Raw genomic sequence first — 121,896 nt, 5'->3', positions numbered from 1 at the left:
ATTTATAAAAGGCTGCAGACAGCTCTGCCTGAGGGACATTGACACCCTTGGAGCTACAGAGCCTATCTCAGCTAGAGATAAGCCACTGCTCTTGCTGTAGGACCTCTCTGTTTGCTGGGTACATGGGCCAGTGCACAAGACAGATCTGAGTGTTGCCTAATTGCTGTGCAGGGTTATTTCTTACCCTGCAGCTTGGTTTTCATCACGCTTTGTGTAATGAAAACCCAGAGGGGCTTGACTCCTTGCAGTCATACTTTGTGCAGAGACCTCCAGGACATAACTCAGGGCCATCCATGACTTCTAGTTGGCAGATAATGTCTCAAAAACCTTGTTTGTGCATCTTGCCCTGAGAGATGTGTACTGAGAGTGTGGTGTTTCTAGAGGGTCGCTTCTCATGCTCACAGGCCCTGACCCATGGCTGGCACTCTGCACCAGCACATGCTGGGATCATTTTTAAGCTCTGCAGCAATTTTTTGAGAGCTGCTCAAAGGCTTCTATCTGACTCTGGGATGTGACTCTCAGGCACTGTGCAGCTGTGTTGGCTGAATTGCTTCCTCTTGTTTGCTGTGGTTGGGGCACTTAGATCTCAGCAGAACAGGAGGTGCCTGTGCCCCTTCCTGTCCAGCTCACAGGGGAAATGGCACCTCAGCTCCTTCTCCAGGAACCCACCAGCTCAGCCAGCCCCAGGAAATGGTACAAATGCAGCTCTGCACCTGCAGGAGCACTGAGGCAGCACTCACATGCAGTGTCCTGGCTGGGAGGGGGAAAGGCTTTCTAACATTAGCACACTCACAGTCCAACTTCCTTCTCTTTAGCTGCTCCAGGATCTGCTTTACCCTCAGTAGGACTTCCTGGAAAGCCAAAGTGAGCAGAGCCTGACCTTTGACATTAAAAAGTGTAGTTTCTTCATCCCAGGCTTTTTTCTGCTTTACTGTGTTCATCTGTATGTCACCTAATTCCTGGTACCCAACCATGGCAATCTCATTTTAAAAAGTAACAGCATCCAGGATCAGTCCCTGCTGCCCCTCTCATGAGTGACAAGGTGTCTGGAGGGCTCACAGGTGCAGGTCCTGGGACTGCACAGGCAGAGTTTGCAGGGATAAAGTGGGAATTGTCTCCCTGTGGTCAGGCAGGCCTGGGTGTCTGGTGAGATCCTCTAAACCCTGGGCAAAGAGCTTAAGTTTTAATTTGATGTGAGACAAACAAATCACAACTTAGATACTGGAAGTTCCTCTGTTTAAACAAAGAGGACTCTGTCTTGTTAATTTATTTATTCTTTTTTCATAGTGTAAGAATACCTAGGAGCAGCACAATGACTGTCCAAATCCTTATGCCTTGAAACGCTTTCAGAATGAGATACTACAGAAAGTCTTGTATTGATAATAGAATATTTTTAGAAGCCAGAAAAATCTTTGGAAGGTAAATAAGGATAGTTCTCTGTGTTTGTTTACTTCACAAAGGACATATCTAAGAAAAACTATTGGTATATCATAACCTTTACAAAACTGTTACGATATACCAGTGTCATGGGTAGTTAAGCTTCAGGCAATTTCCTTCAGTTCTGCAGCTTGCAGGCATGCATTAAGTGGCAGAAATTCCCACCTGTCTTGGCACCTGTTGTTCAACTATTTCAAGTGGCATCTCTCATGGATTTTTTGTTTACAGCTTCATTAAAGGCAAGGCACTCTGAACCCCACTTGATTTAGAAGAATGTGTGACATCTTTCTGCAGTGACATCTCCAGCATCAGAGATGTTCACTTGTTCACTTTAAGATCAGAACTCTAGAAATTTGAGAATATTTGCAAAGCACATTATGCTCTGGCTGAATACAATTTCAATAGGCATTTATAAATTCAAGTAACAATGACCTAGGTTAATTGGACCCTCATTCTCATCTACAATATCCTGCATTTTTCCAAATGTAGGTTTTTATGGCTATTGTTTAAACTAAGGCAAACATTGATCTACACAGGTTTGAATACCAGCCAAAATATCACTAAATACAATTCTTTGCTAATTCTGAGCAGCTGCACCTTGCAGGTTCTTTATAAAGTAGGCCTGCTGGCCTGAGAACAATTCCATGAAGAAGGAGTGAGTGCTCTTAGCAGCAGGGAGGGTTTGGTAGCAGGGCTTGGCCACTGCAGTGTGCAGCCCCCTCTCGTGGGAGCTGGCCCTGCTCCTCCTCCCCCCTCACTCCCAGGGATGCAATCATCCCAATCATCCTTTTCATTGCAAACCTGCAGGCTGATTCACCAAAGATAGCGTCTCTAGTTTCCAAAATCCATTATGGTGCACCTGCAGATGTCAGTATAGCCTAAAAAATATATACTTTAAAAAAGGGGCTCCTAATTAGTGTGGGCTAAGCCATTCACACAAAGCTCATGACCTCACTCAAGACTTGGGGCTTCTGTGAGGGAAAAGGCTCCTGCAGTAAGTGTCCAAATGCTTCAGCCCACAAAATCAAGACAACTGAAAGGAGGAAAAAGGGGCAGAGGCTGGAGAAAGTGGCTTGCACAGCACAGGTAGGAATGGGTTGGGCTTTCTGGTCTGTGCAGCAGAGGCTGTGGCTCTGGAAAGCACAGGCTTCACTTTGCTCAGAGGTGAAGCAGCTGTCCACCAGTGCACCTAGAATTTCTCTTTAGGCCATACTTCTAAAGGGAACACATGCTGAAATAGTGTTTCAGGACACATTATTTGCTTTTAGAACCTAAGCCCATCTGTTTCAACCTGGGCTGTTAGCCCAATGTAACATCTGCAGATAAAATATGGGCATTGTGCATCATCTTTGTGTATTTGCAGGAGGTTACAAGTATGCCTGTGGGTGAGAAGCTGGAGCCTTTTTATTTCATGTGATTACTGCTTTGGAGAAAAAGGCAATTACAGAGGTCAGATTTCCTGCTACATTCTGAATTTTTTGGAATAATAATGAAGATGGGACAGTTATTCTTAATTTGTCACTCATGAAGTTAATCCTCTGTGCTCGAGGACACTGCCTGCCTTGGGAGCTGATGTCTGTGTGTCACAAATTCAATCCCAGCAGGGGCTATTGCTTGAGGATTGGACTTGGTGGTCCCCTCCAACTGAGAATATTCTGTGATTCTGTGAACACAGCAGCCCTTCTGCTGCCAGGGAGGGCAGAGCTCTTTGCAGGAGGGTTGTGGAGGCACTTGCTGCTTTTCTCCTGCAGGCTCTGAGGTGAGAGGAGCTGGGTTAGCTCTGTAATGCAAAGCTGTAGGTATTTACATCATGATTTTGCAGCCTATCCGAGGTAACCTGCCTTGGAACTGAGCAGCAGATGAATGCCAAATAGTTTTCCTGTAAGGGACTTCACACTAAGCCTTTTAGGAGCCTGGCTTATGGCAAATACCGTGGGGATAGAGCACAGCAGCAAACAGCCTGTGCAGAGCTGGCACAACTCAATCCTGGTGTCTCTGCAGATTACTCAGAGGAAAAGCAGCACACCTGGCTGAGCCCCTGCCTGAGCAGGAAAGTGCCTGTATGTGCACAGGTCCCTTTTCCTCTACCCCCAAAATCAAGGGGGATTTTTTGTTGAGGTTTTTTGCTTTTCTTGTTGTTTACAGGTTGGAGGGTTACAGAAACCAGTGTCAGCTAGTGGCTCAATGTGGCCAGCAGCCTGCACCCCAGCACACGGCCTTTGTGCCCATGGAAATCAGTGCAGGAATGTCTGGTAAAGGTTTCCCTTCTACATTAACTCCATCCTGTGCTAATCATCTTGTTTTGGCTAAATAGGACCATGAAAATGTGTGACTAACCAATGCCTGCATATGCAGGGCTTTGTGTCACAGGCCCTGGACTGAGTTCACCTGAGGCTTTCTCCAGGACATTGCAAGCACTTGGTCAGGGTCCAAAGTTATGCCAGGAGCTCTCTAGGCAGGTGCAGATACAGAACAAATGGACCCACACAAACCCAGAAGAAGAGTCCAGGAGAAGAGAACATGGATGTGACTTCTCACCCAGGGGTGAGCCATGGTGGTGCCCATGGAGAGGTGCCCCAACAGAGGCATGCCCAGGGAGGAGCGATGCTCCCAGGTGTGGGTGCTGGGCTGGCAGCCTGCACTGCACCCCCCTCTGCCCCAGCCTACTGGAGCTCCATGCCTGCTTGTTGGCTAGTTTACCCCCTCAATCTGTATGTTTTAATCCAATAAACCAGTGCAGGCAGGAACCAAGTACAGCAGAGGAATGGGACAAAAGCTGCTTCTTTTACCCAAAACAGTCACACCAAGCAGTTAAAAGCTGACAGCACAACAGTAAACAACTACTTTCTTTGGCTCTGAGAGTTTGCCCTAAGCTGAACAGAGTTAACAGAAGTCTTCCAAGACTTGGTTTGTTTTCTGCTTTGGTCATCACCTGCTAATAAGATAGAAAAATTTTGCAGTTCCTCCTGCTAACCTCTCTCCCCTGATGTGAGAGGATACCAGTCCTTGCTACCCTCAGACTGAGTTGAAAAATAAAGAAATGACTGGAGAAATGAGAATCTGACTGAGTATGACTTGTCTTGATCTAATTCAGATCTCCTGAGTTTGTAAATAAATAATATTGAGGTATACACCAGACTTGGGATATAGCTCAAGCCTTAGGTCTAAATAGAAAAGCAGCCCCTTTTCTCTCTACTAGGACACATTGCATCACCAGTCAAACTGCTCTTGTCAAGAGTAGTTTCTGAGGTTGTGACAAAGTGGGGACCCACAGCATCTTTGTGCCTGGGGTTGGGGCAGCAGAGGATGTCAGGGAAGGCTGAAACACCAGCTGCATGATGCTCTAAAAGTGCCACTTTTCCTCCCTGAGCCCCAGCAAAGCAGCCAGAGCTGCACCTGCAACAGAAGCAACAGCTTTTCAGGAGCCATCTCAAATTTATCCCTCAGGATAAGCTGTGTCTGAGTTGCCCAGTGACCTATGGGTGGTGGCCAGTAGTAAATGCTGGGAGGAGGAATGTGTTGGATCTGTCTGTCCTGTAAGTGCTCCTGATTCATTTCTACCTGTTATTCTCTGTGTTTGGAATCTTCCTTGATGCCTTCAGTAAACTTCAGTTAAGTGACAGACCCTGAAATAACCTTTTTTTTTCCTGCCAAGTGACATAATTTAATGAACAGCAGTGGTGCTTAAAGTTTTGCTGGAAATGCAACAAATTAAAGGCAAAATGGTGCTAAGTTGTATGGCCTTGTGTTCCTAGGAAGCCTGTGCAATGCTGAGCTGCCTCACTCCACCTGCTCTCTGGTGGCTCAGGTCCTGCCTGAACCTCTGGCAGTTTTAGATTCTACAGCTCTTGCAGGCAAATCCTTCAACCAGCAGTGTTGCAGCAGGCAAGAGTGAGGGTCCCAACGGAGCATTTCCCGGCATGGGAAAAACGCACCAAAGAGAAAGTTCTCACCGCAGTGCTTCCCTCCTATTAGGTTTGCAAATAACAGATGTTTCCCTCTGACATTTCACAAAAACTTCTCTGTGAGGTTTTCATTGCTTTCCAGACACTTTCCAGTTAAAAGAAACGTATAAAATTGCCTACTGTTTAACACCTGTTTAATATCAAGGCGAGTGGCAACTCACGGTGCCTGTGCTAGCGCTAAAGGACCACTCTCTAAATGTGTCACTTCCAGTTTCTGCTCCTGCTGTGCTGTGAACCAGGACATGGTGGTGTCTTTGATCTCAGAGGGATGTGGAGAGCACAGGGAGCAAATATGGAGACTTGCAGGACCACGAGTTTGCTGTAGTGAGTATTCCAGCTGTGCCCATATTCACCTGTAGCAACAGTCAGGCAGAAGTTTTGGAGACATTTCATAGCAGGAAACTATGGAATGACTTTACTAGGCCTTGTCACTCAAAACATGTTTATGTTTTGAATATATCAGCTTAAACACCATGGATGAAGTGACCTCTTATTTCTTTAATGATATAAATACATAGTATGTTGACTTGAAGGTTTTTGGCACAGCAATCCTGCGAGTTTGTGAGTTATGCTGCAGGGAACAGAAAAGCACCATATTTTCAACAAGGTACAGTACTGGCATAAGAGCAGAATGATGCTGTAATTGCTGTAGTCTGCTTTGTGCTCTACTTGTGCTTATTGACCTTTCCCAGCTCCCTTTGGCTTCTATCTTTTTCCTTCTTTGTAACCAGCTCTTGCTCATCGTGATCTCCTTCTATTGCTGCATCATAAGTACTAATTTCTAAGGCAAAACCTCTCAAAGCCTTTCTTTAAAAACCTGTGCCTGAAGAGAATTCTTTTGCACCAGGATAGTTTCAAAAGGCACCAAAATGTAGGAGTAGACAAAATTGTTCTTTGAACATCCCTTTTCTTTGGACATGTTCATTTTCGTTTGAAGTCATTGAATCCACAACCCTATTACACACATTCTCACTCTTGCCCAATGCAATATTCCTTCCCAAGTGTGGGTTTTGTGTATGTGCAGCAGGTGGTTTGTGGTGTCAAATCATAGTCAGTGCAAATTTTCACGGTTTTTGTATTGCCCTTAAGGTGATACTTCACTATCTTTCTTCTGTAAATCAGCTAACAAGTGTAGGATGTTCTGTGGGAGTCTCTTTAGTGAGATATTCTTCGGACTCCTCTGAAACACCTGGAAGGGACAGCAAGAGAGTAACAAAAGTCCAATGGCTCTCTGTATAAAACTTGTGGTGCTGGGGTCTTTGCAAATTCACCCCATGCCTAAATATGTCAGGAGACTGAAAAACACAGGCTTAAAATCCAGCCAGGCTTTGCTGAGGTTCACAGTGAGCTCCAGTCTGCAAGCACCAGTGACCTCTTGCCCAGCTGGGAGCTGAAAAACTTGATCTGCTGCATACCTGCTCCCAAGACTCTTGGAGAGTTCTCTGACAACCTGCCACATCCAGACATAATAAGGTGAGCTAAGGATGGCTTAGGGTAAACTTCCATTTTTCTCTTCCCTTATTTGGACTTACAGCACAGTCTTAACTTTTTTAATGGCTTTCTTTGTCTTGGCAGATTGCTGTGAACTGCGCCATGCTGGGATGACATTTTAATATTAATCTCAGTGAAAGACTAATTTAGGGCTTCATGTGTTTTCTGAGATGTTCCCAACATCTGTTATCAATTTGGGCATGAATGTTCATTTTTGCATTGTCAATGGGTACAGCCACTATTCCAGCAGTCAATAAAATTGTGGTAGGAAGGGAGGAGGCTGGAGACTCTGCCTGCCAGCTGCCAAAGAAGCAATGGCAGAGTGGGTTTTATTCCTTTCTGCTCCTGCTTCTTCACAAGAACCTAAAGCACAAGTGCTCAAAACTTTTTAGGTAGTGCAAGGCTTCCTCTGAAAGTGAGGAAACACTTTTTCATGTGAAGGTGATCAAACACTGGCACAGTACCCAGGGGTGTGGTGGAGTCTCCATCACTGGAGATATTTAAAAGCCATCTGGGCATGGTCCTAGGCAGCCTCCTCTAGGTGTCCCTGGCTGACCTCCAGAAGTCCCCTGCAGCCTTATCTCTACAGTGATACTGGGGTTCTGCCTGCTCCCATCAGGGCAAAGTTCCAGAGAGCCTGTAGCCGTGCATGACAGGAATGGTGGCACTGACTGCCCATTTGTACCACAAAGATCCTGCAGTTCTGCTGTGGTTTTTCAGCAACCTGCTGCTGGAGTTACAGCCCTGGCAGGAAAACTCCTGATGGCCACTGACATGGCTGGCATTTCCAGAGCAGCTCAAGTTACGTGTGCCAGACCAGGGTCAGACACAGGGCGGACGCTCAGGAATGTCCCTCTGGGTCCATGTGTTTTGGTGCAGCCTGTAATTTTTTGTTCCTTTCTAATTTTTGTAACATGAAGAAGCAAACATGGAAAATCTTGTTTCAAAGCCCAGTTTGTTGTAAAAGATCAGGAATGCCAAGGCTGTGTAGCTGTAGTTGTTTGGAGAGCTGTTAACAGCCTGGAGGAATCTATGCAGGGTTAGAGGTTTGCTTGCCTCTTTTTTAAAGCTTTTCCTTCTGCTCACAGCTGGAATTAAAGAAAAATAGAAAAGGAGCTTTAGTAACAAGAAGCACTATAGGGTATTTTTTTCCTTTGTAGACTTTTTATAAGCAACTTTTTGTCAATTGTATGACATTTCTTCCTGTGGCTCGTGGGCATTCCTTCACCTGGCCTGGGAGGCTCCCTCTGGCCACCTCACACCTGGAGACTGAGGCTCCACCATCCACCTTCCACTGGCTCTGCTCAGTGTGCACGTGCCTGACAGTGCAGGTGGTGGCTTTGGCAGAGATTTGTACCTTCTGAGCCCTTGTTGCATGCCAGTTTCTGCAGCAGCCATGGTCTCAGTGAGCTCTGAGAACAGCACAGTGTCCTCCCCACATGGGTGAGCTGTGGCTGCACTCACAGTCCATCCAATCCTCCATCCTCCCATCACCAGTACATGACTTGCAGGGTGGAGAGTTTGGGGATTTTTTACCAAGTTCTCTTATCTGCAGAAAAATTCCCTGAGTTGCTCCCTTGTCCTGCCTTGGAGATGTATTTGTTTCTTGGTGTGGATATTTTTGTCTTGTTTTCATTTTTTTCATTGCCTTGTTATTTTTACTACTTGCTTCACTTTCACAAAGGCTTTTGCTGAGCCTGGTTTCCAGAGGGGAGAAACTCCTGCAGATGCTGTCTCTCACCCTTCTCAGCATTCTGCATCCTGGGCTTTAGCCTGATGGGTTTTTCTCCTTTCTACCCTGTGTCCTGGCAATGTGATATTACAGACAATCCATGACAGAGCCCAGCCAAGATGAGCTTATGCCAATTGCACAAGCTTTTTCTGTAAAGAGATCATCTTGCTCTTTTAAGCAACTCTGTTATTTGAACTAGTGTGTAAATCTTGGCAATGCAGTGTGAAGTAATAAGTAATTAAATAATTCTTTTGACAAACAATAAAGACACACCTTTGACATTTTCAGTTATATGAACATATTTCTTATAAAAGCTTTATTTTGCATGCTCTAAATACAGCAAATATTCATTTCTCCAATGGCTTTGTTACAGTGGGAATCTTCATCTTGTTTGTCTGCACAGCTCCGAGTAAGGTCATTCAGCCAAGCAATTAATAAAAGGGGCCTCTAAAATTAAGGTTTCTGAAATAGCTTTAATTTGGTCCTTTGTGCCCCACAAGGGGAGGTGTAGAAAGCTCATCTGGCATCTCATGGCCTCTCAGTGGGCACATGTTCAGTGCAAAGATATTTTATCTGGCAACCTCCAGCTCGAATTTATTGCCCATGTGTAGTCTGAAAGTTTTCACAGACTCAAAAATTGGCCAAATTTGGTCAAGCTGCATGGAAATGACAAAATCTCATCACTAACATGAGACCTCTCAGCCAGTTTCTGAATTTCTGCCTTGAACAATAGATGTGCTAATGCTCCCCACTGAAGGCCTCTCACCTCAGGGTCTTCCTCTGAGCTCCTTCTGAGGTTTCTCTGAGCAGGTTTTGTGACAGTGTCTCTCAAACACTACAAGCCAAAGTAGAAATCCCACACAGCAAACCTTGTAAACTTTTCTGCTCTTGATGGGTTTATAATTCACCAGAAAATGGTCTTATATTAAAGAATTTTGAACTGTCTGTATTGATAATTATAAATTATGACATGCCTTAGGAAAGGGGTGGAGGGAGGTGAATGATTCTTGCTGAATAATGGGAGACATAAAATGCAAGGTGAGGAAAAAGAAATGGAAGGAGATAGAGCAAAGAGAGAATTATTAAAAGGATCTAGAGGTAAAGACAAGTTGCAGCCTTTACAATAGGAGAAAACCCCAAAAGTGTGCCAGTGGTTGAGCTGGGATGAGACACTCCAAAGCACTTTGCCTAATCACGTCCTGCTCCCAGATCATGGAAACTCCCAGCTAGTGCCAGGTACTGTGACCTTAAAGCAGCATTTGCTTCCTCTGGTGCAAAGCTTTTTTTAAGTCCTGTGTGTAAGCAGAAGCTGCTTTCAACCACCTTCTAACCAGAGAGCTGCTCTTTGGTCTGAGCTGGGTTCCTCCTCTGTGAGGGCGAGCTGGGCTGCAGAGGAGATGCTCTGTGGGTGAGAACTAAACACACTTCATAAACACGGTCTGTGCCTCTGGCACACTCCTTTTTCTTCCTTGCTCACTTGGTTTATCATATCCAACAGCACACAGGTCTCATTTCCTCTTCTTCCCCTCCCTACAAGCTGCTATTGCTTCAGTGAGTCATCAAATACCCATGTGGGGACAGGTGCAAGATGGTGATGTGGTGCTGACTGGAGCAGAGGGAGACACACAAACAAAATATTTTCTGCCTACAGAGTCTGACCAGCACTAGTGCCAGTGCCAGTGACAAGCCAGTGCCTGTCCCACAGAGAAAATTCCTCTCCTGGGCTCTGTGTAGGGTCTGGCTGTCACCAGAGACCTCTGTTAGGGATTAAGAAGAGGACCAAGAGCTCATGGCAGCTGCAGGAAGAGGCTACATGAGCCTCAAGTGATCCTTTGGGGATGTGATGCAGCATCTGACTGAAATGCTTCCCTGTGTGACACTTCACAGTGCTGATCTGTGCTGACTCACAGAGCTGAGGCTGTACCTTATTTCAAGCTGCTCTGCACTCTTAGGCTGACTTTCAAACATCTTTCCTGAGAAGATGAAAGATGCTAAGAAGTAGGTCCTATAGCTGCCTCTCAGACTCCACTCTCTCTTACACATTAATCCAATAAGATGTAAAATGATAGACAGCAGCTCTCAGAAATGTCATACAAAGTGTTCATTTTAAAAAAAAACCAAAAACCAGTCCAGCTTTCAAAATAAAACTAATATAACTCACAGTGTCCCCAGTACCAGAAGGCTTAACTTTGGGGGACATTTGGAAAAAGCAGTGCTTAAAAACAAAGACGTTAGAGGTGCAAAACATAGATCCAGACTGCATGGATGCCTGGGCCTGGGGTCCCGGCTTGGGAGGGATGGAAATCTGAGAAACAGACACCTGCACAGATCTCATGAGCATGAAGATGCTTTTCTTACTTTCTGACTGTTGGGGCCTATAAAGTGCACAAGAATTTTTAAATAGTACTTTGGAGTCAACACACCATTTTCTTGGTTAACCAGTTGGGATGAGTGGTGGTTGTTTACAACCTTAATGAATCTGTACCTCAGGACAGGAGAACTGCATGTGAAGTTTTATAGTAGAGGAAATGTATTTGAATATCTGTATAGAGGCTTTGCCCCAGAGGTCCCGGTTGCCCTTGATGGGCTGCAGCTGTGATGTCCTTAATTGGGCTGCAGCTGTGGCCAATGAAGATGACTGGGATAAAAGGGGCAGGTTAGCCAGGCAGGGAGAGCCTTAGAGGAGTCCTGACCTGAGAGAGAGAACAGCATGCAGAAGAAGGAGTCAGTGAAGATCAGCAGCCGTAAGAATACACCGAAGAGGTATGGACTTTAGAAATCAGATAACAACAACATAGGACTCTAGAGAAATAATAGAACAACAACAAGAATATAGTAGAGGAAATGTATTTGAATATCTGTGTAGAGGCTTTGCCCCAGAGGTCCCGGTTGCCCTTGATGGGCTGCAGCTGTAACCAATGAAGATGACTGGGATAAAAGGGGGCGGGTTAGTGAGTCAGGGAGAGCCTTAGAGGAGCCCTGATCTGAGAGAGAATAGCTTGCAGCAGAAGGAATCAGTGAAGATTGGCAGCTGTAAGAATACACCAAAGAGGTATAGACTTTAGAAATCAGATAACAACAATATAGGACTCTAGAGAAATAATAGAACAACAACAATAATATAGTAGAGGAAATGTATTTGAATATCTGTATAGAGGTTTTGCCCTGGAGGTCCCGGTTGCCCTTGATGGGCTGCAGCTGTGATGTCCTTAATTGGGCTGCAGCTGTGACCAATGAAGATGACTGGGATAAAAGGGGGTGGGTTAGCCAGGCAGGGAGAGCCTTGGAGGAGCCCTGACCTGAGAGAGAACAGCATGCAGAAGAAGGTGTCAGTGAAGATCTGCAGCCATGAGAATACACCAAAGAGGTATGGACTTTAGAAATCTGATAACAACAGCAGTATGGGACTCTAGAAATAATAGAACAATAACGATTGGTGACCCCGACGTGATAGTTAGCAGAAGATGAGACAGCTGAGAGCTGTGGCAGCCAAGAGCTGTGACAGAACATAGCCTTTGGGTCAGGGAGCTGTGAAAGAGTATGGCCTTTGAGCAAGGAGCTATGTGTGTTGTGCATGGCCTGTGAGTCATGGGGAAATGTATGTATTGTACTTGAATATCTGTACAACTGTTAACTAAAAGAAAAGGGGGAAATATAGTAGAGGAAATGTATTTGAATATCAGTATAGAGGCTTTGCCCCAGAGGTCCTGGTTGCCCTCGATGGGCTGCAGCTGCGATGTCCTTAATTGGGCTGCAGCTGTGACCAATGAAGATTAACTGGGATAAAAGGGGGCGGGTTAGCCAGTCAGGGAGAGCCTTGGAGGAGCCCTGACCTGAGAGAGAACAGCATGCAGAAGGAGTCAGTGAAGATCTGCAGCCAGAGAATACACCAAGGAGGTATGGACTTTAGAAATAACAGCAGTTATTTCTAAACTGATAACAACAGCAGTATGGGACTCTAGAAATAATAGAACAACAAAGTTTAATTAAGATTTGCAGAGGAATGTCTGCTCTCACCCACCCCCAAGCTGCTGGTACAACATTGGAGGGAGGTTGAGGCCTCACTGCTGAGCACAGATGGTGGATGTGCAGAGGGTAGCACCCATCTGGGGGCAGCATCAGCAGGAACACACTCAAAATCCTCCCTTTGGGGCTGTAGATGTGTTAACATCAGCACCAAGGCTGTGAACAAGGTAACCAGTCCAACACAAACCTTTTGGCACCAGCCAAGGGCAACTTCTAAAAGAGAAGGTATTGTCTGCACGCTGCTTTTATGCACTTATACATCATCATGTGCCAAAAGGAGAAAGGGAAGAATTTTGAAAGCATTCTCTTCTTTCTGTGTTTGCTCTGGGAATAGATAAATATTTCACATTAACTGTGTTCGTCTGCCAATTTTTGTCATGAGAGCGCTATCTCCGAATTGTAGAGCCTGTGAATTATAGTGGTAAGCGCTGTATTGCTTTGACCTTTTGAAATGTCTCCAACATGACTGGCTGCCTGTCCTCCCCTTCCCCCAGAGGTCAGGCAGGTTGTAAATATAGGCGAATTGGAAAAGCCAGATAATCAAATTGAACCCATTTCACTGCAGTGTGGTGCAATCACAGCACAGCGAAATTCCATCAGCGTCAGGGCTGCATTTCCAGTGCCACGGAAATCGCTCTGTAACTGTCCCCACAGCCCCAGGAGCAGGGCTTGTCATCTGCCACATGTCTGGGCTCTGCATTTTTAAGCCTCCCTTAGTAAAGAAAAAAAAGAAATCCCAAAGCCACATAAAAAAGGGTAAGGAATAGGCTGACATTTAAAAAAACACATCATCTGAAAAGAATTACCTTGACATATAGGATGATTGATAAGTTATATTTGCCCTGTTGGTTGGTTGCTTTTTTTCCTTTCCTTTTAAAGACTCTAAAATGCTTCCTCTGCTCCAGAAAAGATAACAGAATTGCTTGCTGCATCACCTGGGTATGCCTTCTTCAAAGAATAAGTACTTTAGTCATTATATTAGCAACAGCATTGAAGTACAGCACATAAGTAGTGCTACAAAGAGCACCATAACTCTCATTATTCATGAGGCTGGAATTTATGAGCAATGTCCCTTGACCAAGCAAGACAAAAACCTGGAAGTTGAAATCCATATAGATGGTTTTTTTGGTAGTAGGAGCCAAGCACAGCACTGTGCTTCTGTTTCTTGCAAGCCCAGAGATGTTAGCAGTGGGGTAGCAGGGCATAATTGATGTTTACTTACAATCAGCATCTTTCTGTGCCAGCAATCATGGCAGACTGAAACTAAGCAGGGGAACCAGAAACCCTGCTGCTTTCAGCTGTCTGGAACAATAATTACACAGTGCCACAGCACCTCTGGGAGTCTGGCACCATTTATCCTCTGACTCTCGGCGTTGGTTACCTGCCACAGAGCAATCCCCAAAGCAACCAATCCTCAACATCATTTTCATACAAAAGGTGGAGAGAATGATAATGGCTATGCTATTGCTCTGCCTTCAGAAACCCAGGCTGATGGCTTAATTGAGGTTAAAATAAGCTCCAATCAGAGAGGTAAAAACTTAACAGGGCTACTTAATCTTATATAAATACAAGAGAGATACAAGTGCATGAGGAGAGAATAATAACTGACTCTGGTGAGGTTTCTATGGAGAATAATCATTAGCCAAGCAGTGAACAGATTGGACTGGGAACAGGCTATTTAGCATTCATGCCCTTGTGGTAAAGGCTTTGAGCTGGAGCCTAATTTGAATTTTAGGGTTGGGTTTAAAAGGAATAGAAAAGAAAAGAAAAAAAAACCCACCCTGTCTGGAGCAAATAGCATCAACCTAATTTTTGCCCTAGACTGTGCCAAAGAAATTCACCTGACTTTTACTCTGTCACCTAAGTGCAGGTTTTCTAATACAAGAGAGAAGTAATTGCAGGGCAGGAAGGCTTTCAATTGTCTTGGGAGCAGGGATTTGCCCTGACCAGGGCAGCGTCCTCAGCCCTGTTTGTACCTCCTCCCTCTCCCCACACTCTTTGTAAGGCTGAGCCGGCAGCCCAGCCTGCTCCCCTTCAGCAGCAGCACTGGGAATGCTACCAGAAAAATAAATTTTGAAAGAGTTTGATTTTTTGCTTTACATTTTTATTCTCAGAAATAATTCCCTTTTTAGAGCTTGAAATGAAAATATTTACTCTTTTGCAAATCACTGGAAAGGTTTGGCAAAACTTAGATGTTTTTTCAGGCTTGCAGATTGTTGCTGATCTGTTTTGTTAAGTTAAATTAGATGTTAGATTTCAGAAGTATTTGCAAACACTTCTTTCATGCAATGGCCCTTCAAATAGGAGCTATAATTTCAATCCTTTTATGCTCTGGTTTTTTGTTGTTGTTTTTTTTTACCAGCTGCTTGCAAGAGTGATTTCTGTTACAGTTACTTTCTTTTAAATAGACTATGTGAAAAAATGCAATAACTTGCTGGAGATGTGCAGATCCTGCCAAAGTACAGTTTCTGGGCTCTTTTTTCCTCAGTATGTATCCCAGAGATGAAGTGATGTCTTTCCCAACCAGCAGCTCAGCTGACACAGTCCCATACCAGCTGCAGCTGGATTTGGCCTCTGGATTTATAGCTGGGGACAGATGAAGCTAGAGGCATGTATGATACTGCTGATTGTATTTCAGAATTTATTTATTTTGCTGTAATTCAAGATCCAGTCTCTCCTGTTACTTTTTACTTAGTATTTAGTAAAGCATATCTTGTTATTATACAATTTCAAAAGCATGTTGCATGCACTGTGATAGAATCTGTGGTTTGCTAGGGGCCTCTTCTGTGTACTTACTAGCTTTGCTTATACCTCCCCATTTTCCTGATCTTAGCTGGAAGTCCTTCAGCTTATGCCCATCAAGAGATAAAAATAAACTGTAGGCTGCAGCTTGGTGTAGCTGCATGCTCCATTACTGTTGTAAAGTACAAGAGTCCTCAGGAAAGCAATGAAAAATTACCCCTCTCCAGGCAGTGAAAAATGTCAGGAGCCTCATGGTCTCTGAGGCCTTAGCAGAGAATAATTATGCTGTGAACAGATTGCTCTGTGCCAGAGACCTCACAGCACTCTTAAAGGGAAGGCTGTGAGACCCCCTCAAAAGGGAGCTCAGAGCCCTCACATGGCACTTTTTGGGAGAAAGCAGGCAATGATAAAACACCATACTCCCAGACTGGCTGCCTTCATTGAGGTGAGTGGTCCTGTGCCTTCCAGGACTGCTTACAACCAAGAAAACACAGGATAAATATGATCCAGCAGATAACTGGGTGGGTATTTTTAACAAACTGAGCTGTGACCTTCATTCTACTGGTAGCCAACAACTGGACAGTAAAACAAACAGGAAATGAGTGTGAGGTCTCAGGCAAGGAGAGAACTTGGCCTGGAAATTTTCCTGGAATACCCACTTGGCCCTGTGTTTGTAAGCATTGCCTGAGTTCTCCAGGGAGTTCTGCAGTCAGAGGATCCAGCCCACCCTGGCCCAGGCTGTGCCTCCTGCTCATGCCCATCATGGTAAGGGCCAGCCCAGAACTTTGCCCTGGTTGTTGTGCCTGGAGCTGGAGCCCTCCTGCCCATAGGGAGCTACATCCAGTGTCTGACTCCAGAAGCAGGATGAGAAGAGGGAACTTTTTGCAGCCTGGTAGCATTCTTAAGTGTGCTCTGCAGAGGAGATGTAATGAGGATGATGACCAGGACCAAGGATGACCAATGCAATGAGGTCAAGGCAATTCTGAAGCAATTTGTGCTTAATGGGTAACAGGGGCCAGAATTTGTTAGATATTTCACCTCCCTAGGAAAGGGTCTGACAGAGCCAAGTTCATTATCCTGGGGAAAGGTGACAGTGCTGTTCTGCCAGATTGAACAGGAGCAGGGTTAAGGTTGCAAAAAGAGGACCAGAGTCCTCCTAATTGTGTCTTCTCTCTCTTTGGAGTGCTTTAATTATAAAATGTGTTTGCGCAAGACTGTGAGATGCTGGGCAGCTTGGTGGGGAGCAGAGCTTTGGGGGCGGGCAACAACTTTGCCCAGGGTTTGTTTGCAGGGCAGGTGGGAGGGGGCCCAGATGGTGGGATCAAAGGAGCAGTAACTCTCTTTGACTGCACCATCTGCTCTGCCCTGGGTTATAATTTCCAGCTCTTTCAACTTCACCCAGTGTTGTGTTGTGTCTCTATAAGTTGGACTGTTCTGTTCCCCCTATCATGCAATGGTTCTGCCCTGGTTCTCCCTTCCCTCCTTTATGCTGCCAGTTATCCCAACTCCTCCCCAGTTGCCTTGGAGATCAATGTACCCTTTCTCAAATCCCTCCCCGGTGCCCTGTCCGTCACTCGGCGCTCCCACCCTTCTCTCTAGAACTCTCTAGAAACTTCCAGCTAGAGCGTCGAGTGATTGGCTCAGGGGCTGGGGCCCCACCCTCAAGTTATCCCCATTGGTGTTCTCCCTAAGTCAATCTTTTGTATCCCACTCCCCTCTGAAACCCTATTCGTCCAAGGGCTGACTCCTCCCTTGTTTCCCTCACTCCTTATAAGCTGTTGCAACCCCTCCCTCGTTCTCTTTGGCTGTCGGTTCCCCTGGGACATAATAAATCTGGATTCACCACAGCTGGAGAGCGCTCTCTTATTTCTGCTGACTGTAGCCATAAGCCAAGCCACGTCCTACCACAAGGTAGCACTGCTCTCATAGCACAGGGTTTGCCTTAGGTGCTGTCCCGAACCACGGAGATCGGGATCGTGCCCCCATAGTGCTAGCAGTGCTGGATGGCCAGCTGGGACTTCCGAGAGGGACAATCAATCTTTCTCCAGCTGCACCGCTTCAGCCCAGGATTTGGTGACTTGTTTGGGGACCACTTTGTGTGAATAAAAAGGGAAATGGAGGCTCTGCTTTGCAGACCTTGAATTTCTGTCAGGAAGGGGATTGGCCATATCCTCCCCACAGCAATGCCCTGTGGGGAAATCATTACTAGACCCCAAACTACCAATGAATGGCTTTACAGGGGTTGAATTAAAGGCTTTTCATAGGTTCCTGTAAATGACAGGAAGTTCAGCTTTGTCACCCTCTTCCTGGTGTTGCAGGTGTAGTGTTGATCACCAGCTCACATAAAATAGTAATAAATAGCACCTCTGTTTGTTCTTTTAATTTGTCAGCCAAATCTGCTAGACTAAGCCAAATGTACTAGTACCTTATTTTTATTTTAATCGTGGTTCTGAATGTTCAGAGCCGTAATTTTTTGCACATAATTACAAGATGCTGAGACCCATTACAAAGTTAAATAGTTCATTGTCACAACAAGCTTTGTCTTCAAAATTATAATCAAGCTAGATGTGTTTGGTGTTTCTGTGTCCAAAACCTCTTCCAGCTGCCACAAGGTAGCTAACAGCATGGTCCTTCAATGTTGACTTTCATGCCATGAGCAGAAAGGTAATTCCAGCTTTTCCTTGTCTGTTCAGGGCACAGCTGGTGGGGCAGCTCTTGCTCAGATGACCTGACTCATGGAAACTTCAGAGTAGGGCAGGACAGCGGGGCAGCTGTGATGGTCATCACTGTGGGAGACACAGAGGGCAGGGTACTGCCAAGAGGAGGGAAGGGGAACCCCAGGGTTTTCCCCATTTTGTGGCCCTGGCCCTGTCCAGGATGTTTGTGGGGCATTCTAGGGAGACAAGAGCAGGGTATGCCAGGGCTGCTGCTTCAGTGACAGCTCCTGGAAGCCATTCTTCTTCTTCTTTCCTGTCCAAAGTCTGGTTTGGGGGGTCAGTGCAGTCCCTTTGCAGTGCCCTAGTTTGCCAGTGCTGCTTCAGGCTCCCTCACCCTTGCACACAGCCCAGCCCATGGAGCAGCACTTTCTGCCAGTGCTCTGCTCCCTGGCACTTCAGAAAAGCCTTGGCTCACAAGGATAACAAGAGTTACCTACCTGAGTGTTGACATCACCTAAACTTGTTGTTCTGGAAAGGAGTCAGAGTAAACATCTCCTCTGCCTAGACCCAGTGCAGCTGCCCGTGATGGTTTTCACTTTCTTCCCTGATAATTAATGCCAGTTCTCCTTGCCAACTTTTCTGAGTAGATTTGTAAAATTTGGAGCACTTTGATCTATCAGCTGTTAATGTGAGCTTTTGCTCCTCCCAAGGATGTGTCCCTGCAGATGTCAAGCAGAGTGATTTGCACACCAGCAGGGCTGTGAGTGCTGCCATGGCTGATGAGACAGATTTGCTCAGCTGATACTGCTCATTTAGGACAAAAATGGGAAGGAAGCCTTTGGCCAGAAGAAGAGCTTTCATTTGCTAGAGACCATGAATGGCCAAGTGGGAACAAGGAAGCCCATGGCTAAACAGAAGGCTACTGCCAATTCCATTCACAGATTCTCCAAAACCTGGGAGGACCGCTACAATGATGATGTCTGGCTTGCAACATGCCAAGACCCTTAGATCACAACCTAGCAAATGAGAAAGGCAGCAGGAAGGAAAGGCTCTACTCCCCAGGCTCTGCCCTGTACAACATGGGCAGCACTTCTGCCATCTGAGAGTGATGCTGGCAGAGTGGCATTTGCTGTGCCACCAACAGCAGCACTCAACATTTCATTGTGCTGCATCCCACCCTCACGTGCTCAGGCTTTCTTTTAATCTCAGGGATGCAAAGAAAGCCCAGAACACATTAGGACAACCACCTGGGGAGTTAGTTATGATTTTTAAAAGCTAATGATGCCGCCCACTGTTCAATGTTTATAATAAACTGTCTTTTCCCCCTCTTAACTAAATTGTGTATATACAGGGTAAGAAGCTGTACCCAAGGGCCCGGAGCACCTGGCTTGCTGCACAGAGCTGCTGTACTCCATAAATAGGAAAGGTGGACAGAAAGTTATTCATTTTCATGCATTAGAATGGGACAGGCTGGAAAGCTCAGGCAAAAGAAAGCAACAAGAATGATCCTGGCCTACAGCTGCAGTGTTTTAATGCAAACCTGAAGATTGTGCTGTCCTCTTGGCAGCTGGCTCACAGCTGCCAAGCAATGCAGATGGGGATTCAGAGGTTGCATGGAAACACATTGCTTTCCTCCAGCCCTGTGCCAAATGCAATACCTGATTGCTCAGCTTACAGACATTTCTGCAGCACCACAGGAGAAGAGGCACTCTGCAACACAGAGCAGCACACAGCCTGCTCTAACTATCACCTGAAAAGGAACATTTCTCTAATTCTCTAGCCCCTGGTTTTACACTGATGACTGCTTTGTGCTGAATGTGTATGGCTGAGTGGCTGTGCCCCAGCCCTGCCAGGGAAGCAGCGCTCTGGGCAGAGCCCAGCACATTCCAGGGCTCCAGACTCTTGTACAAATAAGGAAGCAAAAGGTCTGAGCTGGATCAGAACAGGACTAGTGTGTCAGTAAGAACAGAACTTCAGCTCTGAAACAGCTTTGTCATAGCAGGAAATACAGTGGCATCCTTCAACCTGCCAGAGGAGGGGCATTACCTTTTGCACAACTACGTCTCAGTTTTTCCTCACAGAAGAAAGCTGTCAAGTTGAGCAGGTCACACAAAGCTGTGTGTGGGCAGGGGCCTGGCAAGGCCAGCACCCACAGAAGGTGCACTCAGTCACTCAGTGCCAGGGACAACATCCCTGCAGCAGCAGGAGAGCTTGGGGACAGCACTGTGCAGGTCAAGCCCCTGCAGCCAAGCACCACCCAGCCCAGGCTGATAGGAGAGGTTTTCTTGTAAAGAGGTGATTTTTCAGTTCTGTTTCCAGGTTAGTCACCTCCTTTACTGGAACAATTGGACATGTGCATGCAGGAAGCCACCAAGCCACCACCAGCTCAGCATCAGCCTCCTCATAAAGGCAGAGAGCACTGGCACATCAGTGGCCAGGAAACACTGCCAGTGGTTTGATTCCAGTCATTTGGCTGCAGCACTTGATGAATAGACAGGCTGACCAATGTTTAACATGTATTTTCCAATGCCTGATATAAGAAATGACAGCTTTTAGTTAAAGTACTTAATTTTTTAGAGGACAGCTGTTTCTTTCACATTACGAATTAACAAGCTATTCTGAGCAGATTTGTACTGTGCAAACAGAGCTGAACTAGTTGTGAAGATAGTTTAGCTTGGAGCTTTATTTTTTTGGCATACTCCCACTTTAGAGCTTCATGCATTTGTTTCTTCTATGTGCTGAGATTGTAGCAGACAGGACCACCTGTGTTTCTCAGGATCTGCTGCCACAAGGGCTGGATCTTGGATGGGGCCCTCAGTGCCACCAGAACAACATTGCCAAACTGAGAACAAGTTTATTTTTGTATTGCACAGATGCTGGTTGAAGGGACATAGTTCTTGACTCCCATTAGCACTCAGATACTTGTATCCAGGGAAGTTAGACACAAGTGCATCCGTGAGGAGCTGACATACAGAAGCTACTCCAGAAAAGATGGAGAAAGGCAGGTACTGCTGCTTTGCCACCTGTTTGCAGAGCAAATGACCCTTAAAAACATAGCTGGGCCTTCATCTGTATTTTAAGACATGCAAAGGAAGAAAAGGAGAAAATAAAAAGCAACTCCAGCCCACACTCTTGGCAGCCTGGCTCTCTCCCAGGTCTCTGGCCTGGATTCCTGCAGTTCTGAGTGAATATTTCTTTGCTATCTTGCTTGTCCATCACACCTGCTTTGTCTGTTGCCTTCAGTGTTCTGCATTTACCTACTCCTACACTCAGGATCTCTCTCCCCTTCCTCAGCTCACTATATATTAGTGTAATAAGCTGTAAAATGAGATTCTATGAAAAATAAAACTGACACTGTACCGGCTTGTTCCACTTAGCGTTCTAAGTTTTTCGAACACAACACAGATTTCTTTTATTTTTTTAAAGTAGCAGCTGAAATTAGAACCTGTATGGGGAAGTTGTAGGAAACTAATATTGGAGCTGCCATTTAATTCTCAGGGCAATAAAATGGACTGAGAGGCCAAGTCGCCTCTGAATGTCTTTCATGTTGGTTTGTTACACAGTGCGAGCTTGTTTTACAAGTGCTCTGTTTACAAGAATGCTGGGGGAGCTGGAGGGGGGGGGAAATGTTCATTTAAGCCCCACATTCACATAGGGCTACTTTTGTAAAGGCCTGATCCTGTCCTACCAGCTGCTTGCCCACAAAACTTCCCAATTGTGGAGGCTAATTAAGATTCTTCAGAGGAGCTCTCCTCTCCCCAGCGGCTGCAGGCAGCCTCATCAGACATGCTGTCCCTCCCCCTGGGCCAGCAGAATGCCCTACTGTGCCTGCCTTTCGTGATGCCTTATGAATTAACCAATTGATTCTGAAAATATCACTACTTTAGGGCTAAATAAAGCTGTTCCCTTTAAGGGGAAAAAAGTCAGGGCTCAGCATAGGAATAAACTGATACTGTGTTACCTATGAACTCCCTTCTCTCTCATGCTGCAAGGCGAGGATTCGCTTGCCAGGATACAGTGAGTTGAGTACAAAGGGAATTTATCATGGATTTTTGTGAAAATAGGGAGGCTTTCCAGAGCCTGGACAATAAGCATGACCTATCCACTTGCAAGTAAATAAAGCTTCCTGCATGCAACTCAGAATTAAAAAATTAGTTTACGTGAAATGACTGTGCATATTTGCCTTGTCTTTTCTGTGTCCACTTCTCTCTCCAGCTTCAAAGTGAAGAAACCTGTAACCAGTCCAGATCAAGCATGGCTCAAAGTTGTTTGGTATTACTGCTGTGTAGCTGAACACAACTCTAGTGCTGGAACAAAAATTTCAGCTGGCACCAATACATAATATTGGACCTCCAGTTTCCTTTGAGTGGTCATGGCCCCAAAAAATTTATATTCAGGTTTAAATTGCTTTTAAACCAGAATGAAATCTGATATAGAGCCTGAACTGAGGAATATAAAAAAATTAACTGTGTTTCATCTGATACAGATAGCTTTCCCCTGGTGTGTTTGTGCAAATCCCTCATTTTGATTACTTAAAAGAAAGCTAACTGCAAGAACAAGACAAAAATCTTTCAAGCACTGAAGAAACCTAATGTGGTGACATACATAGTTTCGTGTTGGCCACAACAAATGTACCATCAGCTTGGACTCCCTCCTCTTCCTGAATGTCTCAAGTGTTTACCTACACCTCCTTCAATTAAAAAGATTCCTTCTCTCTCCCCAAACTAAAAATTAGAATATTAAGACAACTTCACTGCACAAAACCATACTAGATATTGTAATAACAAAATGCTTTATTTTTGGGGAATACAAGGAAAAGTGTGACATCCTCATAATCAAATTGCTTTAAAAAGGCATTCTTCCTTTGAAAAAGGTAACACTCGCAACAAAAGGTGACCGGTGAACAAGCCCTCTCATGTAGCAGCAAGAATTCTTCCTTTACAGCCAAAGGCAGGGTTTGAATAATGCACAGCCACAGATTCCAAGTCAGTCAATATTTTCTAGCAGGTTAGGGCACAGGCTCAGCACTGCTCGGTGTGAGAGCCCAGAGGGAGGCTGACACCACACCTCTGAGACAGGGCTTTCACAGTTCTCACCCAGGTCGCTTTGCAACAAACCACAAGACTTCACCATTACCACAAGAAGACACTGAGAAAGCCACAAGGTTACTAATCTCCTCACTCATCTCCAAAAAGTCTTCATGCAAGCCCTATGCTCGTGAAATTCTCGTACCATCAGTCTGGTTACAGCTCAGTGTGTCCCCACACGTCCCCATGGCTGCCAGCCAGGGCTGTGTGCGACAGGGACACAGCAGAGCCAGGGCTACTGACACAATCCCCTCCTCAACGTAACTGCTTCCTGTACAGCGGGCTCCAAGCTGGGATGTGTTTCAAAGACTGCAAATTTATATCCATAAATTACTTCTGCCCTCTCTGAACCTTATGTTAGAATTCAAGTTGTTAAAGAAGGGGACTGGGAAGTTCCTAAAATTGTCAGGTTATAAAGTAGGCAATCATATTTCAGTCCAGTGTGACAGCTCTGTCACAAGTGGTATCCATCCATGCTAAGGGGTAAGATACATTGGTCTTGTTCAAAGGGGGCTCGTGTTGTCTGAAGTGGGTATGGTAAACTCTAAAAGAACTATTGGTTTTCTTTATTCAGGTTAGACATAACAAATATGTCAGATACAGCAGTTAGTCTAGAAAAATACATTTAAAAAAATCTTCGGCAGACCATGCTCCCTGTAACAAAATCTTTCAAAACCAATTTTACAAATTATTCTACATTAATGTAAAAAGAAAATCTTAAATTTAGCATAGTGGATTCCATCAAACATCTATCTATCAAAACATGACTTTCACTATCTGCAGATGTTAGAATTCATAATACATTTTTCTAATGTATCCTGTACATATTAAATAATCTAAAAGGCTCTTCTTGTAGTGCATTAACAATTTAGCAAGCACACTCAGTATTTCTCCAGTACCATTTGCATTACAGTTATTTGCCCGCAAATGTAATTAACATCTAAAAGTGCACACAGTTAGATCTCCCTCCCTCCCCATAACCGGTTTCCCTGCTGAAACCCAGACATCCACTGGAAACATTATGCTACTGTAGCTAATCTACCCATGATTAGAAATGTGTGACTAAAGTGTTCAATTATACAGGAACTGACTTATATACAGGAACCAAAAGGACAGCCTGTATTTACATCAAGAATGAACTTCCACTACCACAGCATTATACCAGAACCCAATACAGTGTTACAGTCGGTATTCACTTAGGACTTTAGCTTTAGATCAGTATAACACAAAACTTAGCTCAGGACATACCCTGAAAAAATGAACATGTTTATTAAATATTATTTCTATTATGCCCCACGACAAATAACCATTGCTGGATATTCTTACAAGTTCAGTGTTTGAAATAGTGTAATAGTGTGCTGCTCTATGAGGCAGCAAAGAACTTCCAGAGAGGCTGCTGGGGAAAAAAGAGGAAGAAAGAAAGAAGCAAAATAAAATAAAATAAAACAAACAAACAAACAAACAAAAAAAGAGCCCCACATAAAAAAAAGACAAAACAAAAAACCCAACAACAGAAAAACAGGAGAAAAAGAAGAACAGAGGGCAGCAGACATCAAGGGAAGAATTAGATTTGAATAACTAAACCAAACGGGTAGCGCAAGTCTAGGACAGTCAGGCATGCAGAACCCCCTTGGAAAAGTGTCATACAGATCTAAGTAGGTTGTAATAAACAAGCTTAACATGTAACTTCACTGAATTTTTCCATATCGGGAAAAATGGTAGGACTTTTCCCCATCTCATGGAAGAATTTTGAGATTAAATTCCAGATTATCCAGTCTGAGATTATTAGTTTTACTCTCCAAGAAATCCAGTGTATGAACCTATATTTAATTTTTCCAATGATACTTTAAAAAGGCAAACTAGAAACTTTTCAATTAATTTTTTATATTGAACTTCTCAAAGAAATTTGAAGTGTTGTCTTTAATTCGCATTAAAGTGGTCAAACATTTCTCCTGTTTCTTCCCTCCCCAAAAGTGCAAAAAACAAGTTGCTGCTTGGTCCACAAACATAAAAACATCATATACAGCAAGAGGTTTTCCTTCTGATGGAGTACTGCTGCCAACCCATCACTTCCAGTTTCTTCTCCAAGAAAAATGTCAGCGTCCAAAGATGGAATTCAATTCCAGTAGAATTAACTCTACAATCTGATTCTGGTATACTGTGTGGACTGCTATGTTACCAGTCTCTTTCTCTGGTTTTAATAAGGTAGGACCAAAAACTATTGCTATACTTTGATAGGTCATTCGGTTCTTTTCTCCATTTTCTACAACTCTGAAAGAGAAAACAATACACAAGAGATGTATCAGTGTTAGGGCAACAGGATGACAGAAAAAGAAAACATCCCAAAGCAAATGGCTATTCAGAGTATTTATTTAATGAGCAGTCCTGCTATTAAGACATACAGCTGCTGTAATTCCCCTCTCTATGAAAAAAGTTTTGTTTTGAAATGTCATTCTTGGTCCTCTCACAGTCCCTCTAAAAGACTTGGCAGCAAATATCACAACTATGCAACATACTGTCTCAAGTCTGGTGCTCTGCAAGCTCATAGCCAAACAGATTGATACATGCTTTTATTAAGTCCAATATAAAAAAATGTAGTAAGAACAGTCACTTGGTACTCTAAATTGGATTCTTTATCTTTAAGGAAAGATTAGCAACACAAAGTCTTTCCTTCTATCTGTCACTTACCTTTTCAGGTGTCTAAAGAGTACCTGCATGGTGTCCTGATTTGGTTTTGGCAACTGTTTGATTAAATCTTTAACAGCAGGGACACGCTGCCTTGGTTCTTGCTCTGCAAAAGGGTGAGGTTGAGAAACAAAAGTTCAGTATTTTTGTTTAAAACTTGAGCATAAAATTTCAGAGGCTGGGCAGGAAAGCCACGGTTTGCAGTGCCAATCCGAGATAGGACACTGCCACCTCCCGGCCGGCCCCGGCAGCACCGACAGCAATTCCGGACAAGTCACCCCGTTCACAACCAAAACGTCCTTCTCATGTCCAAAATCATTTTTAAAATTGTACAGGACTTATCCAAACACCATATGCAAGTTCTCCAGACTTACTAATTGCATTGACAAAGTCATTGAAGTGGTTGTAAGTGAACAGTGGCTCTGGCAATTCCCTGAAGAACATTTTTAGAGCTCCTGTAATGACATGTATATCTTCCCATTTACTGTCATTCAAGTCCAGCTTCTCATCTGAGAGAGAAAAATAAATAATTAATGACAATACTTCAACTATAAAGGCTATTTTTTTAAAAATAAACTCAACTATTCTTCTGTACTTATCACTTTCAAAGCAGTGAAAACTTGCTCTACTTCAGCACATTCCATATCCCACTCTGGGATACAGAGCTGCAGCAGCAGATGGAGATGGCTAAATTCTGCCTACTGCACTATAGACATACATACTCCTAGGGCATTTTCCAGAAGGGAATAGGAGCTGCTGACATAACACAAAATTAACTGTTAGATCCTGTCAATCAGAAAATGAGAGGTCAGATTCTGGATGGGCTATGCTAAGATACTGCCAGAAGAAAGGGTTTTATACACAGAATACAATGAAGAGGAGCTAAGCCCTCTCCCCACTAAAAGGCAGTAGCAAATCTCACTAAAAAACCCATAAACTTACAATTTTAATGTTAGTAAAAGCTTAACATGCTTGCTGTTTTCCCATTAGGCAGTGAGATATTTTGTCTGAAACAATTCCCCTTCTTCAAATTCTATTACCATCTTTTTTTTAGAATTTTGTTCTAGCGATGCCTCTATGGTTCACATGAGACTAAACCTCCAGAATATCAGGTTTTTCAAGTAATGTATATTACACAGTCAGTTCCATAATTCTGAAGTAACTTTACTTCGAGGATGACAGTCATTTCTCACGATACGTTACAGAGAAATCTTTTTCTTTAGCTTTCTATGGACTTCAACAATCTGAAAATAAATGCCATTGTTAATATAACTGGAGGAAGCTTACCATGATTGACTGCAAATCTCAGCTTCTGTATCACTGCAAGATTGCCACTAACTCTGTATAAGCCATCAATATCTAATCCTGAAACAAAGGGTTAAATCCATTTTAATAACTTACATATGTATAGGTCTACTTAGCAAAATTAAAAGCAAAGGAAACCCACCTTGTAACAAAGAAATAAAAAGTTTAACTATCTTGTTTTGATGGGCAGGGCATATAAAACAGAGGGGGTTTAATTTGCTGGCACAAGTTTGGCAGCATCAAGCTCAAAGTAATCTCTAAAACTTCCTATTCAAGTAGTAATGAGGCAACAGCTCCAAGTTTCCCCAATGAGATCAGGTGTCTTGTTTAAGATGCTCTTGGTGGGTGGGCAGGGAATACATGGGAGTCCAACATGCAGTAATCAGGTATTTTGTGGATACAATCTTCAATTCTTAATGTATGGTTAAGAAAAACCCAATCAAGTCATGCATAGAAAGCATCTCAAAGTTGTCAGGTGACCAGGTTTACAAGAAGGAATGATGCACATGCACACTCAGAGCTACCCAACAGCCTATAGAACTAAAATGGGCAGCCCCTGCCTCACAGGATTGCACACTTGACCAGAAAAGAAGAAAACTGTGTCTCTGTGGTTGCTACTGCAGTTACTCAGCAGTGATTAGGAGGTAAAGAATTTATCTGAAAAGCCACTTGGATGCAGCAGGTGAGTCAGTGCCACTGAGAGGGTGAGTGTTGCCAGAATACCTGCAAGTCCCTGTAGCTCCTCAAGTTGTCTGATGCAACAGAGCACAGTTACCAGCACCATCTGACATATCCCTTTTCCCCATAATCCACTAGTCATTCCTTTACAGAAAGAACTGATCTGAAGTGTATTGGTAGAAGGAAGAGTTGGAGAGGTAGGAAAAAAAAGCTGTTCATTTCTGTCAGCTTCCCCTCAGGTATTTAAAAAAGGAAAACTTCACTATCTTCACTGAAGTCCTGCCTTTAAAATAAAAAAAAATTTAAAAAGAAAAAAAAAACCAACAAAAAAACCAAAAAAAGGAACAAAGCAAAATAATCCCTTTCTCACAATCTTCAGATGACAAATGGAATAAAGCCTGCTGCCACAAGCAAGGTGGCAATTTGCCAGACTGGAGTAATGCAATGGAAGCAGTTTTTCTCCCCTCCCAGGCCATAAGATAGAAACATTGACAAAGAGGACTAGAGGCTAAATGAAGATCCCATGGAAGATGCCTTAGAATTCACATGTATTCCCCTGTAACACTTACCCTGATACTCAAGGGAATGTTCTCAGATTAACGGACTGGTAAATATCTGAATGATGATTATGGAGATTCCATAATCCCCTCTCAGTCATCTTTTCCAAGAGATAAGGCAAAGACAACAGCAAGAAACAGGCAAGAAAACCCACAGAGACTACAAGCCAAGCCAGGAGTCACAACCAACAAATTTTCAACAAAAATGTGAAGATGTGCTTTACAGCAGAAAACCCAGAATGTCTCATGTAGCTTTCAAACAAAGTGTTCTCAGTTGTTAGGTAGGAAATACATATTTTTCAATCAAAGCAAACAAAAACTGAGTCAATATGTGGACACTGATAATCTCCAGAATTGCATAAAATATAGCAATTTGTGTAACTGGCTGAAGGGCATCAAACAAGCAGGCTGGTCTTCTGGCAGTCAGTGCATACACAAAGCAGGAACAGAACTTTTTCCTAAAAGTTCATTTCAAGGAAGTTTTAACAGAAGTGACTGCTAGCATGCTTAAACCTTCCAAAAATGAATAGCTGCATTTCAATAGTCTCATTTTTAATCTGAAAAAAAAAAAAAAACTTGATGAGCTGAGCTCTTCTACTACTTCTTGCACTCCCTCTTCCTTTGGAGCCTTGCTGCCAGGAGGCTGTCCTGCCTTTTCCTCAGCTTGAAATATACTGAAGCAGATCCGTTTCTCAGATATAAGATTTCCTCCCCTCTCCCCACTTTGGATCCCACCTATGTCCTCACTCTTGAAAACTCAATTCCAGATACAAGTCTCAGATTAGCTTCCCCAAATAAACCAAGAGCATTTTAAGATTAAAATGTTCAACATTAAGAGTGGTGAGCTAGAGAGATTTGTAAACAAAAAATTCAACCATACCATGTTCCTCAACATGCTCAATGCACAGCTTCACGAACTTTGGCACCGTGCTGTTTTCTCTTTGACACAAGCTGGTGAGATTTGAACCAAAAACTTGATCTGGAACCAAGTAAAGAGACTGATTTACAGTGGAACAGGACACGAGTGACAGAACTAGTTCAGGTTAAAACAAACCTCTACAAAGGGCAAAGTCTACTGGATACAATTGTTGCAGCATTGGAGAGGAAATAGGAAAGTTTTGAACAGAGTTCTCAGCAGCTCCCAGCGAGAAAAGCTCCCAGTAAGAAGAGCATCAGCAGCTACACAAGAAAGGAAGTTTTGCTACTGAAATCCTTTTAATCCATCAGGTGATACTTTATGAGTCATTTCATCAATAATGTTATAAGAAATGTAATGGATGCAAATGTGTCCTGTTACACTCCATTCCTGTCCCAAGATCAACATGCATTTATTGCAATCTTTGTTAAAAATTCAAAGAGATTATGAACTTTAACCGGTGTGAAAGCTTTTGGCATTGCTTGGGAAAAAAACTCTGCAAAATGTCATCTTTCCCTGCACCCACTGTTTAACACAGCATTATATATTAATTTACTTTAATGTAGAGTCTTCTGACATTATTAAGTTCTGATGTAAATTTGTAAATGACAGACTTTTACCTCAGAGCTCTGAATGGATGCAAGTCTGACCATGCAGAGGCAACCTGGCTGCAAGGTCAGAATCTAAATACAGATATTTATGGGCAGTGGTAAATCTGAATCTTATTTTTAAAACTGCACAATCCAGGGGAAGAATTTTCCATCATAAAGGGGTGCAAAAATGAAAATTAGCTTGGACAGAGAGGAGAATCTTGCAATGTCTCAGTGAATTTTAGCAGCATGTTAAATTCTTCTTGCTCAGATTGTTATCACCAAAACCTTTGATAGATCCATTTCTATGACTTTCATCAAAGATACCCAAATAATAGATGGCCTCTTCTGTTCAGATGCATGAAGGTGACATGGGGTCTTGAGACAGAGAAGCAAAGATTCCACTCTTATAGGGAAGGGGTGTTTGTTGGTTTGTTTACTCTGTTAAATTAGGTACATAAGTGGCCATCTTCCCAGAATCTGGTGTGTCTTACTTCAGAGCTTCTGCAAAAGAGAGACTGCTCTTGCATTTGCATCATGCACAGCACCTAGCCCATTTTTCATGTTCAATAATTCCAGTAGATTAACAACTCTTGCATCTTGACTAGTGCTTTGGGAAACCCAAACAGCACACCAAACCAATTTTACAGTATGAAAATGGGCATTTAATGGCATTATTAGCTGGATATGATAAGGCCAGTGGTCCACACCACCTCGGTGCTGTGGCAGCTACTCACGCAGCGAGCTTTATAAGCAGAATCAGTAGCAAAGGATTGAAAAAGCCCACGCAGCAGAAAGCCAGGCTAGCATGCAGCTGTGGCAGGTAAAGCAATGCAGATTAGGTAGCAGAAGAAAATAGTAGCATGTAACAAAGTAATTTGCTACAATTGCCTTCGACTTTAATAATTTCAACATATACAGAAGTAGTATTTTTTCTTCACATCTTAAAAGTAATAACTGTACTTTTGATTTTCCACATAACAAAACTTTAACACAGTTCCTTCTCCACTTAGTGCATGCTGTTTCAAGTGGATTTTTTCTTCCAGAACTTTTCACTAGTTTTTCTGCTCATACTGGATTTGCCAAGCTTTCCATTTACTAAGCTTGTTCTGCAGCAGCCACCAAAGTAACACTGGGCTTTCAAATGAAGACTTCTGCATTCTTCATTCATACAATAATGTACAGTGCCCATCCAACTTTTAAAACTTACACCAAGCTTTTAAATAAAAAACAAACTCCTCATTCCTTAATAGCTTTATTAAAAATCCAGTCATTAGCACGCACATGTACAAGTTAAACTTGGCTTAGTGTTCACTGTTGCCAATGTCAGAAGTTATGTCACTGAGCCATGACATGAATATTAAGTTGTAAAGCAGAGCAAAACGTCAAAGTCTGGGAATAATGCTCCCTTATTCCAAACAAAATTTCCATCATTTACAAGTAAATTATATTTGCAGATACACAAATATATCAAATGCCACATGCAACAGAAGCACACCTGTTAAAGTATGCGGTGAGGCAAATCACAGTAGGATTTGGTCTGGTATTTGCCTACCCATATGCTATTTTGACCCTAGTAGAGTATCACCTACAAGTCCTGCTAAAGCATACAAATAAATAAATAAATGAAGTTTTACAATGAGTACCAAGTCAATAATTTACACAAACACATTAACTTAAACCTGTGCAAATACTGTTCTCTCAAATTGTGACAGAAAGAAATTTTTCATAACTTTGATTCAAGAGTATCTGTAACACTCTTCATGAAACAATTAAAATAATGTATACATTCAAAAAAGGTTATGGGAAAAAGATGTTTAAGTTAAGACTCCTGTAACCTCATCCTGGTTTTCCTAAATATTTAATTTCTTATGATATGGCACATGATTGTCTGGTCCCACTCGGACTAAAACACCCTTGGGTGAGCACACGCACTCAGCTTTGTACCCAAAGGGCTGTTCCTTCCCCTGTTTGCACAAATCAGGGTCAGATATCTGGATTTCCAGCTCAGAAGGGTGGAATGCAGTGCTTCTTAGCTAGAGAGTCCAAGTCCAAAGGGGCTCCTGGGCCCCCAGTTTTCACTGCAGTTCGGCCAGCACGGAGCCGAGGGAGAGGGATCCTCCGAGCAGTTTAATGGCCAGTAACAGCACTGAGAAATACAGCAATCACCAGTTCCACTATTCATCCAAGACTTTTGTTAAACCAACTATACACATGTATTTTACTCTGAAACTAGACCATTTTAACCCCATTTTACACATGAACTACTAAATTCAGCTTTTCAAATTATGTCCTTTGTTAAAAAGGTTCATTTACCCTTAATGTAGCCTTTTTCACGGACAGCTTGTAATGTAGGGCGCCGTGTAAGAAACTTCTTGAGCTTCGTTTTGGTCTTTTTCTGATCTGTGGAGTCTATATTGCTGGGTGCTTTCACTGCTGAAAACAGAAACACATTTGGCATTACTACCCACAGAACCAACACTGCATTTATCAGCCAAGGAACCAGCATTAAAAGAAAAAAACAATTATCCTCCAAAACACACAAAAAACCTACTCAAATTTGCAAATCATCCCTAATTTTTTCCTTAACTTTCTGGAACTCCTTGTAAATAGCATCCATTTCTCAAACTACCAAGAGACAACACTGTCATTAAAAACTTGCAAAACCAACTAAAAAGTAGCTTACACAGGGAATTGATGTGGAAATTTCCAAGTGCAGCTATGTTTCAAAACCAGTCCTGCCTCTCGTTAGATTAACTATCTTGAAAGAATTAAATACTTTTTTGAAAATTTCATATAGAGCCTGGAAGGAGGGGAGAGAAAACAGTTTGCCTGGTAAGTCAGATACTATTTCTGTGCATTTGACAACACCTTGAAAATAAAATTAATTTCATCACTGCTTATTTTCCCGTTTCAAATGTGTCATACAACAGGAGCTAAAGACATTTCACACTTCTTTTCTTCTTCTTCCTTTTTTATAGTATGATTAATAAAACATGGAAGAAAATTTACCAAGTGGCATCAAAATGTAGAATAAACTATGTTAAGATTGTTTCCAAATTCCAGTAGTTTCATTTTTAGCTGTCCTTTTGAATTCTTCCCTATTTACACAAAATACTGAAGATGCAGAAAATTAAAACTGCCATCACTAGAATAAATCAACAGAAAATTTTCAACTCACAACGAAGTTTCTTAGAGTCTTTATTTTCCTTCTCTTTCTCTTTGTCTTGTTTTTCCACTCCAGGCGAATCTGGTACCTCATCATCTAATGCTTCATCAGACTCTATTACCTGTTGGATTTAAGAAGATATGCAGTGCTCAGTTTGCCAGTTCAGAAAATACAGCATTAACACACACATTTCCTGCAGACAGTTCTACAGTACACAGATTTTCCCCCTATAGTGACATTCAGTTTGTTTTTTCCTGAACTCTAGATGTTAAACATCTTCAGAGACAACTCTCATTGGCAGAGTGAGTAACTTTGAGAAACACTATTTATTCATAAGACTCGATAAAGAAAATGTTGCTGGACATTGAACAAAGTACAACCAACCTTTCATGATAACACTTCATTACATCAACCCATAAACAACAGAAATTATTTTTGGTTGGGCTTATTTTCCAAATCCAATAGACAAACATCAGCTATTTAATGGTCTGCCACAGAAATGCCTGACTGATGGATTAGAAAAAAATTTCTAGAGCATTTACCCAAATTTTTTTCTCTATAAGTAAAATTTTCTTAATAGAAAATGGAACTATCAGTTGGAAAAAATCTCACTACTGTCAAAACATACACTGAATTCTCCCATAAAAATAAGTGTACCAGTGTCTAAAATTCTTTCCCAGTGTTCCTGCTATCTCAGCATGTGCTCATTAAACATTGTCAAGTGAAAACACAGATCATGCTGAAGTGTGGAGGCAGATTCCAGAGTCTGCTGATCTCACCTGCAGCCCAGGCTACGTGTGTGACTGCAGACATACTAGGAAATGGGGAAAGAAACTTCCTCAGCTTCAGTACAACATATTCCCTTCCCAACCTGTGCATGTCTTACTTCACTTCAGCTGAAGTGAACTGGACTGCTACGCAGTTGCCAAAATCTGACTGTAGAGTGCTTTCTTTTACAAGGAAGGAAATCCTAAAATGAGGCAAGGTTGTGCCCTCCAGAGCACTGAGCAGCAGCATGACTTCCTGGACTAAGCTGTACTTTAACCTGTTACCTTTAAACACCTTCATTCCTGTTCCTTTTCAAAAGCTTTGGATAGCCTTTTTACACATCACAGATCAATATATTCAACTGCCCAAATAATGTCCCTGTTAAGGATCCTCTGCCACTCTTCAAGAGGCCTCAAAGCTTTTTAGGATTGGCATATTTTAAAACTATTAAATGCTTTGGAAAAAAGTCATCTGGGATCTAGTTTGTACTATGCAACAAGTCTAAAGTAAAAACGAGGAAATTTCTGTATTTAAAAAAGAGCAGCCACATCCTTTGCAGGTTCCTCTTGTACAGGACATTGCCACAACAGAGCTTGAGGGAACAAAGAGAACAGAATCTGATCTGCCTTTTCTTTTGAAGAAGATCTTGTCATGCTAGCAATAGTACCTTGGTCATGGGAAAGAGATCACAGCTATTATTACCATAAACTTTCCAAAATTAAAAGTTGGCTTTAGATCTGATGGATTTTTGTACCCAAAGCTTCAGTGCTTCAAATTATCAGGTACTCTAATGCACTTTCTTGACTTATGCCTTGTAGTCTTGGGTCTCTTGGCTACCAGCTCCCAGCAGTATCCATCATCATTTCCTCCAGAATGCAGATAAACTCTCCTTATTCCACCATTCCTCAACCAAACATGTATTACCTCACATCTCAGCATATCTCAGTCTTTCCATCTTCACTCTTATTTGAGCAGGGAAGGAGTGGCCTCAGTTGTGTTACACAGGGCAGGCAGAAGGGGTCCCTGAGTGACTGGGAGACTCTGCCTTGCCTGGGTATTAAGGGCCATGACATTCCCACACCAGGGACAGAGCAGGTTAGGAACCATACCACGAGTGCTCAGAAAGAAACTCAACCATTCATATCAGCCTGCTGTGGTTTGGTGGAAAACACCCATATGTGAAAAGCACTAACAGAGCTAAGAGAAATGAAAGCCACTGACTGGCATTGAAAGCAATGTAACTGGAGCTTATGGACAGCAGTCAAGCCTGGAACTATTAAAAAGTAAGAATACACATGAAGTAAACTTGATAGAGAGCAATATTTTCTCCAAGATCTCCTCCAACTTCTGAATTAAAAAACTGTTAATCCTATTTGGCAATATCAAAAGCAAACACTTGAGCACTTCTCTGATAATTAAATACTTGGCATTATGCTGTCAGATAAGAAGAGATAACACAGTATTTTGCCAGGACTTTCAATCTGCACTTCAGTGCAGCCATAATAAGTGAAGAGCAGTATCAAATGCTAATAAATGTACGTCATTAAGTTGTCCCTTGGCCATCCTCCCCCTTTCATTCCCTCTCTATCAGAACCTTTCAGGTCACTGAGACAGAACAAGTATTTGGCCAGAGAAGTAAGTTCATTTCTGAGATGGATGTCAGCCCACACCTTCTGCATCTTAAGCCAGTTCTCCATCTTTCTCCCTTTGCCACTATTAATTATATTTCACTCACCACCACCAGGAACTGCCATATTCTCAAACTCCTGCCTGCTCCCAAGAAAATCAGTAAATGAAGATACACATGAAACTTTAGAAGTTGTTGTATCAATTAGTTTACTAAATAATATTACTGTGAAAATAGAACCTTCATGATACAAATACATACCTGATTATTGATGGTGTAGTTAAGAACTTTATACCATTCATTAATAAAGCTGTCATTATCTGATTGAATTAAGAGCTCAGTACCTTGGCGAGTTTTTAGCTTTAAAGAAATAAAAACAGATATCATCAGAACTGATAAACACACTACAGTTCAGAAATAAAATCATTTAAATCAAATTAAACTTCTCACTGGCAAAATTGTTAGCTAATACACAGACAGTCAAGAACATTTACCAGGGAGAACAGCCATTAACAGTCTGCTTAAAACTGCAAAGCATATCCCATACAGACATTAAAAATGGACATTTCTTGCAGGTACTAAAATAAAGGCTACATTTAAGCAGGGAGAAGTGGATAAAACTCAGTTTAATGAGTTTTTGATTTTAAGCTTAAAGAAAATTTCATACATCAGTAATTGAAGTGCATATAATTCTGCATTTAAATAAAATAATTTACCTCAATAACATTCTTTTTGCTGGATTTGTCCTTCGAGGCCCAGTCAATCAAAGCCCCTTTGAGATCCACTGTAAATTCTGGCTTAGATTGATTAACACCAAACTTCTGGAAAAAATTATGAACAGTGATGATAAAATTAAACCTGAGGAAATTCTTTACAGTCTTGCAATCTTTTAAATATAACATGTATTATTTACAGTCTATACAACTTAGACCAGTTACAGTACTTTGCTACCAATCAACAGGCATGACACCAGGAAAACAAGAAACCTTCCACAGAACAACCTTTAAGCATGTCTGTTACAAGCTGCTCAGCTTAAAGCCCTCAAAATTCTACAAATTTAAATGCCAATCAGATTCCAGCAGGGATTTTTTTTCCTATCACAAATGGCAGAAGTCCATACAACATTTGATTGTAGCTTGATTTTAGCCAAGCTAGTCCCAAGCTTTAAACAAAACCAGCTAATAAGTAACTGAGCAAAACACCCCCAAACATTCTGCCACTTTATCAGTGGTTGTATATAAAACCAAAAATCAAACCAGAAACAGTAGGCTTGCTGGGCAGTAATCACATCCCTCCACACTGAAAGAGTGCTCTCAGTTTGTACATTTCTCTATTTATAATTTTTTAAAAACATTTATCCCCCAACACTCCTATACTTGTCTGTAGTGCTTCTATTGCAATACTGGAGTATGACCAACCAAGTAAACAGAACTCACTGGCTGTTTACTAAAGAGAAAATAACCCACAAGTAACCCTCAAACAATTTTGAGGAAAACCTCAGGGAGCTATTCTTACCTCCTACCTTCACATTTATATTAGATATCAGAATTTTTAAAAATAAAGTACTTTTACTATGATTTCAACATACACCACATAGCTTTGAAATGTAATTCCTCAAGGAAACCAGTTCAATGGCCCACACAAACAAAAAGCTCTAATTTTGAGTGACATGAGTAAAATATGGAACAGGGAAAGCTGCAAGTCCCTCAGTTACAGCACAGAAATTTCATGCTGTAGTTCCAGGAAAACCTTGTAGCATCTGCTCCCCCAGAAAGATTCTTATTTCTTCCCAAAGCCTTTGATGTGTGAGTGCTGCTCCTGTGACAGCTCTGGGGGACCTAAGCCCCAGGACAAGCTCCTTGCTGCAAACACAAGTTTCCAGCCTGTGCAAGAACAGCCATACCCAAGGGGAGAAAAGATGGTTCAGAAAACAGGACTAATCTGCTGCTTCTGATTAAACTCCCAGCATGGATGTTAATTAATGCTAATTGTGTTTCAGAAAGGCTGTTTACCACTGGAAAATCTCCAGTCTAGAGTCCTAAGGGCAAAGAAGTGTTGAATGGAAAGCAGCATCTTAGCTTCTTTATTTTACTCATGAAATATCAGAATAGGGCTGTACTCCTAATTTACCTGATGCCAATTAGCACTAGGGAAAAAAATCCCCACCACCTTCCACTTTCTAACTTAATTCTCAGATACCTCATCCAAGAACATTTCTCATTGATTACAGCAGAGCTTTTGAGAGAAGCCCAGCTCAGCAGCAGAGTCCAAAGAACAATCTCTGGGCCATTTTGGCTCTTGCAGCAGCTGCCTGTTCAAGAGAAAGTCACATAACTGCTGCACACACACCCAAAGTGTCCCAGATGCACTTCCCAGCAGTCTAGATCAATCTTGCTGCGTGTTGGAAAAAAAATTAAATCAATTTATAGAGTTTGGCACTGGAGAGAATGGGAAACTAGTGCCAAAGTCCTCTACAGGACTGGGGCAGGGGGGTGATTAGTTAAAACCACAGCCCACATGATGTTGAGATTCACAGGACAGGACTTGCTACAGGTGATATCAGCAGATAACAAGAAAAAAATGTTACCTGTCAGTGCTGTTTTGACCAAGAGAAAGAAAAAATGTCACCTGTCAGTGCTGTTTTGACCAAAAAAAAGAAGACTTTTACCACTCCTTCACTCAAATGTTGGCCAAACTGCTGTGTGAGAGCCAAGGATGGGGAAACCCAGGCAAATAATCCAGCTACCCTGCAAAGCTCTTCTTAAATACCAACACATTACATACTTGTCACAACCTTTTTATTCAAGGACACTTCAAGTTTACCATGCAGACTCTCCTTTGAGCTTTCCTGTCAAGGTTCTTTTCTGCTCCCAGGCCTATGAAAATGAGATGCCAGCAGCCATTTCCTTCCTCAAAGCTTTCAGGAGCAAGGCTGCACAGGGCTGATCACACAACCTGCACACAAAGGTTGCTGAAGGCAATTGAGCCCTCCTGAAGCCAGCAGGTTCTGCTGACAGAGCTCAAAAAAAGCCTTTCCTTTTGCATCTGCTGCCACACAGATCTTGAGTCTGCTTTCACAAAACAGTGCTACCTAGTCAGCACCAGCCAAGAGAAATCCAGCTCTTACTGAGCAGACACTTTACTCTTTCTGGATTCCTCTTTTGAGCTGTCTGGGAATATTGGAAAGGGCAGCAGTGGAAGACAGAAAGAGGGAGAGGTCTGTATGTGGTGCTGCCAGCTGTCCTAGATATGAAGCTGTCCTACAGTCACATCTGACACCTTTTTTTGGACAAAAAACATAGCCATGGGATGTACTTATGCTGGTTGCATGGGAGAGGTAACTTTTTTGAAAGACTAGGGTGCTTTCTTTGCTTTAGATAGAATAGATGCTGTGCAGTTTAACAACAGCCTTTAAGAGGTGTACTGACATCAATAAATAGAAGTCCTTTTCAATATTTTCAGGATTTTCTCCAAGTCCTAGAAGCCTGCACAGGGACAAACCACACAGTCTGTACTATGACACATTCTAGCATTCATTGGAAACAGAACTGGAAGTTATTTATGGGAAGACTTTGGATGCACAAATGACACCTGACATTCTTGTAATTCTATTTATAATTAGAGTTGGGTAGGATGCTTTAATTCCAAGTCCTCCTCATCCGTGGATGGACTGTGGAAAGAAAGCTGTGGAGACAGATGCACCTTTTTGGATGACAGGGGAGTTTCAAAACTACAGGTTAAGCAAAAAAATAAAATTAAAAAAAAGGGGGAAAAAAATCCTTTATTGTCACAGAAAAATGATGGATTGTTTTTAACCAGACTGATAGGACCATTTGCATCCTAAAAAGTTTTCACAAAAGTATCTGAGCTCCTGCATAATCAGCAGTTCAATACTGATGAACTATGGCAATGTACACATAACATCCTTGGCTAAAATCACAGTTGTGTAACATCAAAAAGAGTTTGCTCAGATGAATCTTGAAGAGCATCTATTTCCTTGATGTTTGGGAAGTTTACAGGCTTGGTTTGCCACCACTGTACTTGTCACTGAGAGCATGTCACTCTTACAGACAGCTGACAGATGAATCCTTCTAAGCAGTTGCCATTTTCTTTGCTTTATGAAGCCCTGTCACTTGGACAATAATACATCACATTCACACCAAAAACTGAATGAAAAATACTTTTAAAAAACATCCAGATCTCCTTATAATAAGTAGCCTTTTACGAGGCTACCAAACTGCCCACAAGTTATCTGTTCCAGGCTTCCACATACAGAGCAATTAATTTCATGAACAAGAAAAAGACATTGAATCATTTTAAACACAAGGTTAATTAATGAATTTTTGATGGGCAGCTCTTCTGTGCTTGGCATTTTCAGAACATAACTACAGATGCTTAAATTACATATAAAAATCCTATAAATTTACACCAGCTTTCTGTATGTGGAATATAGCCAGGACATCCTTGTGCTCTTTTCCTTTCACCTCTTCATGCATAACATTTACATTTTTGGGTATTCCAATTACAGCTAGAATTATCAAACAACATGTACACCATTGTATCAAAGGTATCATAGGCACCATAAAAAGATTCCAAATTAGTTGAGTTAGAATGAATCAGACAAAATATCTGTTAAAAAAATCAGAATATCATGCTGCTTATTAGTCAAGGCACTAGTGGTTCAAATAGTAGGCAAATTTGGGTTTATAATTCTAGCACCAATGAACCAGATATGCTTTCTATTTTGTTCCAGTGGAACAATTACAGGATTATTGCAATAAACTTGTGTTAATTTGCACCTTGGATGACTTTCAAAAACAGCCAACAAGATACATGAGCTGTTATATGTAGTGTCAAAACTAAATCTTGGAAAATTCAAGTTTACTTTCAGGATTAGTAGCAAATAGCCTTACAGTGACAAGAGGCATGCAACAAGAACACATACAGTGATAGCTGAAACTTGGGCAGAGTTTACATAGGTGACAGCAGGTCGATGACTGAGAGCATTTTTCCAAGAAGAAAGCAGCGAGAGCAAGAGCTCAGGAATTGAGCCCCCTTGGCAAAATGACTTGATGAGAAAAAGGAAGAAAAGTGATGAATTCAAAAAACAATGCACAAAAAAAGAAGATATGGTCATATCAATCACTAGATGAATGCTAAATATTCTCATAAGGTGAAGAAGAAATGTAATTCTTATCATATGTCACACTCTTAGACTTGACTTCACCTTATTAAAATATGGACACAGAACAAAGTTTGAGAGGTGAGGTGGAATTTTGAATACCTAAAAAACAAAAATTGCCTAGGGAGACCAAGAAGAGTGTGTGCTGAACACTCAATTACATATCTACAAAGTCAGCTATGATCATGCAGATGTAAAACATTAGGTCCTTGAGAGAGATTCTCTTTTAATATTTCCAGCTTCATTTTATTCTCTTTGTACCATTGATATTTATTTTGCTGACCCTACTCTAGTGCTTTACACTACACACAATTGATAGTGTCTTTCAGAAATATTCTGGCTGTGGGACTTCTGCTCCGCTTAAATTATCAAAAGAATTTACACATTTTTATTTTTAAATTTATTTGTTAAGATTTTTATTTATTTTTATATTATTCTATCTGGCATAACATGACTTACACTAGTGCCCATAAATCATGCAACTCTGCTTATAGCTTATCTTTTATGGACAATTAATTTGGGCAGACATCATCATTATCATATATTCATGAACAGTTCTGCATTGTGTGTTTTAAGGATATGAACATACAGCTGGAAAAGACAGTTCTTTTGATTTACAGCACACCTGAATTCAGAGTATTAGTAGCTGTAAATGAGATTTTGGAACTTGACTAGTTACACAGTCAGAACTTTTACTTTACAATATGCCTATTAATATCTATTAATATAAAACTGAAACACTTTTTGGATCTTTGGCTGCAGAAGTCAATCACAGAAGTGACCAAAATCCACTTCCTGCCATACAGTGGAATTGACCTTCTTTCATGCCTTTCATCTTTATTGTTTTTCTTTCCTCCCTCTGCATGATCATCTTGCCCAACTTTCCCTTTTTCATTCTCTTCTACTCCAAGTTTTATTTATCTATCCTCATCTATTTTCTTCCAACCACCCCTTCTACAGGATGGGGGGGAAAATATATTTACAGGTCTGAAAAAACATCAATACTATGGAAAGGAATTGTCAATTCCAATTCATTATCCATAATGAAGCACAGCAGGAGAAAGTGAGGCAGGTAGAAAGACCAGTAAAGCACAGCAAGATAGCACAGCTCTGTAAGAGGCAATTTTGCTGGAATTCACATGAAAATAATGAACACTGGCTCTGGCCTGTCTTTACTCATTACAGGAGATCCACACAGTTTAATGTCAGACCTCCAAAAGAGGCTATGAAAGCCCTAGATAAAGAGCCATTTCTATACCTATTAATGCAGGAATGCAGCTGGATAAATACAGCAAATTTAATGACAGTGCTATTACACTAGAGGTGATAAAAAATTGAATAATCATCATGTTCAGTGTGATGTTTCTCTTTTGGTCTTCATCAGACAACAAAATAAGTACAAGTACTTATCATGCACTATGAAGACCAAGAACAAAATATGGAATCCAGCAAGACAAAGACTAAATCATAAGACAACAACACTGCATTGATCAAATAGGCCAAGGCAAGAAGCCATGTGTCAGACTACCTTCTTTATTATATGCATCACATTCAAAATTACCTGGAGTTTACAAAAAAAATCCAAGAATGGTAAAACACACAAACTGTTTAGACAAACACATTAGTAAAGAACACTAATGAACACAAATTAGTGTTCTTTACTAATTAGTAAAGAACATTAATTTGGCCTGGAGAAATAACTTCAAGCCTAAGAAACACCTGAATGTTATCAGCTTCTTGCCTGTCAAAAATACATACAACATATATCTGGTTTTCTTCTTACTCTACATAATAATTACGTTATGGTTACATAAAATTATTTTCTTGCCAACTTCTACACAGGTATTTTTTTCTGTATTAGGTGTATATATATAGATATGTAGGCCCTGCAAGTAAGAGGGCTTTGGTTTATTGTGCTTCACATGACTAACACTTCAATGAGGGTGGGGGATGTTCCTGGGCTTACCCAGCCAGTTCCACTTCCTTGGGTTTTAGTGAACAGCAGTGATGACCCTTGTAGCACTGCCCATGATGACATCCAATTCTTTCTGTAAATAATTGTAAACAAACACAAAATAAATTGACTCTGAAAGCAGATATTTAAACCATCGATCATTGTTGCTCAGCTGACCTGTAAGTTAATATAGTTAAGCACATATATAGTCATTAGTGGCATCTGTAAGTCTTAATTGCTATCATATTTGTAGAAGGAAACATATGTTAACAATCCCAGCCTGACCATCAAAGTCTAAATCAAACAAAGCTAATTAGTAGTAGAAGCAGTACACCAAGAGAACACCATGCAATTATAATTTCAAAGGGGCTAATCTGGAACGCTCAGCTCCCTGTGTACTTAACAGAACATGCCAAACTACTGCATAATTCTGAAATTCACTGATCTGAGATGCAACTGTCCCATGTTTATGTAATAAGCTCATTTATATTGGCAAAAAAGTATTTCCTACACATCTGAAAAATTAAGAGAAAGAACAAGTTGTTTCAGTTGTCTGACTATTTGATTTTATGCCAGCAGACCTGTTCTCCTGAGGTTATTAAAAAAAAAATCTTGACAAGCCCTGAATATCTATTCCCATTGCCCAACATGAATTATGACTTAACAGCTCTCAAAGTGACAGGATGGCCACGATGCATCTTTCTGTTCAGCAGCGCAACAATCCAGATCAATGATTCCAGCAGACGCAGCGTAAACGATGACAGCACATTGCACCAGCAGCAGCTCACACACTGCTGTCTACCCAGCCCTAGCAAACTCTCAGAAGAACTCTGAGGAACCAGGCTGGAGGTCAGATGTGCTGCCCAGCCAGACTGGACTAGGTCAGGGTGGGTCTACAATAACAGCTGGGTGTTGGCTATTTAATCCTCAGAACAGAAATGTTTCGTGTATCACAACTCTGGGAAACACTGAACTAGATATAACACACTATTAGTCTAAAAGATTAAATTAACCAAAAAACAATAACAAGGGGGGAAAAGGCAAGAAGGAAATCTAAATTAACTCTGAGTATGCCACACCTCTGCAGTATTTGCCACTGATTCAAAACACCAGAAATGCAGTTAGACAGCATCACCTGATTACACATTATGATTTATAGTGCAAATTGCTGCCTGGGACACAGAGGAAAGTTAGAAATGAGGTCACTCATCACCTACAGGAGACTGACATTGGGCAATACACTGCTCCAAAGCCTTCACAAGCACAGTGAAGGAAGAATTAGGGAGCACATGGATGTACACTCCTTCGACGTTAAAGCACAGCAAGTGAAAGTCTGAAAGCTCCTCTTACACTGATTTTATCCAAGGAACTAGACACACTATAACCTATACAGATTTGTTCTTCAGTAAATCAATCAATCAATCAATCCCATTTTAAAGAGCTGCCTCTCATCAATGCCCCTTCAGGAAATGGCTGGCCTGTGTGAAGCCCTGATCCATGAGCCTCTGGCTCTCTGCAGTCCATCAGCTTTGGCTCACTGGGACAAACACATGGGCTAAGGTCAAGCTGTGTCACACAGAAAAACCTCTATGGCAAATTCACACAAAAAGTAAGAAGTTGCAAACCCCAGTATGCTGTCCTAATACAAAAGACCTTTGATAAACCCTAAGCACATGCACTTTTCAAGTCCAAGACTTACCGAACTTTCTTCCCATTTTCTGTGATTTTTGTCACATTTAATAACCCATACTTTTCTTGACCCTGTAAGATAAGAGTAAGACATAAGAAATAGAAAAGAAAGTCTGCTTCTATTAACATCACATCACAGAATTCAATCCCCCAAATAATCCATTTCTGGCAGTGAGCCATCTTTGCTTGTATCATAACTTCAAGAAACTGACTTTAAGCATATTTAAATATTCAGAGATCAGCAAAATCAAAATTCCCCTGGGAAAGCACTTATTACTATTCAGAGGGTAAAAAGCTTTCCCTCATCAAGACCAAGGTTCTTTGGACAAGCTAAATTCAATAATTTGTGATAGTAGACAGTGAAAATTATTAACGTAAAATTTATAATGATTTGCATAATAGTAATATAATAATAGCACAGTAGTCCTTTATTAAAAAAGGAGGTGGCTGACAAAAAACCAGCCTAGAATCCCATATAAATTCTTCCTATTAATTTTAATATAATTTCTTATTTTAAATAAAACATGGTTGAAGTGCATAAAAAATTAACATATTCATGTTAAAAACAGAAGAGTGAAGCACTTCTTTGATGTCCTCTTTTCTTCCAATCCCCATGGAAAATAGTAGAATTTTAAACTACTTAGTTATGTCTTGTTGATGAAAACCATCTATATTAGCATGCCTACAAAAAAAAAATTGAACACCAGTCAGTGACTGGTGGGAGAAGAACACTGCTGAACAAGAAGACTGTTTGCTTTCAAAGATTTGAAGTGAATATCTATAGTCCCTGTGTAAAAATAACAAAATGAAGCAATGTTGAAAAGCATTCTAGGATAGAAAGATTCATTTAAACCATCACCTTAAAATGAGGTATGAAAATCTACCATTTTCTTCTGACACCCCAGCCTTGCCTGACCAGCCAGTGCTGCTAAAAGAATGCTAAATTATTTTATCATCAATTCCTTTTCAGTAACAGCTTCTAACAGTTCCTAATGTATGTAATAAGCTATTAGTTGAAACAATCAACTGGGGAATGGATCCAAATTACTTTTATCATTTAAAAAAATGACCTAAATTCTAGATCCAAGGAAAATAGAAGATAAATCCTCTTCAGAATTTTCCTCTCGATCTCAAATTTAAATAGACCATAACTGCACAATATAATTTTGAAGAAAAAAAACTTTTTTGGCTGGGATACCATGGACAACACTCTTATCAGAGACATAGATCTGTTTTCAGGGACTTTAAAAATTCTACCTGCATGTTTCAAGCCCAGCATGTAAAATACAGAAAAGCCACATCATCAAGGACAAAGGTGCTTAGCTGGTGGATCAGATGTTACTTCAGTCCAGTGGTAACTGCTGCTCTTACTCAGTTTAATATCTTCACTGAGCTGAAATGCTTTTCCAAGCCAGTGACAGATGCTTTATTTTCCAAAACTGGTATTTTCAACAGAAGTGAGCCCCTTCCCTCATCCACTCTCCAAAAGGCCAAACAAATGAATTATCCCATTCTTTAGATTACTCTATTTGTGATCCATGTGGACCAGGGACCAGCAGTCCCATGCATTGCACCCTTTAACAAGCAGAACAAGCTGTTGCCAACTTTCACAGTGATTGAGCAACCTGTGCTCACTTCCCAAAATAAATCATGGTTTTAGTCAATTACTCACAGTGGAACCAGTGGGGATGTTCCAGAGAATAATTCAGAGCAAGGATCATACTGCCCTACTTAGCAGCAACACTAGGGGGTACTAACGGGAAAATTAATGGAATCAGGAAAAAGAAGAGGAAAGCAGGTTAAGGATCAAAATTCGCAAAAATGTATCAGCTTTCTTTGGAGTATTTGAATCCGAGGGAACAGCTAAAGAAAATACAGATGTTTTTTCTATTACCTAAATCAGGAGTGAGCTCTTCTGCAAAATACAGTTTCAAAAATTCAAGATCTGAGCCAAATTTAAAGGAATTAGATGCCATGCAGCAATAATTGCTTTTGTGTAAGGTTATCAGCTATGCTTGCTTCATAAACAATGTTTATTTTATTGTGAAAAAACTGTTTCAAGTGTTGTGAGAATGGATTATCAGGACTAAGCCAGAGAACTATTCCCCTGCACACAGAGTAAGAAAGAATCAGAAGTTGTGCCTTTAATGCCCTGAGCCCCCATCAAGAGGCTGGTAAAACTGACCCAGTTACTTATTCCAATGCTACTGTAGAACAGTTCCAAAATTTAAAAAAAAACAAAAAAAAAAAAAAAAAAAAAAAAAAAAAAAAAAAAACAAAAAACAAAAACAAAAAAAACCCTAAAAAAAAAAACCACCCAAAACCAAAAAAAAAAAAAACCCCACCAAGTTTTTTTATTCATTTCCTGCTGTTTAAGAAGGAATGATCACATTTAAAATATAAACTGAAATTTTTAAAAAGCTGTTTAGCAGACTAAGGTTTTTTTCCCCAGAGTTATTCTACTAAAACAAAAGGACACAGTTTATTTATGCTAGGTCCCCAATGTCTCTTTAAGAAGACTGAAACACAAGCCAAAATTAGAGATATCAACTATTGCTAGCAGTGAGGGATTGTGTGAAGAGGGGAAATTTTCTGTTTTTACTGTTAGCATTTTCTAGATGCTATGTGAGAAGATGTGACTGTTGGAGGAAGCAAAGTGAGTTCTACATCATTAGGCACAATTTGGCCACAGTGAATTTTTGACCTAATCTACTATCACTAAGTTGCATTTAAACCAAGGACATTCACATTTTTTCCCAAAAGCAGAGCTGGATGTAATGCATTCCCTTTAAAATGCAAAGCCTTCAAATAGTTTTATCCCATTGTTTTGCCCAAGAACAAGAAGGCTTGCCCTCAATTCTCTAATCATGAATAGCTCCGTTTCTACAACATCTACTTATTTATTTAAACATTTTGCATACTGACTGTGGCTTGATGCTTTGGTGAAGAAGGAGACGATTCATTTTCAGGAAAACCAGCCTTAGAAGCAGTTGATGATTCCTATAAAATTCAAAAAGTCAATGTCAACAGATACTGTTATCATCTTTCATACAATTACTTTTTTTAACCTAAAGATGCTTTCTCTCTCTCTTTCTTTTTACACACTCATAGATTAGAAAAGTACTTCTTTTAGGCATTCATAATATTCTCAGTTATATTCTAAACTTACTTACTAAACAGTGTTCTTACAAAGTTTACAGACAACACTCAAACTGGGTTAATTAGTATATAACCATTTGAAAAAATATGTTAATACATGCTGCATCAGCTTCAAGCAAAGCCTTCATCCTTATAAAGGGGTAGATATTTTGTATGACATTGCTATCAAATTATTATGTATATTTAAAATAATGGCTGATTACATGATACCATATAAAAATAATATGATTTTAAAGAATACAATATGTTTCTGTGTGGTCAGTGAATACAAGATTAGCATTAAAAAAGTATATATATAGAAAAACACATACCAACTTTATTAATTTTTGTGGCTCATGATCATTAATCTCCTTATAATCAAACACTGAAAATCTCTAAGAGATTTGGGGTTTTGTTTTGAACTGTTAACAACAGACCAAAATAAAATACTTAATCTCTGAAAACTAGAAAAATTGCCCATCTGAGGGGAAAAAAAAAAAAAAAGGCATGTGCATTTCCTCTGAAGTAATGATTGCCTTGCACAAACACATTGCTTGAAAATCTGGTAAAGAATTTCAAATGGAAGAAAAACATCACTTGTTCTCAGTTACTGTTAACACATTTCTCCCCCTCTCTCTTTTTAAATCCCTTGATAGCTCTCCTAAACCCAGTTTGCTTTTGCAGCATTACATAGCACTGTGCACACTTGTGCTTTAAAATCCACTTGCAAATCTACCTAGAAGTGGCCCACTAGTTCTTTCAGTAGCATAATAACAGAAACTTTAGCATTCCTAATTAGAACAGCCTAAATGTTCCATACTTTCAGATGTCTGCAAAGAAAAAAAAAAAGTTCAAATTAAGAAAATCAATTGCCTCCCCCAGGAAGGTATTTTTTCCTATGCTTATCAAATTTTTCAGCTGATGGCTATATCCAGATATGTGCCACAGCCAATAAACTGTTAACCAGTATGTTTGGTATCATCAAATTCTCATGAGCCCTGGCAACCCATACTTTCACTGTGACACATTTCAGGTACTCTTTTGACTGCCCTATTTTCATACAGTTGAGTTCCATTGTTTTTCCAGGGGGGGAAAAAAAAAAAAAGGAAAATAATCAGAAAACAGCTTCCCTAGGAGACAGCTAAAAAGAAAGCTTGGGGTTCTTGTGCCCATCCAGACAAACACCAGTTGCTTTCCTTTCTATTTCATTCTGAATTTGAGGTAGCTTTTGTACAGTAAAAGCAACTTTGGAACAAGAAATCCAGTATTTGTGGTAATGAAACATTCCCTTTCCACATACTAATTTAAAGCAGAATATATTAACAGTGTGCCTGCTAGTGGTAATAAAACAGCTGCATTAATGACCTAAAAATTGTCTTTCCATAAAACATTAATTTATTGCTCCACTACATGTTTTAAATTTTCTCAAATGTTGTGCTCCATATAAACTATTTTCTTCTCACCAATAAAAAACACATGCTGCCTACATGTTTGGAGACTGTTAAAGGAGCTTTAGGCTGCTGACTTAAGACTTCACAAATGGCAGCTCAAATAGAGTTTCTTTTGGTTATTATCCATAACATTTGTGCATTTTCATGTTTGCTTCATTAGGTTTAAGTTCTCGACATGTGAACACTGAGCCTTGAAGAAATGTAAACAGCTCCACTTATTCAATGTTTTACAAAAGTTTCTTCATTCAGTGCAGCACTACATAAAGTTCTTTCCAAAATGGAAACAGCAGTATATCTTATGCCAAAAAATAAAAAGTCAAGTCTTCCTTTAAAAGAGAAGCCAGAAGTTCAAACTATCTCCAACAAAATCATTCGTACCTGTGAAGCATAAACTGCACATGAGGCTAGAAGTGTCCACTCAGCTTTGATTTATCAGGGCTCCATCTAGGCTGTGTCTCATGGAGTGCCACAAGACTCTGAGTACAGAAGGATGCATGAGGAGGAGGAGGAGGAGAAAGGAGCAGCAGCAGGATCTCAGAAGCGCTGGAGCTGAATTAATGCCCAGAGGTGCAAAGTCTCCAGCCAAACACAGCCCACTGCCTCCTCAGCACCACACATGATATATCCCAAAGTGACAACTCAAAAGCTCAAGATCAAATCCAATAAATCCTGCTCTGAAGAGCTAAGTCAACTCATGGAAAGCAAGTCCATTAAAATGGATATAACAGGTCGAGCAAGTGAGGCTCTGGGCAGCAGATCCGTTGTCATCACAACTACTGTGTTTTGTCCATTCAAGTTTGGTTTTGACATCTGTGATTACACAAGGCAACTCATAGGCTTTTCTTTACATTTTCAAATCTGCAGTAATTTAATTTTTTTTCTCTGAATTTTAGGAAAAGGGAGCTTCCAATGCCATTTTTTGGTATTTCATTCTGAGAAATTTGTGCTAAGGTTTCAACACTACCAAGTTATTTCATTTTCCAGGTATCTTGGGATGGACTGCAGTGAAGCCACAGAAACCACCACTGTACATCACCCATTTCCTCCTGCTCAGCTCACATCAGCTCTCCTGACCCACGGGCAGAATGGCCCAGCACAAGCAGAAATGGCAAGGAAAAAGGTCAAAGCAGAGGGAGAGCAAGGGAAAGGCCCTGTCTCCTTGCTGGCCTAAACAGCACCTCTTACTGTACAGCCCAAAAAGAACATGCCCCTGAGAATGGGCAGAAAACAGCTTTTGTTGTTAATGACCCACAGCATTTTTCAGGCTAAACACCAGCTCAGCTTTGGGAAGGATCAGAGCCAAGTGTTTCAGCACCTTCAGTACTGTCCTCTCCCTTCAATAACAGTATTACAACCCAGTTTTAATCATGCACAGCTTTCCCCCTGAACTAACACTAGTTAAAATACTTCAAGGACAATAAAAGAGCTACTATTCACAAAGTAACAGTAGTGAAGTTATTGAACAGCCCTTGTTTTTGCTGCATGTTATACACAATGATACAAGAGACCAAAAGAAAAATGAAATTTCAGAAATTCAGGCATAGTAATTTCTGGTACATTAAATGTGTCACACATCAGAAACAAGTGGCATTTCAGCATGCTGATAACTTGCTCCTACCTTGTCATTGGTGTCCAGCACAATTGTGCTGTGCCTCCATTTTGTTAAAACTATTGGCTCCTGTAGCCTCCTGTCCAGACTCCTACTCTTTATTATATCTCTCTGCTGCTGTGGTGAAGCATTGTACTAATAAAAAAAGAAAAAGAAAGTTGTAAGTAGAATCTAATTCAAGCAAACAAGACCTGGACGTACCACTCATATGCCTAAACAGTGCAAACTTTCAGACTCCTGATGTCACCACCCAAGGGTGTGCAAACAGCCTTGGTTTTATTCTGCATTTAGTCTTCAGAATTCTCCTTTCTCCTATAGTCCTCTCTGAAGCAGTAGCTAAGACTGGCATGTTGGGATAATACTCTCAGTTGGCAGAGAGGTGTTTGATTTCTTCTGCAGCAGATGCTGCTGATTTTGCAACCCAACAGGGTATTGAGAACCACCAAGGAATTACAGGAAATACAAAATGTAAACATTCACTCTTCATGTTGCATTGACAGTACTACAGCACCTGACCAGCTCTTGTGTAAGAAAATGAAAACCTGTGATCCTAACAATAGTTAGATTGTTATGATTGCCTGTATGACTCTGATCCAAAGATCTGGGGTGCCTAGAATGAGGAGACATGAGAGTGAGGACTTGCTTTTACAGAATAAACACATCAAATTTTACATAGAATAAACACATCTGATTGCTTATAAAATAATTTGCTGGTTTGGAATGTACTTACCATATACAAATGTACACATTCCATAAACATGGAAGATAAATATTTAGCAGGAAATACTTTTAAGACCTAGCAGAGTTGTAATAACCAAGGAGAGACCATATTTATCATAGGTTTTCTAGTAACTCAAGAGCATGCAAACTCACTGAGAAAATGTGAGGGTCATGAGAAGGACACAGCATTTAACTAGATCCCACAATTGCAGCATATTTTTCATTAATAGTGTTGCCATTTTACATCATTACAATACATTACAAAAAATTCTAAAAATATTTCAGACAAAGTGTTATACTGAAAACACAAACAAGAAAAGACAACATCGATGTATGGGGGTTTTAAGTGATTTACTAAAATCTCATTCTTTTCAATCAGTATCAAAAGACTGAAATCTGCACATACAAAGAAACTTAAGGCAGCATTTGTGGAGTGACATAAAGCACTAGAATCCACTAAGTAGGAAATAACAAAGAAAAGTGAAGTGCTCCTTTTAGCTAAAGCAATAATCTCTGCAAGGACACTGACTTCTACAGTTTTGATATTGATCCCTGCTATAAGCTCAGAGCTCGGGTGTTCAAAGACAAAATAACCTGTACCTGCACATACCAACAAAGCATGGCAAGGTTTAACCTACACAACATGAACACTGAATCTAACCAAGATTGCATAATACAGCTATATTTATTGCCCAAATAAAGAACCAGCATTACTACTGCTATAGCACTCACAATGCTTGAGTTAGCTTTGTAGTTTACTATGAACAGAGTTAATGCTCCAAATAAGCTAACAGATGCTTAAAAGCTAAATAACTTTAGCATTTTGTTAGATTATTTTAATATGCACAAGATAAGTAAAACACTCCCAAGTGAACGGATGTTGCAGAACTGAGAATAAAATTTGGTAGTTCATGTACAGACAGAAACAGATCAGCTGTCACTGCAGAAAGTCACTTCTGAGCCTGCCTTTGTACTGGCTTCAGCACATTTCCACTCACATGACAACTGCTTCCCCACAGTGGTGAGGTTTAACCAGCTCTCAGTTTGTCTCCTTGTTCTATCAAAAGCTGAGCTGTGGTACATGCTGAAAGGACCCTAGTGCTGGCTTGCTTTCTTGTTAAGGAAATATCCACTCTGCCAGAGCTCCTGCAACCCCAACCACAGCAGCACGCTGAGCAACATGCAGCAGAACTGCCTGCCAGCAAAACTAAAATCTAAACAACTTCCAGCAAACTATGTCTAAATCACAAAGGATGCAACAAACAGCATTCCTTGCAGCAGCTCTAACCCATTTAGGTGGGCAATTCCAACACACTTCTTGCTACGAAACAGAACTGTTTATTTCAGAAATAAATTTACACATTACTGACACTGGTATACATTATTTATGGAAATCTTCCATGCACTTTCCATTTAAGTAACTGAAGGAATTGAATAAACAAATATGTATTTTGAAGTAATTTATCTTGAATTTAAGTACATTTTAAAAGTTAGGATACAGGCATAGGTGATCTATATTTAAACAGTGCCTTTGATACTATCAAAACCCAGAGGAGTTAACTTCTCTAACAAACAATCTCACCTTGAAGGGGAAAGGAACCGTAACATGAAATTCAAGTTTTACTAAACATATCTAACAAGAAAGCAAAGCAACAGTATATAGAACTCATCAACAAAGCACTGCTAACAACTCAGGAACACTGAACTCTATGCATCTTAGCAGATTAAATAATTTGCATTGGTGATACAAACAGTGTTAGTAAACTGACAAGTCTTTAAAGGGAACATTTGACATTTTTGCCCCATTTTCTCACAATAGAAACTTCAAGTAAATCTTTTTTTCTCAGATGTCTAAGAGGTTTTTTGTTTGTTTTATAATTATAAATAGTAAAACATGCTGGGAGGAAGGGTGATGTGGAAATAAAAAGTTTTGTGTTTCTGAGCTCAGGACAAGTCTCCACTTTTAAAATACATGAATTGGTCTGTGATGTCCAAAGAGAATCAGAGGGAGACAGAGGCACCACTTCCTACTCCACATTGCCCAGCAGAACTCACCATCCTCTAGACCAGGCAGTGTCCCCTGGCCAGGGAGAGGTGGCCAGAGCAGGAGGGCTTGCCTGCTTGGGTGACACCACCCTGCTGCCCTTTGCTCTGCCCCACCAAGCTCAGCTCAAAAAGCCTTGCAGAACAGCTTGGTCAGTTCCCTGATGCTCTACAGGACTCCCACCTGCACAGGAGCTGCTCTCTCTCCTCCTGCATTTGCAGTATTCACCATTGAAACTAGGTAGGGCTTGCCTTCCCTCAAACCAAATCTTGTTTTTACATAACCATAAGCAGGCTTTCTATGCCTAAGACTCGGTGTGATCCTGAAGATAGAGATCAGGCAAGGCCTCTGCAATAAAACTGACCCATTCAAGATTGCACAGTGCCTGGTGGGACAAGCCCTGCTGCACCATGTGCCTTACCAGCATCTTCTTAGGGTGCAGTGTTTGCTTCCTAATGCTAAAGCTTTCTAAAACATAGACCACAACTCCACATTTACACACTACTGCTCACTGGAAATCCTCCCCAAACTCAAATGTATCCCAACACACTAACCCCTCTGGCACATCACCCCAGCTTGCTCCCCATTTCATTGGGAGCATCTCTTATCACACAGGGGGCACATGAGCAAATCGTTCATCCTCTGACTGCACACACCAAGGGATTTTTTTTGAAACTGTTCTTGCTGTAGTTCAAGGATACCAGTGGTGTAAATTTAGGTCACACAGTATTCTTTTCATTGCTGAATTTGTTCAACACCTTCTCCAGCTACTTAAAGGCTTTCTTTGCCTCAGTATAAAATTTTCTAACCTTCTCAACTGGCTGAGTGATTTCTATTTAATTTTAAGCTGATACATGGCATGGCTCAAGGCTCTGTCCTAGCCTAATTGTGGCTGAAACAAATGTAACACCTCCAAGTTATTTGTAGCAGTTGTCCCCATTCTTACAGAGATGGCACAGATCTGTCAGTTTTAAGAAACAGAAAAAAGATTCTTCTTGGTTTGTGTTAGCAACATCTTCAGCCAGACAAAGGAACTGGGTGGGCTAAGGTAAAAAAGACTGGAAAACAACCAATACTGAAAGCTGGCAAAGACCTGAAGTGAAGCATTTTAGACAACCTTACTGCAATCAATTTCAAAACAGTAGCATTTTAAAAACGTTGGGCTATCCTAGTACCCTTTAGCACCTCATATATGTTATTTGCAGTTGTTCCAAAAGACTGTCTGAAATAGAATAAGCTTCCTTAAATTTAAGCTGCCTCAGAACAAAACTACTTTCTAGTGCTCCTACTGTCCTTGGCTTTGAATAAACTTTTATGCTATTCTGAGAGATGTAACACCTATGTTACAACTTTTGCTTTTCTTATCAACTAAATCAGTAACACATTTTTCTTAAACCTCCATAAATAAATAGGATTATTTTTGCCCTTTTAAGGGATTTCATTCCCTTCCTTTCTCTAGGGAATGAAGATTTCTCTGCCAGAGGATGTCAGGGTGATAGCAGTTGGAGCCTCAGCCGCACAGAAGGAACAGAACCCAGGCAGAACGAGACCATTGGGACAAGCAGCTCGAGCTCAAATGTACCAGTGACTGAAAGACACCTCTGGATAACCTACTTTATTCATGTTACTGTCTTGGACATCCATTGCTTCTCCTTTTAATCCTCAGGGTCACCAAGACTGCTCATCTTTGATGAGCACCCCAAGTCCTTGCTGATTGCCACAGGTCCTGCTGTGTGCCCAAGCAAAGGCTGGGGGCAGGTGGGAGCCACTAAACCCCAGGACAAATGAGGAAGATCAAACCAGGTTTTGTGTGTAGAAATGCAGATATTAAAGAGAAAGGAAAAAAACCCTGACTGCCTTCTCATACTTAACTCGGGTTTGTTTTTTTAACAACTTGTGCTGTTAAAAACCACCTGGATCCTCACACCAACTGAGGCTGTCTCAACTTTCACCAGCCAATCCCAAATTTAAGCACAAGAATGTCACTACTGCTAATGAAACTGCCTAGTGCACTCACTTGCAGTAGACTCAAATGCCAACACACAGGGTAAACCTCAAATCCAGCAGCACAGCTCAGAACAAGACAAATTTACCATAAGACAACCAAGTTTTCTTTACATGTGCTCATACTTCTTTTCCTTCACCATTTAATTATGTTCCTGACATTACCTGCCCCCTGTTATAGTGTAATTTTTTCAGCTATCATGCTCTGACCGTTTTCAGGTCTCCATCAGCAAAACCATCCACCAAGTACCAGAAGTGAGGCCCCTGAGCTCACCCCCCATGCTGGCAGTGCACAGAGTGAATTCACAGACTGCTGCTCCATTAACATTGCCAAAAATGAAACTCCTCCAGCTACTCCTTCCTCTGTGGGTACAGCAAGGAGAGTTTATGCTGCAGGAATTTGTGAGAGGAACACAGACAATTTCAATATCACAGTCTGTAAATATTAACACTAAAACTGGGTTCACTCCAGAGGCTTACAGTAGACACATTTTCTTCCAAAGGCTACTCTTGGATCAGTGAGCTTGCTCAGAGGCAGGCCAAGCATCATGCTCTTATGTCAGGTGTTGGCCTAGGAATGCATTTTGAAAATCTAAGAGATTTTTAATCTCTACTTTTTATTAGGTTATCCCCTATAACTCTCATTTGAGCTATTCATTTTGATATTTATTCGATTTCCCACCTTTTTTTTTTTTTTTGTCACTTTGATAGGTTAACTTTTCTTGAAACTTCAGAAATTAGGGAGTTCTTACTCCTGAGATGAGTTTAATTCCCCTCACCTTTACCAAAGATTTCTCATTTGCTTAAGTCATAAAACTCCTATTAGAGAACTATGTTTCTGGAATAGGGCTGTAGCCCTTCTTAAACTGGATTTAGACATTATTTTTTTATTAAACAGGAAAAAAACATATTTTATTATCTAACTTTTAATTGCTTGTTTGTTGGGGTTTTTGTTGCTTGACTGTTTTGGTTGGGTGTTTTTTTTAATAATTGGCAAGAACCAAAAGCTGAATACAGCAAAATTCTGCAGATGAGAAATCTCAGTCTTCTGCAGGATCTAGTAGAAACTATGATTAAAATATTATTATCCATTTTAAAGATTAATTCAGTATGTTCTTCTCTTCCACTGCAGAAAGCTGGGTCACACTCATCATGAGCCTTAATAGACTTTTCAGCAGTTGTCAAAGCTACTGCATCTGAAACATCATTTTTAGCCAGAGGCATCCAGCTATTCCTAGATGTTATTTAAATCCACATGACTGGAGGGCTTTCTGTGAGACTGTCTAAAGTAATTTGTTTTGTAACTGTCCTCCCTTCCCAACATATTCCCTCACAATTTTTAACACACGTACAAGAACAGAGTGTTATTCCCAAGCACGTGCACATTTATAGTTAATTCTATTACTCTGAAGATTTTTAATGTCACAGTATTAGCTCAGCTAGTGTGCTATTTCCAGAAAATCCCTGAACCATTCTTAATTCTAATGAAATCCAGATTATTAACAACCATCTAACAAAAAGATTCTATTCTTTTTCTGGTTTATAGTATTACATGACCATTCTATTATATCACTTTATTTCACAAGATTTGGAAGGCAATATTTGTGCTAAATACACGGAGGATTAAAAAAAAACCAAAAACAAAAACAAAACCCCCAAAACCAAAAACAAACAAACAACAACAACAAAACAAAAAAAAACCCAAACTGAGCAAGAGTAGGATTTTTCCTAGTAACTTACTTTTCATTTAAGCAAGTGTTACAATGCTAAGATATTTCTATGGCTTTCTCTCACTGCTCCAGAGAACTTTCAACACAGATTATTTTTCTTCAAAGCAGTTTTGGGGTCTGAGTGTTCTTTAATTCATTTTTTTAAGTACTTTATAACCAGCTTCAGCAAGATCTTTGAGAGACTAATCTTCAATCATGTTTAATTACTCACAAGCATAACATCTTCAAATACATAGTTACATAAACTAGCTTAATCTTTTGTTGAAATATTTAAACTGTTCCACAGAATTTCAGGCTAAAAGCCAAGATTCTGAATCTAAGAGTCAATTGCTCATTTTCTTCTGTTTACCTTATATTTGCTGCCAGTCAAGACTGACTAGTTTCAAGAAGGGATTAACAAGTAAATTCCACCCAAATAAGAAATAATTTTCAAGGAGAATTGCTAACATCAATTTGTGATCACTTGCAGATCACAAATTACAAATCAAAGGCAATGTTTCATTTTGGAAGTGGCTACTAATACAACAGAACTCAGACTTTGTTTAGAATCACTAGAATAACATGCATTATTAAATAAATACTAGAACCCACTCCCTTATGCCTCCTAATGTACCTCAGGTAATGGTTCTGGATTACCTTTGTGACTTATTCTAATTGGATTAAAGGCAATTTGCTATTTAATTCAAATCCTAACTCAATCTATTTTTGTGAAACACAATTTCTTCCAAGTCAAAACCTTCTGCACAGCATGAGTCATAGAATGAAGCGAATGAATGCATGACATTATTCCCCAAAATTATTTCAATTATACATAGAGAAGTAATAATTGCTTCTGGTAAAACCTGGTCTATCAGATTTTAACACTTCTAATAAATCCAATAGCTAACCAAAGCTAAACAGCTTTTAAAACCAATAGGTACAGATGATATTGTTACATTGAGACGTGTTACAAAATTTAAGTTACCTAACACTTCAGACTGACATAGGAGAATTCTCAAAGCTAACTCAGTGCTTCAGATGCACATTCTTCTACTGCCATAACAAAACAGCTTTGTATATAACTTCATTCCTAATTTTCATGTAAATATTTTCTCACAAGTATTATGAAAACCCTACCTATTAAGGTTGCTCCTTCCTAAGTGGAAGTGACTCTAGACACTGATTTTTGTACTGATAAAACAATAATGGAGAAACATGCTTTTTCATATATTTATGCACACAGTTTTGTGTGAAACAATTTTTTTAATGGTTACAGCTTATTATGTAGTATCAAACAAAGAGCAGGGAAGACATACATAACAAGATCCCTATGACAAATGCCCAGTTTTTTGAAATGAATATGAGAATTAAGGAGTATTAGATACATCCTCAGACTACCAAGTGTCCCCAGATCTGTCACTTCCCTATGAATTTCTATTTTCACTACAAAATTAATAAATACCAGAGCACAATTCTGGTGAAACTGTGCCATCCTCAAAAACACCATAAAACTCTACTGAAACTTTTGTTTTTCAACACTTGTTTGCATTACCACTTTGGAGGGTCCTAAAAATAGACTACAGTTTCTCAGTGAAGATTTCTCCTTTTTCCTATACAGTTCTTCTTTGCCACAGCAAAATCACAGATACTATTCTGCAGCCCTGCATAAAACTTTTGCTCAATTCAGCAAAGACACCTGATCTCCTTTGACATCTAAATAAGCTATATACATCCATTTTTTATGTCCTTGAGTACTTTTTTTTCCTCTTCATAAACAGAATTTCCAGAAAAATGCAATAACTAACAAAGAGCAATATCTGAGTCCTCTGGTGGTTAATATCTCACATTAAAGGCCTGATAGAACACATATTCAGGAAGATGGGAAAGCCCCAAGTTACTGAAGTTTCTTTTTTAGGTCACTCACCTTAGGTAACTCCCACTCTGATCTGGAGCCATCAGCACTGTAGTAGTATGGTCTACCTTGTTCATCTGCGTGTTTTATCCACTGCAGAAAGAAATGTGATGATAGAAAAGGTAATCAGAGTGACAGTCACAACAGTAAATCTCCGAGACCTGAGATTTAAAGTTAATTTTTAATTAAGTGCCATCCACTTTGGCTGTGTCTAATGCACAACCTCCATTAACTAACTAAGGTTAGATTGCAGTAAGAGCAACAGTTTTCAGCATCCTGATGTTTTTGTTCTGTAATTCCTCAGAAAAAAGTCCAGCAATATCACACAAGAGATTGTGATAAATAGATTTTTTTAAGATGCCATATCTCATTCCTATCAACATTATGCTGTCAGTTTAGGGAGGCACAATTTTTCCATCACATCTGCATCAGGATCTTACACATAAAATTACAAAAAAGCAGCTCAACTAGCAACTGCTGATAATATGAGAGATTAATGCGCTCATTGAACAATTTTTTTAAAACATCAAGGGAAATTTGAGATGCAGTCCCTAGAGAAGTCATGAAGAAGACACTACAATTTCTGTAACCTCTACAGAAAAGCACCTCCCACAACAATCAAAGTAAACCCACAACAACTGGGACTGGTCATGCAGAAAGAAAATAATTGTAATGAGAAAAATCCAACAAGATGATTACAGAAAAACACAGAAACACTCACAGCAAGGCTCTTGGCTCAAGCAGGTTTCACAAGATTTCCTTTCTATAACAGCTTGTGGTAGGAAAGGCTGGTTTTTATCAATCCCAGTGCAATTAAAAAAGAAGGCTGCATATTTGCTAAAACATAGGACTGTGCTTTACAGATGTTTGTCAGAAACTGATTAAAGAGAATAAAATTCTAAAACTGACAAAAAATCTAACTATTTCAAAAATACTTGCAAATAGGACTTGCCTAATTCAGCTCAAGAACAGGTGGTGCTATAATATAACAAAGTACTGTTTCAGTGAACTTTAGAAGTTTAAAAAACTAAAAATGCAACTTCAGTGAACAATTGGAAAAATGGACTGCTTTACAAATATAAACAAATACTGTATTTTATCCAAAGTGGGAGAAATGTTTATGGCATGCCCAGAATCACAGTAAGTTGTCAGTAGCAATTAGATAGCAAAAACAGGGCATAAATCTGCTGACACGGCTGTAGTTTAATTAAGAAGTTTGTCTACATCTGAAAGCAGTAGTGAAAAATCTCTAATAAAGGAAATTATGAAAGCGATAAAGCAGCATTACATTCAGTTTAAAAACATCTTAACTAGAAGGTCTATGTAGACAAGAGCAGCTCTTAAAAGACAGCAAGAAAAACTTTTTGGTATGAAGTTTGTTCCTGAAGTATAACCAAGAGGAAGGGGAAGGGCAGGAACTAAAAACATTATACATGGTATGTTCATTTAATACAATCTGACACACAACTGGAACTAAAACTGCTTCTAAATAACAAAAATATACATAAGAAAAAAAGTTCACTTGCTAAAGCTTCATGCATATTTTAAAAAAACAGAAGGAGCTACTGCTGACGTACGCTCCTCACTTTTGGAAATGCAGGTTTCATTTCTAGAAGTGAATTAGTGGAAAAGATTTAGAACACATGATGAGAAGAAGGAAAAAGTACCTTTTCATTAGTATAGTCATTGGTATATAAGGTTTGACCATGTTCATCCAACTCTTCTGACCAACCCTTTGGAGGAGAACCATACTGACTATCTGACTGGCTGTAACAAGAACTGTGGTCGTTTTCTTCTGATGAAAGATGCTACAAGTAGTCAGAAACATACAAGGCAGTTTTGAGAATGAAAGCGCTTTAAAATCTGAAAGATCAAAGATTATTTGACTAGAAAGAAAATAGCAATGAAAACAGAGAGTTCACATTTTTATATCTTATGAGAGAACGAGATGCATTTTTACAGTGCAGACAATTCAAAGTATTTTCAGAACTAGCTTTTGATGGTATTTTTTTTTAATTTCCACTATATCAGATTTCACTACTCAAATTTAAACTCCAGGGGTTTTGTCTATCCAAATTTTGTTCCTACAAATTTACATTACTGATGAAGAGAGTTAGCTTTAGTAATCTGCATTGCCTTAAAAAAAACCCTGGGAGCCCTGCTACCTCACTTTTCTACCACCATCTACCACCATCCCTAATTTCATACCTAAATACTTCTCCTTTTCTCAAATACATCTGGAAACACAGGAATGATTAAGGACAACTTGAAACTCCAGTTTCACCCTCTTAGATGGCAGCATTTTACAGTATTTGTCCACTGCATCTTAAAATACTATGAATTTCCACTCTCCTCCTTCGAACTGAACATGACAAAGAGCATTGCAAAAGCAAGGCTTTGCACAAGGCACAGCTGACTGAGCTGAAAAATTGTTTCCTGAAGGTAGAAGTCAATTATTATCCTAGGAACAAGTCTGATGTGCAATGTAGAGAAAAGATTTTACACACACATCAAACTATTTCTGTACCCCCATAAACCTTGTTCATCCCCTTGCTAACACACTGTAGTCTTATTCTAAGCATCCACTCCATGCATCAAAAAAATCTCCCTTCTTTCATCTCCTACAACATCTCTATGCTGTGGTCTCCTGAGGAATTGTATGTAGATTTCCTTTCAGTGTCTTGGATCCTCAGCTAGCAGGAGGCAAAACATTTAAGACACCCTGCTACTCAGAAACTAATAAAATACTATGCTTCAATAACATTGGCATAAGGGTTTTGAGAAAAACTGTAAAGCAGGAGAGAGACAATTTCAATTTTAAATAGGAAAAAACCTCTCCCAAAAAAAGACTCCCAAGTCTTACAAAAAATACTCAATTATCAGAAACTCCCCAGTTTTTAAAAGTCAGTGTGTTTAAAGACTATATGTTTAGTGACATATCCAAATGATTTCTGTGTAGGTTTTTGGTGTTACTTTTCTGAGTATCTTACTACTTGTGTGACACACACTCCTTTAACTGACATGACCCAGTTTACCAAGCACAGGAAAACCCACAGGAAATTCTTAGACCATTAATTAAGGAACATGAAAAAAATGCACATGTCCTCTACAGCTTACAGAGTGTGAGCTTGTAAACTATGGATTAACCACTGCTACCTCTCTTGCTCATGGGGCAATGTGAAATTCTCATCTGCCAATTCCTAACCACTGTGGGGAGGGGAGGAGAGCAGAGGGAGCAAGGTGGGGGGAGTCTTCAGTCTCATTTTTACACTTGCAGAATTAAGACTGAAGAGTTGCCAAGGGTGCTATTGGCCCCATTTGAACTACTGTTTCACAGGATAACTATATTGTATACATGTACTTAAGTTTGCATGGTTTTAATAGTTAAATATTAATTGCATTGACATATGGTAAATCAATGTAGAAGACTTTGGACATTTTTATTATTACTATCTATAGAGATTATGACCTAATAATATAATACATTGGCATTTGCCTATTCCAAGCAACTCCTGATACTGAAGAAACACCTACACAGGTAAAACTAAACAGAGGACCTAAAAATGAAAATTCTCCTAGAAGAACCTCTGTTGTATAGTAGGAATGTTAATGTGTCTATCTGCATGGCATCCATATAATAATAGTTTAGATGCTGCACGGTTTAACTCATATCCTGTACATTTGCAGACCTAAACTTCAACAAAATTCCTGAGTTATTACAAATTTTACCAAGCCAAGGCACTCCTTGTCCCTCAGCTGTCAGGAACAGCTGCTAAAGCTGCATGAATACTGTTTAGAGAACACTGGCCAAACCTCATTCCATAGCTTTCAATTTCACTTTCAACACTTTTTCAGCATTAACTGCCTATATGTTTTTTCATATTGTCCATGCTTTATATCAAGTCTCATCCCCAGTTACACTATCCCACACTTAAATAAACCCATCTTAAGCAGACAGGTGCCTTATAAGAACTTTGTTGTGACATTAAGGAGAATTGCAGAAAAGGTCCCCCATAGCATTGCTTCTATTGTCATTCTTGGCTTTCTTCTGTTTACATAGAAAGTTCCTGGGGGCAGAGACCAGTTCATCACCAAGCATTTACTAGGAACAGCTACCTGTGTCCCTCCTATCACTTCATCTTTCTAGCTTTTATCATTACTTCTACTTGTGAAAGTGAAAATAATCAGGAAAAATACTAATTAAGGCAGCTACCATCCCTTTATTACCATTTGTTTATATTAAAACAAAACCCATGGAATGAAATCACATTCTGGACATGATTTAAATCTGGTTTTGAAATTCAATTAAAACCCATTGCTTTTCTACAGCTGTTGGGTAATTTGTGGATGTCTCCTTCACATTATGATCTATCCAGGTATTAAGGGTTTGTCTTCTCTGATATTGTGACATCTCATTCCTTTTATAGTTCAACTTAATTAAATCACTTCACTTGACAAATTCCTCCTAGTTACTATTAAGCACTCCTTCCTCAGATACATCAACAAATCACTGCCTCTAATACATTTTATCTGTAATTTCAAAATCTTATACACTTTCTTACAGGTCCTGTCCATAGGACTCCACTGCTTCCCCATATCCCATCCATGTAACTATAACATCCATTTAACTCTCATGACCTACTACTGTTTTCTTTGTGCCATGTCTGTGACCAGCTACTTAGGCAAATAAGGTACAATTCTGCCTCTTTTTAATTATCCAATAAAATTTGATTTCCTAATCACAAAGTTCAAAGACCAACTCTAAACTATGTCACGTTTCATATATTACTCATATATTATAATAGCTGATCTCTCCGTTCTCATTTTTACATCACCTTCCCTTTTGCTATCTAATACAACACAAGCTCCTCTGAGGACAAATTAGTAAAAACTAGCTTTTAATCCTTATGCATGTACTCTTTTATTATTAAAAGAGTATAACTCAGGCTAGCATAAAAGTCAACTTATAATTATTAAGATATATTAGCTCTAACTTTCCCTAATCAGACAAAATTTGAGATGTCCTACATTTTCCTGTAGCTCAGTCTTGGATCTCAATCTTTACTTTATATTGGATTAAGTACTCAGAGGTTCCAAAAAGCAACATGAACAGTAGAGTGTGAAGCATGTTTCCAAATGCAGAACAGAAAAGAAACAAAAGGAAAGAGGGGTGGGGGGAAAGGCAGCTTCAAAATCAAAACATGACTGCTGGTACGTGGATTGACATGACCATGCAATGTGTGCCTCCCCCTAGACCCATGTTTTGATAGCCCAGCCAAGACACAAATTACCTAAGGAGCTTATGCTACAGGAAATACAGGCTTAATGTCTAGTTAAAAATCAAAACATGTATCCTCCACTGGTCTCACAAAGACTGAAAACTTGATAGACATAACTGCCTGATGGCCAACTTGTGATACCTGAAGCACCACAAATAAACAGAAGTGAGATGAAAGAAGTAATGGGCAATTTTTAAAAAGCAAATTAAAAATCAAGCATTCCAAAGATGCAACCATGTGGTGAAGTGATGGTACAGATGTATGAGCAGGAGTCAGAGGGATTGCTTGCAGATGGGGAGGGAGAAAGAACTCTTGCAATCCTTCCATGAAAAGAAGGAAGAACTACAACAATGAGAAAACAATTACTAGGAGATGGAACTACAACAAAGAGAAAACCATTACCAGGAGATGGAACTACAACAATGAGAAAACCATTACTAGGACAAGGAGAATCACTACTCAAACAAGCCATCAGCTTACCCAGACTAAAACCAGTCTTATCCAGCAAAAGGACAGTCAGTGATAAATTAAGAGACCATCACCAGAGGTACCAAAGGAACAAGGCATAAACATTCCATCTGTTTGCCTGTTGGCTGCCATTCGTCTGAGGCAAGAAAATTTGGCTATTTAAATGCTTGTGGATGTCACAGCTGCTGTAAAGGCCAGTGCCAAAGGAAATGAAAGGTTTCCATTTCCCTTACTCACCTGTTCCTGTTACTACCTTTCCAGAGGTAGACAAGCTTCCAGCAATCACAAAATTTTGAGCAGTCCACAATTCAATTTTTAAACTAAACGCTGATTTTATGGCTTAGATATATATATAGGATATAGAGAGACACTAGTTATAGTTGTCACAGTAGAAAATCCACCAAATATATATATATGTATACATATATATATGAAAAAGGAATATAGAAGTGAAATATGTAGAAGATTTTTTAATAAATATTTGCTTTCTCTTTCCATCAGGAAACTAGTTAACCTCAGTACTGTTTGGACACAAGAACACTATTTTAAGCATATCTAAATAGTAATATCCATCTCCCAACTATTCCTTTGCTTTATCTGAACCACTGCAGTTCAGATAAATGCACTTCACGATCAGACTTTCCCTAGCAACTGGCTGCACAGAATAAATTGGCACCTCAGATACTAGTCCAAATCGTCTTTTAACATAAATAATTTCACAGTAAGCTTCAACTATCACGAGCAAGGTCAGCAGCGAAGTTTTACCAAAAGGCTTTGCAAAAGCAGAACTTCTACATTATGAAAAAACTCCATTGATATACCTAAAGAATATGTTAATGGTCTGAATGGAATCTAGTCAAAAGTAGCAATATCTGTTATGGGGCTGTTTTTACAGGCATTTTTTTACAAGTTGCTACTCTTCCACACAGTTACACACACACATTCCTGTACACAAAAGCAACTCAAGAGTGAAACTGTTGACCACTTCATACCAAGACACATAACCAAAAAGACAAAGGAAGACACTCCTTGACGCCTCAAAACCAAGAGATACCAAATCCCACAGCAAAAGACCATTCAAATGCATTACAATCTCATTGCTTTTGATCTCAGAAGGAACTACCTCATGATCTGCATGGCTCTGGGAATCCCCTTTATTAATGCTTGCATCTCGGGCCCACCGCGGAGGTTTCCAGGTTCGCTCCTGTGATCCTCTGTTGTAGTAATAACAGCGTCCTGTCGTATCTTTATGGGTTTCCCATTCCCCATTTATTTGGATTGGAGCACTTGTAGGTAGAGGTGGAAGTGCAGACTGAGATATTTTCAGTTCTTGTAAGTTAGCATAAACTGGTGAATCAGGCCTCCCTTGGCTTGGTGGAGTAGTTGGCTATTGAGAGAAGAAATGCACTGTTAACGAGCAAATGAATTTTCGAATGCTCCCTTACAAATCAGAATGCAGTAGTAAAACAAACCAACAAACTCCTTCTTTTGTTGTTAAATAGAAAAGCACAAAGGACAGCCATAAAATGCTGGGCTGTAAGAACATTAGATTCTTAATTCTAAGGTAGATATCACAAGCTATATTTATTTAATACTGAACCAATTTTTCAGCATTCCTCCTGATGACAGCTGATAATTATGTCTTACAGTGGATTTGAAATACACTGGAATCATCATCAAAAAATTATATGCTTGCCATGCCTTGCTGGAAAACTTCAGATTTACAGCTCAAGTATTGCTCAGAAACTGTAAGTAATGTGATCTTGTTGAAGACAATACATAGCATTTCTGAGATGCCACTTGTTAGGCAAAGATTGTTCCCCAACCTTTCCACCTCACTGTTGATACAGTGATGGTGAATGTAAAGCAGAACTTTTGCATTCTCAGCAAGGTCTAAACAGGCAGCTCAGTCAGAAAGATGAGCACAATCTTCTGACTAAGAAATTCTGAAAAACACCTGGACAGTTCACCTGTATGCCTTTTCAAACATGCTTATTTGAAAATATTTTAGGCAACATCACCAAGTGTTTCAATTACCCCTCACTTCTTGTAGAAATTAAGTGGATATTCTTATCCACCTGATTTTGTTCACATACATGCACAAAAGTAGAACAACAAATACCCATAAGAAAACAAAACACTAATGACAATTGCTTATTCATAAATAGTTTGCTAACGTGACAGACAGCAGAAATTATGGTTTCAAGACCAAAGAACTTAATGAAACCACAAGTACTTCCAAATGAGCCCCTACAGTGTTTAGGAGAGAAATAAAGCCTCAGATGTTCAATTTTTAAAGCCCAATACAAATACGCCATGCAGAGTGTAAGAGCATGTGCTTTCACAAGAACTGTGATTATGAGATTGTGAAAGCAGCTAGTTATTAAACCAAAATAAAGAGTTTCCTAGTAATGCACTGCCATTTTTATATTTTGGGGTACAATATTAGGCATTCTAAAGGAAAAACTATACAATTTATACCATCCCCTTGGTTTTAATTAGGCAGCTTTGCTGTAGGCAAGTCCTTGTGCCTCCTGTTGCTACTGCATTGCATAAAAGATCTTTTATAATGTACTTTTAAACATTAAAATCATAAGATGCTAATCTAGGCCACATCTAATCATAAATTATCAGGGTTTGCTCAGGCAAGACAGCATATCATACCACACAATCAGATATAAACTGATTGCACCATAGGTAGAACCAAATATGGGCAATATCCACAACCGAAGGGGGAAACAGCTAGAGAGGAACTTAATGAGATTATAACGGGCATGGGCTTGTTTTGCGTGCCTTTAAAAGAGACAACACAGCTTGCCAGATATAGCAAGTACAGTACATCTCAGGCAAACCACAAGTGCTAAAAACAAAAAAATTGCAGCACTGGCAAAATCTGAAAGCCAAAATCAATCAGTATCCTCCTATACCTGATTCGAAGGAAAAAATCTGCTACAAAACTTGATAACAGTAAAAGGATATTTTTCTACTATCCAAGTCACACATGTTGACTTTTTTTGTTTTATTTGGTTTGGGGTTTTTTTGTGAGGAAGGCAGACAGAACAGCTGCCTTTGGTAGAGTTGACCTTGAGAGCCCTAAAAGCATAAACAACACTACTGTGAATGAAGACCACCCTAATGTCTTCAGGGCTGAACCAATTCCCTGGGATGCTGGGGCAGTAGTCTTGGTGCCTCCTCATTCAAGAGAACCATTTCTGCCTTGGTGTCCAAGAGCCTGCAGAGCTGCACCTCCCACGTTAAACCACAGGGTTTGTCACTGAAATGACACCACAGAACGTACAAACCTCCAGCTCCTTCCTCTCTTTTAAGGAAGTGGCAAAAGTGGCACCACCAAGCACCCTGGCTGCTGCCAGGGGGGGCTGGTAGCTTGCACAACCCTCACCTCCTCCTGAAATTGCTCTTCCACACAAAGCAATAAGGCAGCTCCTCTGTCTGGCCCAAATTTAACAGCTACTATTTTGTTTTAATTAAGACAGCTAAGTGGCATCACTAAAAGAACAGCTGTGTGTATTAATAAAAATGTTTTCCAAATAGCCTGAAACACAGAATGCTTGGTATATTTTTGCATTGGAATATTTTCTCAAGAAACACATAGGAATATGGCTCAGAGGCTTCACATGGAGGTTTTCAACCATTCCAGCATTATAACCAGCACAACTCCAGATGAAACTGCAGGACATGAATGTGCTCAGCCAATACTGGGAGCTCCCAGCCAAAGTATTGCCACCTAACTCAGGCAGCATACAAGCTATGTTTAGAACAGTAACACGATATGAAAGTGTAAATGAGGGATTTTCTTCTGAATGCTTAGTGCTTCCAAACTCAACATACCAATTTCTGGTTTTCAAGGAGAAGACAGAACTTTTCTCCTGAGCAACAAACAAGACAACTAGCTGTCCTGCCCAGCCAGCCCTCCAGCTACTTTCATTCCCTGCTGTTTTCTCTTCTGACAGATTTTTCAGAGAGAACTGCAAGATTTTTGAAAGACATCTGGAAATTACTGCTTTCAGGGAGGCATTAAGAAAAAGCAAAGCCACCAATCTGACTGTAACACACAGCTTAGCTCATAAGTACGTCTTTGAGGGATATGACTTTGTTATCAGGATCTATTTTTAATAACCTTGCAGCACACAAGGAAACTTCCTCATACCCTGAGCCACATGATGAGGTATGCTGTTTTGTCTAGGATTTTGCTCAGTTCAACAGCACTCAGCCTTAACGAGGTTAATTTTGTCAATATCTTATTTATTGATAAGAAAAGCAGCTTTTAGAAAGTTCAAAGTTTCCAGAAATTACCATCAGTGTACCTTCTATGCCAGCATTGGCAGGGCCAATCCCCCCTCAGGCTGGGAAGGGGAGTCCCACACAGGCAGGTCACAGTGCATGGCCCTGTAGGGCTCCCAGCCACTGCACCACCTCCCCCTCTCCTTCCAAATGATCATTTTGGGAGTTCACAACTGAGTTCTGCAAAAAACTTGAATAATTTTAAGCCAAAAAGCAGATTAATTTAACTTTCATTTACCAAAATCATTACTTACTGACAATATATTAATATGATTAGACAAAGCATTACCTAGACCAAAACAGTTCCTGATCACTTCCATGGGTGTATGCCCAAAACCATACACAGTTTAGGGAGATTTAAATATATGTTAAACACCAAACAGGACTTCCAGTGAGAACTTCCCTCCCTGAGGCCTTTATTTTTGGCACTATCAAACTCTGACTGCTCATAAACATGGAATTAAATCTTCCCAAAGAGACTCCTCGTCTTCTCACTATCAGAATTGCAAGAACACGTCCTTCAACGTGCCCATGCATGCACGCACAAAACGCCTTCTACTCCAAACATTTCAACACTCATTTGCTATTTGATATGGATTTTTCATGTTGCTTTCTCCTGCTAAGAACAGTGAAGGACTCTTGCTGGAAAAGTGATGTAGGAAAATTAGCAAGCAGAAATACTTCTCTGACTCGACAACATGAATTAAAACTGTACAGCCCATTAAGCACACTGGCAACTTCAAGAACATAAGGGCCTCTCCCAGAGGCCAGTAATGCTCTGTATAATACTGTAAAAATCTGCCACATTTAACCTAGGTCTCTCCAAAATGTCTGCTCACACTAGATTGTTGTAATTGATAAGGAAGAGAGTTTCATGGAAGCAGGACCAAGTTTCCAGGATCAACACACAGCATTCCTCAAACAGAGACTGCACACACAGCATTTTCAGAACACAGTTTTTATACTGGCACAGTAGGAAGTAGATATGGGCCTTTAAAAAAAACCCAACCTGTTAATCATTCATGAATGAACAGTCAACATTTTTAACAAAGGCCACAGATATGCTATCAGGCCTCTGGAAACCTGAACTCAGTGCAGTGGAAAGCAAATGTACACATTTCAGTAATGAAAGTACCTTGTGAAGTGGCAGAGTATGCCAGCAACAAAAAGCCAGAAAACAAAGTTCACTTGCAACAGGTAATTACCTTTTTCCTTTTATAGAACTTAAATTCAAGACAAAAACTTGTAGAACATAACAACTGCCTAAAGAATAACTGCAATGCTAGCCTGCAAAACATGACCTACCACACATGAAATAGCTTTCACTGTGGTGCCTCTGTTAGCAGCTTCTTTTAATGCTATGAACCTGAATGTAAAAGCTTTCATTTTTCAGTAGCAGCATTCAGACTGCTGTAAGTAGCTGCTAAAAATGAAGACCCTTAAAAAAAAAGCAAGGCAAATCTCAGTACTCCTTATGAAGTTACAAACAACAGATTGTCCATACTCATGCAAAAGAGGAGCATTATATTGAAGGAAAGTAAGGGAATACTGTCTCTACAGCAGCAAGCTGAAGAAAGGAGAACAGGCAAACCCCACAGCATCCTGAGACTGGGAATGAAGCATCCCAGCTCCCTCAACAACTGAGCTTCTTGCCAAGGAATTCCCACTGTCCTTTTAGGAAGGCCTGGGACTTCAATACCAGCTTTATTCAAACAGGAATGATACAAAAGAAATCTCAAAAACTCTACAGTTTCATGTTCATGAAGTGACAGCTTCAACTGGAATAATTAGCTCATCTTTTCCTTCCTGTTTCTGTTTTTGGTTTATATTTTTACAAATGTTCTGGACTCTGTTTTCTTTCTAACAGATACAGGCATATTTACAATTTATACCCAAAAACACACAAGGGAGATTTTTCAGTGAGTCCTCTACTACCTCAGAGGTGAACAGAACAAGCTAATTTAACAAGCCAAATTTAAATGGGAACTGAAACAACTTTTTACACTCTAGCCTTCTCCAACACAGGCTGGATAATTCACAATTTAAGTCTAAGGAACATATAAAACAAAGAGAGCAAACATTATAAGCCTGTTAACAGCTGATTATAAATTTCAGACAAGCTATAGTAATGCAAATATTATTTAAGTGCATTGAAGTTCTTGTGTTGAGTTGATCTGCCATTATAAATTGGTAAAAAAAAAAATATGACATTGCAAAGCAATACAGAAATAAAATCATCTCATACAAATCATTCAAATATATCTGCCTAATAAAGGCCATTCAACAGTTAAAAGTGTCCATTTAAAAATTAAGCAGATAGATTCAAAATAATTTTTTAATGACTACTCATAACTTCCTATTGGACTGGAAACAGTTAAATTAAGCATTATTCACTTTGCTAATTTTATCTTTCAGAAAAGTCTGCATTTTACTTGCACTGAACTACAGGCTGAGATATTATTTCTTTCTATTATTGGAGATAGTTGCATACAAATTATTATATATACTTCTATTAATATTTTGCTTAATGAAACCAGATTATGAAACAGTCTTAGGACATTGGGGTTGCCTGAATATGCTTGTGTTATTTCAGCCATGTAAATTCCCTTCTCTTTCAGCTCTCTCATAAAACAAAAAATTCCTATAGTTGATGAAAATATAAATTTTTATCTAGTGCTAGTGTAATCTATCAATATCTAGGTGAATAGCAAAAAGCCCCTCCAACTAAATCTATTTCTTTCCCTTTGTAGCCCAAAAGAGGTAACTTAAATTATTTTCATACCATCAAGATAATGACTTAATTGTATTGCAAAATCCTGCAGTACAGAAAGCGAAAGGTGGCTCCTTCTGCCACACTGACATGCACTCAGGAACAGGAATGGAAACTGGCTGCAGCAGCAGGACACAGCCTGTGACAGGAGGGAGCACTTGGCTGGGTCTTGGAGTACCAGAGACCACTCCCAGATCATCCATCACAAGTGACTTATCAAAGAAAATTGACGGAAAACCATTCTTTTCCCTGCATACTCTGCAAACTTCCCATTCACATTCCTGCAGTTGCTCACTGCATGAGCAAACTATGACATATGCACGTAGGAAGTTTACAGCAATAAAAGAAAGTATACTGAAGGACAGCAACAGTGATGTCAAATATTTTAAAAAACGGAAATAAGATCTTACAATGGGATCCTTTGTCAAACATGCACAAAGATGACAGTGTTTACCGTACTTGTACTTTGCCACTTGTACAATCTAGCTTCTCCCTTCCATAAAAAAGCTTTTGTCCAAGGATATAGACAAAGCTGCTTTTCCTATAGCAGAAAATTTCAATACCATATGAAACACTTTACGCCATACATGCTTACACAGCAAGCTTACCCCAGATAGGAAAGAGGAGCCAAATTTGACAATGTTCAAAAGTCAGACAGTAAAATTCCTTCACTCCTTTTCCCCCTGTTCACCAGATTAAATGCTGATAACTTTATTATGTGTGTTGAAAGTATCTGCAACCTAATTCAGAAATTTAGCCCACATCTTGAACAACCTGGATATGCCATACAGAAGGAGATTTACACATTTATTTTTCTTCCACTTTTAGGGAAGTTAATTTCAAGTTGTTTCTGCATTTTAGCTCAATTGCTGTCAGTTCTTGAGCTCTGTGAAGCCTGCAGTACATGTCTGAATGCTGATTTGTGAACAATAAAGTTGTTGGGAATCATTTGTGATCTCTCTCAAGGATGTATTCTATAAAAACTAAAATAGTACACTAAGAAAGCACAAGAAAAGCCTAGCTTGCTTTCTCCAGTGGAAAATTCTCCTGTAATAGGCCAATAGGTACTGCTTTTCAGATGGCAAGTATCACAAGAACACAACAAGCACTTCAGTAGTTTTAGAACTGTTACAGCAGAATAATCTCTTGAAGTTTCAGAAGTAGTGGAGACTCCTCACTTATCAAAGCATTTATTGTTTTAACTGGTTTAATGTACAGCTGTACATCTCATTTGCCTCAGAGAGGAGAAAGTATTCTTAAAGGCAGATTATTAAGATCTTCATGGAACACCTCTATGTTGTATCCATTACAGAAACACAGCACATCTAAGAAGTTAGCTCCTATGAAGTATTATTGTGGGAATAGTGTAGAATGGTATGATTTGAACTCATAATAGCCTCAAGGTCATGGAAAAGTTTCCATTACTGTCACTTCAAACTGAATAGCAATTTTTTCTACACTTTACATTTTCAAAAGTACAAATCCCATAGCCTTTAAGTGTACTTTTGAGGGTCCAGTGCTTACACAAAGCAGTGTAAAGCCAGGAACCCATGAAACTGCAGATGGGAAAAGAAACACCACCTCTGATAAAATTCCCAAGTTACTGAAGTTGTACTGAGCAAGCTCAAAACCCTAAAAGATAGCTTGAGAACCACTTGAATGAACAGAATGAAGTCTGAATACTACCACACAAGTCACCAAAACCCCATCATTCAGTAGAGCAAAAACTGTAATATTCTCCTATTAGAAAGAGAAGGGAAAGCCCAGAACAATTAAGAAACTCTATATGTATATTATAATGGTTCACTTTCACAATAGTTAGATAGTTAGTTGGGGATTCTTAAAAAAATAGGGAAAATAACAATTTGCAAGAGATAGTTCTAAAACAGAACAGTCATCAAATATGTGCTCTGTTAGAAAGGGTACTTCATTCCAAACACTTGACAAGAAAATGCAGAACTCCCACTCAGTTTACAGCTGCTGTCCTTCTACTCTGCTGCAAAAGCAGATTTCACTTGTGTGAAACTGCTTCACCAAATGTTGTTTGTGGCAGCAAATCCAGCAAGCATTTGTTATGGTAGTATTTCTTTGTTAGGTGTTAGAATAATTTCAAAGTATGTTCTTGAGCTTATGAACATCAACACTTAGAAGTTTTTAATAACATGTGCAGCTGCAGAATATCACCAGTATTCAAACATACGAGCAAAGCTGATATATGAGCACACTTACTGGGATACTGGAAATACCTTATGGGATTAATTAAGGTGGCAAACCCCAGTGAAGAGCACAGTTAACTGGCCTAGGAAGCAAAGCATCAAATCAGATACTAGAAGGGCATCTGTTGGTTTGCCTCACTAATATATTAACAGTAATACATTCTATTGGGTAACTGGTAGGCTCCAGTCACTTTTTACCCTGTACCCTCCACATCTGGCTCTCCAAGCATTCCCTGAGTTTATTCCCTGCAATTACCATTCACAAGCAACTACACCTCTTATGTGCCCCAGAACTCCAGACATCAATTTCCTTGATTACACTGCCCACTCAGGAATAAACCCCAGAAACAGCTGAGGTAGCTGTAGCTATTCAGCTTGACTTCCACAAACATTGTATTAAAATCTTGGGAAACAAGTTTCAAGAGTGCTGAATTTATACACAGGAACACCTGAAAAAGCATGTTCTAGGGATCATGACTGGCTAAATAATTTCAAAACATATGATTTGAAGAACCACATTTTAACATACTGTCTAGCTCTATATTGTTGCAAAGCAAAACACAAATTATACATCCAAAGTCTAGAGAAATTACGATTAAATCTATTCACCAAGTAATGCATTCATACTCTATTATAAAACAAACTTGAATTAGGGAAATAAGAATCTCAGAATATTCTTAAGTCTGTACACACAAGAGCTATCCTTTCTAACAGATCAGAATGTATACTATTAAAAAAAACAAAACAACTTTTTTTACTTTTTCCTTTTGAAAAAATTGGTTTGCTAATCTTAGAAGAAAGGGAAGCCAGGAGAAAAGTAACTTGCCAAAGTAACTTTACATGAGTTAGTTACCCTAACTACCCATGCACAAAAGCAAAGAATTTCCTTTGTGCAGAAAGGCAGAACCACACTGACACTTCTGCTTGTACAGAAGTTCAGCAAATGCTTTTGCTAATTCAGTTCAGGTAACCAAATCAATAAAGCACATAGTTCCACAGAGTCAGGCAACAACTCAAAGTTTAGAAAACAAGAAAAACCACAAATTTATTTGTTTCAGAAAATCAAAGATTAATGATACATTTTTTAGACCTAGCTATGCTGGTGTACTGACTGGCCACTGGCTACCAGAAGGAGCAACCCCATCTCCCTTGCCCTCTGCACCCCTGATGCTGATGTGACCCTGCAGCAAAGGGATGGAAAAAAAACAGAATGGCAATAAACTAAGCCCGTTGAGACTTCTAAAACAAAACAAACAAAACCCCCACAAACAAACAAAAAGCTCTCCCATATTTCGACTCCTTAGGTGTCTGCAGGTCGCTGCAAGGTCAGCTGGAGACACCTCCGAAGTGTCTGACTAAGGTGACAGGAGAGCAGGACCTTCTCCTTCAGAGCCTCTGTGTTAGTTCTTAAGGAGGTTTAGCTGCCTAATTAAATTCCAAAGGTGGCTGAGAGAAGGAATTATCTTCAACTATCTAAAACAGAATCAGTTATAGAAACCATAATAAGTAAAGAACTGTCTATTTCTCCCAGGGACAGGTAAAAATGGCTAGATTGAAGTGGGAGGAAAAAATTACTTACATATGGAGCAAACAAGGAATTAAATTTTGCAACAGCCTGATCAGCAAAATAAGGAACTTTCCTTGAAAGCTTAAGTGCAGTTTAGTCCACAACCTTCAATAGCACTTTTGGTATTCTTGCTTCTGTCCCTATGCAGTGAGAAAGAACCACAATGGGGTTGTTCTCTATTTTCCTTACTCCCACAAGGCTTTGTAAACAAGGCTACATTACAAATCTCTAACCCTCATCCTGAAAAGCAGCACATTCACATCTGAAATCTGAAACAAATGAAGAAGCTTTTAAAAGTATATAGTAAGAAGCTAATTTATTGTACAAGTATGCACAATGAAATGCTGGGTTTAAGTCCTTGTTTTTTCTTAAGAAAAACCAGCAGCCTGTAAGAAAGAGCAATACAGGACCAGATCAGAGCCTTCAAAAAATAAAGTTGAAGCAACCTCATGCCATCAAAGAAGGAAAGAAGTACCCCAAGTAGCTCAGGCAGAGGATAACAAATATTTTAAGCTGACTAAAGACAGCTCTTCCTGTCACCTCAGAGTACAGAATGCAGCAGTAGGATGAAAGCTAAGAGTAAGAAGAGAAAGGTATTTTGTTTACTAGCTGAAGTCCCACACTTGGAATGAAAAAACTGAACTCTGAAGAACATGGTTTTTGTCAGCATTTTGAGAAAAACTGTTTTAACATTAAATCTAACACGTTTAATATTTTACATCCAAAGTATAAAATACAACATTTTCCTCACAGCATCTCGAAAAATTTAAAAATATTACTAATAATAATTTTTAGTAAGAAAACCTGGGTCAGGAATGTTGGGAATATCTTAAATCAGTTTAAGTCAGGGAAGATGCTATATTTTCCTCTCCTCTGCAAACCACCAGGGTATCTTAATACTCAAAATAAGTTAAAACCCAGAAGTGTCATAAAATTATACCAGTAAGGAAAGAGGACATTTTCTTTCCCCTCCCTCTGCACACTTTCCCAAAAAAGAAAAATTTAAGGACAATTTTCTTCAACCTGTAGCAAAATTAGCAGGGACAAAACAAGAGGCTACCACTGGATCTAGTCATCCTTCCAATTTCAGACATTCCCACAAATGTGAGGAGTGAGTTATGAACAATCAAGCTTTTCAGATTTCAGAAAAAAATAGGGACATACCCTCATTTTCAGTTCACTGAGGTGGTTAACCTCCAAATATCAGTAAGATGCAAAACAAACCAGACAAGAAAATATACACAGTGCTGTATTTTGTGGGATTAATAGGCATTTTTTTCAGAACAAGCACGTTCAAGAATGGACAAACCTACTTCCATGTCCAGAGATGATCAAAAAGGCAGAAAAATCATCTCTACACTAAAAAGCTGTCCAGCACAGAATTTAAGTCACCCAAGGCAATACCTTGAAAGGTGCCAACAAGTGGGAATATTTGTGCTTCAGCTGTACTTCTCCCCTGACCAGCTCCCCAGAACTGCAGCTGTGAAGTCAATTCCCAGGTACAATTTGCAAAAACAACCCTAAAATGTTATGAGCTGGCAAACCACACATGTTTAATTAAGAGTAGTTTTACTGGACCAGTGGCCATTTCCCCCTGGTTCGCTTTCACAGCTGCAGCACTGACAGGAAACTTCAAGTCATTTTTCTTCCCTGAGAAGTTGCAAATACGCAAGTGATGAAACAAGCTGCATTTTGTAATACAAAATAGAGGTCTTGCAAACTAAATGAACTGGGCTTTGGGGCTTTTGCTTAACTTCTTTATGCTTCTGAGTAAATGCAGTGCAATCTAAAATCCAGTATTCATCCTTTCAGAAGCACTTAATTGTAATTTTCACAGTAAAAACATAACTTCTACATGGCCATGAGGATAAAAGAAATTCAGTTGATTTTATGCTACAGTAACCAAGAAAGAACCACAAAATAGCATCAATGCATAGTGCCTATAGCATGTCTGTTCTATCTCACATAAAACAATTGGTGAAGGGACTAAAGCAGCATGTCACATGGTCTGGAAACTTGCTTTTAAAAAAGGGAGAGAGAAAGAGTGTATGCCACAATCCTCAAAAAATAGTAATGAATGGGCACATCAACAATTCCCCCAGAAGCTCAGCACAGCTATCCACCCTCCAAAGCCAAAACTAAATCTGAGTATCTCTCCTCTTCCAACAATACTCCTTGTTTCACACAGAAAATTACTGCATTATGTCCATTGGTATGTGTTGCAAAACAGGTGTCAGAACGTGTTCCAATGGTCCCTTATGTTCTACATGGACCACTGAGCAACCAAAAGGCTTGGTGCTATCTGTGCAAGATAAAATGCTGTGTTTGCAGCTGTAGATGCCAAGTGTATAAGTAACAGGACACACACACACAAAGTCTTACTTTGGTTTTCTCTGTGGATTTCATTCACTCAGACAAGTATGAACATCTACTGTAATCAAATGTTTAACAGAAATCCCCCTGCTTGTTTGCAGGTCCTTCCCAAACAAAGTTTGAAGTTGAAAGGCCTCTTATGAAGAGCTGAAACAAAGAGGCACAGTCTGCCAGAAAGGAGGAGGAGGTGTGTGAGGGAAGGGGGTCAAGTATTTTGATATTTGAAGTAGACTCCATCTCCCAAAGCCTGCTGTCCCAGTTGTACCAATCCAGAGGGGGTCTGCTAAAGATGCACTGATCATAAATACTGCATCTGGTCTTCCCAGGGATGGTACTGCATTCAAAGTAGAGCCATTCTGACCACGAGCAGCACTGCTGGATTAAGACCATAAAAACCTTTTTTGAATTCTGGGCTCCAGGAATGAGATAAGACTCTCAGAAGTAAGAGAAATGAGTGAGAGCAGCCCTAAGTGACCCAGACCCTGCAATAAAAATAGGAAGCAGAGTTCTTTGTCACATCCCTGCCCATCATGCAGACTGCCTGCTACCACACTGGGGAATGGGGAAACACAGTGACCCTTCTCACTTCTCCCATGATTGTAAGACAAATTCACAACTTATTTTTAGTAAAATGAACTGACAATTTAATTCCTTCTGCTGTCCAACACCATTTTTCACTGCTGACAAGAAAAAACTGAAAATCATCCAAGCCCTAGGTATCAGAGAATCATTCCAATTTATCAGTAAAATTAAGGACTTATTAAACTGCCCTAAAAAAAAAACCTACCCCTAAACAAAAGACAGGGAGGAAAAAGAAAACAGTCAGATTCAGATATCTGGCACTAACCCTGTCTGAAAGGGGCCTCACTAGCACATACATTCCCCCGTGCACTGCGTGCTCCAGATTGCAAAGCATGTTCCAAAATACTGGGGAGTGAGACATAATCTAAATTAATTTTTAAAACAGCAAATAATTTCTGTGATTTTTTTTTTTCACTGAAGTAGGATTTACAAAGTCTTCTGACAAGTGTAAAACCGTGACTAAATTTAGAGAGCACGTTTAAATGGACTAAAAACACACAGATGCTTTTGTTGCAAGGAATCTATTTTGTAAAATAACATAATTTTAAATTCTAATATAAAAGCTTTCATGTAAGAAAAGTTGTGTTGCAAAAGACACAAATAAATTACCAGCACACAGTACACAGGAATGTGTAATGGCACTCTTGTTATACAGCGTGAGGGAGTTCTGAAAACCTTGTCAAACTTCATTAAGAGGAATGTTATGCTTATTCAAAATTACTAAAACATTCCAGGCTTTTTTGACTGTCCTTTGCAATAAAGCAAACCTATTAGCAGTACATTATAGCTGAGATGGCAAGAATTTGCTAATGGTTTCATGCTGATTAAGCACCAGGCAGTGAGCAGTGCCCAGCCCTCCCCCGTGCTGCTGAATTCCAACTCCAGAGCTCAGCATTCAGAGGATCAGCTGGAGCCACCATCCTTTGGAGAACGTTCTCATTGAAACTGCAAGTGTTATGAAGTATGGCAGCACTGTCTGCCAAGCTGTCAGGGGGAAAAATGCTTTAAAGGACAGGTGTGGTTGCTTGAGTATATAGCAATGCTCTGCACATGAAGCTGCTCTTGAAAGCTGGTGTTCATCTGTGGAAAACACAGGTGGAATGGAAGCTGAACTTTCTGGGAGTCTCAAGAGAAAAATTAATTAATAATTAATGTATTTTGAATTACTGGATACACTAATACTTGGCTGTTGATTTCTGTGTTGTTTTTCAGCGAGATTTCCACTGAGCTCATATAAAAAGGTGAATTATGCAAGTGCAGGCATTGTAGGAGCTCTGGAGTCCAGGTCCCACGAGGGTCTGTAGAGTAACAGTGCTGAAAGCTGATCAGTCCACTGCCCAGAGAGCCTGCAGCAGCACTGCTGGCAGTGCCAGAGCTTATCCTGCTGGATGACTGTTAAGATTTTGCTGTTCAGCCAGATTTAGTATAACAGCTATATTAAAGATAAAAAGCTTATTGGGAAAATTTAAGTGCCTGAATAGGCTTTAGGCTAACATTGCTCCAAATGCTTTTTGTCTTCACAAGAGCAGTAATTGAGTATGGAGGGTGATTAGCTCTATCTCCTAAATAACACTTACTGGAAGCGTTAGCTGTGCATTTCTGATTGCCACTGAAATGGGGATTAGAGGACAGGCAAACTAGCTGGCACAGCAACAGTGCAGCAATCATAACAAAACCTCCAGTGAAGCCTCAAGATGAGCCTTGCAGCCATAAATCCCCTCAGAGGAATGCAGGGAGATGTTAAACTGCTAAACTCTGCTGAGAACACCTACTTTCCATTTCAGCATTTGGATTCATCTATTTTGAGCAGAACCTGAAGGTTTATGCCTCCTTTTGCCACAGCAGTGCAGAGGTTTGGGCCATACTGGCTGGCACACCATGACAAAATGCATCTGGTAGCTGCAAGAAGTTACAAGTATCAGTTTTTTTATAAAGTCACTTGTCATAAATCATGCCTTTATTGATATGCTTAGCATAATGCATTAATATGAGAAGATCCTTCAGCGTGAAGAAGATTCACACCAAGAAGCTGTTTGATATGGTTTTGATGGCTTTTCATAGGCTTCTTTCTCCACATAAACCTTCCCTCATAAAGACCAAAGCTTAGAGATTACACAAAAACCATTTTCCACACTATTCAAATTCTTTAACATATTTAAACAATTTCAGCTAACAAGTAATCTTTTAAATTAAAATTAAGCATCATTCTCCCACTTACTCATTTATCCCATTATTAAAATAGATAATCGAAAATTATTTTAAAAATCTAAATTCATTTTCACCTGGCAGATTTCAAAGAATGGTCACCATATTAGACTTTCCTGTCTTTAAAACCCACTAGTCCCTGTATTAGATTTTCCTTTATTAAATCTGTATTCAGATCCAGTATCCTCTCACATGTTTACTGTGTAACACTGAATATAATTAGTGGGTTCTATGACAGACAGCAAGACTTTTTTTACAAGGTGCAAGACAAAGTCACTGTATAAGGACTTAGAGAGGAGATTACAATTTCATTTTCAAAGGAGTCTTTGGTATTTTAGGACACTGCATTTCTTTGGAATCCTCCCAGTCTCCCAGCATATTGGAATGGGACATTCACCAGCCTGCCCCTTAACGCAAAAAGAAATAGATGGGAAAAATACTTAACATTAAAATGAATATATTTTTGGTTTTTCCAGTACTTTGCATGTGTTTTGTGTTTAAAACTCCTCTGACCAGGAAAAGTACCTCTGATTTTGGCACTTATGGAAATGAAGTTCACAGCTCCACTAGAGAAGTATTTTAAAATTAAATTCCCATTATAAGTTGTGCTCTTAACAGGCTCTTTATATATTGTCACCTCCAGTATACATAAGTATTTGGCTGTTTAGTTTGCATGTTGAAATTTCTAAATAAACCATAAAAATCCCACATATATTGGCATCTGTCATTTATACTGGAGGGGAGAGAGATATAAAGAATTAAGACAAAATGTCACAAGGGTTTCTAAATTCCCAAGACACTGCCTCTATTCTCAAGACAATGTACGTGCTACAGCACACAAGCAAAACTCTGAGGTTTTGTTAGGGCTGCTTGAACCCCCTCAATCTCATGTATTTTAATGACTTAGGACAAAGAATGCCTCCTATTACATCACGTATAACATTTCTTTCTGGTAATGAAGGATAACAGAAAGCCAAGTCTCATGCCAGAGAAGACATACAGAGAACATTAGGTCAAGACTTCAGTTTAAATTTTTGCCTTAAAAGATGTAATAGGATGAGGAAAATAAGTGTTATCAGTTAGCATATTTATATATTTATATGAGGTGTCTCAAATTTTGAGCAGAGCAGGAATATTGCCCTTGATAGCTGTTTAAGACCACACAAAAAAGAAGCCTGTACATAACTGTGCCATGGTGCTTCTAACATATTTTTAATTTTCAAATTTAACTGAGCTAGAACAGGCTGTGATCCCTCCAGTTTTAACACTGGGATTCTGTTTTGCAAAAGTAGACTGAATAGCAGGAGGAACATTTTTAGGAATATATCCAACCCACTGTCCCTAACTTAAAAAAGTTAGAGATTTTTTAAGATCACTTTTGAGGGCTTTTTAAAATGCTAAAGCCAAGTACACAATTGTACAGACTTTTCTCAAAATTCCCAAAATACCCAGCAAGAGACTGTATGTACTGCTTACAGCAGAATTAAACAAAGCAATAAAATTCTCATGGGAACCTCAACCAGGTTGCATCTTTTTTTTCCCTCTCTACAACTACTGAAAATAGAAGTATTTGTTCTTTGACTGTATTTCTTAGTCTGTTTCTCTCTACTTGCAGACAGTTTGTTGGCACCCAGTGTAAGGACAGAAAGCATGAAACACTCAGCCATGCATTTCTGCAGTTTTTCTTCCTCTTTATTTTCCTTAGACTAGCAAGAATGTCTTTCATTTCCAATAACAGCTATTTCTGCAAATCAGTATCTAGAAAAAGAAGTGTACATTTTTCACTGAATTTTGTTTCAACATGAAAATGTTAAATTAACTTCCACTTTAAATGCAACTTCCACTTTACTTCAATGCATATTAAACCAGCAATTTTTGTTTCAGATTTTGTTTTAAGAAGATATAAAAAGACTGAGTATTTGTGGAATTTTATTTATTTTATAATTCTGAGGCTGCACTCAAGCAGATCCATCCATACCAAGGGCAACACAGAAGGCTGGCTTGGGGCTCAAGTCCCCATTTAACATTTAACATAATACCTTGAGAAGCAAAGCACAGTTTATGGATAGACAGTAATGATATGAGAGCAGAATAAGCACACACAATTCCTGAGACCACCTATGGGCACAGAATTTAAATACAGCCCTTCAAGCTACTTTCCTCAGAAAACTGATTGCAAAGAAACAATTTGTCAACGTAGTACCATCTCAGCACAATGTTCACTTCAATTGTTTTAACAAACAGCACACCAAAGACCTGCAGCAGCTGGAAAAAGCTGTTTTACAGCCCTCACAATGCTGTACAGGGAATCATCAGTTCTTAGGTTTGGACACAATCTGCTGAGGCTTTAAAGATTTGCAAAACAAGGAAAGAATAAGAGTTCAGAGCTAGATTATTAGCATAACACTCAGGATTTGGATTTTTCTGGTTTTCCATAAAAGAAAAAAAACCACAAGTTTTTCTAAGTTGTGCTCAAATGATAGTTACAGAAGCAACTTCTGAACTAGCAAAAAGCAAAAATGGATGCAATACAGTTTTTACATATATAATTAACTGAAAAGCAAGCAAAACTTAAAAATAAAATTTACACCTTGGTGGAGCACAACCCACAGCTTTGTGAAACACCGAGACAGGTCTCTCTTTGAGACTGAAGCACGGAAGAACAAAAAGAAAAACTATCTCAAGTTGAGCATCCCTCACCCTGGGTCTCCTCAGGCAGTCACACGAACACGACCCTTCAGGCTGGCAAAGGCAAGAATGAAAGCAAGGGAAGAGGGAGGCTGGAGCTTTTACTGGGGAGGCTGCAGTGGGTGACTGTGAGGGACAGAGGGACAGAGGGACAGAGGGACAGAGGGACAGAGGGACAGAGGGACAGAGGGACAGAGGGACAGAGGGACAGAGGGACAGAGGGACAGAGCTGTGTGACCAGCAGGCCCCCGGCAGGGCCACGCTGCCCGCTCCTGCTCCCTGCCTAAGGCAAGGCAGCCACAGAGCCTGGCTGTGAAAAGCTCTCCTGGGAGGAAGCACTGCAGGCCCCTGGCATAGCTGGTGGGCACCAGCAGCATGGGGGAACACATCCTACAGCAGGAAAAGCACACAGCCTCAGGGAAGCATGAAAATGCCATTACAAGTTAGAGTGCAGCACCCAGGAGGGATGAACACAGCAAAGGCACAGCCAGGACAAATGGACTTATCTGGATGGCAGAAAATGACAGTACTGATGAGTACATCTCCTGAAGCTGTTGTGAGAAAGCTTGAAGTTGGTAGTCACACTATATGAGGTGCAAATCAAGATCAAAGGGCTATCAGGAAACAGAACAGCTGTCCCTGTTTTTTTATATCTCATATATACAGAGAACATGGGTACATAGATATACACCCACACACATACAGAGTTCCCCGTGCCTAAAGCACAGTGCAGCTATTCATGACAAACATCTATTTTAGCTTTTCCAGTTGGATGAAGATACCCAAGAATTGACAAGGATAGTGCCAAGCATGTTGATAAATCTTCAGTGGTGGGAGCTGGGGGAAGGAGGGAAATACACCTGCATTCAATTTCAATAGGAAAAGCAGTCAAATCAAAGTCACTCAAGAACTTCATTTACTGTTGCAACACTCGTGCAGGATGAAGCTTTTTCTAAATACCTAAAAGACAAACAATAGTTATGTGCAACACTTTCTGTAACATTTCTGTGGTACCATGAATCGTTTCCAAACAATATCCTGGTGATCTTTCAAGCTCTCTAGAAAATAAATGAACCAGCAATATTACTAGATATGTTGAACAACCAGCTGAGAGTCCAGAAAGTTTGCTAACTGTATTTTTGTTTTTATCAGACATAACATTTTATTACAGTATTGCATAAGCACACTTGTTGCCTGAGTCCCATCACATCAGTGACAGTAAAAAGGCGAGTGTGTCCTCGAGTCCTTCACATCTGCTGACTTTGCACCAGATTGTGACTATCCAGGCTTCCATAAAGGAGCTCCTTACAGGCCAGTGACACACTCGTGACAACACTGCCCAGGCCAGCACCACCACCTCCCTGCAGCACTGGAAATAAATATTTGTAGAGCCAGGTGGTGATGGGAGCAGCAAAGTGATACAGCTGAACGACAATCCACAAAAGCAAAAGATGGCAACTGTGTACGCTACACACCAGCAGAAAACAGACATAAAACTCTGCTCTTCAGCACTGCATTTAAACAAAATACAAGGAAGTTACTTAAATTTAACTAGATGATCTAAAGATCATCCAGAAGCCTTAGGTAAACTAATTTAAAAGGGAATAATTAAAACTATATTATTTAAATTCAAAATGTAATACGCAATTTCAGATTTAAAATAGGAGTCCAAGTTTCTAATCATTATTTTGATTATAAGCAGAAGGTGAAGCCAGATAATTTAACATCAAAACTCAACATAAGCAATAACCTAGATTCATTCAGACAGCTCCTCAACTTCTAGCCTTCATTTACAAAACTTATCAGATGGAAAACTAGAATGTATTAAAATACAGACTCCAAACATCTATGGCATTCTTCACAGCATCATTGTACACAAGCTCCAAATCTCAGTCAAAAGAGTTTACGAACTCTTAGGACAAACTATCAAAAGATGGGGGGAAAATATATCAGAATTGCCTCCTTTTCAAGATGAGAGAGGCCAGCAACTGCATGTTATTTCGAATACAGAAACACCAAGAAATTTGCATTCTGTATTTTCGTTCTGCACCATTTCCTACTACTGACATTCTCTATGCTTGTTTGAATGCCTCTCTGCACTAACCTAGCACTTTCATATCTACCAGAATAGAACTACAACCTAATAGAAACCTACTGTCTTTCCCAAGAGCTAGGTCAGGAGACCTTTTAAGGTAGGCTAAATTCAAAATTTATACAAATATTCTAACAGTATGTTGTCCAGTTACTCACAATCACAGAAGTCATTTGAAAATCCTCAGTTCTTACTATCCTGAAAGACTGTTTTGTCCAGAAGTATTGTCCTCAGCTTAAGAACAAAATCCCTATAAAGGCAAAACCCATTTGTCTCTATCGTTTTTAAAGCAAACATACCTGGCAAGGCATGTCAGAGACATATCAGCTGCTTGGGTACTAGATATGCACAGATTTTGCTTGCCTTTTTTTTTAAACACAAATGTCTACTATTCCAGAGAGCTGCCTAAAAAAAGGGAAAAAAGTGTTTTGCATTTTATTCTACAGAGTCATACGTTCCCTGATGTTTTGTCACACTGCTGTGAAACAAATGATACTTTCTTTAGAATAACAGCACCTTTGTTCTATAGGCAAGCACTGCAATATTCAACAACTGCCTAGATTGTAACCAGGTAAAGACATAGCAAAAGCAATTGTTTGTACCCAGAGTTATGTGAGAGAACAAGAAGTGATCAAATATTCTCAAAACAGTCTCAAGCAGAGTTTTACCTATTACAGTCCTTTCTGTGTCTGGTGATTCCCTACTTCAAATGACAAAAGCACTGCCAAAGAGAAAGCAGCTGGAGATGCTGGGGATTTGCTCTTTCAGCTTAGGCAGCAGTGAGACAAATTCCTTTTCCTAGGGCTGCTTTCCTTTTAAAGCATTTACTCCACCATCCCTAAAGACTCTGTCATCACCCTGCTGAGGCTGGCACCTGGCACGAATTCAAAAGAAAAGGCAGGGGACAGCACGCACCAAAACTCACACATTGCACACTAGAAATTACACTTTTCTATGTAAAAACAGAAAAATCAATTCCATATTATGACTATTATTCCTTAGGCAGTGCAGCTTGAGCTTCATTTGAGCTAGGAAGTAATTCTACCAGGATAAAAGCCACAGGTTTATTCATCTAAATCAGTGCCTTCAAAGTTCCACTTCATCATTTTCTGCATGAAATTAGGGTAAATAGGGTACAAGAGTCAAGACTGTGTTGGCACTTGCAGAATTTTGACAGTGCACTAGATGTTTGTTTCAAGTCTGAGAGCACAACACAAAGCTGCATGTACCAAGTAGATCTGTAGCTTACTGAGCTGAGCATTCCAACACCAGTATCAGAACAAGCCACTCAACTAAAACCAACCTGTCTCACAGGTCGTGATTTTCTGACAACTGCCTCACACAGATAACAGTGGTGCTTGCTGTTTATTTTTTTAAGGAAGCTCAATCTGATTTGCAGCAGGGATGTGCAGAGGAGCATATGGGATGTAGGCAGTGTTTGTGGAACACAAGGGTTGCTCATTTTAGGGCACCTAAATCCAGATTTACTCACCTGGACCGAGAGGGAGAACTATCAGCAACCTGAATTACATATGAAAACTACAGAGGCTGAGCTGATCACAAACAGCAGCACTGTAAAGTGAAACTATCCATACCTATTGACACTGCCTAGGGAAAAAAAAACAACCCACATACACAAAACCAGCCAGGAAAAATATTCCTTAATATTATCTGTCCAGAACCTTTGAGTTATTAACATAATGCAGCAAACATTTCAAGCTGCTTACAAAGCTCTAGCAGCAGCTATCGAAATCCCGGAAAAAAATATTAAAATAATGTTTTATAAAACTCCTTAAATTATAAAGCTTTTAGTTCCTTGTCATTGAAAGTTATTCTTCACCTCATTATAATGTGCATATTTCAGCATTTAACATCATTAGAATAACAAATGCTGTTTTTAAGAAGGTAAGAGACTAAAGGATGGTACTTAAAACATAATTCAAGCTACTACATTATACATATCACCATGAATCTGCAAACATGTTCAGGTTTATTAAGAAAAAAAATCTATGCTTCCTTCATACTGTCAAATTACTCATCTCTTGGACAAATGAATGAAATTTTAAAAAATAACATGAAATTTTTTATCATAAAAGCAAACTGATTTTGTGGCCAGCAAAAGAGTGATAGCCATTTATTTAAGAGGTTTAATGTTTGACCAGCAAGGCAGTCTAACACTAATAACCTGCCACCAGTCTTTCAACTAAATGACAAAGCCAAGAACACCAAGATCTCCAGAAGATATGCTGACATCCACAGAAATGGAAAATATTTCGTTTTCCTGACTAAAAAGTTACTGCAATCCCACAGAAATTGCAAAGGCAAGACAGAAAGAGCTCTTTAAGATCTTTACTACTCAGAATTAATCAAAGCAAAACAGCCATCCTAGTGATAATCCCCTTTAGTGCTTCACAGTTTATGCAATAGTCAATTACTAAAGAGGATGAAAGACAGAACAATCTTTGCAAATAGGTCACTGTCTATATTTATAATGATTAAAACCAACCTGCTGCTAAAAGTAACTTTTAATAAGCATAAAAAGTCACATATAGACAGTGCCATGTATTTACTCTTAAATACATTCTATGTCTCCCATGACAAAAGAGGAGGTAACATGCATCAGAAACAAAGTTATTTCCCATAGGTTATCCATTAGCATTGCCAAAAGCAGATTTTAATTTCTGTCTGTAATTTTATCATAAAGTATCATCCTCAAAGATATCACCTAAACATTCTTAACATGATCTCTGAACTTATCCGACTCTCCCTGTCTGCACACCTTCTCTCTCAAAACTTGGTAAGAAGGGAAGCATTGCCTAGGGTGCTTTTTAAAGACCACTTTTAATGTCTTCTCCTTTTGCTTCAGCTTTTCCTGCCTGTTTAGGCATGCCTGAACGTGTAAGTCCTTTTTTTTTATTCTTTTTTTACTTCAGAACAATTACCTAGGTCTCTGCTTCTACTGCATACTGCTCAGACATCCCATCTGCTTCTTTCAAGTACTGTCCATATCTGCTAAAGAATCACTCAGAACTTTCCTTCTTCCCCGTATCCTTGGCCTCCCTGAGGAATACTTTTGCCCTTTCCTTGGGATCAGAACATGACACCTGACACCATTTTCCTAAAATTTTATTGAACTTCATTGATTCTCACAGCTTTGAGTGCCACCATTGTCTCAGTGATTCTTACACCCAGCTGTGCATTCACTCAAACCATTTCATTCAGTTCCAATTCGACTGCAGTTACTGTCAACACCAGAGATTTAAATCTGGTTAAACTGAAGCTTGTTTCCTCTCAAGCCCTACTTCCTCTAATTACCTCCAGCCTCCCACAGTTCAAGTCCATAAACTAACCTATGGTTCTTACAATGCCTTATCCACCAGAGTGGCAACCAACAGTTGTCATTTCTTTGCATAAAATGTCAAAAATGTTCATTATCCAGTCCTGATGTTTCTCTCGACCAAACCCCTTGCTACATCTTCATTAGCAAATACTTCTACTCACACTGCCACCTCTCTGTCCTTCACTTCACACATTCCATCTGCTAAAAAATCCTTCCTTTTTGCATTACTTTGGAGGCTCTGGATCTTCCAGTATTTCCACAGCCAGCAAGCCTATGACTTCAAGACTGTACAGCTGCAGAACCAACCCTTCATTACTGGAAAGGAGGAGGAGGATAATCTTCTGAGAATAATGTAACCACTTCTTAGAAAGATCTCACAAGAGAAGCATTCTTCTATATCTCATATATTTGTACTCAAGGACAGTGAAAACACATTGAAGGTCAGGCTAAAGCTGAATGCTATCACCTTAACACCACCAAAAAATTACTGACATGAAGGCATTATTAAGGTAATTCTAGCTTCTAATCTTACAAATTTAAGAGAAAACACCTGTAGCTTAGAGTTTATTATAATGCAGACTGCATAAAACTGAACTCCACAGCAGGCAGGGGAGGGAGAAGCAGTCAGTCTTGTGAAGTGAAATCCTGTTTGTGCGTGAAAGCCAGGAACTTGATGTTCTCACTACAGACTAAGAGCAATAAAAACAGCTTTCTGAGCCATTACTTTCTACACAGCTGATTTCTACTAAACAATGCTCATTATTGAAAGAATTCTAAAAAAACTGCCAAGCTGTTCCAGTGAGGAGAAGGCTGGCATTCTGAACATCTAGACTGAGCTAACGGTGACATCAGTTCTACCACTGCTTTAATCCCCACGGCTACTAAATGTCAAACATTTTCATTGTATTTAAAGAGCTTGCAATTGTGCACCATGAGATTAACTTACAAAATAAGGCAAACTGCAAGGCATAGCAAGCATCCACACTCTTGTTGCCCAAGATTCTCATAATGGCAAGTGAAACTGCCAAGCATTTTTCACAGCCAAAATGTCGTATTTTTAGCATTTGTTATTCTTAAACACTGAAAACTCCCCCCCTCCAGACCTCCCATAACACAGTGTCTACAATACATGCATTGCTGCCCCACTCAAATATAAATTTATAAATCAGTTGTAGCATTGAATAAAGTATAAGGGGGAGAGGGAAGAATGGTGAAAAGATTAAGTGTCGCTGCATCAAGAGGCACAAAGTCCAGTGGAAACTGAGCTGCAGCCCATATATTTATTATTGACAAAAGACACCCATGTAATATTAATTCCATCTGCTTTAGAGAAGGAAATGCATCAAATTATAGTAAACACCAAAGAAGGAACTGTCCTACCATGTAATATAAATTCTAATTTATAATAGTAAACTATTTCTAATAGTTTTTTTTAAACTATTTCTAATAGTTCTATTTCTATAAATTCTAATTTATAATAGTAAACTATTTCAAGTAGGATATACTTTCTAAACATTCCTTGGCATTTTCATAATTTGTTTGGCAATTGATTAATATGGCCGTAACATGCCAACACACACTTCTAAAATAAATATCCAGGAATCACTTTATCGTGCCAAGTTCTGAGTGGTTCACATCAACTACACTGAGCTAGGGCAGTGCTATAAAGTGCAAGAAAGTTCATGGATTCTCACACTGCATAGGAAAGATATTACTGAATAAATTAAATTCAGTAATCCCATTCATTCCACAATATTTGTGGGAGGGGTGATGAAGTTAAAACTAACATAAAATATACAAATATTAGAGACGTGATGTCCCATACCTATAGAAACTCTGAATATCAAGAATGAGGCCAAGAACATAGTAGGATATTGAAAACTACAGATTCTACATATTACAATAAATATACATACACACAGTTCAAGACTCTGTAATTCACCTAATCAATCTTGTATCTTTAAGATCTTCCTATGTTGACTCGTTCCTAAGCAGCTTTGTCTTCATTGTTCCTTATTAGCAAAGTACTGATTCACAGCTCTCAGTGGTAAAACTTTTCATGTCTAAAGTTAGCATCAAGTTTGATTTGAGATACTCTGGTACTCTGAACACATGCTGCCAAGTGGGATTTACTGTAACAATCAGTTTTTATCCAAGCAAAAACAGTTTCACACTATAGATTAAGTTCTAGAGCAGGGAGCTTTGAACAGAATTTAAAATAATTTAACATGTCCCTAAAGAAAGATGGGGAAGGCAAGTGTGAGGTGGGGGAATTATCTACATACACACATATATAAATATATAACTATGTGTATGCACACATACATCACTGGTTTAAGAGCAAACCTGGATTACAACAGACTAATTAACTTGGTTACCCGTACCAGAAGTGACCTGATTAAGTCAGAGTTCTAATCTTTTGATGGGGGTGGGGGTTGCCTGTTAAAAAAAAAATTAAGAAGTGAGCAAAACTGCTTTACCAAGGACAAAGGCCGTCAATGCTCAGTTTTGAACCAGAAGTAGGAGTACATCATTCCTGAGATTCTTCCATACTAATTAACAAACTCACATGTTTTGAGTTTTAATCCAGAGTAAAGTTGGCAGGGCTGACTCATTAAAACAGTCTACAAATAAAATGATCAAGCCAGAAATTCAACTCCATATAAGACTTAAGTGTAATTAAAGCCATCAAGACATTCATTTACAGTTCTTATATTATCTATACACACTTAGGGAAAACTGAGAGTAACTTCAGGCCAAGTCATGAGGAGTTACAGCAGTAGGCTCCCTTCCTCTGAAAGAAAATACAACCCAAATTCCATGTCATATTAAAACAATCTTAATATGGAAACACTATTGTTCTTTCTTTAAATCACAGAATAATGTAAATGGAATCAATTCCCATAGCACAGAAATTCTGCAAGAACTAAACACACATTAACTGTTTCGATTTTAGTAACAATTTCATGCTGAGAGAAGACATTTTTATTTGAACAACTGGAAATTTTTGGGAATAAGTCTCAAAACAGTAGCAGACAACTATGGCAATAACAAAACAAAACAAACCAGACATGGTGGCCATTTTTCAGCTTACCTGCACTTGTTCTGTGGAACTACTACTGAGTTCATCTCCAGACTCTGAATCTTGGTGAATTTTTTCTGAGCCTTCTCCTGCTGAATCACAAGATTGTTCATGCAAAAAGCTGGTCTTCTCTATTTCCAAGAACTCCGGGCCTGGGAAATGACCCATGGAAATGGTTCTAAACTGATTGGAAACCTTGGGAGATTGCAACTCATTGTTAAGTTTTCCATTGTTCTGGGTAAGGTCCAGACTCAAACCAAAAGTTTGACAGGGGCTATTGTTCGGTCCCAGATTTTGATTGGCATCTCGAACTAAGCAAGACACTTGAACTGGAGAAGATTTTCCAAAACTAGAAAGCTCTGGGGACTTATTCACATTTTCTGTTGATCTCTGTAATCCATGTGTCAACTTCAAGGTGTTATTTGGCAGCATGCTTGCCTGCTTCACAGGTGGCATCAGTGCTTTCCGGGGTATTTCCTTCACATATTGAGCTGGCACATAAAAGGGTTTGGAATTTTCATCTCTTTTGACTTGCCACCAATCATCATTAGTCTTTTTCACTAAGATGTATTTCTCCCCTTGCTTGATCACAATTTTCTTGTCCTTGGCCTCATACTCATAGTCATACTCCACTTGAATGTAAAACTGTCCTGGAAGCATCTTCCCACCCTTATCAGCCATTTCTATCTGAAAATATTTCACCTTTTCAGACAAAAGGTAAGCGACATTCTGTTTCAGTGTTATTTTCCTGTTGATGTTCAGAGCTGTAAGAAAAAAAAAAAGTATATGTAATCAAGTGGCTGTTTAAGAGCACTTTGGATAAAAATAATTTTGAAGAAATCCTGCCTACTTAGACTAATTGATGGAAAAATGCACTATTTTCAGATATCCTTCTGAGTGTTGAAATAGAAAATCAGTAGAACAACCTAGGTCACTGATTGAACTGTCCTATTCACACAAGCCTCCTGCTATCAAGTGGCTCATTAGCTTCATTAATTAATTAGTTATTGCTTCTATTACTGATTAATATTGATTGATCACTGGGGATTTGGTGAGGGGACTGATCTGAGTCAATCTCTTGCTTACATATAAGCTTAATTTCTTAAATAAACTGTTAATACACTACTTTTAATCAAAATATTCCAAAGAAGACTTATCTACCTCACAGAAAACCTGACCTAGCCAAATGTTTACAGGCTAGATCTTAAAATGCAAACAAAACACAGTGACACAGTAACAAAACAGGACTATGAACCAAAATGGGTAATGAAATAATTACTAATACATGAAAATTCTGAAAAGCACTTTTCAGCATCTTTATAATCCAGACAACTGCCACTGCATCCACACCCACAAACAAATTCTATTTAATCAAGTAGCATCAATGTCCACATTCATGGGTGGGTAAGCATTAGTCTTGCCAACTTGCACTGAACACAATATAGTAAGCTAACATGAAAGGTAGGATTTTTAACCTTGAAAATCAAAGCATGTAAGATCTCCATCATTCACACAGAAAGTAGGAGAATTCAAGTAAAATGCTGCCATATTTAACCTTATGAAGATTAACAAATACATCTTTTTATTTTTAAATGCACATTTCACGAATGAGAAAAGTTATGTAGAAACTTGCAGCTCTGCAAGTTAAGACTTTGTGATGAGATTTGTAGCCTTTACCCTGCCACAGAGTGGAACTAATGCAATTCCACGCAGGCACACAATTGCAGAGTGAACTCAGCTGCTAAATGGGACTAAGGACAGAAATAACAACAGTAAAGAACTTCTGGGGAGATTTAAAGAAGGAACCACTAAGGACCATTCAATTTTCTTTTGCCATTTCTGTTATTTGACCTGAGCCTTGAAAAAATACATTTGGATCATAACTCAGAGACAAAGTAGAAGGTAAAAAGCTCAAGTATTACACCAAGACAGAAGTGCCCATCTTTAATCTGTGTCCCTCTCCCATAGACCATCTTATTTTACTTCCAAGAAGCATTTCCTACAGGTAATCAGGAAGCCATCACTGTTTTCAAGGTTCCACACAGAACCACAAGGTCAGGTTTACAATTTTATCAGACTTGACAGAAGGAATGATGGTACCACATTCAACAAAGCTGACAATAGGAACACAAAGCAGTAGAAAAGAATGCCAGGATTCTGGTGTTTACTCTCTACCATAAAATAGTACATTGACATTCAAAGTCTATTTACAGCTTCGGTACAAAACAACTTGCTTACCTGCTATTCTACATAAATAGGTGTTTTTAAGTGCAGCTCTGCAGTTGTTTAGCAACAGCAGCAGAAGGTAAACATGAACAAATTGCAGCTATTCCCACTCTCTTCCCAGTTTTGGAAGCTCTGCCATGCAAATGCTATTTTTTTCTTCTTTGCAAACCTGACTCCTTCCAACACTTCTTCAAAGCTGCTATCAACCCCTTTCACGGCTTCCAGGTCAGACACCAGAAAAATGCAAGTCTTACCAAGCTGCAGTCTACCTCAAAGCTCTGTTCCCTCAAAAAGCTGAACCATAGGACAAGGATCCATTCAAAAGCTTTCTCCCACACAGAAACCAAAGAGAGAACATAAGCCTCTGGTTTCCCACAGAACTAAAAAAATGTTTAAAAGCTTGGATTTTTCATTCCTTTTTTGCGGGTTCCATATGACAACTTATTAAGAATGCACGGTTAACATTTTTTTAAAACAGAAAGGTTCAACAGGTTGCATGCTATGCTTAAAAAAAACCACAAAATTTTGAATAATACAAGTTAAATAAAACAGAACTGCTATAAAAATAGCTCTACCCACTTTTGAAGTCAGTTTTGCAGCCTAATCCATTTCCGAAAAATAACAACAAAAAAGAAACAACAAAAATAAGCAGCACAATTTTTGGTCTTTCATCCAAGCTGCAAAATTATCAAGTCAATAGCAAACATTTGGTAATGTTGAACATATGATTAAAGAGAGACAGGCTGTGTTCAGCCAGAATACTAAAACAGATTTACAAACAGATCACATCATCATGATCGAGCAAGACTCTAATTCTCCTCCTCAACCCAAAAAAGCAAGAAGTATGTACGGTATAGGTGGGAAATTAACCCTGAAGATCAGCAAACAACTACCATGCCTTGAGTTCACAGATTCAAATGAATTAATTTTTGTTTTGCTTTAATTTTTTAATGCAGCTCTTGTGTCACAAAAGGTAGACTGCCTGTACTCTCTGTGCAGCCCAGGGGACAGGTAATGGTAATGCCCTTTCATGAAGCTGTCTCACAGAACACAGTTTAAAGAGCCACGGGAGCCTTGGTCAAACCTCTGCTGCAAGGGGCTCACAACAATGCAGGTGTGAATGCACAATATTGACACCTGGAGTACTGACTTCACTACCAGTCAGCAGCTGCAGTGGTACAGCTGCTCAGCCCTTGTAACCTCACAGGATTTTTATTCCTTACCATTGACCTGCCATGCTCGATGGCATCCACATTGGTAAAGAAGGTTGAACTACTCTAATTAGAGGATGGTAAGTATGAAAAATCATTTACTTCCACAGAGAACATCTGTAAGCTTTCATACCTTAAATAAAGTCTCAGTATCTGAGATTTTACAAATCTATCTGAAATCACTAACAAAAGGCCTCACTAAGAAAACCTATGTTCATGAACACCAAAAAAGAGACTCAGACCTCGCTTTTCTCCTGGTGAAGAAAACCCCAATCGCTAAGGTGGGTCACATCCCCACGTGGACACACAAGCCACCATTTCAGGGAGCATTCCCGCTGTCCCACGGGAGCGGAGCCTGGTGAGGGCAGGCAGGGCACCGGGTGCGGCAGAGCCGAGCAGGGCTCTCGCTCCACACCGGGGCAGAGAGATGCCTTCGGACTCCGGCTGCCATGGAACCGTTCCCATCTCTTACTCACCTAAGGCTGACTAAGGCTGCCAGCCCTGGGTGTTCGCAGAGGTCAGCTCCTCCCTTCCCCCCTCCGCCCGCGGGCGCGCCCCTGCCCGGGCCGGCCCTGCCCCATCGGCTCCGCTGCTCCCGGCACCGGGGGCCGGCCCTGCCCCATCGGCTCCGCTGCTCCCGGCACCGGGGGCCGGCCCTGCCCCATCGGCTCCGCTGCTCCCGGCACCGGGGGCCGGCCCTGCCCCATCGGCTCCGCTGCTCCCGGCACCGGGGGCCGGCCCTGCCCCATCGGCTCCGCTGCTCCCGGCACCGGGGGCCGGCCCTGCCCCATCGGCTCCGCTGCTCCCGGCACCGGGGGCCGGCCCTGCCCCATCGGCTCCGCTGCTCCCGGCACCGGGGGCCGGCCCTGCCCCATCGGCTCCGCTGCTCCCGGTACCGGGGGCCGGCCCTGCCCCATCGGCTCCGCTGCTCCTGGCACCGGGCCGGCCCTGCCCCACCGGACCCTCCCGGCACCGGGGGCCGGCCCTGCCCGCTCCGCACTCGGGGCTCCGGGGAACTCTCCCCACAAGCGGGTGCACACGCTGCACCAGGGGTTCGGCATGCCAACCCTCGCCTCTAGCTACGTTTTTATGTGCGTCCCCACAAAACGAGACCATTTTTATCTAGAGCCGATGTGACAGCTCCCATCACGCTCAGCCAGGCAGGGTTCGGAGAGCTGTAGGTCTGCTCAGAGCTCAGCCTTTCCTGGAGCAACCTGAACCCTGCAGCTGCACCCTCCCCTCCTCACAGCATTCAGTCTTAGCTACAGAATGGTGCTCTCTCGATTGATCCTGAAGTCCATGGAAATGCTTGAAAGAAGCACGGTCCTAAGACACAGAATCATAAATATGATCATATGTGATACACATATAGTATGCTCATGTATTGTATGAGATATGATCCCCTACCTTCAGCATTATCAAGACTGACCCCCACCCTCTCTTTTGAAATTATGAGGCACAGAGCATTTACTTCTCATCTTCCAGAACCAGGTAACTGAGTATTGGGAAATAACCTAAAATACTTTTTGCTATTTCTTTTATTTTCCTCTAGGGAAGGAAAAAAAAAAAAGAAAAAAGCCCTTTCGGGGGACAGGGAATTGTTACTTACTTTCCAATACAAGCGGATGATAAATTGTTAAAAATGCTACTGAGTACTAACGGATCGCCTTAAATTTCTTTGTGTGACCTTGTTCACAGTGTCCTACAAAGCAGCAGCAGTTGACTTGTGTAATCTTTTTCCATTTTCAGCATCAAACTTCATCCACTACTGAAATGAACCCTTGCGCAGTGCTGATACAGAAATAAACTCAATTATGAAGGCTAAATTAAGATAAATTCTTAACAGTTCAGGCCAGATGAGATACCCTGGCTACACCTCAATAGATTCCATGATTCTGCTTCTCCCTGGGCAGTTTTCTTAGGGGTTCAGGCTGTATCTGCATGACCACTGCCTGGGAGAATGATCCCTGGTCAGACTTCAAACCCATTCGTACCTTTCTTCCCAAGGGGCACCACTGCTTGTCCAGCACACCTGACTCCACAGCCAGGATTCTCCTGCAGACCAGCGCCTGCAGGAGCCACCCTCTGCAAAGCACGCATTGAAAGCGTGCAAAAGTTGCATACAAATAGAGGCAAATGGAAACGGCATATATAACCAAAACACAGACAACTCACAAGCTGTATGAAAACAAGCTCAGCCCTTCGCTCTTTCCTCAAACACACTCCGAAATCGAGCACTACTCGCAAGTAAACTACCTACCCGGAGCTCACCCGTCTTTAAACGCTAGAGGCATAATAAGCAACCATTTAATAATTGCCCGTGACTCAGAGCACTGAATAAGCGATGCATTTTAAACAAGTGTCAGGACAACTTTTCAGCGCCGCTGCAGCCCGCGCCCCCCTCCCCCCGCTGGCTCCCTCCCTTCCCTCTCTCTCTCCCTGCCAGCCCCGCTCGCTCCTCGGTGCGGGCTTTTGTTAAGTTGTTGACTGCGAGGGCTGGCTATAAATAGCGCGGCTCGGCCGCCCCGGCCAGCCCGGCCCAGCCACCCCAAGTTACCGCGCTCAAGTTCACACAAGGGCGGCAGATCCCCCCGGCCCGGCGGGGGCGCCCGGGAAGGGCGGCGGGGCCGCCGCTGCCTCCCTTTGTCTCCCGCAGGTGAGCGGGCGCCGCTCGCACACGGCAGCGCGGGCGGCCCGGCCCCTCCGCCCGGCAGCGCGGCCCGCGGCGGCGCCCAGGTGCGGAGCTGCCTCCCGGCGCCGCCGACTCGGCGCTCCCGGCGCCGCCCGCGGAACGGAGCCGCCGCCGCCGCCGGGGGCAGCGCGGGGCGGCGCCGCCCGGAGCCCCGGCGGGCGCGGGGAGCGCTCCGCGAGGCGCCCCGGGAGCGGCAGGGCGGCCCCGGGGGGCTGCGGCCCCTGCGCCGGCCCGGGCGCGGACGATCCCCCGCGGGGCCACCCAGCCCTGCCCGGCCGTCCCGGCGGCGGCAGCGCCGCGCTCGTCCCCATCCCCGTCCCCGCCCTCCCTCCCCGGCGGGCCGAGGGGCGCGGCGCAGCCACCCACCTGCCGCCCGGGCCCCTCCGGCTGCGGCGGCTCCCGCTCCGCTCCCGCCGCGGCCCCGGCGAGTGTCGGCTCCGGGGCACGGCGGCGTCACCGCGGGTCACGTGCCGGGGCGGGCCCGGGCGGGGGTGGGGCGGGGGCGGTGCCCGGGACCGCCCGGCCCCCGGTGAGAAATCGGCGATCGCACGGGTCCGTCTGTCCGTCCTGCGGTCTGCCTCGCCGTGCGCTGCTGGAGCGCTCCGGTGCGGCGGCTGGAGCGATGCCAACAGCTCCCGAGTGATGCGGTGTGTGAAACACCCAGGCCTTTCTGTCCCTGCTGAAACGAACAGAGGGAAAACAAAAACCACGCACCTCCCTCCCTGCAAACAGGGTCGGTCTGACTGCTTAATAGACTATACTTGAAGAAACCACATTTTTTAGGTAGTTGCCCAAAGAAGAGAAATAATAATAAATAGTCCTTGACGTTTATTTCGAGTTAACTTGCTTGGTATCTCTTACTATATTAAAAAAGTTTTCAAACATTGTTTGAAAATATTTAGGTGGCCTTCATAGCATTTTCAAATTGTAAGTAATCTTATCTTTCTCTTTGAAAAAGCAGTATCTGGTTCTCCTGGTTGCAAAGATAACCTTGAAAGCAGGAACTGACTGTAACTGATACAGCAGTATCTGAATGAATCTGCAAACGGCCTGAAACAATGGCATGGAGATGTGTAAATTGTCTGCACTCTATTAATCTAATGAAGGATAATGCTGGTCTAACTTCTTCTTTGACTGTTTTAACAGACGGAAGGAGGAAGGAGACAGTAAAACCATCAAAAGGTGGAAAGAACAGGTTTGCTGAGGGAGGGACAAGCAATGGGAAAAGACCTGAGAAGTGCCAGTAGGAGAGAGAAAAACAGACTTTAACTGAGGAAAAGATGAAAACAGCATCAATAGGTTTAATTGAAGGTGTGGACATATTTTCATATGGAATTGCAGCCCATCTTGAACTTTCCATATTGATAGTTCCTTGAAATCTCATGTGTGTTATGCAAACAAACTTGTATACACCTTAAAGTTTCTTCTTCTCAGGCCTGAGTGCTTGTGAGAATGCTCCCTTGACACCAAGGATCATTTGACTTTGGGCTGTCTGTTCACAAAACATAATTATTAAAATTCTGTTGGTGCTGTAAGACTGATAACACTGTCACACCCATATTTTCAGCAGTTATTCATAGGGTCTGGAAAAAACAGACTAGACACCAGCATTTCTATTGTAAGGGAAACAACATCTTGTATGTAGATATCCATTATTTACCTTTAAAAGGCAAAAGAAATGTGTAAAAGGAAAGTATTTTTTTATTCATGTTCACTCTTTTGTACATTACACATATGTGAAAAAGATACAGAGTAATTTTGGATGTTTCTGTCTAGTAGGATTCTATCTGTATGCCCAGTTTTGTGGTAAAAAATAATGTACTTGGGACACTTGGGTACTGCTGAACAAGCTGACTGCATTCTACCTGCTGACATGCCTGAGGTGTATATAAAAGCATCCCAAAAATCAGTCACAGTAACCACACTGTAATTATCCTTCCTTACTGCCAAGGCTTCACTAGAGTGCTGCAGGATATGGCATTAGTGATTCAGTCTGAGGCACTCTTCCCTCTGAGTCAGGGTTGAACCAATGGTCCCACATAAGATCAACAGGCATAATAGAGCTGAAGGTGCCAGAAGATATGTAATTTTGAGTCCCTGCCCAAGTGCAGTCATGAAAGATTCCACATTACAAATAAACTGTCCAGCCCAAGTTCCAATTTTAGTATCTGTTGCGTATTCTGCCGATGAAGGATTTCTCTGCCCTTTCACTGGAGTAGAAAGAGCTAAAGTTCACAACTTTTACTCACTGTGACTTGTTTTTCCCAGAGATGTAGGAATGCTGCCATACTCATACCTCAGATGGAACTACATGTATATATTAGTTGGAAACATCCAGTAGATGTGCTGACCTCACAAATCCCAGGCTGAAAGAACTGCCAGCTATAATTGCTTTATGTAGCACATGCGAGCTATGGTAGAGAGTACAGGACTCAATTCATGGACCTACTGTGTTCTGCCTGTTCTGTACCATACCTTGCACACAACAACATCAATCTCTCTCTTTGTAAACTGGTTCCTTATGAAACATCAGTGTTTGAAGTGTCTATATGTTCTATTATGCCAAACCTTCAAAACCTTTGTCCAAATTTAGCTGTGTTTGCCAAAAGGGAGTTCCCTTAAAGGTGGTTAAGCTCCCACAAGGTGTCTGTGGAAGCAGTCAGTCATATAGAGGTGGAGAAGAATCTAGGTAAGAAAGTGACATCATAAACACTGCAATTGTGGAAAAAAAGATGATAGTTACTATCTATGATAAAACACAAATCTATAGAAAACAAGCTTCACAGTTCTGAAAATCCAGTCTTGAAAAAATCCATTTCTGGTGTTTGAATAAGACATAGAAATGTTGCCTTCACTTCTCAGATTCAGAGTTCTCAAGTAGTAGTGTTATATGTATAAAAAGCTGAGCCTATTCATTTTGAAGGTGAAATTGCCATAATTTTCTTTTCTATTTTTTCCTTCTGAGTCTATATCAAATCTCTGCAAGTTCAGCTGTCCATTATTTTATGCCTCAGTCACAGTAATTCTAGATGTGTGTCATGTTTTAATTAATTAGAAATGCATATCTGAGAGTGGCTGCTGCCATCCTGTTACTCATAGTGCCAGAACTGGTGTTAGGTAACCAGCAGAAATGTGCTGCTGAAAACGTGATTGGTATTAAATCTGGGTTGTTTATTCATTGTTTGCCACCCCTCCTTACCAAACATAATCTCATTATGAACTGTGTTGATTCTTTCTTTTGGAAATGACTAAGAAGGCAAATACAAAAAGCTTTGTCACATCTGACAGGCAGATACTGCAAATATCCACCTTGCTCATTTTACTGTTTCCTCAAGTTTTCACTCCTTTTTAGAGACCTTGTCCCTTTTTGGTCTTATAACCTTAGCAGTGATATGCTCTAGAGAAACCATTCTGAATTTAGACAAATGCACTTATTTCAGCCAATATTTTTGATATAAATAGAATATATTTTTATTTTATTTTTAATTCTACTTACAAATGTATTTTATACAATGGTTCAGCTTGCCTGATCTAAAACACATTACCTGGGGCATCTCCTGTGTACTCTGCTCCTACTCTCAGTTTTTTGACAGCTTCCAGCCTCTCACCTCTATCTAAAAATACTCTTACCACCTACACGTAGACATACAATCAATTCCTTCTTTCTGTTCTTTCTCTGTACTACAAAAGCACTTTTTCACAAAGTGCAGATGCTGTGGGCTTTTTGCATGAACTTGTCAATTTACTCCCCATCTCCTGACTCAACTAATAGATGAGCCATTTTTATTTATATAACTGTGCATTAGAAGGAAAATCAATTGACAAGGGAACACCCAAAGTAAAGACTATAGAAAAAGGAAGCCAGATTTCTTACCAGCTCAGTAAAGAACTTCTTTCACCATGACACTACAAAGGAATTTTCTGCCTTAAGGAGGAACTTTTATCTACAGTTCAGAGAAGATGATTTGTTGTACTGTGAAAAATCAGCAAGGAATTTGTAAAATTTTTCCATTTTGCCAGCAGATTATTTTTGCAAATTGTATTAGGCAGAGTGGACAGTGCCCAACACATGCTTTTTCACTCTGCTCTGTTTGTTGGCCACGTCGACATTGTGATCTTCAACATTCACATCTCTCTTGGAGCATCCAGAGGAAGCTGTAACAAAAATTCAAACATACCTATTGTTTATATTTGCAGTCTCAGTTTGCAAGTGAAGGACATTTTTTTTCAGCTATCTGATTGTCAGCCTTACTAAAGAACAAAGTGAGATTTGTTTTGGTCTAACAGATCTTTTGATTCTGCTCTTGCCAAGATCTGGTTCCCTACTCACCTGTGTAATTAAACTGTTTATCACCTTTCTTTTATCAAGCACAGTATTCCAAGCTGTATCACTTCTGTGTGGAGCACTAAAATATACCTCTGAGTCACAGCACAGAATTAAAAGTGGAGAAAAGTAATGAATAATTTTCTGACTGAATAGCTAAAGCCTACAGTAGATGAAGGTGGACACTTCGTTGTGCTACCTGGACCTAAGACTCTGCCTAAGCTAAATCTCAGACATCTTTGCACAACTAGTCGTGTCTTGATCTCATCATGGTTTGAGCTAACAGGCAATTAATCCCTCTAATAGTAATATCTATTCTTATAAACCTATAATTAAAAGTGCTCATATTCAAAAGCACAATGTAAATGTCCATTTATACCTTGGAGAACTAAGGATAGCCCCACATAAGTGTCTTTAATTTCTACATACCTTGTATGTTTTCTACTGAAAAGGAAGGGCTGTCTATCAACCACTGGTAAGCAGAATCTAAATAATACATAGCTTTGCAAAAAGAATTAAATAAAATCTAGTGTGATAAATGTTTTACTCATGTTGAAGTAAATTTTATTATACTGCACCAAATTCAGGCTTAGAGAAGATTCACAGGGGAGTTTCTGGTTGCTCAAATCACAGCAGTTCAGGATTTACTTCAGTGCAAGGGTCTGGCATGACTTGGTAAACAATCCAGTCACTGATAGGTGCTCTGAAACTGGAAGCTCCAACTCATACTGCACATTGCTGGTCCCATGCAGCCACAGAAGCTCCTCAAGGTCCAGCAAAGCTCCCAGTGAATGGGCAAAGTGAAGTTATGTGAGGTTGTCTGGTTAATACTGGGTGGTTTTTTCTGAGGAACAGCAGAAACTGACAGCCTGGATAGGTTTTCCCTCAGTTTCACAAACATAGCTAAAAGTCAGAGGAGAGGTTCATCCTGCCCAGGTATTTTTGGGTATCTATTAGTGTGTATCTACATCAAAGATGGATGACAAAGCTCCCTTCAGACTCAGTGGACTTCTATTTATCACAATCAAAGGAGTCTGGGGAGTAATTCATCTCATCTTAAGGTAGGCACCCATATGTGATGAGTTCAATTGCACTCTAGAGTCTGTTCATGTACTTAGTGGAAATTACTGCCACTGGAAATGGTGAATGCCAAAAGTTTTCATGTTCATAAAGAATTAGACAAATTCATGAGAGAAAAATGAGTGACTTAGATTTTAATTTTCAGCTGCCTGCAATCATATGAAAAATAGACACGCATGTTTTATTTCAGATGTTCTCCAAATTCCTTTGTTATAGAAGCATGATATTTTCTCTTAAAGCCATTGTCTGGTCACCATGGGGCTGTTCTTGACTAGAGAGCAATCCTGGTGGAAGAGGTCTCACTCTCTGCATCCCAGTGACTCACAAAAATACCTAATCTGCACATTGTGATATTCAACTGAGTAAAAATTCTTGCAAATCAGTCTAAAGCTTGGCTGGGAATGGTCCTATTGCAGAACATGTGTGGGAGATGGCAAGCTAGCCTCTCATCAAAGCCATGGGGAGGACTGCTTTCACAATTTCACAGTATGGATGATCAAGTTCCAGCACCTGTGACTGTGTTTAATTGACTAGTACAGATGCCACCTTTTATTCTTCCTTCTCCAGTTCCTTTGTTCCATCATAGCCCCTGCACCAACTCTTCTGAATTTCATTCTGCTTCATAAAAGAAAAAAACCAATCCTCCTGTGCCCATAGCTACTGCAGAAGGAGTCAGGTAGAAGGTCACGACATTTCCATGACAAGCTGTGTTTCTATCTTTCATTTCTGAGTTTTGCTTCTGACCAAAAAAAAAAAAAAAAGTTATTTCAAGTCCCTGAGTGGGCTGGTATGAAGGAAACTATGTGCTGGCTCAGAGTTCTTAGTAATTTCAGTATATCATAGCCATTCCCAAGGAGTCACTGGAGTTCAGGGCCCAAACCCTTTCCAGTCCATCACTCCTTCTAACAGAGATATCTTAAGGAATCCAAGTCCACATTTTGTCTTATGTTTGCTTTCTTGCAAGTTTCTCTGCTGTTTTTTCTTCCTCTTTCCACTGAAAAGTGAACAGAAACCTTTATAAAGAATTCCATTGCTCGAAGGCTGGCCTAGCAATAACGCCATAGGTGACACAGTCAGTGCTGCTGCTGTTTCACCTGCCTCTAGCCAGAAATGAGTCATTCCAGCTTTCCACTAGAGAGGAAACCATGGGAGAAAGTGATAAAAGGGGATTGGCTGAGTCTTTGTTATTTTCATGTGGTCTTTAAATAGTAAAATAGAAGTTTCATTAGAAAGAATGGAAATTTTTTGTATTTTGGCTCAGCCAGCGTAGTTTTACATCCCAAGCTGATGTGAAGGATCCCCTGGAATGTTTCATGTAGGTCATGGTTTGACCATTACAAGTGCTCTGCAATAAAAAAAGGGAGAAATCAGAGGCTGTGTTGGCTGTGGCACTGCAGTGCACCTATTTTCCATAGCTGTGGTCTCATGCCTTTTCCCCCAGCCTCAGCCACTCACTGAGCTGGCACTCCCTAAAATGTTTGTGAAAATGCCTTACCCTTATCAAAGCCATTAAAGCAACCCCCCAACTCTCATAAAAATTGTTGATTTATGTAATCACAGACTTCATTTGAAAAGTCAGGTTTCAATTTCATAAATGCTAAACCTTTTAGAGGCTTATATCTCTTCAGAAGCCCACAAAATAAAAACGTGTGCACTACATGGGCATTTTAGCCAGTTCTAATTAGCTCAGGCCCTAATTAGAAAGTCTAGAGGCCTTGTGCATACCAGGTCATGACTTTACCAGTACATAATATGTTCTCTCCATCCACTGTTTTACATAACTGAGGTCATGATCTCTTCCTGAAGCACGGGAAGGAATATGGTGAGCACCTGTCTGCAGCAAGGACAGCGTGAAGCTGTGTAGGATGCTGGTTTCGGTCAGGCTGAAACTATGTCCTGGAAGGGGGCAGCCCCGGAGCAGTTGCAAACAGCTGAGCCAAGATAAAAGCTGTTAACACCAAGGCAGATTCGCAAGGAAGCAGTGGCAGAGCTGTAAGTATCCATTAAACTGCTGATAAAAGAGTCCCTTGAAGGTGCTTCCAATTATGAAATAATAGCTCTACCTTAGGGATGAATAAACTCCAAAGCCAAGTGAGAAGTGTTCACTGGCTCAGAGTTTTGTTAGCATTATGTTTGTAATTAATGAAAAGGGAGGGAGAGTTCTCGGGCTTCCTGCTGACACAAAAAGAGCAAGGAGGGCGGGGGGAGGGAAACAAAATTAAAACCAGGTCCTGACCAGGGTCAAAACAAATTTAAATGTTAGAGTTTTTAAACCAAAACAATGACCTTGTAGTTTAGTTCAAATGAAGCAGAAACTGGGTTTAAAATAATGTTTATAATCTCTTCCAGATTAGCCTGCTAACCACAAGGGTCACTCTAAATGGGCCGCCTTTGGTCCCTCTGACTGCCACAGTTTTGGTGCATGGAAAATATATGAGCAGTCATTTAACAAAGGGTGTGAATGCTTCTCAGCCTGGAGCACTCCTCGAGGATGGAAAATATCTCAAGCTCAGCCCCTCTGCAGTGAAGATTTAATTATTAATGCTAAGTGGAACCGCAGCAACAGGATTGCAGGCACCCCAGAATACTAAATGGTGTGGCTGGTAGTGATGAAGGACTGAGAAAAAGGGGGTAGAGGGGGCTTAAATCCCCTCAAGCAGATACTGAACCTGCATTTTTCATGCCGAGCCTGAATGTTCAAAAGAAGCTTCGCCCTCCCCCAGCCCTGTGATAGGAATACAATGACATGGCTTTTCCTTTGCTCTCCCTAGGCAGCATCGTTCAAATGAGTTCAGATCAAATCTGAATTTTTTTGAATGACTGAAGCCAAATTTCTTGTTAATTTACTATTCACTGGGAAATATATCACCCATTTCCACTCCTGTTTAATGGAAATTGTTTTGTGCATTAATAACCACAAGTTCTCCTCAAAAGAAGCGCAGTGTCTACTGTCATCTCTTGGTCTGAGAATAAAGGGCAGGACAGTCACTTCTGAGCAAGCCTCTCGAAGTGCAGTTTCCTGTGCCAGTCCATCTGGCACTAAATGATCTCTGGCACTCACTGCATCAGCTCCCTCTTAACAGAATAGCAACAGAAGGGCAGAGCTGGTAGCCTGGACCAGGTACTCTGTGCATGCCTCAAATTGAGTGTTTTGTTAGGTGCTGGACACAGCATAGTTCAGCCATAAGCATGAGACAGGTTATTGTTGTGGAGGCTCAGAAGCTGCCATGACAGCAGAAGTTAAAACATGTCGGCTGATACAGCAATGAGGAAATAATAAACAGTTACTAATTTCTAACAGTTATAGGTCTTCAGCTATTGCTCCTGCAGTCAGATACCCCCACAAAACAATTACCTTCCTCAGCCCTTTGCATTTGCTTCTCAAAAGAGGATGGGGGGCCCTTTTTTCTCTTTCTCATATGTGAGTAGCTCTGTAGTCTTCTGCATGTTTTCTGAGTGGGCATTACCCATTCTTCCCACTTCATTGTGCCTTTTTTTTTTTTTAAGACATTGAAAACATTCGTCTTTGGAAAAGATCAGTACCAGGAAACTCTGAAAAAAAAAATGCCACCATGGTAAGGACAACTCAGATCAAAAGTTTCTAAGTGCGTTTATTCATAAAAAGAAAAGAAAAAAGAAGGGAACATCCAGTGATACTGAAATGCAACAAAGCAGAAACTGAGAAAGGTTTTCACACAAACTAGAACATGGAACTTATTGCCAAAGCCTTTCACCAAGGCCGAGAGTGTAGCAAGATGAGAAAACAAAAGGCACTTTACCCAGGTAGCCCTGGAACAGCAGCAGTCACAAATGCTCAGGTTTTGCAGCAGAGACCAGCCTTTCATCCCTCCCCCCGGTGATTAGGAAACCAGGGCATGTTGTCTCACTTGCTATTCCTCCAGAAGAGCTTAATTTTTTTGACTTTCAGAGACAGGATATTGGCACAAACAGAACTCTGAGTTGAGACCATGGGCCTACATTTCTGTGACTTCCTGTAATGCAAAAAAGAATTAGTGGTGTTTAATCTTTACAACTGCAGGGTGTGAGTTATCACAAAGAATCATCATTTTCAGACACAAACATACTCAATCCCCAAGGAAACATCCTTTACAGACTCCAAGTTAGCCAGCCTGTGCTCCCTTGTTCATTCAGCGGGAACACACGAAAGTTAAACAGGTTTTCATTTGCTGTGACAAAAGTCAACCTCACTACATTTTATGGCTTGCAAAGTGAGCAGGATGATTAACCATGAATCACACGATAGAAATTCCTTCGGGGTATTTTCAGGAGCTGTGAGATAGCCATTGACAAGATGGTATCAGCATTTTGTCCCGGTCTTTTTAAAGGTGTATCCTCAACGCTCCCCACTTTGGGCCTGCAGTATTATAGGCTACAGTCATTTTTGGGTCATGCTTCAGTCACACCTTGGCATCTCATGTGTGACCAGCCCCATCACCTGACAGATGGCAGGATGGTAGCTGGGTCACCTTTGAGCCCTAAGGCCAAGAGAGGTGAATAAAAACACGTTTACACTGCTGGAAAACTCAAAAGAGAAACTAAGGGAAACAAAACCCAGCTCTCTTCTTTATTTAAACCCCCCTCCAAGCAATTATAGATGAATTATGCACTCTATCCCTCTCCTGTGTACGCACTTTCTCGCTGGCTAGATTTTAGTGATCTATTATTCATTGCCTTGCTCTCTCTTCCCTGCTTTTGCCTCTCCCCACACCGCAGGGCTCTGGGGGGCTGCTGGGGGGACTCCAGGCCCAGCTGCACAGACCCTGCCCCTCACCCACTGTGGGTTATTGTGGAAAACCAGCAGGGATTGCCAGGGAATCCATCCCAGCCCCTGGAACTGAGGTCAGGGCCCTAAACTGGGGGGGTAACTCCAGTGCAAGTGGCATTTTTGGGAGTGTTGAGGGAACCCCAGGGCTCTGGATGAGCCCCAAGCCATGAGATCATTCCACAGAACTGGGCTGTCAGGCAGGTGAGTAGGCTTGCTTTAAATATAGATCTTTTCAGGGTACCTTGTTAGATATACAAGAAGACTTCTTTCTCCCAAGGGTTCAATAAATAAACACAAGTGAGAAGACTCACATTTAAAATTCCCCTAAGCAAGCAGGTATTTTAGGAACACTAAGATCTTCAAGATCTTACAAAAGACAAAAATCCTTCTCTGGAAAAAAGGAAAGAAGTTCCTGTTTCAGGAGCTCCTGACCATTTCTACAGCCTCTGACAAATGATCTATTGGTCCTGCTGGGCCAAATGCAGGAGGAAAATCCACTGTACTTTGTCAACACACACTTTTAAAACAAGTTCTCATGCTTTCATATTATATGAGAGAACAAAACTTCTAAGGTCCCCTTATAAGGGACCTTAAAGATCATCCAGTTCCAGCCCCCTGCCATGGGCAGATAGTTTCCACTAAACCAGGTTGCTCAGAGCTCCCTTCAGCCTTGCCTGGAACTCTTCCAGGGATGGGACACCCACAGCTGCTCTGGGCAACCTGTGCCACTGCCTGGCCACTCTCACAGTAAAGAATTTCTTCCTAATATGTAATCTAAACCTATTCTTTTTCAGTTTGAATCCATTCCCCCTTGCTCTGTCACTACATGCTCTTGTAAAAAGTCCCTCTCCATCTTTCTTGTGGGCTCTCTTCAGATACTGAAAAACTGAAATTGGGTCACCCCAAATCTTTTTTTTTTCACTTTTCAAGACTGAACAAATCAAATTCTCCCAGCCTTTGTTCACAGGAGAGGTGCTCCATCCCTCTAATCATCTTGGTGGCCTCCTCTGGACTTTCTCCAAGAATGTCCTTCCTGTGCTGGAAGCCCAGAGCCGCAGGTGGGTCTCAGCAGAGGGGCAGAGTGCCTCCCCTGCTGCCACCCTGCTCTGGATGCAGCCCAGGACACCTTGGGCTCTCTGGGCTGGGAGTGCCATGGCTGGGGCATGTCCAGCCTCTCTCTCACCCCAGCTTTTCTCAGCAGGGCTGCTCCCCATCTCCCCAGCCTGTGCTGGTACCTGGGGCTGCCCCAGCCCTGGGACTTGGGCTCACTGAACCTCAGGGTGTCCCCATGGCCCCACTGCCTGGGCCTGTCCAGGTCCCTCTGGGTGATGTCCTGTCCTTCACGTGTGGAGCTCAACTTCAGCTATGGTGAAGCTCAACTGCAATCACTGTCAAAGGAAAATTATTTAATCTCTTAATGGGAGATGAAATTGCAGCTCTGATTTGCTGTGTTACCATTTATTCCTGACTGTACGTTGCAGTCATTTGCTATCCCCCAGAGACATGCTTTTATAGAAGCATACAGATTACTTTTTATAGTTCTAAATCTTTTACTTCTTTATTTGCAACTTCAAGTAACTTTTTAATTAGCTGTCAGATAGCAAAAAGGCTAAGTAAGGTACTCCAGTGGGTAATAATCCAGACCAAGGAAAATACAATGTAGAGGAGACAAAACCATATTTACCAGACAAGCCTACAGTGAATAGGAGATTTAGTTCATATGAGAGATAAATTTGCAAAACAAATCAAAACAGTGATTTGAAATATTTGAAAATTCAAGCACTTGCTCTGGAATAATTTTTATTTAAAATCATATGTTTAATCTTCATTTTAGTATCCTAAATGTTTGGCTTGATGGAAGTGCTGGGAAGTTTAGCACAATTACTAGATGACAGATAGTGCTCAGATTAACTTCCTAGGCTGAGGAAATTTGACAGTCACTTGTCTCCAGACAAATCAGGCTCTGACAAGATGATGTGCTGATGACTCTCCATTTTCTGTAAATTCTGCAATTTTTCATTCTTTGATTGCACGGCAAGAGAAAGGCAACTGACCTTGCTAAAATCAATGCTCCCCAAAGTAAAAGAAGCCTTTGATTTGGTCAGGATCTTCTTGTGAAGGCTGTTGAAACTTTGCAATACATTGATTTTTAATAAACTAAAAAATGTATCTGCACAGGCTGCAGTGCCTTCTCACACTGGGGGTTTGTCACATATATTTCATGCCCAGATTTATTCCTCTTAATTGATCATAGGATGAAGTTGTTGTTTTATTATCCAGCTCCTGTGCTGGGGAATATAATGAGGCAAGTGGAGTACTCATAGTTGTTCACATTTACAATCTACTCTGCCAGGAATAGTTAGTAATAGATATAACACAGAGAAAGGTGTCTCCTGTGCTGAAGAATTAATACTGCATAAAAAAGAGAGGAAGATGTTGTGGGAACTGGAGAGCCTTGGTGCTGCAGCTGTAGTGTGTGACAAAGAAACCCATGGCCAAGTTCAGGGAGTTGCAGGGGAGCCCTAGAGTTCCCAATTTCCCTCTTCTCCACAGGGAATCTCTGTCTCTGGGCAACACAAAAAACACTGCAGCAGAATGGCAGAATTGCTCCTACTGCTTGTTTTGGGGGATGCTTCATTGGAGTATTTTATTGACTTTTAACAAGAATTAATTTAGTGAGAGCACACCAAGCCTGTGCTGCTGGTGGTTCATCTAGAGGTATAATTTAGGGGGTTTTTGAGTCATTGATTTTAGAACTGCTTTAGGGTGGAAATGTGATCCATGTAGCTGGTTCTCACAATTTTCCTGGTGCTCATTGGATTTAGGGGCTGGCTTTGCTGATGCAGAGCACTGCAACACCAGGCCTGTGCTCAGGTGAGCCTCTCCCTCTCTCCCTGCCCTCCAGCCCATAGGGAGCCTTCACTGGCTCCACTTTCTGAGTGAAAGAGTGGTTCTGTGCTCCCATGCAATGCCCAGGGCTGGGGAGGTGGCAGGTGCACTCCCAGCCTCTTCCCAAACCCGAGGGAGATCCCAGCAGGAACCTGCCCAGAAGCCAGAGGAGAAGCAGGGGGTCCCTGAGTCACTGCCCCACGGTGGTGCTGCCACCCAGGAGGTGCCCAAAGAAAGGCTCAGCTGAGGGGGTGCTGGGGACACCAGAGGAGGCTCAGCTGGGACCAGTTTCTGTGCAGGGAAAGGGAGCAGCAGCCAGAGCTGTGGCCAGCTCCTGTCAGGGGTTTCTGTACTTCTGCCCAGGGGACCACACAAGTTTCCCTTCTCTCCTCAACATGCAGCCAGGCTGCTGCACAACATGGATTTATGACAGTGAAGATTTTTTTGTTAATAGGTTTCCATTTCAAAACCTGGAAGGTTTTATATAGTAGGGCACAGATTTTTCTGTCAAATCTAATCCCAGTCAATGCCACGCCATAATCTCCTAATTACACTATGCAGTAGGATCAGTCTCTCTAATCCCTAATTATATCTTTGCTTGAAAAATGTTTAGTCTCACTTCTGTCTCTTCTACATGGTCTCCAGCTGTCCAAAGGATTCTCAGAGCTGCTAATAGTAATAATCTGCTGAGGCAGATCTCAGCAGTTGCTTAGAGGGAAACTACAAATTCTCCCTAAAAAGGAATTCAGTTATCCCAAAACTGTTCATCAATTTGACCCAAATTTGTGGGGGAAAATAACACACAAGCAAACAAAAATGTGAGAAATTGTTGGTGACAATTCACCCTACTAAAGAGAGAGGACACTGCAGGATGCTCCTGGCCCCTTACCCTTGGAGACTTCCAGTTTGCACCAAAAAACCCTCACCCATAAAGCATCAGAGACTCACATCCCTCCTAATGAATCCCCACCCATCAGGGAGCATTTAGCCCAGGAACAGCCATTTCCTGGCTCTTCAGGAGATCATCCCTGAACAAGACATTATTTATTGCTCCATTGGTCACAGCAGCAGGTTTTGGGTCGGTGTGAGATCCTTGTCATTCACCCAGTGCAGGGGGGCACAGCTGCTCTCTGAGGGAGGATTTCTCAGCTGATGCTGGCTGGCATCATGAATGTGTACGAACAGATCTGGGGATGGAGCCTCTCCTTTTTTTTCTTTTTTTTTTTTTTTTTGTACAAATGCAAGGAAATAAAATGTTCTAATGTGGGTTAGATGGAATGCTTTTGTGGACAAGGCTTTTTTTACCTAAAAGAAACACCTGCAAATTTTACATACTGCTCACTGTGGTAATTGCTTCTTAGTTTCTTTAATTAACATTTTGGTTCAGCTGCTGAACTGAAAAAAAAAATCAGTAATTTTCTCAAACCAGTTCATAATGCTGGGATGGGGCTGCCTCCCTGTTCAGAATAATAATGGTGGTCTGCTTACTGTAGGTGTCAGTTTAGTGACCTGTGGAAAGTCTGCAGTAAAAATAATATGTGGTCCTTCTTCAGTCCTGTACATCTTCCACAAAACAAAAGAAATCAGTGGTCTGTGCATGCAGCCTCACCACTGAGGCAGCTGGTAGAAGCCCCTTCATAATATTTCATCAGGACACAGAGATTTAATAACAATTACTATGTAAAAAAATGCAGAGTTAGATTAATCTCATATTATAAGAACTGTGAACCATTAATATTGTAAGAGGGCCATTAAAGGGTGGAAGGCTAAAAAAGATGATCCAGCAGTACCAGGAGGGCTTGGGGACGTGTTTGAAAGCAGCATTTAGTTCAAAGTGCTTTTGGCAAGACAGTAACAGGCCATGAGGAGTGTGGGGTATAGAGGTGGGAGGTGTTTGATGCAGAATGAAATTTGCTTCCTAAGAATCGGTGAGAAAGAGTGGGAGTGGTGCTAAGGGGGAAGCTGGGGGGATCACCCTTCCCCTCCTCCCTCTGGCAGCACGGGACACTGTGCTGTCTGCACCAGCACCAACCTCCCCCTTTTAATGAGATTGATAAGTGTGATTTTACATTGCAGCCTCAGTGGGGACACCACTTCTTTGTCCCCTGTGCTGGCAGGCAGTCCTTCCTTTCTCTGTATCCAGACGTGACCATGAAAATGCCCCAACGTTCATCTCGACTGAAAAACCCCAATACTGGGAAATACTAGGCTGAGTCCCCAAACCAAACATGTCTGACAGTGCCTCTGTGGTGCTGGAAGTGTTTGGCAGGACCAGGGGACAAACAGGGTGGCACCAGCCCAGGATGCCTTTTGGAACAGCAAATGTTATTGACAGGACACGTGTGAGTTGAGTCATTGCAAAGGTGTCTGAGCTCTTGGGTATTTTGGATGTGGACACTGCAGGCAGGGTACCCAAGGACCCTGCATCACCCACTGGTGTCAGAGCCCAGCTCTGCTGTGCCATGGCCACTGAGGCAGGCACACACCAGCTCTGCTCACACATCAGGCTCAGCCTGGGCCATGGCAGGGCCATTCCCCACCCTCCATGGAATGGGAGAAGCTCAAATGAGAGGGAGGGAGCTCTTGATGTTTGTGTAGGAGGAGACTTCAAGGGAAGAAAAGTGAGTAGGAGGACCTTCAATATTTCTCCTTTGCAGGGGGAGAGCTGGCTCTCACCTGGGCTCAGGATTACTCCATCACTCCGAGGTGTGCTCCAGGACAGGGAAATGGCCATTTCTTTGGAGATGGAGCTGCAACAGGGCTCCTGTGAGGTGCAAGAGTCCCTCAGCCTGATGCTTGATACTGCCCAGATAATTTGTATAAGTGGAGCAAGATTTTTGACCCAGCAATGGGCCTAAAACTCAGGAATTTCTAATTGCCATCACAGCCCTCTCATTGCATGACTGATGCTCAGTATGTGACACAGCATTAATTATGCATTTTGATTCATGAGTTGTAGCTAATTACTGTTGTCCTGGTGAGTGTTTCTACACTTCATCTTGTTCACATACACAGGGTTGGTAGGAATACATCAGAGATTTGCTCTGCTCAAGCCAGTCATTTAAGAAGTATAAAATTGCAATGAATCTTAGGCAAGTAGTGGCAGCAAAAGCTGAGGGCCAGCTGGAGGTACATCCCCAAGTCACAGTGTGAGGGTGAAATTCATACACTCTTTCACCAAGTGGGAAGAGCAGATTTTGACTCCCTGATTTGTTAACCTCACATCTTTCCTGGCATCACAGCCAGCTTGGAGGTGTATGTAGTGAAATATGACTGTGAATAATACTTCACATGAGCCAATCTCCTAATTTTTAACGAGGAGCAGCAACAGAGGCTCCTTCCAGGAAGGACCATGACAGCTGGGGCAGCTCCAGGGCAGCCAGCAGGAGCCACCACAGAGTCCCTGTGCCTTGGAGCACCCAGATCCTCCCTGCTGAGCCCTTCCTGCCCCTCTGGACCATCCAGCCACCGAGGGCATGGCTCAGCACAGGTGACACAGTGCCCCTGCCTGTGCTGAGCCTGGCTGTGCCTGTTTGTGACAGGCAGGTCCCTGTGTGCCACTGCCTGCTACCTGACCCTGCCATTCCCTCTGAACGTGCCCGTGGCTGCCCCAGCACCCAGCAGCATCCTGGCCTGGGCCGTGCCCTGGTGCTGCTCCCAGCACCGAGGATGTGAGTCACCGGCACGGGGAGCAGGCTGCTTCCCTTCAAAGCACACTGCCCTCTCCTGAGCTCTGGGGGTGGGTTTGGTTTGCCTTTGTTTTCATTTACTCTGCCTTTCCCCTGCTGCCCTTCTTTGCCAGGGAAGGTCGGGCAGAGCTCAGTCAGGGCAGTGAAGCCACGGGCAGGGGAAAGATGCTGTGTGCCCCTGCCTGGGAGCAGCCTGAGAGGCAGAGCAGGAGCAAGGAGCTTTAGTCTGAGCACAGCCCTGCCACCTCACCCCTTCCATCAGCATCTTAGTTATTAACATTAATTATTTAATCCTTAATAATGGCATTCTACTGCTGCTACTGACACACTGTGAGGCTCAAAAAATCCTTCTGTACCCACATGTGCAATCTTTACACAGAAAATAAGTCTGACCTCTGTTAAGTGTTTCATAAACCAAGAACAATAAAAATTGTTTTCCCCCAGGAGCTGTTTTCCCTGTTTCAAGAGAGACTTTCCCAATACTTATTTGTCTGCTTATAAAAAAAGTTTAAAATGTTCAGCAGTAAGAAGTGCTATTATAGAAACAAATTGCACAGAGTCTTCAACACGTGACAGCTTGGAGTAATCTCACTGACAGTATTGCACACGCATTAGAACACACATCAAATGAAAATAATATTTCAGAGGGGAACATATTCCACGTCACTCCCCCACAAGAATATTTCAGAGAGTAGGAGAGACCTGCAGCTGTTTGGAAAGTATTAGTCTCATTGTAGAATGAGTCAAAATTTAGTGACATATCTTTTTCCAAGTAAATCAGAGTGCATGACAAGATCTCCCACTCTACTGATGCTCAGGGGGTGCTTGTGCAGAAGAGAGGTGGCACAGCACAGCTGCCCACCCCCTGCCCTGGTGCCCAGGTGCAGCAGCCACCCCTGGTCCCTGACAGCGAGGTGTCCCCTTGGTCTGCCCTGACCACAGTTTTAGGAGCCACAGTGCAATTTCAGGGCAGTTTTGCTCCTTGATGAATGCTCCCTGTGCCCCATGGAGTGGGCAGCAAAGAGCTCTCAGTGCAGGAGAAAGCTACAGCCAGCTCAGGCTCTGCCTTGGAAACAGACACACCAAATAAAATGTGAGCCCTTCTGACACCTGGTACCAGGCTCAGCCTGCACCAAGCTGGTTCATGCAGCCAGTGCCCTGCTGGGGCAGAGGAGCTGCTCCTTTCCCACCTTCCAGAGGGATGCTCATCCACAGCAGCTCTGCTCCCTGGAGTGGGAGGAACTCTGGCCACAGTCACTGAGGCACTGGTGGGGCTGCTGCTGACTTCAGGCTGCGTGGGCTGGGGCTGCACTGACAGTGAGAACAGCCCTGCCTCTCCCCACACTCGTGGTGTAAACTCAGTGAGGTAATTCCAGCTGGAGAGCATCCACAGGGGTGAGTCTCTACTGAAGGATCAGCAGAACATCACAGTCTCCAAACACCACATGCACATGCTTGCATCTACACACATCTTTGTGTATACACACGTGGTGTGTGTGTATATATATATATATATCTATCTATATATACATATATATACATTAATAAATAGTGCAGTCATTTTGTAGTGCTACAAGGAGCCTGAGGTATTTGTGTATTAAGCAGCAGCCAGCTTCTACCTGAGTCTAATGAGTGTTTGTTAATGCCTGTGTACTAAATGACTGCTGACTGAGTCAAATACAAATGATCATATCAGTAACAAGTACAGAGGATAAACCTAACTCCTCAGCTAAATTCATTTCCCTGCTCACCTTCTCTAGCTGGCATTTACAAGCTCCAAGCCTAGAAAATAATCCTGCTACAATAATCACATACAACTAGCTACAAGCACTGACCAGAGTGATGGGATGATTTAGGCTGCAATAGCACCCTGTGATATTTCACTTTTGACTAGTATTTATAATATCACAACCACTCAGGGGATGCAGAAGAGGTAGGTAAGTACCCACAAGATGAAAAGCCAGTGCAGGGAGTGCAGTATGCCCCAGGCAGGAGCTGCAATAGCTGCTGAGGAAGGTAAAGCCCATCCCTGCTCCTCATGAGAGCTTAAGCAATAGTTTTTTGCAAATATTCTTTCTAAACTCAGCTTAAAAAAAAAATAAAGAAAGGGGGGAGGGCTTCCACAGTTCTTTGAAGGTATATGGGAAGTGGGAATGGGAAATTCTGTGCAGACCTATACATGACATGAGTCATGACTTTCTGTTTCAGTTCATTTAGCTTCTGGGTTTGGTTTTCATTGCTGCTACATTCACCCTCTGGTTTAGCAGTTTTTTTGTGGTTAAAACAGCCAAGACATGGGAACTCCTGGTCTGGCCCTTCCTCTGCCCAAGGGCAGTGGCAAGCCCTTGTTGCCCTCTCAGCTCCACTGGTGGAAGTTTCTCCACTTCTGTATGGAGTCCATAAATATGTCTTGGGTCAAGACAGTGCGAGTCCCTGGCCTAGAGGCCACCACTCATCAGCAGATGTTGAAAAGCCCTTTCCCATCCTCACTCCTGAAAATGCTGAATACCAAATAGTGTAACAGGTTACACTATTTGTTGCCTGCAGCACACTATGGGACACTGCCCCAATCTGGGTGTGAGGGGTCAGCACCTCCCCTCTCCCAGCTGTGGTGTCCCAGGAGGTGACAGACATGTAGGGACTTTGATGTCTGCAAGTGTGGAACAGGAGGAGATAACAGAACTAGAACCTCCTGGGTCAGGGCAGGTTGCTGTGATGCACCTAAATTTTGGGTTATGATTTTGTCTGAGGCTCCTCTTAGATGTGGGTGGCATGCAATCTGCACAGCTGTAAAGACACAATGGGAATTAAAACAAAAGGTGGCCCCATTAATCTTTTATAAAATATCTGAGGTCTATATGAGTTCAAAACTTCCCATGGGTGCTGAATTCTCTGCTGATGATCCTGTCAGTGATGCTGCCCACTGCCAGCAGCAGCACCAGGCAAACTCTTCCAGCACTGATCTACCAGAGGCCCTCAGCTGTGCTAATGCAGCAAAAGCTCTGCTTAAGGTTGTGGGGGCCTCTCGCTGCTCAGAGTGACCCCAAGAAAAGTTGGAAAGTCTCTTTTCCCAGCCTGGCACTTGAACAAGGAGTCAGGGCTCTTCATTTCTCGGTCTCAAGGTTGTTTACTGTTCCTTATCTATAAAATTCTTTCTCCTGCCCTGCCAAGGTCCGTCCAGCAGGACAGTTCCAGGCACTCTGCCTGCCCCCGGGGTGGTGTTATGTCTTTATACTAAAAACTACCTGTACAATGTTTACAATTACTTTCCAGTACCTATCACTTGTGTTAGACAGTGAGCTTCTACTCTAAACCAATCTAAAGGTGCCAACATCACAGCAGAAGATAGAGGCCAAGAAGAGGAAGGAGAAAGGCTGGACACACCCAGATTCCTCCATCTTGCCCCCTGAACCCCCATTCTAAAAACCCCAAAATCTACTTTTTCACCTTGTGATAAATTCACTATCATTCTACTTAAACTGTTGCAGCTTGCAGATCTTCATCTAAGGTTTGTAACTTGCTCCACGGGTCATAATCAAAACCACAGGAGTCTTGGGCTCTGTGCCAGGGTCTCTGAGCCCCCTGGCAGGGGTCCTGGCAATCCAGGACAGCCAGAGGGATGTCCTGGGTACTGACATAAGGTGAAAGACTTTTCCTGGGATAGCATTCAGGAAATGTAAAGGCAGGAGAAGAAATTAAATTGAGCAAACTCCGTACCCCTTTATTCCTTTCAAGTTCAACACCACACTCATTTTCTGAAGAAGTCCCCTCGACTTTTCCCAACCACGTGAGTTATTTTGTCTTTGAAATTCTCTCCAGGCACATTGGTTTTGTCTGCTCTTATGGACCTACTTTATTCTTCCATGTTCAATCTCACCATGTGAGAGCACAGACTCTTCACACTGCTGCACTTGACTGAGCAGGAAGCAAAGCCCCACCGGGCCCACCCTTGACCATGGGGCAGATTGGTGCTTCCCCCTGGCCTCCCCTCCCCGAATCCGAGGTGTGAAAGCAGCGAGGGGCCTGTCCCGGCAGGGAGGTGCACTCCAGGCAGCAGAAGCCCCGGCTGCACAAGCGTTCTGCTGTGTCAAACCCCGGCAGCGCTCGCTGCACATTTTCCCGATGGTTATCTCCTCTCCCAGGCTGCATCTCGGGGGAAACGTGTTTCACCAAGTCAGCGCCAGCCCGTGCCAAGTCACCCTTGCGTTCAGCAGCAGCAGCAGCAGCAGCGAGGTCTCGGCATGGATTCCGGCATCCCTTGCAGCATCCAGCCCTCGGCACTCCCGGCTGCCAAGGGAAGCGCGGCTCTCCCTGCCCGCCCCGTGCCTGGCGCTCCTGCTCTAGCCCGGCTCCGGGGAACAATCCTGGCCTTGTTCCCGCCCAGTGACCTGCGCCGGGATCAGCGCGCTTGGGCGCCCGCGCCGCACGGGAAATGCCGGGGCGGCAGCGGCACCGCCCGCGGCCCGGGGTGCAGGAGCTTTGACACAGCCCAGGAGAGATGATGGGGAAAAAACAACAAAAAACCCCCTAAAATAAACAAACAAATAAAGCCCAACAAACTCAAACCCAACCCCCGACCTGTGCGGTTCCTGGAAAGGGCACCTGCAGGGACAGCCTTGGGCTGTGCTGCTGCTGGGGCTGAGGACAGCCCTGCACAGAAGGGGCTCAGATAGGCGACATTTAGAGCAGCAGAGCCCCTGAATGGTTCGCCTGCCAGCTGTGAGTTTGGCTTCACCATCATCATCATCATCACCATCATCATCATCACCACCATCATCATCACCACCATCATCACCACCTAGGCCCTTTGCAGGGTGCTGCCAAGAGCCTCAGCCCTGCCCGAGGCTGTGTGGCCCAGGGAAATCCCCCCACCGGGAGCAGGATTTGGGGAATGCGATCACCAGCTGGGGGAACAAGTTAAGGACACCCAAGTGTTTTGCCCTGCTCACCAGCCATATTCCAGCCCCTACCTGGAAGCATTTGCAGCCCCCAGGGAAGGTGTCTGCCCTTCATCCTCTGCAATTTTCTCAGGGCTGTGCTCTCCAGCACTTCCAAAGGCCTATTTTTTTCAAGTTCTGAGAAGATGATGTGAAGGTATAGAAACGTATAGAAATCTTTTGGAAGTACTGGCTATACCCATATACAGCTTCTTGCAGACCTGAAGAAGTCAGGCAGCCACAGCTGGATCTGACTTTCTGCTTGGCTGGAGGCTGAGGGTGGTTCTCCACTTGCCTTGCTGGAAAGCCCTAAGGGAAAGCAGGGAGGCAACAGCATCCACCCACTGCTGTACTTGGCTGTCCCGGCATCACCATTTCAAGTGCTAGCAGGATGCTGCTGTAAGGCAGGATGAAGAAACACTGCTAGGAGTGCTCTCAGAGCCAAGCACTGCAGCTGGAAGCAGAGGAAGGAGCCACCCCACAGTGCAGGCCAGGTTACCTGCAGGTCCCACTTGTGCCTGAGCAGACACAGCTGAGAAAATCTCTGATAAGAAAACTCAGTGGTGCCAACCTCATAGGGGTCTCTAGGCATCAGAGCACACTGACAGTTATGATTTCAGTCTGTATCATTGCATCTTAACTCCCAGGCACATTTTGGGAGTGTTTCTTGCCCCCAAGAGCAGGAGCGAGCCCTGCTGCTGTGGGCAGTGTTTGGGACCCCTCCCCGAGTGTGTAGTAGAGGGAGGGCTGCAATTGCATCCTTTGTTCTCTTGTTCCCCCTCCATGGTCCGTGCCCACAGCCTGCTCACGATCCCTGCAGCCTGGCAGAGGATGGGAGCAATGGACAATCAGTAAAAAAAGACCCTTGAGACACCACATCCATCCATTTCACAGGCTTCCACAGCAGAGGTAGTCATTGAAAGATTTAGTTCCTATCCATTATTTTCTGTATCATACCAGAAATCTCAGAACTGGTTACAGAAGAAGGAGTTATTACAGAAGAAGGAGTTATTAGCTGTCTAGCAATTTAAATTATCTGCTCCCCCTTACTCCACTTTTTGTGGAGCTATGTTGATGTTTGAAAAAAAAAATTCTGTTGCTATAGCTACCAAGATGAGCTTCCAGGCATGAGATTATGATCAATAAAATATGCCAGATGTGTCTCCAAAAGCTTCCATTAATAAAAAACCAAGTGTGATGAGAATCTTCAGACTAATTCTAGGGGACACCAATGAGATGCTTTTAAATATCTCATCTGATGAAAAGTAAAAAGCAACTAGCACCCCTAAGATTTTATGCCAAGCACTAACTGAAGCATTGCTCTCACTGAGAATGCATGCACTAAAATAGCCTTTCAGAAACACACAGCCCAGAAAGCTGAGCACAAGTGAAAGGGGAACCCTGTGTTTTCCAAGGCTGCCACCGGTCCTTTCCCTCCTGCAGAACTGCTGATGTGCAGAACAAAACCCCGGGGCATGCTGTAGAACTGAAGGCTGAATTTCCTGTCCTTGCAAAATCTCTTCTTCTCTGCAAGTTGTCTCAAAAAGCTCAGTATCCACTTCCCCCTGGAGTGTTTTCCCACGTGTGCTGTAACTCCAAGAGAAAGATGCACTCACGAAGGGCCACAGGGCAAGCACCAGCGGGAAGGAGCAAAGGCAGCAGGGAGGAGCAGAGAGGAGCCCCAGAGTCAGGTTTGCCCGAGGGCCAGCAGCTCCCTTCCCAGCACCATGGCAGGTTCACCCCTCACTGGCCCCTGGAGTCTCCCTGCTGTGGGTATCTGCTCTTCTCCACTGCAGATCTTTGGTGCAGCAGTTTCCAGATACCTCTGGGTCTCCTTCTCCACAGCCTTGCTTTGTCCCGGGTTTCCAAACTTTGACCAAGAACACGACAAAGCCAAACTCCATCCTTTCCCAGGCTGGTAGTGCAATTTCTACCAGCTTTATCAGCCCAGCATATGAACCAAGGATCCTTTTCTTCATGTCCACATGTGCTTACACTCCTGCAGTCAGTCATGGAAACAGTTCTCCTCCCCTGACAACACCTGCATAGGTTTCACTTAGAACTACATGAAGAGTAGAAATAATTTTTTATTAGATTTGACTCATGCTTTTATGCTCATTTTTATGCATTTTGGCTCTTTTTTTATTACTATTCATATTCTCTCATTTTGCACTTCCCAGCTCATTTTCACCAGCTAATAAAGTTAATAAAGTCACTCCAAGTTATGTGGATGCTTTGAGTCCAAACTGAACAC

The 121,896-nt window shown here is 41.3% G+C and overlaps 1 protein-coding gene across 7 annotated transcripts; it reads right to left on the bottom strand.

Annotated features, from left to right (window-relative positions):
• Positions 1 to 22,823: 22,823 nt before the first annotated feature.
• On the bottom strand, positions 22,824 to 98,524 carry ARHGAP12 (Rho GTPase activating protein 12). 7 transcript variants are annotated; one of them, XM_077173399.1, is made up of 18 exons: positions 98,304 to 98,524; positions 91,821 to 92,572; positions 65,715 to 65,978; positions 60,512 to 60,652; positions 58,857 to 58,937; positions 50,465 to 50,590; positions 47,183 to 47,257; positions 44,268 to 44,329; positions 42,581 to 42,662; positions 36,149 to 36,250; positions 35,694 to 35,792; positions 33,050 to 33,158; positions 32,185 to 32,301; positions 29,243 to 29,341; positions 27,110 to 27,187; positions 26,197 to 26,331; positions 25,826 to 25,928; positions 22,824 to 25,408 (listed from the first exon to the last, which is right to left on the bottom strand). In XM_077173399.1, exons 2-18 carry the CDS (start codon positions 92,487 to 92,489, stop codon positions 25,234 to 25,236), a joined length of 2,517 nt encoding a protein of 838 aa, XP_077029514.1. In that variant the 5' UTR covers positions 92,490 to 92,572; positions 98,304 to 98,524; the 3' UTR covers positions 22,824 to 25,233. The 7 variants fall into 7 exon arrangements, with proteins under 7 accessions (XP_077029514.1, XP_054490525.1, XP_054490551.1 ...); XM_054634550.2 differs by having other exon boundaries at positions 36,149 to 36,253; positions 98,304 to 98,520; XM_054634576.2 differs by having other exon boundaries at positions 32,185 to 32,304; positions 98,304 to 98,518.
• Between the last annotated feature and the right edge of the window lie 23,372 nt (positions 98,525 to 121,896).

This window comes from Agelaius phoeniceus, chromosome 1 (genome assembly GCF_051311805.1).
Source record: "Agelaius phoeniceus isolate bAgePho1 chromosome 1, bAgePho1.hap1, whole genome shotgun sequence".
Classification (NCBI taxonomy): Eukaryota; Metazoa; Chordata; class Aves; order Passeriformes; family Icteridae; genus Agelaius; species Agelaius phoeniceus.
Note: the sequence above shows the minus strand (reverse complement) of the source record. Positions and strands in the feature narration are given on the sequence as shown.

What these genes read in the sequence shown, in the direction of transcription:
- ARHGAP12 (XM_054634568.2), bottom strand. Translation starts at nt 92,489, where the DNA reads ATGGCTGATAAGGGTGGGAAGATGCTTCCAGGACAGTTTTACATTCAA. An exon ending in CAGAGTGGGAGTTACCTAAG is followed by an intron (nt 50,591 to 58,856) that starts GTGAGTGACCTA and finishes TTTTTTTATTAG; the next exon opens with TACAATGCTTCACCACAGCA. An exon ending in ACTACACCATCAATAATCAG is followed by an intron (nt 33,159 to 35,693) that starts GTATGTATTTGT and finishes TAAATCCAACAG; the next exon opens with GTAATAGAGTCTGATGAAGC.